General features: G+C 47.2%; 45 non-coding genes across 45 annotated transcripts; all 45 read left to right on the top strand.

The window, feature by feature from the left end:
- Positions 1-18,510: 18,510 nt before the first annotated feature.
- On the top strand, positions 18,511-18,583 carry Trnak-cuu (transfer RNA lysine (anticodon CUU)). Its single transcript has one exon. It is a non-coding gene; the product is annotated as a tRNA-Lys (tRNA).
- A 1,444-nt stretch (positions 18,584-20,027) lies between these two features.
- On the top strand, positions 20,028-20,100 carry Trnak-cuu (transfer RNA lysine (anticodon CUU)). Its single transcript has one exon. It is a non-coding gene; the product is annotated as a tRNA-Lys (tRNA).
- Positions 20,101-21,020: 920 nt separating this feature from the next.
- Trnar-ucg (transfer RNA arginine (anticodon UCG)) lies at positions 21,021-21,093 on the top strand. The gene has a single exon. It is a non-coding gene; the product is annotated as a tRNA-Arg (tRNA).
- A 452-nt stretch (positions 21,094-21,545) lies between these two features.
- Trnak-cuu (transfer RNA lysine (anticodon CUU)) lies at positions 21,546-21,618 on the top strand. Its single transcript has one exon. It is a non-coding gene; the product is annotated as a tRNA-Lys (tRNA).
- A 922-nt stretch (positions 21,619-22,540) lies between these two features.
- Trnar-ucg (transfer RNA arginine (anticodon UCG)) lies at positions 22,541-22,613 on the top strand. Its single transcript has one exon. It is a non-coding gene; the product is annotated as a tRNA-Arg (tRNA).
- Positions 22,614-23,065: 452 nt separating this feature from the next.
- On the top strand, positions 23,066-23,138 carry Trnak-cuu (transfer RNA lysine (anticodon CUU)). Its single transcript has one exon. It is a non-coding gene; the product is annotated as a tRNA-Lys (tRNA).
- A 903-nt stretch (positions 23,139-24,041) lies between these two features.
- Positions 24,042-24,114, top strand: Trnar-ucg (transfer RNA arginine (anticodon UCG)). The gene has a single exon. It is a non-coding gene; the product is annotated as a tRNA-Arg (tRNA).
- Positions 24,115-25,554: 1,440 nt separating this feature from the next.
- Trnar-ucg (transfer RNA arginine (anticodon UCG)) lies at positions 25,555-25,627 on the top strand. Its single transcript has one exon. It is a non-coding gene; the product is annotated as a tRNA-Arg (tRNA).
- Positions 25,628-26,490: 863 nt separating this feature from the next.
- Trnat-agu (transfer RNA threonine (anticodon AGU)) lies at positions 26,491-26,562 on the top strand. The gene has a single exon. It is a non-coding gene; the product is annotated as a tRNA-Thr (tRNA).
- Positions 26,563-27,055: 493 nt separating this feature from the next.
- On the top strand, positions 27,056-27,128 carry Trnar-ucg (transfer RNA arginine (anticodon UCG)). The gene has a single exon. It is a non-coding gene; the product is annotated as a tRNA-Arg (tRNA).
- A 4,513-nt stretch (positions 27,129-31,641) lies between these two features.
- On the top strand, positions 31,642-31,714 carry Trnar-ucg (transfer RNA arginine (anticodon UCG)). Its single transcript has one exon. It is a non-coding gene; the product is annotated as a tRNA-Arg (tRNA).
- A 1,433-nt stretch (positions 31,715-33,147) lies between these two features.
- Trnar-ucg (transfer RNA arginine (anticodon UCG)) lies at positions 33,148-33,220 on the top strand. The gene has a single exon. It is a non-coding gene; the product is annotated as a tRNA-Arg (tRNA).
- Positions 33,221-34,083: 863 nt separating this feature from the next.
- Positions 34,084-34,155, top strand: Trnat-agu (transfer RNA threonine (anticodon AGU)). Its single transcript has one exon. It is a non-coding gene; the product is annotated as a tRNA-Thr (tRNA).
- Positions 34,156-34,671: 516 nt separating this feature from the next.
- Positions 34,672-34,744, top strand: Trnar-ucg (transfer RNA arginine (anticodon UCG)). Its single transcript has one exon. It is a non-coding gene; the product is annotated as a tRNA-Arg (tRNA).
- Positions 34,745-35,196: 452 nt separating this feature from the next.
- Trnak-cuu (transfer RNA lysine (anticodon CUU)) lies at positions 35,197-35,269 on the top strand. Its single transcript has one exon. It is a non-coding gene; the product is annotated as a tRNA-Lys (tRNA).
- Positions 35,270-36,181: 912 nt separating this feature from the next.
- Positions 36,182-36,254, top strand: Trnar-ucg (transfer RNA arginine (anticodon UCG)). The gene has a single exon. It is a non-coding gene; the product is annotated as a tRNA-Arg (tRNA).
- An 863-nt stretch (positions 36,255-37,117) lies between these two features.
- Trnat-agu (transfer RNA threonine (anticodon AGU)) lies at positions 37,118-37,189 on the top strand. The gene has a single exon. It is a non-coding gene; the product is annotated as a tRNA-Thr (tRNA).
- A 525-nt stretch (positions 37,190-37,714) lies between these two features.
- On the top strand, positions 37,715-37,787 carry Trnar-ucg (transfer RNA arginine (anticodon UCG)). Its single transcript has one exon. It is a non-coding gene; the product is annotated as a tRNA-Arg (tRNA).
- Positions 37,788-38,239: 452 nt separating this feature from the next.
- On the top strand, positions 38,240-38,312 carry Trnak-cuu (transfer RNA lysine (anticodon CUU)). The gene has a single exon. It is a non-coding gene; the product is annotated as a tRNA-Lys (tRNA).
- An 899-nt stretch (positions 38,313-39,211) lies between these two features.
- Trnar-ucg (transfer RNA arginine (anticodon UCG)) lies at positions 39,212-39,284 on the top strand. Its single transcript has one exon. It is a non-coding gene; the product is annotated as a tRNA-Arg (tRNA).
- An 863-nt stretch (positions 39,285-40,147) lies between these two features.
- On the top strand, positions 40,148-40,219 carry Trnat-agu (transfer RNA threonine (anticodon AGU)). Its single transcript has one exon. It is a non-coding gene; the product is annotated as a tRNA-Thr (tRNA).
- A 516-nt stretch (positions 40,220-40,735) lies between these two features.
- Trnar-ucg (transfer RNA arginine (anticodon UCG)) lies at positions 40,736-40,808 on the top strand. Its single transcript has one exon. It is a non-coding gene; the product is annotated as a tRNA-Arg (tRNA).
- A 449-nt stretch (positions 40,809-41,257) lies between these two features.
- Positions 41,258-41,333, top strand: Trnak-cuu (transfer RNA lysine (anticodon CUU)). Its single transcript has one exon. It is a non-coding gene; the product is annotated as a tRNA-Lys (tRNA).
- A 338-nt stretch (positions 41,334-41,671) lies between these two features.
- On the top strand, positions 41,672-41,743 carry Trnat-agu (transfer RNA threonine (anticodon AGU)). The gene has a single exon. It is a non-coding gene; the product is annotated as a tRNA-Thr (tRNA).
- Positions 41,744-42,250: 507 nt separating this feature from the next.
- On the top strand, positions 42,251-42,323 carry Trnar-ucg (transfer RNA arginine (anticodon UCG)). The gene has a single exon. It is a non-coding gene; the product is annotated as a tRNA-Arg (tRNA).
- Positions 42,324-43,734: 1,411 nt separating this feature from the next.
- Trnar-ucg (transfer RNA arginine (anticodon UCG)) lies at positions 43,735-43,807 on the top strand. Its single transcript has one exon. It is a non-coding gene; the product is annotated as a tRNA-Arg (tRNA).
- Positions 43,808-44,261: 454 nt separating this feature from the next.
- Positions 44,262-44,334, top strand: Trnak-cuu (transfer RNA lysine (anticodon CUU)). Its single transcript has one exon. It is a non-coding gene; the product is annotated as a tRNA-Lys (tRNA).
- A 327-nt stretch (positions 44,335-44,661) lies between these two features.
- Positions 44,662-44,733, top strand: Trnat-agu (transfer RNA threonine (anticodon AGU)). Its single transcript has one exon. It is a non-coding gene; the product is annotated as a tRNA-Thr (tRNA).
- A 503-nt stretch (positions 44,734-45,236) lies between these two features.
- Trnar-ucg (transfer RNA arginine (anticodon UCG)) lies at positions 45,237-45,309 on the top strand. Its single transcript has one exon. It is a non-coding gene; the product is annotated as a tRNA-Arg (tRNA).
- A 452-nt stretch (positions 45,310-45,761) lies between these two features.
- On the top strand, positions 45,762-45,834 carry Trnak-cuu (transfer RNA lysine (anticodon CUU)). Its single transcript has one exon. It is a non-coding gene; the product is annotated as a tRNA-Lys (tRNA).
- Positions 45,835-46,758: 924 nt separating this feature from the next.
- Trnar-ucg (transfer RNA arginine (anticodon UCG)) lies at positions 46,759-46,831 on the top strand. The gene has a single exon. It is a non-coding gene; the product is annotated as a tRNA-Arg (tRNA).
- A 7,251-nt stretch (positions 46,832-54,082) lies between these two features.
- On the top strand, positions 54,083-54,155 carry Trnak-cuu (transfer RNA lysine (anticodon CUU)). Its single transcript has one exon. It is a non-coding gene; the product is annotated as a tRNA-Lys (tRNA).
- Positions 54,156-55,054: 899 nt separating this feature from the next.
- On the top strand, positions 55,055-55,127 carry Trnar-ucg (transfer RNA arginine (anticodon UCG)). Its single transcript has one exon. It is a non-coding gene; the product is annotated as a tRNA-Arg (tRNA).
- A 452-nt stretch (positions 55,128-55,579) lies between these two features.
- Trnak-cuu (transfer RNA lysine (anticodon CUU)) lies at positions 55,580-55,652 on the top strand. Its single transcript has one exon. It is a non-coding gene; the product is annotated as a tRNA-Lys (tRNA).
- Positions 55,653-55,989: 337 nt separating this feature from the next.
- Trnat-agu (transfer RNA threonine (anticodon AGU)) lies at positions 55,990-56,061 on the top strand. The gene has a single exon. It is a non-coding gene; the product is annotated as a tRNA-Thr (tRNA).
- Positions 56,062-69,221: 13,160 nt separating this feature from the next.
- On the top strand, positions 69,222-69,294 carry Trnar-ucg (transfer RNA arginine (anticodon UCG)). The gene has a single exon. It is a non-coding gene; the product is annotated as a tRNA-Arg (tRNA).
- Positions 69,295-69,740: 446 nt separating this feature from the next.
- Positions 69,741-69,813, top strand: Trnak-cuu (transfer RNA lysine (anticodon CUU)). Its single transcript has one exon. It is a non-coding gene; the product is annotated as a tRNA-Lys (tRNA).
- A 3,243-nt stretch (positions 69,814-73,056) lies between these two features.
- Positions 73,057-73,129, top strand: Trnak-cuu (transfer RNA lysine (anticodon CUU)). The gene has a single exon. It is a non-coding gene; the product is annotated as a tRNA-Lys (tRNA).
- Positions 73,130-79,449: 6,320 nt separating this feature from the next.
- On the top strand, positions 79,450-79,522 carry Trnar-ucg (transfer RNA arginine (anticodon UCG)). Its single transcript has one exon. It is a non-coding gene; the product is annotated as a tRNA-Arg (tRNA).
- A 2,952-nt stretch (positions 79,523-82,474) lies between these two features.
- On the top strand, positions 82,475-82,547 carry Trnar-ucg (transfer RNA arginine (anticodon UCG)). The gene has a single exon. It is a non-coding gene; the product is annotated as a tRNA-Arg (tRNA).
- Positions 82,548-83,777: 1,230 nt separating this feature from the next.
- Trnak-cuu (transfer RNA lysine (anticodon CUU)) lies at positions 83,778-83,850 on the top strand. Its single transcript has one exon. It is a non-coding gene; the product is annotated as a tRNA-Lys (tRNA).
- A 338-nt stretch (positions 83,851-84,188) lies between these two features.
- Positions 84,189-84,260, top strand: Trnat-agu (transfer RNA threonine (anticodon AGU)). The gene has a single exon. It is a non-coding gene; the product is annotated as a tRNA-Thr (tRNA).
- Positions 84,261-84,773: 513 nt separating this feature from the next.
- Trnar-ucg (transfer RNA arginine (anticodon UCG)) lies at positions 84,774-84,846 on the top strand. Its single transcript has one exon. It is a non-coding gene; the product is annotated as a tRNA-Arg (tRNA).
- Positions 84,847-85,298: 452 nt separating this feature from the next.
- Trnak-cuu (transfer RNA lysine (anticodon CUU)) lies at positions 85,299-85,371 on the top strand. The gene has a single exon. It is a non-coding gene; the product is annotated as a tRNA-Lys (tRNA).
- Positions 85,372-106,896: 21,525 nt separating this feature from the next.
- Positions 106,897-106,969, top strand: Trnak-uuu (transfer RNA lysine (anticodon UUU)). The gene has a single exon. It is a non-coding gene; the product is annotated as a tRNA-Lys (tRNA).
- Positions 106,970-140,703: the final 33,734 nt, after the last annotated feature.

The following is a 140,703-nucleotide window of genomic DNA, read 5'->3' on the forward strand; positions in this document are numbered from 1 at the left end:
ATAACAGGAAGTGCTGTACTGTGACACGACCACCAGACCGAGTACAGAGCAGGAAACGGCCGGGGTCCGCGGTGGTCTCGTGGTAAGGGGTCTGGAACGTTCCAGCGCCTGGGCTGGGGCTATTCGCCCCAGCCGGGCCAGGGTTCAATCCCCAGTCGGCGCTGGAATTTTCAGACTTCCGAACACTAGCCTCCACCTCGGCCCTGGCATGTGGCGCATGCCGGGCACCCCCGTAGGGTCCGTGCTTCGGATCCCACGTCGAGCTCACTCCCACACAACAAAATATACCTCATTATGCTTTTGCAATCACTTATTTAAAATTTTAATACGCACAATTTCTTCACCAGACTGATTGTCACTAAGTGTATTTTCAAAACGAACACAGGCTCTTCTTTTTTTTTTTTTCTTCTAGTTATTCAAGTGTCAAAATGAGATTATGATGTGACACAGGTCACTAATGGGATAAACTCTTTCTTTGTATGAAAGAGGATAATTCTCCTGGTTTTATGTGAGCTGAATGCTAAATTAAACAGATACAGTTTAAAATAACGAATTTCTTGACGGCTTTATTGACAGGTCTACATGTTTCATATAATATTTCTGTTGGTATTACATGACTGCCTCTCAGGCTCAGCTTTATATGGAAGTATCTTGCATGTCAGAAAAGAAATTATATTACTACCAGTACAGATTCAGTTGGTCTATTATTGTTGTACTATTGTATCATTGACGTTGCATTGCAAGAGAGAGACTGCTACTATGGCTGTTTTCTTTTGCTATTAAATTCCGTGCCATATCTCCACTCTAAGTGCTAAAAAGCGTGGATAAAACTTTTAGCAATACTATTTTCCTGTTCACCACATCGCTGCTAGGTGTCGCTACTGGTCCCCCACACAGTCAGTTGTCTGTTAGTGCAGGGCTTCGCTACCAGAGGGCTCTAGCGTAGCTGGTGACGACTCACTATGCCGGGATTTGCTGCTTCACTCCTGAACGTCTACGCCAGCAGAAATAACCGCTAAATCCTTACACTAAACGAGAAGCGTAATAGCACCAATACCAAATAAGGGGTCAGTGAGAATATTGTCAAACCACCACTATGATAACTCGTAGCTGAAAATACTGATACAAACTATTTACAGAGGAATCTAGCACCTTACAGAAGCTGATCTAGAGGAAAATACATTTGGAGGGAACAGAACCCATATTTATAACATCTTTAGTTACAGAAAAAACTTTTGACAATGTTGACCAGAATATACAGTTTGAATTTAAGATGCAACCAGGAATAAAATATAGCGATCGAAACGTTACTTAGAACGCCACCAGAAACAAGACAGTAGCTGTACTAGTTGAACGACATAAAAGAAAGTAAATACGTGACAAGTGAGTGAGACAGCGTTCTAGTCCATTCCCTGATGTTATTCATTCTATATACAGGGTGTTTCATAAGTCATTCTTCACATTACTAGGGGCTGTAGAGGGGAATTAACTGATCAATTCTTACATAGGAATCTACTTCTGAAAACGTCATCTAGCGACACTACAGACCGTCAAAGTTATAGGCATCGGCGCCTACAAAAATAGAGGGATCCCACGAAGATGTTACAAACTTTCTAAGATGATGCAGATGGATAAATGTATAAATTTGAGATTTTGTCCTTGTACCGGAAAATTATAACAGAAAACTTTTCTGTTACCTCTTACAGTATGTACCATTATCGTTGTTGCTAAGATGTAGGACAGGAAACTTTCAGAGTGGGTGGTACGGAACGGAAGAAGCTAACTATGTGCAGTACACATAGGCTGTAAAATGCATACATCATGAACCATGTGCACTTGTTCATTTTCGCTAGCGTGAAACCCATCTCCAATGTTGAACAAGTGCTTATGGCTCCAGGAGCATGTAGTTTAGAGTCCATGTTTACTGCACATATTTTCTTGTTGTGGTCTATACTGCCGCCTCTGAAAGTTGCCTACCCTACAGTCCTAGCAACAACAGTACCAGTACTTGTATTCCACTGTCAGAAGTAGGATAACAATTTTCACTTACAACTTTCGGTACAGGGGCTCTTACCTCAAATCGATACATTTGTCTATTTCCATCATCCTAGAAAATTTGTAACACCATCACGGATCATCCTGTATATACATACATTTACCGGAGCTGGCGCCTGTAACTTTGATGCTGCACGGCGTCGTTGCGTGACGTTTGCAGGCATGAGTTTCTACGTAAAACTGCAAGCTCAAAAAATGTGTGACATGATTTGTAAAACACCTTTATAAAGACAGCAACAAACAAAAAGGATGAGGAATTCTCGAAAGTAATGAAACGTGAAGAAGAAGAAATAGAAGTTGTTCCCTAATTGAACTCTCACTTTGCAATGGAGTGTGCTCTGATTTGAAATTTCCTGGCATTTATTCGCCCTGAAGAGGATCGCTGAAACGATGGTCGAAATGTCGGTAGTTTGGTTTTTCAGTGTTTATCATGGCATGGCCTAGTACCCAAAATGATTTTCTTCAAGTTTGTTGTAGGAACTATATCCCTTCTCTCCGATATTTTCAGAACGATAGAATAATTTTTTCCTAAAACCTCAACTGAATTAGTGCTTCAAATGATATAAATGGTACTTATGCTTTATGGTATGGAGACAGAAATGGTACTTGGCTTTAATGATAACAATATACAGGAAAATTCAGTAATGTTTCTGCAAAGTGCCATAACACCGAAATCCTGAAATATAATCGGATATTTCGAATGTCGTACGACACCAGCTATACAGTTTACTGGACAGATACCGAGTTTTCCGAAATTCTAGCACTTTTAGAAGGAACTAAACGACAATATTTTTAAATTGGACCCAAGTACGGAAACGTATACTCTCCGTGCTACAGTCGTTTGAATACATGCTAGCTAGGTGGGTATGCAGCAGGGTAGTCATCGTGGGGGGCGGAGGGGGTGGGGGTGGGGGGAGGAGCTTTCGTCGGATGTCATTCACCGTCTGTCCTGCCACTCTGACATGGCTCGTCCGTCACTCACGTGTCTCTCAGTATTAGAGCAACATTGCGGAGAGCACTTTTGCCGGATACACCGACATGATCCTTCTGTATGGCGAAGCTCGTCGCCTTTATCAAGTTCATTCTCCGCAGCGTCCGACTTCATAGCATACGCTTTTCGCCACAACTGCGCAACGACTTTGAGAAAATGGTGCGTTCACCGTCAGCAGGGGTGACTGCAGTGCTTCAAAGAGACGCAGCGCACCCGAGTTGTAAAATTCCGTATTTTAAAGAACAGTGTTTCTGAAAACTTATCAAGTTTCCTTTTAATGAGTGGAATTGTGGCACTATTGTTGTACTGGGTCACACCTAATCACTTACTTGTACAAGTGGTCGCGTTACCAAATCTGCGAAAACATTTCATAATTTCTGAGAGCTCATCAGGCGCGACTACCGTTTCCGCAGTATAAAACCCAGGGGGCGTTTTGCCTACGGCGGCTCTGACGCCCACGAGAACAAATGTAGGTAGAGAGCGCAACACAGCTACTTTGATGGATATTTTCCTCTAATGCTGCCAGATGTGTATATTTTTAGAGGTATCTTGACCCGCACCAGCCTTAAGCGGAAAGCCAAATATCCCAACTTCTGGCCACTGCTAACATTCTGAAATACACTATCCGATCAAAAGTATCCAGACAGCTAGTAGTGGACTTCAATATGCGGTATGACCACTTTTTGTCATTACGAGGGGTTAACCTCTGCTGGGAACGCTTTCAGTGTCGACGATATTTTATGCACCACACATGTTGAGAGTTTCATCTGTGTGTACGTACCAGGCAATAAACTGGCCAGCAAGATCGCCGCCTCTCTCCCCAATTTTGGAGCAATGCGGGCAACCCCTTACAACCACGTCTGGATTTTGTCGATGTAACGAATCAATTGAAATGAACATCGTACGACATCCGTCAGGAGGACATCCACCAACTTTATCAATCAAGATCAAGCCGAATAGCTGATTGCTTAAGGGCCAGAGATGGACCAACGTGCTATGACTTTCTCCTGAATGAATCACCCAATTTTCCTGGAAGGATTATCATTAGTTTGCCTCTACACGTACATCACATCTACCGATTTTATTCACACTGGGGTAATTTCTTGGTGGTACGGTTTAGAGTGTAAATATACAGGGTGTATCAAAAAGAATCAACCGATTTTTTAAAAAAAGTAACTATTATGTAATTCGACATATGTGCGCGTATGGCGTAATGCTGGAAAGAGCAAAAACTCGGGTTTCACATGGTTACCGCATGGCAGCAGCACTGTCCGCCCATTTCAGTCCTAGTAAAACTGGTGTCGCGACGACAGAACGCGTTTTGCGTTCTGCATTTTGTGCAGTGTGGGCAGTAATAAGTGTTCGGCGTGACTTTCGTACAAGGTGCTGTGCGGATCCTCCTACAGCACAGAGAATTAAACGATGGCATCAACGATTAAGAGAAACAGAATGTTTTCGGAAAGGCAAATCGCCGGGCCGTCCCCGAGTGCCTGACACAGACGTCGAACGCATCCGCCACAGTTTCACGAGGGGTCCGCAGAAATCCGTTCGCCGTGCAGCTCGACAGCTCAGCACGCCCCCGATGTCCGTCTGGCGTCTATGCGTCGACGTTTATGCATCAGATAATATTAAAGTCAGCTACTGCGAGCTCTTCGTGATGGTGATAACATCGTGTGAAGTTCCGTAATTTCACTCTTGGCTAGGTGGAGGATGGCTATTTTCTCCCACAGTAAGTGTTTAGTGACAAGGCAACATTCCATTTATATGGAGTGGTGAACTGCCATAATGTGACAATATGAAGTACGGGACAACCACATGAAGTTGTACAACATAAAATAGACTCTCCTAAATTTAATGTGTTTTGTGCAGTTTAGAGGGAAAAGGTGTATGATTCATTTTTCTTTGCCGAAAACACGGTTACAGGAAGCATATATCTCGATATGCTTGAAAACTTTCTTTTCCCACAGTTTGATTCGAACGACTTTATTTACCAATGGGAGTGGCATCTGGAAGTGTGGGAATTTCTAAATCAAACGATTTCTGAACGATGGGTCAGTCACACTGGACTAAATGACTCAGCCTTAGATTACTGGCCTCCAAGGTCACCGTACCCGACTATATGTGATTATATATGTACGGTTTTGTAACAGACTCTTTATGTACCTACGTTACCTCCAGAACCAACAGCAATAAATGAACTGAGACATCGGATAACAGCACCTGTGTTAACTGTTACTCCAGACAAGCTTGCTGCAGTGTTGGTACAATTTGAACAGCGCATTGACACATTCCGTGCATCTCAAGGATGCATATTGAACACCAATGAAAAGGATGAAAAAACTTTTTCAGTTTCTGTTCATCAAAATCAAAATTATTTGTATATGTCTCTTAGTTTCCGAAATATAGAAGGGCCAGAGTGTATTATTGTTTTTCATACACCCGATATAGATAGCGCACTTTAAAACCTCCCAATAATTAGGCCACTACCAAGACGAGAGTTGACAAGTATTCACACATGCGTCTTTGCATGTGTTGGATAAAAAATAGTAGCACAGTGCCGTAACATGAAGGATGAGAGTCATTTGGTACGCACGCTTTCTGTTGCTGATAGATGGTGGGCTGAAGTAGTAAAGTAAGCGGCATAGGTCGTGTTTGAGTAAGTTGCTGTGTGTACTACTTCAAAGTTGCAGAGGCTAGCTCAAGTGCCTTAATAGCATGTTTGGGAAACACGAAAAACGTGCTTGGGTCAAGGCTGGAAGGACACGTGGTCGGAGCGCGCAACAATCTTTCCTTCCAGCGCTGCATTCCACCAACTTTCACGACAGTGCACGACGCCAAACGACGAGCCCTGTGCAGGAGCACCGAGTACGTGGCAGCGGGACATACTGGGACATCCACCGTATTCATCCGGCAGAGTCCCTCCAATTATGGCTTGATCGCCCAAATGAACGAAGTATTTCGTGGCACGCCTTACACCAAATGATAAGACACCATATGGCGGTTCTAGCGAGACATCATCACAGATGGATGCACTGACAGTGTATGACATCTTTCATGTGGGTGTGGAAAATGATCGAGACGCGAGACGGAAATGTAATAAAGTGAATTTTAGTCAGTGAAGTCTGACATGAATTATAACCGAACTGCCACTACTTTTCATCCACCTCCATGTATATTACCATAACCGTTTATTTTTACTCATAAAAATTTTTCAGTAATCTTGTATGAAATGTTTTCACAATTTTGGTTTGTTTTCTAGATGTATAGCAATTCGGTAAGAAAGATGGAAGAGCCTGATTTATACTTACAATACTGCCCTTTCTGCACATTTTTCTGGGTTCGGAACTGATGCCCTTAGCGTGAATTTACTTTGGCTTGCACCACAGCACATTTACTTGATATAAAATACGACGAAATACAGTTCGATTACCGTCTCGTAACTGTTGGACCTGGTGGTCTACCGGCACAGTGCGTGCCTGCAAATCGAGAATCGCGGGATCGAATCCCAGATGAACCAATAAATTTTTCAGTCTGCTTTTAATCCAGCCTTCACCTCTCAATGATATGAGGAGTCGGTAGAAACAACATGTGGTGCGGATTCCACGCTAAACTGCCGATTCCCTTTCCCCGGTTGGACAACTGGTGTACGTTAATGATAAGCAAGTCGCCAAAGTGCCGTCCAATTGAAAGACTTAAACGAGGGCACTGAAATACGCCAAAGTTATTAGTATTATTACACTGTCCAGTCGCATTAATCTGACCATGTGTTAAAATCCCGAATAAACGCACTTTGCAGCATGAGACGTACAGGAATAGAGTGAATGAGGCAATGACAGGGATAAGAAGCCATTCCGACTCCACTACCTGTCCAGCTGCGTTAGAATTTTATCGATTGAGGATCCGTGGCACAAACTACTCGATCGAGGTGACCTCTCAGATTCTCGATTGGGTTTAAAGGCGGAAAATTTGGCGGTGAGGGCAGTACGGTAAATTCATCCTAGGGCTTTCAGAACCTCGCACATACACATGCATCTACTGATGGATATGGTCCCCAGGGATAGGTGCGTACTAGGGTTGATCCATTGTGCCTTTCAGAATAACGAGATCACCCGAGGAGCGCCACGAAAACATTGCCCACACCATAACGGTCTCTCAGGGTTGCAGGGCGTTTGCTTTCAGACGTTACACGCCGATGGAAATCTGTCCGATGGAGCATAAAATGTGATTAATATGGAGAGGCCACCTGTAGCACTCAGTGGACTTTCAGTTGTGGTACCGGCGTGCAAATGCAAGCTTTCGACGCCCATGAAGAGCAGTCAGCATGGGTGCAGGGACCATGTGCCTACTGCGGAAGCCCGTACGTTGTTGAGGAAACGTTAGTGGCAGCCCTTTGTTCGTCTGGGCGGTCAGCTGCACTAAAGTGGCGCGTCTGTTCGCCAGCACACACATCTACTCGACTACTTCGATGCTACACGTTCGGTATCCTACTCTATGGAGCTGAGGCATGGACTGTATCAGGCAAAAAACTTGAGGCATTAGGAAAGGGGTCGTATCGAAAAATATTAAGGATTCCATCGACAGATATAGTCAAAAATATGGCGGTACGAAGACGCAGAAATTCTCAACAGCATCCAGAGAGCAAAACTCCATTATTTTGGTAGCGCAATTCCGCAACAATAAATAAAACCTGTTGAAATTAATAATTCAAGGAAACATTAATGGCCGGCCAGTGTGGACGAGCGGTTCTAGGCGCTTCAGTCTGGAAACGCGCGACCGCTATGGTCGCAGGTTCGAATCCTGCCCCGGGCATAGGTGTGTGATGTCCTTAGGTTAGTTAGGTTTAAGTAGTTCTAAGTTCGAGGGGACTGATCACCTCAGATGTTAAGTCCCGTTGTGCTCAGAGCCACTCGAACCATTTTTTCTTTTTTTTTAAAGATTAATGGCATGCGTGACCCACGACGCACAGGATTATCCTGGCTTAATAACTGAAGCCAGCAGCTTCGGTTCAGCACTGAATCGATGTTCTGAAAAACCATGGGTGGACAACAGGTCATGCTACCGATCGGCAGCAGTATTGGGGGACGAGGCAATACAGACAATGCTTAAAAATTACATAAATGCTCACCATAAAATTTACTACTCCTCCACTCATATAATGGAGCTAGCTGCAAATAAAATTAATCTGCAGTTGCCATACAGTTAAAATGTTTTAAACGTAGTGCTGTTAACAGCACTCATATCACCACTTTTTTGATCAATGTACGTATTTTCTCAGACATCCACCGTACGAGGACGCACTGAAATGTAATGTCGACAGATGTTTTATGTGAAAACTCGCAACGCTTTTTAAATAAAACAAATTTCATTAACATTCTGCATCTGTATTCTTCACGTCTATAAATTTATCTCTCAACACACTCATCCCGGGAACCAGAACAATTTCCCCAACTAGATACTATTTTGTTGATACCGTCACAATATATTGTTTGACTATGTTAACAGAGCCACAACCTTACCTCTGCTTGCACCACTTGAAACAATTGAAGTGCTAGAAGTTTTTCTTAGTTTTGCACAAAGACGAAAATGGAGACTGTGTGTAGGATGATCGACGGCACTGAACCAAGGACGTCGGTTTGCTGCAGATGTCGCAGCGCTCGTGTGTAGTTTGGCACTGCCGTGCTTAAGAAGAGTGTGTCCACATGCGGACGAAGTCTTCGAATCCGTGCTTTTAGTTTTGTGAGCTCTTTCTCACCCACCAACATAGTCACGTCACACACCGCTATGTTACGCGGTACAAAGCAGAGGGCTGCAGATATCCATAGTAAAGATGTACAATGTTACTGACTACATCAAATAAAACAGACCGAGTTATGCTGGTGATATATGGTGACAATTCGTATTGATATTTACAATGGAAAGAGATTGACCAGTGGCCAACAGACAACTAAAACGCAAGTTGCCACATGGATAATAACTGCAATACCGCCCACGCTGTCACGGTAAGTAGCAGGTTTGGTCTCCCGATACATGCCTGTTTCCCGAAAGTCAAAGAGCAATTTCAAGATTTGCGAGATTACGTCGCAAGTATGACGAATTATGAGAAACACTGCACTGTGTAAGGGAAGCTACTAGAAGCCCTATAACCATGGCACTAGTTCAGGGATTCAGCTGCGCGAAGAGATTTTGAAACTGACTAAAGTTTTTTAGAAAATTGATAGTAAACCTGTTTCCGACAAATGAATCCGGGTGATCAGTTGCGAAGAAGGGGAGAAAATGTATGAAAATAAATCTCTTCTTATGGAGGGACATTTCAGAGCAACTGTACAGCATTGCATATTGATATCTGAAGCGCGGAAGACTAGCTTTTCTACCAGGGGAAAGTCGAAATAATTGTGAAATATTTTATTCTGGACCGAGTAATGTCATAACTGGATGGTCATTTAAAACTGCATTTGTTTACTTCGAAATGGCTGCAAATTAAGCTATGCAAACAGTGTTACCCTAGACATCTATTTCCAGTTGTAATTTTCATTTCAAGCAATGTCTCTGGAAGACATACAAGAACTGGAATTAGTGGAGAAATACAGGGATGAAGAAGTAGTTCGATTGTCTTGCCGAATGTATGCTGCAGAGCACATCTTCCACCGGACTGCCTTGATGACGCATGGAAGGTAACAGCGTAGCAAATGCCCAGTGGCGAAAATATCATGAATTCGTAGACTATATGGTCAGTCCATAGATGGAAAATCCTAGTACACCATCTGAAATGTGGAATTGGTGAAAACAGACAGTCAACAGAAATTGTTTCGAAATAAATTCACTCTTAACTTGGCTTCAGTTTCGTTAGGTAATACCTCGATACCTAACACAACTGTATAAAAGTTATCTGCGTTCAGAAAATTTATTTCGAAGTGATTTCGGTCAGCTATCTACCGTCATCAATTCGATGCAAAGGACCATGAATGCTGTCGAAGTTTGGCATAGCAAACGATACTCAATAAGGCAAAGGTATCTGAACCTACAATTTCTGATCAATACGCTAAAGGAGAAGGTAATAAAATCAATACCTGAAATTAAAAAAAAAATAATCCGGTTGTCAGTGAAAGAGATAAAAGATACATATGTGTTGAAAAAGAGTTTAAAGGTATTTTAAGAATACATAATGACTCGGTGGATTTAACACACTTAAGATTTACGTCATTCCTACGAAAAGTTCGTAAAATAAGACAGGAAGTAATGTTCTAGAATGGAAAAGGTAAAAAAAATAATTTTTAAAACACAGCTATGTACTATGTGCATAGACAGTCTTAAGCCTAGATAAAATGTGGAGCGGCGTTCTTATTACAGAACGACAGGCAGAGCCTCCCCATTGTCGCGGCTTCCTTTGCAGGTCGGAGAACCGGCAGCTAAAATGTATGTGGCCAGAAACACCGCGTTGACTCACGGGTCGCCGAGTCCACGGCCGCAGAAGCCCATGACACCCTTCAAGAGGCAGCGAGTCATCTCGTACAGTAGTTATTTGAGAGTGAATTTATTCCTCGCTCCTCATGAGACGTCATCAAACTGATCTTCCTGCTTCTGGAGTGTCTACAGCGACGTTACATCTTATTTTAGTTCTGCTCTCCGTTCCACACCTTCAAGGACCCACTTCTTTTCTGTGGCAGTCGAACACTTGTACTTCTTCGATGTCATTTTCGCGACGGATTTATGTACTGTGCTTATGCGTTATTGAGAAAACACGGAAATTTTTCGAAGTGTATAGGGGTGAAAGGATTATCTTAATAACGGATAAAACCATTCCAGATATCGAGTATTACGTACCGGCCGACACTTCGTTACAAAACGTTTACGGGGCTATCTGTTATGCCAATCGCTTCCGGTTATGGAATGTACTGCACACAGGAGGTTTCTTCGATAAACAGAAGTTCTTACATGGGTCTTGACAACATGATCGAATCACAGAGGTTCAAATAGTGAGGTGCGACTGCGTGTAACTGCTTAGGCAGATTTTTGGTCCCTGCAAATAATTGTGACGCAACTAAGGACATTATAGCGACACGAACGTCAGCCGGGTAAATAAGCCGCACACTAAGTGGACATCCAGCGGACGCAGGTAAACACTTCCTGTTACACCACGCCACTGCTGCCTCGGTGTAAACACGGAGGACAGCAAGAAGTGCTCTACGACCACTAGCTATACTCCAGAGAAGGAAACGGCCGGGGTCCTCGGTGGTCTAGTGGACAGTCGGCCTTTGGCTGTGGAGCGGTGCGGTACGTCCCGGCCGCTCCGTGTTGCGTTTCCGGGTGTATTGTTGTTTACCGCGCCGGCGCGCTATTGTTACGTATTGCCGTCACGTTCCTGACACACGATGGCTCTTTCGTTTCGGAAAGCCACGATCAAGCTGCAGTTCGACACTACGTACTCTAGACCCAAGGACCACGAAGTAGAGCGTTTTTTACGCGATGTGGTACATGTTGATCCTAACGAGCTGATCGGTATCCACTTATCTATTGTCTCCAGTGTCGTATATCTTAAGTTCACTGACGACGAAGCATGTGACAAACTTCTCAGACGCTCGACGGCAGGTTATCGGTTCTGCCACTCAGACGGAAACGTGGGTGTGGTGACGCTAGAACGTGCTGGATTGGGAATCCAAAATGTGCGCGTGTTTGAGCTCCCTTTTGAACTTCCAGCAGATTTGGTCACCCTTGCTCTTCGACCCTATGGAACAGTTCTCGGCCACACGGCCGAAAAATGGAAGACCTTCGACACCTACCCTGTCCTTAACGGGGTGCGACAAGTCCGTATTGACCTGCATCGCCATATTCCTTCGTATCTCACGATCGCTGGTTGCAGGGCAATAATTATTTACGACGGTCAGCCGAGAACCTGCTCCGGTTGTGGCCAGACGGGACACATGCGTACCGAATGCCTGCAACGCCGTCTCGTGCAGACACCCTCGACCGACCAGATTCGTCCGTCGACACCGACCTCTCTGCCGATTACGTATGTTGCGGCGGCGAGACGGGAGACGCCAGCTTTATATGACGACCCCACTGTATTGGTGCGAGCTTTGGAGGACCCTGCAGTAGCTTCCACGGAGCCCCAAGCGTCTTTCAGTGCTGATGCTACTGATGTCCTTTCGTCGGACCCCGGCGCACCGTCACAACGGCTCGCCGACGGTGCGATGGAAGTTGAAGCACAGGATGCAGCGTCCTCCCCTTGCCCTACGTCGGAAACAGAGGCGCGGCAGCGTCAGCAGAAATCACCAAGCGTCATAAGAAGCGGCGCAAGACAACCGACGACGTAGAACAGCCCGAGGCGACACCGCTGGATGACGAGGTGCCTCAACCGCTCCACCGCGCCGACACAGGCGACCCTACCGTCTCACACGGTTCGACGTCTTCTCCCACTACCGCTGGGTCTGGACCACATGGGGATGCAGGAGATCACCGCAGCTTCGACACCGGGGATGCACCCTTGCCTCCGTCTGCCTCTCGACATCCAGTGGTGTCAACGTCCCTGGGCGACTGGGCGCAGGAGATGGAGTTGCAGGATGCGTTTCAGGACCAAGACGATGCACCGATGCCGATGGCAGCGTCTACGTGGCCGGCGACAGACGCCTAGGGCGGCATGAGCACCTCTCGTCGCTGCCTAGCACTTCGCAAGACCGGCGCTCCACGTCACGACTACTGCCCTCCTGTCATACCATGGTCACCTCCCGAGACTTGATGGACCAGGCATACCGCCTCGCCACGATCAACGTCAATGGCATTACATCTGATGTCAAGACCCGTATGCTGAAGGATAAATTACGCGCTGCGGATCTGGACGTTGTTTTCCTTCAAGAAGTCCGATCACGACTCTGTCTCGATGCCTACGGATATGACGCCTACACTATGCCTGCAGATGTGGGCGGCGGAGGTACGGCGATTCTACTGCGGGAAGGGATAATGGCCACTGATGTCTACTATTTACCGTCGGCCCGGGGGGTCGCAATCACGATTGGTACAGTACGTCTGGTGAACTTATATGCTCCTTCAGGCACCGGCAAAAGGAGAGAACGGCGCACCTTTTTTGCCGAAGATATAGCCCCGCTCTTCCAGGGCAATACCGACCACTTGGTAGTAGGCGGCGATTTTAATTGTGTGCTCCGCCCATCCGACCAGGAGCCACACTATACCACCAGCCCGTCACTCCAGGCACTTGTACAGGACTTGGCCTTGTTGGACACCTGGATCATCCAACACACCTACTTTACTAGTCACTCCGCGAGCCGTTTGGATCGAGTCTACGTCACCCGCGGCCTACAATCGGCCGTTGTCGATGCTGAGATGTGGCCGGCAGCGTTCACGGATCACCTCGCATATGTGTGTACTCTCACCCTTCCCCGCCAGCGCGTCCGCCGAAGTAGGGGTCCGTGGCGCCTCAATGTGGCCCTTCTTGATGAGATAAATTGCAGACGCGCAGTCGAGTCCACATGGAGCAATTGCCACCGGCGTTTACCCGCCTACCGTTCTGTACTTCAATGGTGGTTACAGTGTGCAAAACCCGCACTGTGCCGAACATTAGTCAGCTATGGACGCGACCGAGCGCGCTGGTATACTGCGACTACTGATTTTTACTATACTGCGCTCCGCGAACTGGCTGTACAACCGCCGTCGCCAGAGCGACAATCAGCAGTACAACGCGTCAAGGCACAATTGCTTCATATCAACTCCGTACGTCTTGCGGGTGTGCGGGTGCGAGCGAGGACGACTGATGATGTTCGTGGTGAACGACCTTCCCTCCACCATATCATTCAAGAACGCCGAAGACGCAAGAGGCAGCTCATTACCGAGGTTGAGACGGAGGATGGGCGACGCGTTGACGCACAAATGGATATCGTCCGAGCGGTCACACAGTCATATAAACTTCTTTACGAGAGGGAGTCCCACATGAATGTAGGGGTCAGGGAAGTCCTATCTGACCTACCAGTCTCTCGGAACCTACAAGATGATGCTACGCTCTTGTCGGCGGTGACTTTGGAAGAACTGCGAGAGGCTGTGTTGCGTGGCTCTCCCAACAAAACGCCTGGCCCTGACGGCCTCCCTCTTGAATTTTACAAGCGGTTCTTTGATCTCATGGGCCCAATGTGGGTCAGGGTGTACAGTGAACTCCTGGACGCCGATTTTCAGGTACCATCTGACTTTACTGAGGGTCTCTTGATCCCTGTGCCCAAACCCGGCGGAGGCCGTCGCCCTCTTGATTTTCGCCCGTTGACAATGCTAAACACTGACTATAAGCTGTTGACACGCATGCTCCGTGAGAGGCTCAAACCTACGGTAATGGCGGCCATTCACACTGATCAAACCTGCCTCAGGGGCGACACTAATGTGTTTACGACTTTAAGCACCTATAGAGACGTGGTGGCGCTCATGCAAACTTGCCGCCTCCAAGGCGCTCTTGTTGCGCTGGACTTCGACCTTGCTTTCGACCGCGTTAACCATGGTTTCCTGCGTGCTGTTATGGAACACATCGGTGTCCCGCGTCTGACGACGTCTGTTGTGTTTCGATTAATCCATGGGGCTGTCACGAGGATTATGATCAACGGATGTCGGTCCGCCCCCGTCCGTGTCAACAGGTCCGTCCGGCAGGGTTGTCCTCTTTCTGCCATGCTCTTCGCCGTTGCCCTGGAACCAGCTCTTCACGGACTACGGCGACGCTTAGAAGGACTTAACCTCCGTTCCGTAACCTTTCGATGTGGTGCATACGCCGACGATGTGATGTACTTAGCACGGTCTGGTGACGAAATACACACGGCGTTTTCCTGGCTCCACCAGTATGGGGCGGTGGCAGGCAGTGTGCTCAACCTTCGGAAATCACGCTACATGGAGGTAGGACCAGGAATGCCTGCAAGTCTGGCCGTACCTCTGACAAAGGTCCCGATGCTCAAGTGTTTAGGGATATCACTCCATCGGCAAATACAACGCACGGCGGCCTTTACGTATCGTATGGTCTTACGACGACTCCGTTTAGAGGCTCGTCTGAATAAATTCAGATCATTGAACATTTTGCAACGCGCCCAATACGTCAATGTGTACATGGCTTCTCACATTTACCATTACGCCCATGTACTGCCGATAACAGACACGATGGCTTCCAGGATACAGGCAGTGTTTGGACACGTGGTGAACGATGGTGCTGTTTTCAAGATCCGTTTTGTTACGCTTACTTTACCCTTCGACAAAGGCGGTGTGGGACTCACTCACGTCAAGCACTGTATCTCCGTTCCATGAGGCGACTCTGGCTTTCACCAACAGCCAGTCTCCCCGGCCTACTGATTGAAGAAGTGGCCCCACGTACGCTGTACCCACCGGTACCAGTTGGACATTTATCGCCCTCGCTGTCAAATATTACAACGTTTTTCGTAGAGCATAGCTATGTGTTGCGGGTTATATCGGAGACACGGAATCCGACAGCGAAGACTTATTATAGTGCTCTCCAGCACTGGACTCCGGATAACGACATTGTACGGCGCCACCCTACGGTCGACTGGCCACGGGTATGGCGAGCCATCCACGCGCCGTTCCTGTCTACTTTCGTGCGGTCGACGTGGTATGTGGTCGTTAACGAGAAACTTCCAACCCGACAACGGCTGCATGCCATTCACCTAATTGACGACCCTGTGTGCCCCGTTGCACGACGTTAGACACGGACGAACATAGACTGAACTGTGGCCCCGCGCGTGAGTGCTGGAAACTGATCCGCCAGATCCTGGCTTTCCTGCTCCGCCGCCCCTACGTTTCGATTTTACCCCAAGAACTCTTTCATCCCGACGCTGTCTATTTCCCTATGACCCGGATGAATGCGGTTAATTGGGTACGAGGAATGGCGATACACTACATATACCGCGATGAAGACGTCCTCGATTTATGGTACTATATGATCGACGAGTTTCTGGTCTTAACGAACAGACAGGATTACCGGAACCTTTTTGCGAACTATTTGGGTTCGTCATTCATGGACCCACCACCCAGCTGGGGTGTGCCGGGTGTGAGAAGACATTAACTTGTAGATGTGATCTTTCCACGATTCCCCTATGGTAACAGAAACAGTCTCAGACTGTGTGCAGCGGCCCTGGGCGCTCCAACGATTGGTGGCTGGTGATATCCAATGTAATGACGACCGCCCGTTCCTGGCCGCCCGCCTAGCAATGTGACCGCGGCGAGCAAGATGGCCCTTTTTAGTTCACTTTATTGGCAACTTTTTGCGCATGGATGCCTTGTTTTTTTATGCATTCTCAAAAAAAAGTAAGATAAAAAAAATAAAAAAAAATAGACGTTAATGGCTCGGACTGTTACACCAGAGTTCTAGGGTTCGAAAATTTCTATAAAGTATATAAAAAAAAGTAGCGTCTTTGGCAATTACGTAAAAAAAATTAAAGAAAGAAAAAGAAAATGGATAAGGCGTCGGACTTCGGATCCGAAGATTGCAGGTTCGAATCCTGTCACGGTCGTGTTTTTCCAGTTCTGAAAAAGAAACATACCGTGTTAATGTAGCAATTGTGCAGTACGAAACCGTCTGAATGTTGCTGTTGACCATTTTGTGCTTGGAGATGGTCTTGAGCTTGAATCACACACAACAAGACCGGTGTTAACTAGCGAGATGTTCGACACAGTGCCCTCACCGCGAGGTTTGACTGGCACTAGCACATCTAATCAACGTCGGAAAGTAACTCGTTCGGCTTTTGAGTCACGTCAAGTATGTGTGTTAATTTTGACGCCGCTAGCTCTGCAGATTGTGAAGCAATTCCTTTACCTCTCAGAAATGATTATGAAATAAAAGTGAAGTACGTGACGAGTGTGACGTTAGGAAAACATTAGGCAGCATGGAGAGATTCTGTATGAGACCAACCAACCCAAACGAGTACTGTGTGATCTGCTACCCAGCAGGTACCCAGCGAGACAGCACGGCTAACTCAGTCGGTAGAGCATGAGACTCTTAATTACAGGGTCGTCGGTTCGAGCCCTACGCTGGGCGGAACGGAATTTTTCTCCGCTGCAGATGTAAATTACCGATTTTCTGATTAACGTGATGTAATGGAAATAGCAACTTTAAAATTTGCCTACGTCTCAATCAGTAGCAAGAAAACTGTATTTGAAGGTGAAGGTGATTTTGTAGACATGTGTGGAAGTCATGTTCTGAAGTGCAGGTGGTTTTGTTTGGAGAGAACATCGGCTACGTGTCAGATGTGTAGCCAAGCAGTAATGGGTCGCCATAGCTGCAAATATTAGTCGAAAATATGAAGTGTTGTCAGCTGAAGTCTGATGATTCAGACGACAATACGGACGAAGTACGCAAATGTTCCGCTAGGCCGCGCCTCTTTAGCTCAGTGGTAGAGCACTGGTCTAGTAAACCAGGAGTCGTGAGTTCCATCCTCACAGGAAGAAGACGAATTTTGGAAATCAGTTGCGCGTCATGGGCGTATAGCAAACAGTATCTGTGATGACGAACAATTAGCGAGAGGCGTTTTATTAAGAATTACTCTCAGATGTGATTAAGGCGAATGGCGCTGATAAAGCATTTGCCAAAGCGGTACGGCATAAGGTGGGACGAGGCAGTCTGAATTACATTTTATAGATGTATTTCTCACAAATCTCTGAGCCTCTCGCGGTCGTCGTCGTCGTCGTCGTCGTCGTCGGCGCCGCCGCCTCTGCAGAAGTAGAAAATGGCCATCGGAGCAAATGCGGCGAGGGACACCCTGCCATCGATTCCGATTGCGCAAAATGTGTGGTCTTGTTTTCCTGTCTACGTTTGGTCGGTCTCGTAAGAGGTTGAATGTAACGAATGGGTGGGAAAGAGTAAGGGGCAGCGGCTGTGTGGAACGAAAACACAATTCCTCAGGGGGTGTGAGCGTTTCGAGATGAGTCGTATATAAGTTAGACTTGGTCGTCAGTGACCGTGTGGCCTAATGGATAAAGCGTCGGACTTCGTATCCGAAGATTGTAGGTTCAAATCGTGTCACGGTCGGGTTTTTCCAGTTCTGAAAAACAAACATACCGTTTTAATGTAGCAATTGTGCAGTACGAAACCGTCTGAATGTTGCTGTTGACCATTTTGTGCTTGGAGATGGTCTTGAGCTTGAATCACACACAACAAGACCGGTGTTAACTAGCGAAATGTTCGACACAGTGCCCTCACCGCGAGGTTTGACTGGCACTAGCACATCTAATCAACGTCGGAAAGTAACTCGTTCGGCTTTTGAGTCACGTCAAGTATGTGTGTTAATTTTGACGCCGCTAGCTCTGCAGATTGTCATGCAATTCCTTTACTTCTCAGAAATGATTATGAAATAAAAGTGAAGTACGTGACGAGTGTGACGTTAGGAAAGCATTAGGCAGCATGGAGAGATTCTGTATGGGACCAACCAACCCAAACGAGTACTGTGTGATCTGCTACCCAGCAGGTACCCAGCGAGGCAGCACGGCTAGCTCAGTCGGTAGAGCATGAGACTCTTAATTACAGGGTCGTCGGTTCGAGCCCTACGCTGGGCGGAACGGAATTTTTCTCCGCTGCAGATGTAAATTACCGATTTTCTGATTAACGTGATGTAATAGAAATAGCAACTTTAAAATTTGCCTACGTCTCAATCAGTAGCAAGAAAACTGTATTTGAAGGTGAAGGTGATTTTGTAGACATGTGTGGAAGTCATGTTCTGAAGTGCAGGTGGTTTTGTTTGGAGAGAACATCGGCTACGTGTCATATGTGTAGCCAAGCAGTAATGGGTCGCCATAGCTGCAAATATTAGTCGAAAATATGAAGTGTTGTCAGCTGAAGTCTGATGATTCAGACGACAATACGGACGAAGTACGCAAATGTTCCGCTAGGCCGCGCCTCTTTAGCTCAGTGGTAGAGCACTGGTCTAGTAAACCAGGAGTCGTGAGTTCCATCCTCAGAGGAGGAAGACGAATTTTGGAAATCAGTTGCGCGTCATGGGCGTATAGCAAACAGTATCTGTGATGACGAACAATTAGCGAGAGGCGTTTTGTTAAGAATTACTCTCAGATGTGATTAAGGCGAATGGCGCTGATAAAGCATTTGCCAAAGCGGTACGGCATAAGGTGGGACGAGGCAGTCTGAATTACATTTTATAGATGTATTTCTCACAAATCTCTGAGCCTCTCGCGGTCGTCGTCGTCGTCGTCGTCGTCGTCGTCGGCGCCGCCGCCTCTGCAGAAGTAGAAAATGGCCATCGGAGCAAATGCGGCGAGGGACACCCTGCCATCGATTCCGATTGCGCAAAATGTGTGGTCTTGTTTTCCTGTCTACGTTTGGTCGGTCTCGTAAGAGGTTGAATGTAACGAATGGGTGGGAAAGAGTAAGGGGCAGCGGCTGTGTGGAACGAAAACACAATTCCTCAGGGGGTGTGAGCGTTTCGAGATGAGTCGTATATAAGTTAGACTTGGTCGTCAGTGACCGTGTGCCCTAATGGATAAAGCGTCGGACTTCGTATCCGAAGATTGTAGGTTCAAATCGTGTCACGGTCGGGTTTTTCCAGTTCTGAAAAACAAACATACCGTTTTAATGTAGCAATTGTGCAGTACGAAACCGTCTGAATGTTGCTGTTGACCATTTTGTGCTTGGAGATGGTCTTGAGCTTGAATCACACACAATAAGACCGGTGTTAACTAGCGAAATGTTCGACACAGTGCCCTCACCGCGAGGTTTGACTGGCACTAGCACATCTAATCAACGTCGGAAAGTAACTCGTTCGGCTTTTGAGTCACGTCAAGTATGTGTGTTAATTTTGACGCCGCTAGCTCTGCAGATTGTCATGCAATTCCTTTACCTCTCAGAAATGATTATGAAATAAAAGTGAAGTACGTGACGAGTGTGACGTTAGGAAAGCATTAGGCAGCATGGAGAGATTCTGTATGGGACCAACCAACCCAAACGAGTACTGTGTGATCTGCTACCCAGCAGGTACCCAGCGAGGCAGCACGGCTAGCTCAGTCGGTAGAGCATGAGACTCTTAATTACAGGGTCGTCGGTTCGAGCCCTACGCTGGGCGGAACGGAATTTTTCTCCGCTGCAGATGTAAATTACCGATTTTCTGATTAACGTGATGTAATAGAAATAGCAACTTTAAAATTTGCCTACGTCTCAATCAGTAGCAAGAAAACTGTATTTGAAGGTGAAGGTGATTTTGTAGACATGTGTGGATGTCATGTTCTGAAGTGCAGGTGGTTTTGTTTGGAGAGAACATCGGCTACGTGTCATATGTGTAGCCAAGCAGTAATGGGTCGCCATAGCTGCAAATATTAGTCGAAAATATGAAGTGTTGTCAGCTGAAGTCTGATGATTCAGACGACAATACGGACGAAGTACGCAAATGTTCCGCTAGGCCGCGCCTCTTTAGCTCAGTGGTAGAGCACTGGTCTAGTAAACCAGGAGTCGTGAGTTCCATCCTCAGAGGAGGAAGACGAATTTTGGAAATCAGTTGCGCGTCATGGGCGTATAGCAAACAGTATCTGTGATGACGAACAATTAGCGAGAGGCGTTTTCTTAAGAATTACTCTCAGATGTGATTAAGGCGAATGGCGCTGATAAAGCATTTGCCAAAGCGGTACGGCATAAGGTGGGACGAGGCAGTCTGAATTACATTTTATAGATGTATTTCTCACAAATCTCTGAAACTCTCGCGGTCGTCGTCGTCGTCGTCGTCGTCGTCGTCGTTGCCTCCGCCGTCGCTTCTGCAGAAGTAGCAAATGGCCATCGTAGCAAATGCGGCGAGGGACACCCTGCCATCGATTCCGATAAGTGTGTGGTCTTATTTTCCTGTCTATGTTTGGTCGGTCTCGTAAGAGGTTGAATGTAACGAATGGGTGGGAAAGAGTAAGGGGCAGCGGCTGTGTGGAACGAAAACGCAATTCCTCAGGGGGTGTGAGCGTTTCGAGATGAGTCGTATATAAGATATACTTGGTCGTCAGTGACCGTGTGGCCTAATGGATAAGGCGTCGGACTTCGGATCCGAAGATTGCAGGTTCGAATCCTGTCACGGTCGTGTTTTTCCAGTTCTGAAAAACAAACATACCGTTTTAATGTAGCAATTGTGCAGTACGAAACCGTCTGAATGTTGCTGTTGACCATTTTGTGCTTGGAGATGGTCTTGAGCTTGAAACACACACAACAAGACCGGTGTTAACTACCGAAATGGTCGGCAGAGTGCCCGCACCGCGAGGTTTGACTGGCACTTGCACATCTAAAACAACGTCGGAAAGTAACTCGTTCGGCTTTTGAGTCACGTCAAGTATGTGTGTTAATTTTGACGCCGCTAGCTCTGCAGATTGTCATGCAATTCCTTTACCTCTCAGAAATGATTATGAAATAAAAGTGAAGTACGTGACGAGTGTAACGTTAGGAAAACATTAGGCAGCATGGAGAGATTCTGTATGGGACCAAGCAACCCAAACTAGTACTGTGTGATCTCCTACCCAGCAGGTATCCAACGAGGCAGCACGGCTAGCTCAGTCGGTAGAGCATGAGACGCTTAATCACAGGGTCGTGGGTTCGAGCCCTACGCTGGGCGGAACGGAATTTTTCTCCGCTGCATATGTAAATTACCGATTTTCTGATTAACGTGATGTAATGGAAATAGCAACTTTAAAATTTGCCTACGTCTCCATCAGTCGCAAGAAAACTGTATTTGAAGGTGAAGGTGACTTTGTAGACACGTGTGAAAGTCATGTTCTGAAGTGCAGGTGGTTTTGTTTGGTGAGAACATCGGCTACGTGTCAGATGTGTAGCCAAGCAGTAATAGGTCGCCATAGCTGCAAATATTAGTCAAGAATATGAAGTTTTGCAGCTGAAGTCTGATGATTCAGACGACCGTACGGACGAAGTACGCAAAAGTTCCGATAGGCCGCGCCTCTTTAGCCCAGTGGTAGAGCACTGGTCTAGTAAACCAGGAGTCGTGAGTTCCATCCTCACAGGAGGAAGACGAATTTTGGAAATCAGTTGCGCGTCATGGCCGTATAGCAAACAGTATCTGTGATGACGAACAATTAGCGAGTGGCGTTTTATTAAGAATTACTCTCAGATGTGATTAAGGCGAATGGCGCTGATAAAGCATTTGCCAAAGCGGTACGGCATAAGTTGGGACGATGCAGTCTGAATTACATATTATACATGTATTTCTCACAAATCTCTGAGCCTCTCGCGGTCGTCGTCGTCGTCGTCGTCGTCGTCGCCGCCGCCGCCGTCGCTTCTGCAGAAGTAGCAAATGGCCATCGTAGCAAATGCGGCGAGGGACACCCTGCCATCGATTCCGATTACGCAAAGTGTGTGGTCTTGTTTTCCTGTCTATGTTTGGTCGGTCTCGTAAGAGGTTGAATGTAACGAATGGGTGGGAAAGAGTAAGGGGCAGCGGCTGTGTGGAACGAAAACACAATTCCTCAGGGGGTGTGAGCGTTTCGAGATGAGTCGTGTATAAGTTATACTTGGTCGTCAGTGACCGTGTGGCCTAATGGATAAGGCGTCGGACTTCGGATCCGAAGATTGCAGGTTCGAATCCTGTCTCGGTCGTGTTTTATCAGTTCTGAAAAACAAACATACCGTTTTAATGTAGCAATTGTGCAGTACGAAACCGTCTGAATGTTGCTGTTGACCATTTTGTGCTTGGAGATGGTCTTGAGCTTGAAACACACACAACAAGACCGGTGTTAACTAGCGAAATGGTCGGCAGAGTGCCCTCACCGCGAGGTTTGACTGGCACTTGCACATCTAAAACAACGTCGGAAAGTAACTCGTTCGGCTTTTGAGTCACGTCAAGTATGTGTGTTAATTTTGACGCCGCTAGCTCTGCAGATTGTCATGCAATTCCTTTACCTCTCAGAAATGATTATGAAATAAAAGTGAAGTACGTGACGAGTGTGACGTTAGGAAAACATTAGGCAGCATGGAGAGATTCTGTATGGGACCAACCAACCCAAACGAGTACTGTGTGATCTGCTACCGAGCAGGTACCCAGCGAGGCTGCACGGCTAGCTCAATCGGTAGAGCATGAGACTCTTAATCACAGGGTCGTGGGTTCGAGCCCTACGCTGGGCGGAACGGAATTTTTCTCCGCTGCAGATGTAAATTACCGATTTTCTGATTAACGTGATGTAATGGAAATAGCAACTTTAAAATTTGCCTACGTCTCAATCAGTCGCAAGAAAACTGTATTTGAAGGTGAAGGTGATTTTGTAGACACGTGTGAAAGTCATGTTCTGAAGTGCAGGTGGTTTTGTTTGGAGAGAACTTCGGCTACGTGTCAGATGTGTAGCCAAGCAGTAATAGGTCGCCATAGCTGCAAATATTAGTCAAGAATATGAAATTTTGTCAGCTGAAGTCTGATGATTCAGACGACCGTACGGACGAAGTACGCAAAAGTTCCGATAGGCCGCGCCTCTTTAGCCCAGTGGTAGAGCACTCGTCTAGTAAGCCAGGAGTTGTGAGTTCCATCCTCACAGGAGGAAGACGAATTTTGGAAATCAGTTGCGCGTCATGGGCGTATAGCAAACAGTATCTGTGATGACGAACAATTAGCGAGAGGCGTTTTATTAAGAATTACTCTCAGATGTGAATGGCGCAGATAAAGCATTCGCCAGAGCGGTACGGCATAAGGTGGGACGAGGCAGTCTGAATTACATTTTATAGATGTATTTCTCACAAATCTCTGAGCCTCTCGCGGTCGTCGTCGTCGTCGTCGTCGCCGCAGCAGCCGCTTCTGCAGAAGTAGCAAATGGCCATCGTAGCAAATGCGGCGAGGGACACCCTGCCATCGATTCCGAATGCGCAAAGTGTAGTCTTGTTTTCCTGTCTATTTTTGGTCGGTCTCGTAAGAGGTTGAATGTAACGAATGGGTGGGAAAGAGTAAGGGGCAGCGGCTGTGTGGAACGAAATCACAATTCCTCAGGGGGTGTGAGCGTTTTGAGATGAGTCGTATATTAGTTACACTTGGTCGTCAGTGACCGTGTGCCCTAATGGATAAGGCGTCGGACTTCGGATCCGAAAATTGCAGGTTCGAATCCTGTCACGGTCGTGTTTTTCCAGTTCTGAAAAACAAACATACCGTTTTAATGTAGCAATTGTGCAGTACGAAACCGTCTGAATGTTGCTGTTGACCATTTTGTGCTTGGAGATGGTCTTGAGCTTGAAACACACACAACAAGACCGGTGTTAACTAGCGAAATGGTCGGTAGAGTGCCCTCACCGCGAGGTTTGACTGGCACTTGCACATCTAAAACAACGTCGGAAAGTAACTCGTTCGGCTTTTGAGTCACGTCAAGTATGTGTGTTAATTTTGACGCCGCTAGCTCTGCAGATTGCCATGCAATTCCTTTACCTCTCAGAAATGATTATGAAATAAAAGTGAAGTACGTGACGAGTGTGACGTTAGGAAAACATTAAGCAGCATGGAGAGATTCTGTATGGGACCAACCAACCCAAACGAGTACTGTGTGATCTGCTACCCAGCAGGTACCCAACGAGGCAGCACGGCTAGCTGAGTCGGTAGAGCATTGGACTCTTAATCACAGGGTCGTGAGTTCGAGCCCTATGCTGGGCGGAACGGAATTTTTCTCTGCTGCAGATGTAATTTACCGATTTTCTGATTAACGTGATGTAATGGAAATAGCAAATTTAAAATTTGCCTACGTCTCAATCAGTCACAAGATAAATGTATTTGGGGGTGAAGGTGATTTTGTAGACATGTGTGATAGTCGTATTCTGAAGTGCAGGTGGTTTTGTTTGGAGAGATCATGGGCTACGTGTCAGATGTGTAGCCAAGCAGTAATGGGTCGCCATAGCTGCAAATATTAGTCAAAAATATGAAGTGTTGTCAGCTGAAGTCTGATGATTCAGACGACCGTACGGACGAAGTGCGCAAAAGTTCCGCTAGGCCGCGCGTCTTTAGCTCAGTGGTAGAGCACTGGTCTAGTAAACAAGGAGTCGTGAGTTCCATCCTCACAGGAGGAAGACGAATTTTGGAAATCAGTTGCGCATCGTGGCCGTATAGCAAACAGTATCTGTGATGACGAACAATTAGCGAGAGGCGTTTTATTAAGAATTACTCTCAGATGTGATTAAGGCGAATGGCGCTGATAAAAGCATCTGCCAAAGCGGTACGGCATAAGGTGGGACGAGGCAGTCTGAATAACATTTCATAGATGTATTTCTCACAAATCTCTGCGCCTCTCGCGTTCGTCGTCGTCGTCGTCGTCGTCGCCGCCGCCGCTTCTGCAGAAGTAGCAAATGGCCATCGTAGCAAATGCGGCGAGGTACAACCTGCCATCGATTCCGATTGCGCAAAGTGTGTGGTCTTGTTTTCCTGTCTATGTTTGGTCGGTCTCGTAAGAGGTTGAATGTAACGAATGGGTGGGAAAGAGTAAGGGGCAGCGGCTGTGTGGAACGAAAAAACAATTCCTCAGGGGGTGTGAGCGTTTCGAGATGAGTCGTATATAAGTTATACTTGGTCGTCAGTGACCGTGTGGCCTAATGGATAAGGCGTCGGACTTCGGATCCGAAGATTGCGGGTTCGAATCCTGTTACGGTAGTGTTTTTCCAGTTCTGAAAAACAAACATAACGTTTTAATGTAGCAATTGTGCAGTACGAAACCGTCTGAATGTTGCTGTTAACCATTTTGTGCTTGGAGATGGTCTTGAGCTTGAATCACACACAACAAGACCGGTGTTAACTAGCGAAATGGTCGACAGAGTGCCCTCACCGCGACGTTTGACTGGCACTTGCACATCTAAAACAACGTCGGAAAGTAACTCGTTCGGCTTTTGAGTCACGTCAAGTATGTGTGTTAATTTTGACGCCGCTAGCTCTGCAGATTGTCATGCAATTCCTTTACCTCTCAGAAATGATTATGAAATAAAAGTGAAGTACGTGACGAGTGTGACGTTAGGAAAACATTAGGCAGCATGGAGAGATTCTGTATGGGACCAACCAACCCAAACGAGTACTGTGTGATCTGCTACCCAGCAGGTACCCAACGAGGCAGCACGGCTAGCTCAGTCGGTAGAGCATTAGACTCTTAATCACAGGGTCGTGTGTTCGAGCCCTACGCTGGGCGGAACGGAATTCTTCTCCGCTGCAGATGTAATTTACCGATTTTCTGATTAACGTGATGTAATGGAAATAGCAACTTTAAAATTTGCCTACGTCTCAATCAGTCGCAAGAAAACTGTATTTGAAGGTGAAGGTGATTTTGTAGACATGTGTGAAAGTCATGTTCTTAAGTGCAGGTGGTTTTGTTTGGAGTGAACATCGGCTACGTGTCAGATGTGTACCCAAGCAGTAATGGGTCGCCATAGCTGCAAATATTAGTCAAAAATATGAAGTGTTGTCAGCTGAAGTCTGATGATTCAGACGACCGTACGGACGAAGTACGCAAAAGTTCCGCTACGCCGCGCCTCTTTAGCTCAGTGGTAGAGCACTGGTCTAGTAAACCAGGAGTCGTGAGTTCCATCCTCACAGGAGGAAGACGAATTTTGGAAATCAGTTGCGCATCGTGGCCGTATAGCAAACAGTATCTGTGATGACGAACAATTAGCGAGAGGCGTTTTATTAAGAATTACTCTCAGATGTGAATGGCGCAGATAAAGCATTCGCCAGAGCGGTACGGCATAAGGTGGGACGAGGCAGTCTGAGTTACATTTTATAGATGTATTTCTCACAAATCTCTGAGCCTCTCGCGGTCGTCGTCGTCGTCGTCGTCGCCGCCGCCGCCGCTTCTGCAGAAGTAGCAAATGGCCATCATAGCAAATGCGGCGAGGGACACCCTGCCATCGATTCCGAATGCGCAATGTGTAGTCTTGTTTTCCTGTCTATTTTTGGTCGGTCTCGTAAGAGGTTGAATGTAACGAATGGGTGGGAAAGAGTAAGGGGCAGCGGCTGTGTGGAACGAAATCACAATTCCTCAGGGGGTGTGAGCGTTTTGAGATGAGTCGTATATTAGTTATACTTTGTCGTCAGTGACCGTGTGGCCTAATGGATAAGGCGTCGGACTTCGGATCCGAAAATTGCAGGTTCGAATCCTGTCACGGTCGTGTTTTTCCAGTTCTGAAAAACAAACATACCGTTTTAATGTAGCAATTGTGCAGTACGAAACCGTCTGAATGTTGCTGTTGACCATTTTGTGCTTGGAGATGGTCTTGAGCTTGAAACACACACAACAAGACCGGTGTTAACTAGCGAAATGGTCGGTAGAGTGCCCTCACCGCGAGGTTTGACTGGCACTTGCACATCTAAAACAACGTCGGAAAGTAACTCGTTCGGCTTTTGAGTCACGTCAAGTATGTGTGTTAATTTTGACGCCGCTAGCTCTGCAGATTGCCATGCAATTCCTTTACCTCTCAGAAATGATTATGAAACAAAAGTGAAGTACGTGACGAGTGTGACGTTAGGAAAACATTAGGCAGCATGGAGAGATTCTGTTTGGGACCAACCAACCCAAACGAGTACTGTGTGATCTGCTACCCAGCAGGTATCCAACGAGGCAGCACGGCTAGCTGAGTCGGTAGAGCATTGGACTCTTAATCACAGGGTCGTGAGTTCGAGCCCTATGCTGGGCGGAACGGAATTTTTCTCTGCTGCAGATGTAATTTACCGATTTTCTGATTAACGTGATGTAATGGAAATAGCAAATTTAAAATTTGCCTACGTCTCAATCAGTCGCAAGATAAATGTATTTGGGGGTGAAGGTGATTTTGTAGACATGTGTGATAGTCGTATTCTGAAGTGCAGGTGGTTTTGTTTGGAGAGAACATGGGCTACGTGTCAGATGTGTAGCCAAGCAGTAATGGGTCGCCATAGCTGCAAATATTAGTCAAAAATATGAAGTGTTGTCAGCTGAAATCTGATGATTCAGACGACCGTACGGACGAAGTACGCAAAAGTTCCGCTAGGCCGCGCCTCTTTAGCTCAGTGGTAGAGCACTGGTCTAGTAAACCAGGAGTCGTGAGTTGCATCCTCACAGGAGGAAGACGAATTTTGGAAATCAGTTGCGCATCATGGCCGTATAGCAAACAGTATCTGTGATGACGAACAATTAGCGAGAGGCGTTTTATTAAGAATTACTCTCAGATGTGATTAAGGCGAATGGCGCTGATAAAAGCATTTGCCAAAGCGGTACGGCATAAGGTGGGACGAGGCAGTCTGAATTACATTTCATAGATGTATTTCTCACAAATCTCTGAGCCTCTCGCGTTCGTCGTCGTCGTCGTCGTCGTCGTCGTCGTCGCCGCCGCCGCCGCCGCCGCTTCTGCAGGAGTAGCAAATAGCCATCGTAGCAAATGCGGCGAGGGACACCCTGCCATCGATTCCGATTGCGCAAAGTGTGTGGTCTTGTTTTCCTGTCTATGTTTGGTCGGTCTCGTAAGGGGTTGAATGTAACGAATGGGTGGGAAAGAGTAAGGGGCAGCGGCTGTGTAGAACAAAAAAACAATTCCTCAGGGGGTGTGAGCGTTTCGAGATGAGTCGTATATCAGTTATACTTGGTCGTCAGTGACCGTGTGGCCTAATGGATAAGGCGTCGGACTTCGGATGCGAAGATTGCAGGTTCGAATCCTGTCACGGTAGTGTTTTTCCAGTTCTGAAAAACAAACATAACGTTTTAATGTAGCAATTGTGCAGTACGAAACCGTCTGAATGTTGCTGTTGACCATTTTGTGCTTGGAGATGTTCTTGAGCTTGAAACACACACAACAAGACCGGTGTTAACTAGCGAAATGGTCGGCAGAGTGCCCTCACCGCGAGGTTTGACTGGCACTTGCACATCTAAAACAACGTCGGTAAGTAACTAGTTCGGCTTATGAGTCACGTCAAGTATGTGTGTTAATTTTGTCGCCGCTAGCTCTGCAGATTGTCATGCAATTCCTTTACCTCTCAGAAATGATTATGAAATAAAAGTGAAGTACGTGACGAGTGTGACGTTAGGAAAACATTAGGCAGCATGGAGAGATTCTGTATGGGACCAACCAACCCAAACGAGTACTGTGTGATCTGCTACCCAGCAGGTACCAAATGAGGCAGCACGGCTAGCTGAGTCGGTAGAGCATTAGACTCTTAATCACGGGGTCGTGAGTTCGAGCCCTATGCTGGGCGGAACGGAATTTTTCTCTGCTGCAGATGTAATTTACCGATTTTCTGATTAACGTGATGTAATGGAAATAGCAACTTTAAAATTTGCCTACGTCTCAATCAGTCGCAAGAAAACTGTATTTGAAGGTGAAGGTGATTTTGTAGACATGTGTGAAAGTCATGTTCTGAAGTGCAGGTGGTTTTGTTTGGAGAGAACATGGGCTACGTGTCAGATGTGTAGCCAAGCAGTAATGGGTCGCCATAGCTGCAAATATTAGTCAAAAATATGAAGTGTTGTCAGCTGAAATCTGATGATTCAGACGACCGTACGGACGAAGTACGCAAAAGTTCCGCTAGGCCGCGCCTCTTTAGCTCAGTGGTAGAGCACTGGTCTAGTAAACCAGGAGTCGTGAGTTGCATCCTCACAGGAGGAAGACGAATTTTGGAAATCAGTTGCGCATCATGGCCGTATAGCAAACAGTATCTGTGATGACGAACAATTAGCGAGAGGCGTTTTATTAAGAATTACTCTCAGATGTGATTAAGGCGAATGGCGCTGATAAAAGCATTTGCCAAAGCGGTACGGCATAAGGTGGGACGAGGCAGTCTGAATTACATTTTATAGATGTATTTCTCACAAATCTCTGAGCCTCTCGTGGTCGTCGTCGTCGTCGTCGTCGTCGTCGTCGTCGTCGTCGTCGTCGCCGCCGCCGCTTCTGCAGAAGTAGCAAATGGCCATCGTAGCAAATGCGGCGAGGGACACCCTGCCATCGATTCCGATTGCGCAAAGTGTGTGGTCTTGTTTTCCTGTCTATGTTTGGTCGGTCTCGTAAGAGGTTGAATGTACGAATGGGTGGGAAAGAGTAAGGGGCAGCGGCTGTGTGGAACGAAAACAAAATTCCTCAGGGGGTGTGAGCGTTTCGAGATGAGTCGTATATCAGTTATACTTGGTCGTCAGTGACCGTGTGGCCTAACGGATAAGGCGTTGGACTTCGGATTCGAAGATTGCAGGTTCGAATCCTGTCACGATCGTGTTTTTCCAGTTCTGAAAAACAAACATACAGTTTTAATGTAGCAATTGTGCAGTACGAAACCGTCTGAATGTTGCTGTTGACCATTTTGTGCTTGGAGATGGACTTGAGCTTGGAACACACACAACAAGACCGGTGTTAACTAGCGAAATGGTCGGCAGAGTGCCCTCACCGCGAGGTTTGACTGGCACTTGCACATCTAAAACAACGTCGGAAAGTAACTCGTTCGGCTTTTGAGTCACGTCGAGTATGTGTGTTAATTTTGACGCCGCTAGCTCTGCAGATTGTCATGCAATTCCTTTACCTCTCAGAAATGATTACGAAATAAAAGTGAAGTACGTGACGAGTGTGACGTTAGGAAAACATTAGGCAGCATGGAGAGATTCTGTATGGGACCAACCAACCCAAACGAGTACTGAGTGATCTGCTACCCAGCAGGTACCCAACGAGGCAGCACGGCTAGCTCAGTCGGTAGACCATGAGACTCTTAATCACGGGGTCGTGAGTTCGAACCCTACGCTGGGCGGAACGGAATTTTTCTCCGCTGCAGATGTAATTTACCGATTTCCTGATTACCGTGATGTAATGGAAATAGCAACTTCAAAATTTGCCTACGTCTCAATCAGTCGCAAGAAAACTGTATTTGAAGGTGAAGGTGATTTTGTAGACATGTGTGAAAGTCATGTTCTGAAGTGCAGGTGGTTTTGTTTGGAGAGAACATCGGCTACGTGTCAGATGTGTAGCCAAGCAGTAATGGGTCGCCATAGCTGCAAATATTAGTCAAAAATGTGAAGTGTTGTCAGCTGAAGTCTGATGATTCAGACGACCGTACGGACGAAGTACGCAAAAGTTACGCTAGGCCGCGCGTCTTTAGCTCAGTGGCAGAGCACTGGTCTAGTGAACCAGGAGTCGTGAGTTCCATCCTCACAGGAGGAAGACGAATTTTGGAAATCAGTTGCGCGTCATGGTCGTATAGCAAACAGTATCTGTGATGACGAACAATTAGCGAGAGGCGTTTTATTAAGAATTACTCTCAGATGTGATTAAGGCGAATGGCGCTGATAAAGCATTTGCCTAAGCGGTACGGCATAAGTTGGGACGAGGCAGTCTGAATTACATTTTGTAGATGTATTTCTCACAAATCTCTGAGCCTCTCGCGGTCGTCGTCGTCGTGGTCGTCGTCGTCGTCGTCGTCGCCGCCGCCGCTTCTGCAGAAGTAGCAAATGGCCATCGTAGCAAATGCGGCGAGGGACACCCTGCCATCGATTCCGATTGCGCAAAGTGTGTGGTCTTGTTTTCCTGTCTATGTTTGGTCGGTCTCGTAAGAGGTTGAATGTACGAATGGGTGGGAAAGAGTAAGGGGCAGCGGCTGTGTGGAACAAAACACAATTCCTCAGGGGGTGTGAGCGTTTCGAGATGAGTCGTATATCAGTTATAATTGGTCGTCAGTGACCGTGTGGCCTAACGGATAAGGCGTCGGACTTCGGATTCGAAGATTGCAGGTTCGAATCCTGTCACGGTCGTGTTTTTCCAGTTCTGAAAAACAAACAAACAGTTTTAATGTAGCAATTGTGCAGTACGAAACCGTCTGAATGTTGCTGTTGACCATTTTGTGCTTGGAGATGGACTTGAGCTTGGAACACACACAACAAGACCGGTGTTAACTAGCGAAATGGTCGGCAGAGTGCCCTCACCGCGAGGTTTGACTGGCACTTGCACATCTAAAACAACGTCGGAAAGTAACTCGTTCGGCTTTTGAGTCACGTCGAGTATGTGTGTTAATTTTGACGCCGCTAGCTCTGCAGATTGTCATGCAATTCCTTTACCTCTCAGAAATGATTACGAAATAAAAGTGAAGTACGTGACGAGTGTGACGTTAGGAAAACATTAGGCAGCATGGAAAGATTCTGTATGGGACCAACCAACCCAAACGAGTACTGTGTGATCTGCTACCCAGCAGGTACCAAACGAGGCAGCACGGCTAGCTCAGTCGGTAGAGCATTAGACTCTTAATCACGGGGTCGTGAGTTCGAGCCCTACGCTGGGCGGAACGGAATTTTTCTCCGCTGCAGATGTAATTTACCGATTTTCTGATTACCGTGATGTAATGGAAATAGCAACTTTAAAATTTGCCTACGTCTCAATCAGTCGCAAGAAAACTGTATTTGAAGGTGAAGGTGATTTTGTAGACATGTGTGAAAGTCATGTTCTGAAGTGCAGGTGGTTTTGTTTGGAGAGAACATCGGCTACGTGTCAGATGTGTAGCCAAGCAGTAATGGGTCGCCATAGCTGCAAATATTAGTCAAAAATGTGAAGTGTTGTCAGCTGAAGTCTGATGATTCAGACGACCGTACGGACGAAGTACGCAAAAGTTCCGCTAGGCCGCGCGTCTTTAGCTCAGTGGTAGAGCACTGGTCTAGTAAACCAGGAGTCGTGAGTTCCATCCTCACAGGAGGAAGACGAATTTTGGAAATCAGTTGCGCGTCATGGCCGTATAGCATCTGTGATGACGAACAAATAGCGAGAGGCGTTTTATTAAGAATTACTCTCAGATGTGATTAAGGCGAATGGCGCTGATAAAGCATTTGCCAAAGCGGTACGGCATAAGGTGGGACGAGGCAGTCTGAATAACATTTCATAGATGTATTTCTCACAAATCTCTGATCCTCTCGAGGTCGTCGTCGTCGTCGTCGTCGTCGTCGTCGCCGCCGATTCTGCAGAAGTAGCAAATGGCCATCGTAGCAAATGCGGCGAATGACACCCTGCCATCGATTCCGATTGCGCAAAGTGTGGTCTTGTTTTCCTGTCTATGTTTGGTCGGTCTCGTAAGAGGTTGAATGTAACGAATGGGTGGGAAAGAGTAAGGGGCAGTGGCTGTGTGGAACGAAAACACAATTCCTCAGGGGGTGTGAGCGTTTCGAGATGAGTCGTATATCAGTTATACTTTGTCGTCACTGACCGTGTGGCCTAATGGATAAGGCGTCGAACTTCGGATCCGAAGATTGCAGGTTCGAATCCTGTCACGGTCGTGTTTTTCCAGTTCTGAAAAGCAAACATAACGTTTTAACGTAGCAATTGTGCAGTACGAAACCGTCTGAATGTTGCTGTTGACCATTTTGTGCTTGGAGATGGTCTTGAGCTTGAATCACACACAACAAGACCGGTGTTAACTAGCGAAATGGTCGACAGAGTGATCTCACCGCGAGGTTTGACTGGCACTTGCACATCTAAAACAACGTCGGAAAGTAACTCGTTCGGCTTTTGAGTCGCGTCAAGTATGTGTGTTAATTTTGACGCCGCTAGCTCTGCAGATTGTCATGCAATTCCTTTGCCTCTCAGAAATGATTATGAAATAAAAGTGAAGTACGTGACGAGTGTGACGTTAGGAAAACATTAGGCAGCATGGAGAGATTCTGTATGGGACCAACCAACCCAAACGAGTACTGTGTGATCTGCTACCCAGCAGGTACCCAATGAGGCAGCACGGCTAGCTGAGTCGGTAGAGCATTAGACTCTTAATCACGGGGTCGTGAGTTCGAGCCCTATGCTGGGCGGAACGGAATTTTTCTCTGCTGCAGATGTAATTTACCGATTTTCTGATTAACGTGATGTAATGGAAACAGCAACTTTAAAATTTGCCTACGTCTCAATCAGTCGCAAGAAAACTGTATTTGAAGGTGAAAGTGATTTTGTAGACATGTGTGAAAGTCATGTTCTGAAGTGCTGGTGGTTTTGTTTGGAGAGAACATCGGCTACGTGTCAGATGTGTAGCCAATCAGTAATGGGTCGCCATAGCTGCAAATATTAGTCGAAAATATGAAGTGTTGTTAGCTGAAGTCTAATGATTCAGATGACCGTACGGACGAAGTACGCAAAAGTTCCGCTACGCCGCGCCTCTTTAGCTCAGTGGTAGAGCACTGGTCTAGTAAACCAGGAGTCGTGAGTTCCATCCTCACAGGAGGAAGACGAATTTTGGAAATCAGTTGCGCATCGTGGCCGTATAGCAAACAGTATCTGTGATGACGAACAATTAGCGAGAGGCGTTTTATTAAGAATTACTCTCAGATGTGATTAAGGCGAATGGCGCTGATAAAGCATTTGCCAAAGCGGTACGGCATAAGGTGGGACGAGGCAGTATGAATTACATTTTATAGATGTGTTTCTCACAAATCTCTGAGCCTCTCGAGGTCGTCGTCGTCGTCGTCGTCGTCGTCGTCGTCGTCGTCGGCGCCGCTTCTGCAGAAGTAGCAAATGGCCATCGTAGCAAATGCGGCGAGGGACACCCTGCCATCGATTCCGATTGCGCAAAGTGTGTGGTCTTGTTTTCCTGTCTATGTTTGGTCGGTCTCGTAAGAGGTTGAATGTAACGAATGGGTGGGAAAGAGTAAGGGGCAGCGGCTGTGTGGAACGAAAACACAATTCCTCAGGGGGTGTGAGCGTTTCGAGATGAGTCGTATATAAGTTATACTTGGTCGTTAGTGACTGTGTGGCCTAATGGATAAGGCGTCGGACTTCGGATCCGAAGATTGCAGGTTCGAATCCTGTCACCGTCGTGTCTTTCCAGTTCTGAAAAACAAACATACAGTTTTAATGTAGCCATTGTGCAGTACGAAACCGTCTGAATGTTGCTGTTGACCATTTTGTGCTTGGAGATGGACTTGAGCTTGGAACACACACAACAAGACCGGTATTAACTAGCGAAATGGTCGGCAGAGTGCCCTCACCGCGAGGTTTGACTGGCACTTGCACATCTAAAACAACGTCGGAAAGTAACTCGTTCGGCTTTTGAGTCACGTCGAGTATGTGTGTTAATTTTGACGCCGCTAGCTCTGCAGATTGTCATGCAATTCCTTTACCTCTCAGAAATGATTACGAAATAAAAGTGAAGTACGTGACGAGTGTGACGTTAGGAAAACATTAGGCAGCATGGAGAGATTCTGTATGGGACCAACCAACCCAAAGGAGTACTGTGTGATCTGCTACCCAGCAGGTACCCAACGAGGCAGCACGGCTAGCTCAGTCGGTAGAGCATGAGACTCTTAATCACGGGGTCGTGAGTTCGAGCCCTACGCTGGGCGGAACGGAATTTTTCTCCGCTGCAGATGTAAATTACCGATTTTCTGATTACCGTGATGTAATGGAAATAGCAACTTTAAAATTTGCCTACGTCTCAATCAGTCGCAAGAAAACTGTATTTGAAGGTGAAGGTGATTTTGTAGACATGTGTGAAAGTCATGTTCTGAAGTGCAGGTGGTTTTGTTTGGAGAGAACATCGGCTACGTGTCAGATGTGTAGCCAAGCAGTAATGGGTCGCCATAGCTGCAAATATTAGTCAAAAATGTGAAGTGTTGTCAGCTGAAGTCTGATGATTCAGACGACCGTACGGACGAAGTACGCAAAAGTTCCGCTAGGCCGCGCGTCTTTAGCTCAGTGGTAGAGCACTGGTCTAGTAAACCAGGAGTCGTGAGTTCCATCCTCACAGGAGGAAGACGAATTTTGGAAATCAGTTGCGCGTCATGGCCGTATAGCAAACAATATCTGTGATGACGAACAATTAGCGAGAGGCGTTTTATTAAGAATTACTCTCAGATGTGATTAAGGCGAATGGCGCTGATAAAGCATTTGCCAAAGCGGTACGGCATAAGGTGGGACGAGGCAGTCTGAATAACATTTCATAGATGTATTTCTCACAAATCTCTGAGCCTCTCGAGGTCGTCGTCGTCGTCGTCGTCGTCGTCGCCGCCGATTCTGCAGAAGTAGCAAATGGCCATCGTAGCAAATGCGGCGAATGACACCCTGCCATCGATTCCGATTGCGCAAAGTGTGGTCTTGTTTTCCTGTCTATGTTTGGTCGGTCTCGTAAGAGGTTGAATGTAACGAATGGGTGGGAAAGAGTAAGGGGCAGTGTCTGTGTGGAACGAAAACACAATTCCTCAGGGGGTGTGAGCGTTTCGAGATGAGTCGTATATCAGTTATACTTTGTCGTCACTGACCGTGTGGCCTAATGGATAAGGCGTCGAACTTCGGATCCGAAGATTGCAGGTTCGAATCCTGTCACGGTCGTGTTTTTCCAGTTCTGAAAAGCAAACATAACGTTTTAACGTAGCAATTGTGCAGTACGAAACCGTCTGAATGTTGCTGTTGACCATTTTGTGCTTGGAGATGGTCTTGAGCTTGAATCACACACAACAAGACCGGTGTTAACTAGCGAAATGGTCGACAGAGTGCCCTCACCGCGAGGTTTGACTGGCACTTGCACATCTAAAACAACGTCGGAAAGTAACTCGTTCGGCTTTTGAGTCGCGTCAAGTATGTGTGTTAATTTTGACGCCGCTAGCTCTGCAGATTGTCATGCAATTCCTTTGCCTCTCAGAAATGATTATGAAATAAAAGTGAAGTACGTGACGAGTGTGACGTTAGGAAAACATTAGGCAGCATGGAGAGATTCTGTATGGGACCAACCAACCCAAACGAGTACTGTGTGATCTGCTACCCAGCAGGTACCCAATGAGGCAGCACGGCTAGCTGAGTCGGTAGAGCATTAGACTCTTAATCACGGGGTCGTGAGTTCGAGCCCTATGCTGGGCGGAACGGAATTTTTCTCTGCTGCAGATGTAATTTACCGATTTTCTGATTAACGTGATGTAATGGAAACAGCAACTTTAAAATTTGCCTACGTCTCAATCAGTCGCAAGAAAACTGTATTTGAAGGTGAAGGTGATTTTGTAGACATGTGTGAAAGTCATGTTCTGAAGTGCAGGTGGTTTTGTTTGGAGAGAACATCGGCTACGTGTCAGATGTGTAGCCAATCAGTAATGGGTCGCCATAGCTGCAAATATTAGTCGAAAATATGAAGTGTTGTTAGCTGAAGTCTAATGATTCAGATGACCGTACGGACGAAGTACGCAAAAGTTCCGCTACGCCGCGCCTCTTTAGCTCAGTGGTAGAGCACTGGTCTAGTAAACCAGGAGTCGTGAGTTCCATCCTCACAGGAGGAAGACGAATTTTGGAAATCAGTTGCGCATCGTGGCCGTATAGCAAACAGTATCTGTGATGACGAACAATTAGCGAGAGGCGTTTTATTAAGAATTACTCTCAGATGTGATTAAGGCGAATGGCGCTGATAAAGCATTTGCCAAAGCGGTACGGCATAAGGTGGGACGAGGCAGTATGAATTACATTTTATAGATGTGTTTCTCACAAATCTCTGAGCCTCTCGAGGTCGTCGTCGTCGTCGTCGTCGTCGTCGTCGTCGTCGTCGTCGTCGGCGGCGCCGCTTCTGCAGAAGTAGCAAATGGCCATCGTAGCAAATGCGGCGAGGGACACCCTGCCATCGATTCCGATTGCGCAAAGTGTGTGGTCTTGTTTTCCTGTCTATGTTTGGTCGGTCTCGTAAGAGGTTGAATGTAACGAATGGGTGGGAAAGAGTAAGGGGCAGCGGCTGTGTGGAACGAAAACACAATTCCTCAGGGGGTGTGAGCGTTTCGAGATGAGTCGTATATAAGTTATACTTGGTCGTTAGTGACTGTGTGGCCTAATGGATAAGGCGTCGGACTTCGGATCCGAAGATTGCAGGTTCGAATCCTGTCACCGTCGTGTCTTTCCAGTTCTGAAAAACAAACATACAGTTTTAATGTAGCCATTGTGCAGTACGAAACCGTCTGAATGTTGCTGTTGACCATTTTGTGCTTGGAGATGGACTTGAGCTTGGAACACACACAACAAGACCGGTAGTAACTAGCGAAATGGTCGGCAGAGTGCCCTCACCGCGAGGTTTGACTGGCACTTGCACATCTAAAACAACGTCGGAAAGTAACTCGTTCGGCTTTTGAGTCACGTCGAGTATGTGTGTTAATTTTGACGCCGCTAGCTCTGCAGATTGTCATGCAATTCCTTTACCTCTCAGAAATGATTACGAAATAAAAGTGAAGTACGTGACGAGTGTGACGTTAGGAAAACATTAGGCAGCATGGAGAGATTCTGTATGGGACCAACCAACCCAAAGGAGTACTGTGTGATCTGCTACCCAGCAGGTACCCAACGAGGCAGCACGGCTAGCTCAGTCGGTAGAGCATGAGACTCTTAATCACGGGGTCGTGAGTTCGAGCCCTACGCTGGGCGGAACGGAATTTTTCTCCGCTGCAGATGTAAATTACCGATTTTCTGATTACCGTGATGTAATGGAAATAGCAACTTTAAAATTTGCCTACGTCTCAATCAGTCGCAAGAAAACTGTATTTGAAGGTGAAGGTGATTTTGTAGACATGTGTGAAAGTCATGTTCTGAAGTGCAGGTGGTTTTGTTTGGAGAGAACATCGGCTACGTGTCAGATGTGTAGCCAAGCAGTAATGGGTCGCCATAGCTGCAAATATTAGTCAAAAATGTGAAGTGTTGTCAGCTGAAGTCTGATGATTCAGACGACCGTACGGACGAAGTACGCAAAAGTTCCGCTAGGCCGCGCGTCTTTAGCTCAGTGGTAGAGCACTGGTCTAGTAAACCAGGAGTCGTGAGTTCCATCCTCACAGGAGGAAGACGAATTTTGGAAATCAGTTGCGCGTCATGGCCGTATAGCATCTGTGATGACGAACAATTAGCGAGAGGCGTTTTATTAAGAATTACTCTCAGATGTGATTAAGGCGAATGGCGCTGATAAAGCATTTGCCAAAGCGGTACGGCATAAGGTGGGACGAGGCAGTCTGAATAACATTTCATAGATGTATTTCTCACAAATCTCTGAGCCTCTCGAGGTCGTCGTCGTCGTCGTCGTCGCCGCCGATTCTGCAGAAGTAGCAAATGGCCATCGTAGCAAATGCGGCGAATGACACCCTGCCATCGATTCCGATTGCGCAAAGTGTGGTCTTGTTTTCCTGTCTATGTTTGGTCGGTCTCGTAAGAGGTTGAATGTAACGAATGGGTGGGAAAGAGTAAGGGGCAGTGGCTGTGTGGAACGGAAACACAATTCCTCAGGGGGTGTGAGCGTTTCGAGATGAGTCGTATATCAGTTATACTTTGTCGTCACTGACCGTGTGGCCTAATGGATAAGGCGTCGAACTTCGGATCCGAAGATTGCAGGTTCGAATCCTGTCACGGTCGTGTTTTTCCAGTTCTGAAAAGCAAACATAACGTTTTAATGTAGCAATTGTGCAGTACGAAACCGTCTGAATGTTGCTGTTGACCATTTTGTGCTTGGAGATGGTCTTGAGCTTGAATCACACACAACAAGACCGGTGTTAACTAGCGAAATGGTCGACAGAGTGCCCTCACCGCGAGGTTTGACTGGCACTTGCACATCTAAAACAACGTCGGAAAGTAACTCGTTCGGCTTCTGAGTCGCGTCAAGTATGTGTGTTAATTTTGACGCCGCTAGCTCTGCAGATTGTCATGCAATTCCTTTGCCTCTCAGAAATGATTATGAAATAAAAGTGAAGTACGTGACGAGTGTGACGTTAGGAAAACATTAGGCAGCATGGAGAGATACTGTATGGGACCAACCAACCCAAACGAGTACTGTGTGATCTGCTACTTAGCAGGTATCCAACGAGGAATCGCGGCTAGCTCAGTCGGTAGAACATGAGACTCTTAATCACAGGGTCGTGGGTTCGAGCCCTACGCTGGGCGAAACGGAATTTTTCTCCGCTGTAGATGTAAATTACCGATTTTCTGATTAACGTGATGTAATGGAAATAGCAACTTTAAAATTTGCCTACGTCTCAATCAGTCGCAAGAAAACTGTATTTGAAGGTGAAGGTGATTTTGTAGACATGTGTGAAAGTCATGTTCTGAAGTGCAGGTGGTTTTGTTTGGAGAGAACATCGGCTACGTGTCAGATGTGTAGCCAATCAGTAATGGGTCGCCATAGCTGCAAATATTAGTCGAAAATATGAAGTGTTGTTAGCTGAAGTCTAATGATTCAGATGACCGTACGGACGAAGTACGCAAAAGTTCCGCTACGCCGCGCCTCTTTAGCTCAGTGGTAGAGCACTGGTCTAGTAAACCAGGAGTCGTGAGTTCCATCCTCACAGGAGGAAGACGAATTTTGGAAATCAGTTGCGCATCGTGGCCGTATAGCAAACAGTATCTGTGATGACGAACAATTAGCGAGAGGCGTTTTATTAAGAATTACTCTCAGATGTGATTAAGGCGAATGGCGGTGATAAAGCATTTGCCAAAGCGGTACGGCATAAGGTGGGACGAGGCAGTATGAATTACATTTTATAGATGTGTTTCTCACAAATCTCTGAGCCTCTCGAGGTCGTCGTCGTCGTCGTCGTCGTCGTCGTCGTCGTCGTCGGCGCCGCTTCTGCAGAAGTAGCAAATGGCCATCGTAGCAAATGCGGCGAGGGACACCCAGCCATCGATTCCGATTGCGCAAAGTGTGTGGTCTTGTTTTCCTGTCTATGTTTGGTCGGTCTCGTAAGAGGTTGAATGTAACGAATGGGTGGGAAAGAGTAAGGGGCAGCGGCTGTGTGGAACGAAAACACAATTCCTCAGGGGGTGTGAGCGTTTCGAGATGAGTCGTATATAAGTTATACTTGGTCGTTAGTGACTGTGTGGCCTAATGGATAAGGCGTCGGACTTCGGATCCGAAGATTGCAGGTTCGAATCCTGTCACCGTCGTGTTTTTCCAGTTCTGAAAAACAAACATACCGTTTTAATGTCCCAATTGTGCAGTACGAAACCGTCTGAATGTTGCTGTTGACCATTTTGTGCTTGGAGATGGACTTGAGCTTGAAACACACACACCAAGACCGGTGTTAACTAGCGAAATGGTAGGCAGAGTGTCCTCACCGCGGGGTGTGACTGGCACTTGCACATCTAAAACAACGTCGGAAAGTAACTCGTTCGGCTTTTGAGTCACGTCAAGTATGTGTGTTAATCTTGACGCCGCTAGCTCTGCAGATTGTCATGCAATTCCTTTACCTCTCAGAAATGATTATGAAATAAACGTGAAGTACGTGACGAGTGTGACGTTAGGAAAACATTAGGCAGCATGGAGAGATTCTGTATGGGACCAACCAACCCAAACGAGTACTGTGTGATCTGCTAAGCAGCAGGTACCCAGCGAGGCATCACGGCTAGCTCAGTCGGTAGAGCGTGAGACTCTTAATCACAGGGTCGTGGGTTCGAGCCCTACGCTGGGCGGAACGGAATTTTTCTCCGCTGCAGATGTAAATTACCGATTTTCTGATTAACGTGATGTAATGGAAATAGCAACTTTAAAATTTGCCTACGTCTCAATCAGTCGCAAGAAAACTGTATTTGAAGGTGAAGGTGATTTTGTAGACATGTGTGAAAGTCATGTTCTGAAGTGCAGGTGGTTTTGTTTGGAGAGAACATCGGCTACGTGTCAGATGTGTAGCCAAGCAGTAATGGGTCGCCATAGCTACAAATATTAGTCAAAAATATGAAGTGTTGTCAGCTGAAGTCTGATGATTCAGACGACCGTACTGACGAAGTACGCAAAAGTTCCGCTACGCCGCGCCTCTTTAGCTCAGTGGTAGAGCACTGGTCTAGTAAACCAGGAGTCGTGAGTTCCATCCTCACAGGAGGAAGACGAATTTTGGAAATCAGTTGCGCGTCATGGCCGTATAGCAAACAGTATCTGTGATGACGAACAATTAGCGAGGGGCGTTTTGTTAAGAATTACTCACAGATGTGATTAAGGCGAATGGCGCAGATAAAGCATTTGCCAAAGCGGTACGGCGTAAGGTGGGACGAGGCAGTCTGAATTACATTTTATAGATGTATTTCTCACAAATCTCTGAGCCTCTCGCGGTCGTCGTCGTCGTCGTCGTCGTCGTCGTCGCCACCGCTTCTGCAGAAGTAGCAAATGGCCATAGTAGCAAATGCGGCGAGGGACGCCCTGCCATCGATTCCGAATGCGCAAAGTGTGTAGTCTTGTTTTCCTGTCTATTTTTGGTCGGTCTCGTAAGAGGTTGAATGTAACGAATGGGTGGGAAAGAGTAAGGGGCAGCGGCTGTGTGGAACGAAAACACAATTCCTCAGGGGGTGTGAGCGTTTCGAGATGAGTCGTATATCAGTTATACGTGGTCGTCAGTGACCGTGTGGCCTAATGGATAAGGCGTCGGACTTCGGATCCGAAGATTGCAGGTTCGAATCCTGTCACGGTCGTGTTTTTCCAGTTCTGAAAAACAAACATACAGTTTTAATGTAGCAATTGTGCAGTACGAAACCGTCTGAATGTTGCTGTTGACCATTTTGTGCTTGGAGATGGACTTGAGCTTGAAACACACACAACAAGACCGGTGTTAACTAGCGAAATGGTCGGCAGAGTGCCCTCACCGCGAGGTTTGACTGGCACTTGCACATCTAAAACAACGTCGGAAAGTAACTCGTTCGGCTTTTGAGTCACGTCAAGTATGTGTGCAGATTGTCATACAATTCCTTTACCTCTCAGAAATGATTATGAAATAAAAGTGAAGTACGTGACGAGTGTGACGTTAGGAAAACATTAGGCAGCATGGAGAGATTCTGTATGGGACCAACCAACCCAAACAAGTACTGTGTGATCTGCTACCCAGCAGGTACCCAACGAGGCAGCACGGCTAGTTCAGTCGCTAGAGCATTAGACTCTTAATCACGGGGTTGTGAGTTAGAGACCTACGCTGGGCGGAACGGAATTTTTCTCCGCTGCAGATGTAATTTACCGATTTTCTGATTAACGTGATGTAATGGAAATAGCAAATTTAAAATTTGCCTACGTCTCAATCAGTCGCAAGATAACTGTATTTGAAGGTGAAGGTGATTTTGTAGACATGTGTGAAAGTCATGTTCTGAAGTGCAGGTGGTTTTGTTTGGAGAGAACATCGGCTACGTGTCAGATGTGTAGCCAAGCAGTAATGGGTCGCCATAGCTGCAAATATTAGTCGAAAATATGAAGTGTTGTCAGCTGAAGTCGGATGATTCAGACGACCGTATGGACGAAGTACGCAAAAGTTACGCTAGGCCGTGCCTTTTTAGCTCAGTGGTAGAGCACTGGTCTAGTAAACCAGGAGTCGTGAGTTCCATCCTCACAGGAGGAAGACGAATTTTGGAAATCAGTTGCGCGTCATGGCCGTATAGCAAACAGTATCTGTGATGACGAACAATTAGTGAGAGGCGTTTTATTAAGAATTACTCTCAGATGTGATTAAGGCGAATGGCGCTGATAAAGCATTTGCCAAAGCGGTACGGCATAAGGTGGGACGAGGCAGTCTGAATTACATTTTATAGATGTATTTCTCACAAATCTCTGAGCCTCTCGAGGTCGTCGTCGTCGTCGTCTTCGCCGCCGCTTCTGCACAAGTAGCAAATGGCCATCGTAGCAAATGCGGCGAGGGACACCCTGCCATCGATTCCGATTGCGCAAAGTGTGTGGTCTTGTTTTCCTGTCTATGTTTGGTCGGTCTCGTAAGAGGTTGAATGTAACGAATGGGTGGGAAAGAGTAAGGGGCAGCGGCTGTGTGGCACGAAAACACAATTACTCAGGGGGGGGGTGAACATTTCGAGATGAGTCGTATATAAGTTATACTTGGTCGTTAGTGGCTGTGTGGCCTAATGGATAAGGCGTCGGACTTCGGATCCGAAGATTGCAGGTTCGAATCCTGTCACCGTCGTGTTTTTCCAGTTCTGAAAAAAACAAACATACCGTTTTAATGTAGCAATTGTGCAGTACGAAACCGTCTGAATGTTGCTGTTGACCATTTTGTGCTTGGAGATGGACTTGAGCTTGAAACACACACAACAAGACCGGTGTTAACTAGCGAAACGGTCGGCAGAGTGCCCTCACCGCGAGGTTTGACTGGCACTTGCACATCTAAAACAACGTCGGAAAGTAACTCGTTCGGCTTTTGAGTCACGTCAAGTATGTGTGTTAATTTTGACGCCGCTAGCTCTGCAGATTGTCATGCAATTCCTTTACCTCTCAGAAATGATTATGAAATAAAAGTGAAGTACGTGACGAGTGTGACGTTAGGAAAACATTAGGCAGCATGGAGAGATTCTGTATGGGACCAACCAACCCAAACGAGTAGTGTGTGATCTGCTACCCAGCCGGTACCCAACGAGGCAGCACGGCTAGCTCAGTCGGTAGAGCATGAGACTCTTAATCACTGGGTCATAGGTTCGACCCCTACACTGTGCGGAACGGAATTTTTCTCCTCTGCAGATGTAAATTACCGATTTTCTGATTACCGTGATGTAATGGAAATAGCAACTTTAAAATTTGCCTACGTCTCAATCAGTCGCAAGAAAACTGTATTTGAAGGTGAAGGTGATTTTGTAGACATGTGTGAAAGTCATGTTCTGAAGTGCAGGTGGTTTTGTTTGGAGAGAACATCGGCTACGTGTCAGATGTGTAGCCAAGCAGTAATGGGTCGCCATAGCTGCAGAAATATGAAGTGTTGTCAGCTGAAGTCTGATGATTCAGACGACCGTACTGACGAAGTACGCAAAAGTTCCGCTAGGCCACGCCTCTTTAGCTCAGTGGTAGAGCACTGGTCTAGTAAACCAGGAGTCGTGAGTTCCATCCTCACAGGAGGAAGACGAATTTTGGAAATCAGTTGCGCGTCATGGCCGTATAGCAAACAGTATCTGTGATGACGAACAATTAGCGAGGGGCGTTTTGTTAAGAATTACTCACAGATGTGATTAAGGCGAATGGCGCAGATAAAGCATTTGCCAAAGCGGTACGGCGTAAGGTGGGACGAGGCAGTCTGAATTACATTTTATAGATGTATTTCTCACAAATCTCTGAGCCTCTCGCGGTCGTCGTCGTCGTCGTCGTCGTCGTCGTCGCCACCGCTTCTGCAGAAGTAGCAAATGGCCATCGTAGCAAATGCGGCGAGGGACACCCTGCCATCGATTCCGAATGCGCAAAGTGTGTAGTCTTGTTTTCCTATTTTTGGTCGGTCTCGTAAGAGATTGAATGTAACGAATGGGTGGGAAAGAGTAAGGGACATCGGCTGTGTGGAACGAAAACACAATTCCTCAGGGGGTGTGAGCGTTACGAGATGAGTCGTATATCAGTTATACTTGGTCGTCAGTGACCGTGTGGCCTAATGGATAAGGCGTCGGACTTCGGATTCGAAGATTGCAGGTTCGAATCCTGTCACGGTCGTGGTTTTCCAGTTCTGAAAAACGAACATACCGTTTTAATGTAGCAATTGTGCAGTACGAAACCGTCTGAATGTTGCTGTTGACCATTTTGTGCTTGGAGATGGACTTGAGCTTGGAACACACAAAACAAGACCGGTGTTAACTAGCGAAATGGTCGGAAGAGTGCCCTCACCGCGAGGTTTGACTGGCACTTGCACATCTAAAACAACGTCGGAAAGTAACTCGTTCGGCTTTTGAGTCACGTCAAGTATGTGTGTTAATTTTGACGCCGCTAGCTCTGCAGATTGTCATGCAATTCCTTTACCTCTCAGAAAATATTATGAAATAAAAGTGAAGTACGTGACGAGTGTGACGATAGGAAAACAATAGGCAGCATGGAGAGATTCTGTATGGGACCAACCAACCCAAACGAGTACTGTGTGATCTGCTACCCAGCAGGTACCCAACGAGGCAGCACGGCTAGCTCAGTCGGTAGAGCATGAGACTCTTAATCACAGGGTCGTGGGTTCGAGCCCTACGCTGGGCGGAACGGAATTTTTCTCCGCTGCAGATGTAAATTACCGATTTTCTGATTAACGTGATGTAATGGAAATAGCAACTTCAAAATTTGCCTACGTCTCAATCAGTCGCAAGAAAACTGTATTTGAAGGTGAAGGTGATTTTGTAGACATGTGTGAAAGTCATGTTCTGAAGTGCAGGTGGTTTTGTTTGGAGAGAACATCGGCTACGTGTCAGATGTGTAGCCAAGCAGTAATGGGTCGCCATAGCTGCAAATATTAGTCAAAAATATGAAGTGTTGTCAGCTGAAGTCTGATGATTCAGAAGACCGTACTGACGAAGTACGCAAAAGTTCCGCTAGGCCGCGCCTCTTTAGCTCAGTGGTAGAGCACTGGTCTAGTAAACCAGGAGTCGTGAGTTCCATCCTCACAGAAGGAAGACGAATTTTGGAAATCAGTTGCGCGTCATGGCCGTATAGCAAACAGTATCTGTGATGACGAACAATTAGAGAGAGGCGTTTTATTAAGAATTACTCTCAGATGTGATTAAGGCGAATGGCGCTGATAAAAGCATTTGCCAAAGCGGTACGGCATAAGGTATGACGAGGCAGTCTGAATTACATTTTATAGATGTATTTCTCACAAATCTCTGAGCCTCTCGCGGTCGTCGTCGTCGTCGTCGTCGTCGTCGTCGTCGCCGCCGCCGCTTCTGCAGAAGTAGCAAATGGCCATCGTAGCAAATGCGACGAGGGACACCCTGCCATCGATTCCGAATGCGCAATGTGTGTGGTCTTGTTTTCCTGTCTATGTTTGGTCGGTCTCGTAAGAGGTTGAATGTAACGAATGGGTGGGAAAGAGTAAGGGGCAGAGGCTGTGTGGAACGAAAACACAATTACTCAGGGGGTGTGAACGTTTCGAGATGAGTCGTATATAAGGTATACTTGGTCGTTAGTGACTGTGTGGCCTAATGGATAAGGTGTCGGACTTCGGATCCGAAGATTGCAGGTTGAAGTCCTGTCACGGTCGTGTTTTTCCAGTTCTGAAAAACAAACATACCGTTTTAATGTAGCAATTGTGCAGTACGAAACCGTCTGAATGTTGCTGTTGACCATTTTGTGCTTGGAGATGGACTTGAGCTTGAAACACACACAACAAGACCGGTGTTAACTAGCGAAATGGTCGGCAGAGTGCCCTCACCGCGAGGTTTGACTGGCACTTGCACATCTAAAACAACGTCGGAAAGTAACTCGTTCGGCTTTTGAGTCACGTCAAGTATGTGTGTTAATTTTGACGCCGCTAGCTCTGCAGATTGCCATGCAATTCCTTTACCTCTCAGAAATGGTTATGAAATAAAAGTGAAGTACGTGACGAGTGTGACGTTAGGAAAACATTAGGCAGCATGGAGAGATTCTGTATGGGACCAACCAACCCAAACGAGTACTGTGTGATCTGCTACCCGGCAGGTAACCAACGGGGCAGCACGGCTAGCTCAGTCGGTAGAGCATGAGACTCTTAATCACTGGGTCGTGGGTTCGAGCCCTACACTGGGCGGAACGGAATTTTTCTCCTCTGCAGATGTAAATTACCGATTTTCTGATTAAGTGATGTAATGGAAATAGCAACTTTAAAATTTGCCTACGTCTCAATCAGTCGCAAGGAAACTGTATTTGAAGGTGAAGGTGATTTTGTAGACATGTGTGAAAGTCATGTTCTGAAGTGCAGGTGGTTTTGTTTGGAGAGAACATCGGCTACGTGTCAGATGTGTAGCCAAGCAGTAATGGGTCGCCATAGCTGCAAATATTAGTCGAAAATATGAAGTGTTGTCAGCTGAAGTCGGATGATTCAGACGACCGTACGGACGAAGTACGCAAAAGTTCCGCTAGACCGCGCCTCTTTAGCTCAGTGGTAGACCACTGGTCTAGTAAACCAGGAGTCGTGAGTTCCATCCTCACAGGAGGAAGACGAATTTTGGAAATCAGTTGCGCGTCATGGCCGTATAGCAAACAGTATCTGTGATGACGAAGAATTAGCGAGAGGCGTTTTATTAAGAATTACTCTCAGATGTAATTAAGGCGAATGGCGCAGATAAAGCATTTGCCAAAGCGGTACGGCATAAGGTGGGACGAGGCAGTCTGAATTACATTTTATAGATGTATTTCTCACAAATCTCTGAGCCTCTCGAGATCGTCGTCGTCGTCGCCGCCGCTTCTGCAGAAGTATCAAATGGCCATCGTAGCAAATGCGGCGAGGGACACCCTGCCATCGATTCCGAATGCGCAAAGTGTGTGGTCTTGTTTTCCTGTATATGTTTGGTCGGTCTCGTAAGAGGCTGAATGTAACGAATGGGTGGGAAAGAGTAAGGGGCAGCGGCTGTGTGGAACGAAAACACAATTCCTCAGGGGGTGTGAGCGTTTCGAGATGAGTCGTATATCAGTTATACTTGGTCGACAGTGACCGTGTGGCCTAATGGATCTATTCTCGCTTCGCGCGTCGGTCGACTAGGTCGTGCTCTTAGTTCCGCCTCTACCGTAGCGCAGCGTGTTTTCCTCCTGTCAGTTTAGTGCCGTGTTGGTCTCCGTGCGCGTCGCATCGCTGGTTGTCGGCTGGTGTTTGGTGTTCGTGCGGCCCTTCCTGTCGCGGCGTCGTCTCTCGCCGTGATGTCCACCATGGTTCCCACGAAAGTTCCGCGTACAGGTACAGTCAGTTTTACCTTTGACAAATCCACGCGTCACGTCCAGCCCGGTTCTTTGGAGATACATGACTGGTTAGTCGATACAGTTAAGGTCACTACTGATCAGGTGCATACCGCATATTTCGACAGCGAATTATATGTGTTTTTTGTTAAGTTTCTTGACCCGCTCCAGGTTGATAGGCTACTTTCTCGTCATGGTTCTCAGGTACCCTTTACGCACCGTGATGGTTCCACTAGTATGGTTCTCTTGGCAAATGCAGAAGTGGTATATACGAATGTTCGGGTATTTAACCTTCCGCCCGAGGTTGACGACTCTTTTCTGAAGTCCGTTTTGCTTCCTTATGGGGACGTACGCCATATTCGAAAGGAACGCTGGTCTGCTCAGCACCGCTTACAGGTATATAGTGGTATTCGGTCGGTGGAAATGGTGGTCAAAAAACCTATTCCTTCTCACCTACAGGTATGTGGTTATAGGGACCATATCACGTACAGTGGCCAGGAAGGAACATGTTATTATTGTAATGAAACTGGTCATTTCCGTACTAATTGTCCGCGGCGTGTGGTGGTATTAAAACCTACATACGAACAGCGTAAAAAATTGACTTTAGCTGATCTTCTCCCGCAAGGATCTCGGACTGAATCGCTCACTGTTACTGAGGGACGCAGTGATCCGTTACCCGACAACGGCCGTGATTTTCCCCCGTTGTCCTTGAGTAGGGATGTTGCTGCCCATAATTCCGATGTTCCCGCGCTGATTTCTCACAACAAGCGTCGGCGGACACAGGATGATGCGGCTGATGAATCTTCCTTATTGGCTCGCCCTTCCGATGGGCCTCCGGTAAAGGACTCTCTTTCTCAGTCGGAAATCGTGGATGAGGAAGCCACAGGTGCTATCACGCCTTTGCAGAAGCTCCCTGACACCTTATCTGACGTTGTTCCTGCTACCGCGGCAGCCTCTTCGGAGACGCCAGTGACGGAACCTGCTTCTGGTTGCCACGTGTCTTCTCCGGTGCTCTCTGACACTTCTCCTATTGACTCTGTTTCGCATCCCCCTTCTGGAATTTCTGTCGCCCCCTCTGGGTCACAGCCTCCTCCCATCAAACAACTGATTGATTCTCCAGAGCCAGTGGATCCCGTTGTTATTCACCAACTGTCCCACCGTGAACCCATGTCTGCGGACGAGTGGGATGTAGAGGCCTCTCTCTCGCAATCTGACACGGAATGTCTACATGATGCTCCTACGCAGCCGAACGCTGCAGCGTCGGCATCGCGGAGCCGCAGTTGAATCCGTAAACAGCCACGGAGAGCCGCGTCACGGCCGAAGAAAAAGCAGTGGGAAGATGAGGGTTCTGTTTCGTAGTTTTTCTCTCTGTGGTTCAGCGCTTGTTTCTGGTATGATTACTTGTATGCTGCTCCGTCAGCTGACGGCTCTCTACCGATCTTTGTTTTTCTTTGTAGGTTGAAGTTCCATGCAAGCATATACATTTCTTACTCTGAATATTAACAGAATATGTTCTGAGCTTCGGCTCGCCGCTTTGCGACAGTTTATCTATCAGTCTGGGGCAGATGTTGTTTTTTTACAGGAAGTCCTATTCGACCAGTTTTCCATTCCTGGGTTCTCGACGTTTTTTAATGTCGCTTCCGAACTTTCTACGGGCACTGCCTTGTTTTATAGAGAAGGCATTCCGTTGATGAATTTCGAAGTACTTGACAGTGGAAGGGGGATCGGGTGCACGTTTTATGATCTCAGTTTACTCCTTCTTTATGCCCCTTCTGGTTCGGGTTGTACTACCGCACGCTCGAGTTTCTATAAAGAAGAAGTCATTTACCTGCTTCGTAAATCCCCGACAAAGATAATTTTAGGTGGGGACTTCAATTGTGTTCTACGGCCGGTAGATCAGTCTCCTAATTTTAATTTCAGTAAAGAACTCGACGACCTTGTGCGCTCCTTGCACCTGCGTGACGTGTGGGCTTCTCGCTATCCTACACTTGTGCGACATACCTACTTTACTCCCACGTCTAGCAGTCGCCTCGATCGCTTTTACCTTTCCGATTCCTTGTGTGGGCAACTTCTGGCTGTTGATGTGATACCAGCCTGTTTTACTGATCATTGCGCTGTAGCCGTTACGTTTAATTACGAGCGACAACCGGTAAAATTGTTTCGTCCTCCTTGGATGCTCAATATCGCGTATTTGCAAGATACCTCCCTTGGTATCGTCCTGGAGGACATTTGGACACGTTGTTCTCGTACTATGGACCGGTACCCGTCTATCGTGGCATGGTGGACACTGTATGCAAAACCTCACATCCGTAGGGCTCTCGTGCGTTTTGGGGCTGCGAAGGTGGCAGAAGATCGACGAACGCAAGAATTTTACTATTCTGTCTTACGTCAACTGTACGATAGTGCTACGCATGCTCCCCTCCGGGTTACTGATATACAGCGCATCAAAGCCAAATTGCTGCAGCTCAAACGCATTCAAATGGAGGGCCTGCGGACGAGGTCTCAACCACGTTCCCTTCTACAAGAGGAACTGACGTCACTCTACCATCTAGTCCGTTTACGGTCGCGCCGGAAACGTGGGTGCCTTGCCTCCCTCACAACCGCTGACGGCCGCGTGTTCACCTCTCACCGTGACATTTCTGACTTCGTTTACACCTATTTTACTGATCTGTACGATACTCATGTCCCGGCGGAAACCTCTCTTGACGACTTTACCTCCTTGCTGCCTCGCGTCGTCACTCCTCAATTAAACGACGCCTTTCTGCGTCCCTTTCAGAAGGATGACACATATGATGTTGTTGCAGGATCGCAGTCCCGCAAGTCGCCTGGATTAGATGGTATTCCTAAGGAGTTCTATGTTCAATTTTGGCCGCTCATTGGTGACACCTTAACGTCAATGGTAAATGAAGTGATGCGGGGAGTCTCACTTCCTGCTCCTTTTCAGGAAGGCAGAATGGTCCTCCTCCCGAAATCCACAGGTCGACCTGCAATTGACTCCCTCCGTCCTATTACTCTCCTTAACTTTGATTATAAACTTGTCGCTCGAGCAATTAATATCCGTCTCTCTAAGCTGCTCGATACCATTATTGCCGCCCACCAAAGCTGTGTGCCTGGACGCACGATACTGACTTCCGTTCTCGAATGTCGCGATGTAATCTCGGTGGCGGCTGCCGCTAATATCCCAGGGGCTTTGCTTTTTCTTGATTTCCAAAAAGCGTTCGATCGCGTCAGCCATGATTTTTTATCGAGAGTGCTCACCGCTGTCGGCTTTAATAATGATGCTCGACAAGTCTTAACTAATCTTTTTACCGGTATCAGTGTCTCGGTGATTGTGAACGGTCACCCTACCCCCCGGATATCGATCAGACGGGGGTTACCCCAGGGAAGCCCCTTATCCATGTCACTTTTTGTTCTATCCTTAGAGCCCTTACTTCGCCATCTCACCATGCACTTACGTGGCTGGAATATATTGGGGGAAATTTTTGCAGTCCGTGCATACGCCGATGACGTCATGGTTTTAGTACGACATGCCGAGGATATACCGCGGCTTAAGGATACCTTGGATTCATTTTGTGGTCTTGCTGGTGCTCGCATTAATGATCGCAAATGCACGTTCCTGCCGTTGAGAGGCTTTGATCATGTCGTCATTCCTTGGGCGACGGTTGTCGATCGCCATAAGACCTTGGGGATCATAGTGGATCGTAATCCGATCAAAATGGCGGCACTAAATTGGCGTGAGGTTACGAGTCGTGTTCACGGGGCGATCCTTGAACATGACCGCCGTTCCCTTAGCCTCCTTCACAAGGCACGGGTTTTAGAGACCTATGTCTTCAGTAAAATATACTACGTTGCGCAGGTCTTCCCGCTTCCCGCGATGATGGCCCGCAGGCTGAAACAGCTGTCTAGTCGATTTCTGTGGCGCCGCCATGTCTTCCGTGTCCGATATGAAGTTGTGGCCAGGCCTCGGAAGCTTGGAGGATTGGGTCTTTCAGATATCAAAGTGAAGACGTCCATCTTATTTGCCCGCCGCAATGTTTTAACCTGTACGCGGGCTCCGCATTCAGTCACCTCTCGTTTACTTTCCCGCCTCCGGCCGGCCAGTCTGACCCCTCCTGTTGATGTTGGACGGATTAATCCTAAATTGCGGCACATTCGTGAATACTTTGTACTTGTCGGTATTCTGGGTGCTGATATACTTTCTATGACGCATATAACTACCAACATGCTACAAATCCGTTGGGGTACAGCATGTTTCCCTTCTTCTGTTGAACTTGCTTCCCCGTCAACGTCATGGAAAACGGTCTGGTCTCATCTTAGTCTTCCCATTTTGCCGATGGAGATTGTTTCAACGTGGTATAAGGTCATTTACCGTCTGATACCTACTGGTGATCGTCTTTTTCGTATTGGCCTTCGTCCGACTGATCAGTGTGAGGAATGTCATCAAACTGACACCTTACTTCACAGGCTAGTTGCTTGCGGACGGGATCATTGGCTCTGGGTCCGCCGTCAATTAGCTTTTCTTACTAGAGGGCCTGAAACCGCATTCCCAGACGACATCTTCTTACATCCGGACATCTCTTATTTTCCTCAGACGAAAACGAACACGATTGTTTGGCTCTTGGGTTACTATGTCCATTACGTCATTGAAGGCGGTAATGACCCAGATCCCCGCGTATTTCACCATTATTTGTCAACTGCGCATTGGAAATGGCAGCGGTTACCACAATACCGAACGCTTTTTGCGAATATGCTTTTTCTTGTGTTTAACCGTCAAGGGGTTGGTTAAGTTCCCCTGTGATTCCTGTTTCTTCCCTGAGCTCGAGTCCCCTCCCTTGTTGTATTTTTTCGTAATTTTTTTTTCTCTCTCTCTCTTTTGCATGTATATATATACACCCAAAATTCATACGGGTGGGGTAACGGGTTGGTCTTCCCCTTCAGAAGAAATGTTTTATTTGTGTTTCACCTAATTTGTTGATTTTCTTTTTGCAGCTATAATTAAATGATGATTTGACTATGGTTGTCTGAATTCTCATGAAATATACCAAGTCAATCTGATAATAAAAAAAAAAAAAAATGGATAAGGCGTCGGACTTCGGATCTGAAGATTGCAGGTTCGAATCCTGTCACGGTCGTGTTTTTCCAGTTCTGAAAAACAAACATACTGTTTTAATGTAGCAATTGTGCAGTACGAAACCGTCTGAATGTTGCTGTTGAACATTTTGTGCTTGGAGATGGTCTTGAGCTTCAAACACACACAACAAGACCGGTGTTAACTAGCGAAATGGTCGGCAGAGTGCCCTCACCGCGATGTTTGACTGGCACTTGCACATCTAAAACAACGTCGGAAAGTAACTCGTTCGGCTTTTGAGTCACGTCAAGTATGTGTGTTAATTTTGACGCCGCTAGCTCTGCAGATTGTCATGCAATTCCTCTACCTCTCAGAAATGATTATGAAATAAAAGTGAAGTACGTGACGAGTGTGACGTTAGGAAAACAGTAGGCAGCATGGAGATATTCTGTATGGGACCAACCAACCCAAACGAGTAATGTGTGATCTGCTACCCAGCAGGTACCCAACGATGCAGCACGGCTAGCTCAGTCGGTAGGGCATGAGACTCTTAATCACAGAGTCGTGGGTTCGAGCCCTACGCTGGGCGGAACGGAATTTTTCTCCGCTGCAGATGTAAATTACCGATTTTCTGATTACCGTGATGTAATGGAAATAGCAACTTTAAAATTTGCCTACGTCTCAATCAGTCGCAAGAAAACTGTATTTGAAGGTGAAGGTGATTTTGTAGACATGTGTGAAAGTCATGTTCTGAAGTGCAGGTGGTTTTGTTTGGAGAGAACATCGGCTACGTGTCAGATGTGTAGCCAAGCAGTAATAGGTCGCCATAGCTGCAAATATTAGTCGAAAATATGAAGTGTTGTCAGCTAAAGTCGGATGATTCAGACGACCGTACGGACGAAGTACGCAAAAGTTCCGCTAGGCTGCGCGTCTTTAGCTCAGTGGTAGAGCACTGGTCTAGTAAACCAGGAGTCGTGAGTTCCATCCTCACAGGAGGAAGACGAATTTTGGAAATCAGTTGCGCGTCATGGCCGTATAGCAAACAGTATCTGTGATGACGAACAATTAGCGAGAGGCGTTTTATTAAGAATTACTCTCAGATGTGATTAAGGCGAATGGCGCAGATAAAGCATTTGCCAAAGCGGTACGGCATAAGGTGGGACGAGGCAGTCTGAATTACATTTTATAGATGTATTTCTCACAAATCTCTGAGCCTCTCGAGGTCGTCGTCGTCGCCGCCGCTTCTGCAGAAGTATCAAATGGCCATCGTAGCAAATGCGGCGAGGGACACCCTGCCATCGATTCCGAATGCGCAAAGTGTGTGGTCTTGTTTTCCTGTCTATGTTTGGTCGGTCTCGTAAGAGGTTGAATGTAACGAATCGGTGGGAAAGAGTAAGGGGCAGCGGCTGTGTGGAACGAAGACACAATTCCTCAGGGGGTGTGAGCGTTTCGAGATGAGTCGTATATCAGTTATACTTGGTCGTCAGTGACCGTGTGGCCTAATGGATAAGGCGTCGGACTTCGGATCCGAAGATTGCAGGTTCGAATCCTGTCACGGTCGTGTTTTTCCAGTTCTGAAAAACAAACATACCGTTTTAATGTAGCAATTGTGCAGTACGAAACCGTCTGAATGTTGCTGTTGACCATTTTGTGCTTGGAGATGGTCTTGAGCTTGAATCACACACAACAAGACCGGTGTTAACTAGCGAAATGGTCGACAGAGTGCCCTCACCGCGAGGTTTGACTGGCACTTGCACATCTAAAACAACGTCGGAAAGTAACTCGTTCGGCTTTTGAGTCACGTCAAGTATGTGTGTTAATTTTGACGCCGCTAGCTCTGCAGATTGTCATGCAATTCCTTTACCTCTCAGAAATGATTATGAAATAAAAGTGAAGTACGTGACGAGTGTGACGTTAGGAAAACATTAGGCAGCATGGAGAGATTCTGTATGGGACCAACCAACCCAAACGAGTACTGTGTGATCTGCTACCCAGCAGGTATCCAACGAGGCAGCACGGCTAGCTCAGTCGGTAGAGCATGAGACCCTTAATCACAGGGTCGTGGGTTCGAGCCCTACGCTGGGCGGAACGGAGTTTTTCTCCGCTGCAGATGTAAATTACCGATTTTCTGATTAACGTGATGTAATGGAAATAGCAACTTTAAAATTTTCCTACGTCTCAATCAGACGCAAGAAAACTGTATTTGAAGGTGAAGGTGATTTTGTAGACATGTGTGAAAGTCATGTTCTGAAGTGCAGGTGGTTTTGTTTGGAGAGAACATCGGCTACGTGTCAGATGTGTAGCCAAGCAGTAATGGGTCGCCATAGCTGCTAATATTAGTCGAAAATATGAAGTGTTGTCAGCTGAAGTCTGATGATTCAGAAGACGTATGGACCAAGTAAGCAAAAGTGCCGCTTTTACGTGCCTCTTTAGCTCAGTGGTAGAGCACTGGTCTAGTAAACCAGGAGTCGTGAGTTCCATCCTCACAGGAGGAAGACGAATTTTGGAAATCAGTTGCGCGTCATGGCCGTATAGCAAACAGTATCTGTGATGACGAACAATTAGCGAGAGACGTTTTACTAAGAATTACTCTCAGATGTGATTAAGGCGAATGGCGCAGATAAAGCATTTGCCAAAGCGGTACGGCATAAGGTGGGACGAGGCAGTCTGAATTACATTTTATAGGTGTATTTCTCACAAATCTCTGAGCCTCTCGCAGTCGTCGTCAACGTCGTCGTCGTCGTCGTCGCCGCCGCCGCTTCTGCAGAAGTAGCAAATGGCCATCGTAGCAAATGCGGCGAGGGACACCCTGCCATCGATTCCGAAAGCGCAAAGTGTGTGGTCTTGTTTTTCTGTATATGTTTGGTCGGTCTCGTAAGAGGCTGAATGTAACGAATGGGTGGGAAAGAGTAAGGGGCAGCGGCTGTGTGGAACGAAAACACAATTCCTCAGGGGGTGTGAGCGTTTCGAGATGAGTCGTATATCAGTTATACTTGGTCGACAGTGACCGTGTGGCCTAATGGACATTCTGGCTCTAGCTGCCGACGCGTACGGACGTGTCACCGTTGCTGCGCGTAGTCAGTGTTTCGCCAGTGTTTACCTTTGCGTTTCGGTGTTTTTGAGTTTTGTGATTTTCTTCGTGTGTTACTCGTGTTTTTTCTGCCTCCTTTGTTCTGTTTTTGTGTTTTTTACCGACGATTATTTGTTGTTTGTGGAGTTTTCGGTAATTACCGGAATCTCCCCTTGATTACTGCATACCATGGCTACAACTGTGAGGAAGAATACGCTGGTTTTTGCCTTCGCTAAGGAAACACGACGTGTTCAGCCGACTGCTCTGGAAATTCATGATTGGCTTGATCAGGTACTTGGCATAAATTCTGATATGGTGCATACCACTCAGCTAGATACTGACAACTACTGTGTTTTCGTAAAGTTTTTGGATCCCGTTTCGGTCGATAAAATTATTGGAAAATTCGGGTATCATGTCGAATTTTTGCATAGAGACGGCTCTACAAGTAAAGTGGCTATCAGGAGAGCTGATGCTCTTTATAGATCTGTGCGGGTGTTAAATTTACCTATCGAGATAGATAATGAGAAAATCAAGGTTGCCCTGTCTGAATATGGTGAGGTAAAGGATATAGTTAACGAACGTTGGTCGAAGCAATTTAAAATTCAGAGCTTCAATGGTATTCGTTCGGTAGAGATGGAAGTAAAGACGAATATCCCATCTCATATAACTGTTGACGGGCGTAAAGCACACGTGATTTATACTGGTCAAACCCCTACGTGCCATATATGCAATGAATCGGGTCATTTAAGGCAGGACTGTCCCCGTCGTGTCTTTGTACTAAAAACAAATTTAGTCCAACGCCGCAAGATGACCTTGAGCGAAGTTTTGGCAACCGATAACACAGCCAATCAGGGTGTGGGTTCGGATCCTGTACCTAGTACTGGAACTATTGCTGTTGAAGGCAGTGATTTTCCACCCCTGGTAACACGCTTCAATTGTGATTCCTCTGCCCGTGAGTTAGACGTACTAACCAAGAAACGACCACTTGAACATACAGATGATCATTCTGATGATGACACCTCCCGACAATCTCCTGCTGTACGTAAACAGAAAGCTGGCGATGAAAATCTGCATGTGCCCCAAGACGAAATGCAAGTAGATTTAATTGCAGTTTCTGATACATCTCGCTCACTGCCAGAAAATGCAACGGCAGCTGCCGACAGCGAGAAAGTAGAAGTCCCCCAAGCAGTGACAACTTGCCCAGCTGTAAACAGCAATAATCAGCTGTTTACCGACGGGAAGTTCGCGGAAGCGGTAGAACAACAACACAGCGACACCGCAACAGCACAGCAACCGGCACCAGAGTGTAAACAAGTGAAAGTGTTTACTCCTGAACCGGAAAATAAGCAAACACCGTCGCAAGCGTCACATCAACCGAAGGTAGCATGTAAACAGCAGGCAGTGTTTACAAACCAGGTCTCTCTAGACACTGCTGCTGAAGCGGCCGCGTCGAGTGTTGCCACAACAAAATCAGGTCAGGGTTTTCAGGGCGTCCACCGCCGTACGCTAAAACCACAACCGAATCTTACTGTTTCTCGCACCCAAGCCAAACAAAAAGCGGACAAGTCGGACGTAAAATCACAGAAAAATATACGATATGAAATTGTCAGAGAAGGTGCTCCAGATGAGCCTCCTGACACACTCAATGTAGAACAGCCCCTCAGTACTAAGGCGCGGGATGACAATGGCAGACAAACTAACGTTTAGCGACCGTGTTACTAGGACTGCTACCAAGTTCTGAATGACTGTAGTTCTAAACCGGATTTCAGCATACCAAAAGTAGAACAGTTTTTTTTTTTTTTTTTTTTTTTTTTTGACCACCTTTGTCCGTGGCCAATAGCAAGTTAGGGATGCAAGCATACTCTATCACAACGATCAATATAAATAAAATTCGAACCTCATTAAAGCTAGCTGCTCTCAAGGAATTTTTGTATGACTCTGGAACCGATATCGCTTTGCTACAGGAGGTTGTAACGACGGAATTTGTAATACCAGGATACACCGCAATTGTTAACGTATCTTGTGACACACATACAGGAACAGCGGTTCTGCTCAGGGAAGGGATTCCCGTATCTCAAGTGGAGCGGTTGGAATCTGGAAGGGCAATTAGTATTAACGTTTTAGGTACCACATTGATTAACTTATACGCGCCCTCAGGAAATAGTAATAGACAGGACAGGGCAGCATTTTATAAAGAGGAACTTATATATTTATTACGTCGAAACCCAAACAGTTTTATAATGGGCGGTGATTTTAACTGCGTGTTAAATCGTAAAGATCAACAACCACATTTTAACGGTTCTTTAGAACTTAAACGCCTAGTAATCGACCTAAAACTAAAGGACGCATGGGAACTAAAATATCCAACGAAGGTTGAATATACGTATATAACACAGACTTCGCGCAGTAGAATAGACAGAATCTATGTTTCCCAAAACTTGGAAAGATGTCTACTAAATTCAGAAATCGTACCTGTATATTTTAGTGACCACTGCTGTATGAAGGCGTGCATTAATTTAGCTCCACAGCCGATTCAGATTTTTAGGAACCAGTGGCAGCTAAATGTCTCTCTCTTAAAAGAGCAAGATTTGGCAGACGCGGTATCGGATGCGTGGACCTTATGTCTGCGGTCGATCGAGAGGCACCCCACAGTATTAGACTGGTGGCTTAAGGTTGCAAAGCCGAGACTGAGAAAAGTGTGTATCAGATACAGCAGAGAAAGAGCGTGGGAGTTAAAAAACAGTATGGAATTTTATTACAGTTTGTTGCGAGACCTCTATGAACAGGCAAACGTGTCAACCATTAGATTACAAGACATCAGACACACCAAAGCGAAATTACTCGCCATTAAACGACAACAGATGGAAGGTTTAAAACTGAAGTCAAAGGCGAAGTCGGTGGTAGATGATGAAACAACATCCTTATATCATCTGCTTCGGCATGCAAAGAATAGGCGACGCACTGTTATTAGTGAACTTAAAACCCCCAATGGGACAACACTGACGTCTCAGAAGGAGATTCTAAATGCAGTATACCAGTACTACTATGCATTATATTCCTCCAGCCCACCTCACGAGGGGTCTCTGCAAGAGTTTCTCAGTGTTTTATCCCCACAGTTGACAAGTTCTGAAAACGACGAAATCCTTTCTGAAGTCAGTAACGAAGAGGTTCGTGAGACAATAACCAAGTCCCCGATGAATAAATCTGCTGGACCCGACGGACTCCCTGTAGAATTTTACAGAAAGTTCTGGTTTTTAATTGGTGACACGTTTACATGCATTGTCAATGAGATTTTTAACGAGCAGACGATACCTGCACATTTTAAAGACAGCAAAATTGTACTTCTACCGAAAAACAAAGGGACGAAAAGTTTAAACAATTACCGCCCTATTTCACTTTTAAACTCTGACTACAAAATAGTATGCAGGATTTTAAAAAAGAGACTTTCCCCTCTGACCGACAAATTAATTAGTCAACATCAGTCATGTGCAGCAAATAGAAGTATTTTTAATACGATTTCTGAATATAGAGACATCATCGCCTTAGCATCGGTTTCTAATATCAAATGTGCTTTACTTTTTATAGATTTTACTAAGGCTTTCGACTCGGTGAATCACCGCTTCCTATTTGAGGTACTGACAAAAATGGGACTCGTCCACAAAACAGTTAATGTTATAAAAAACGTTGCTACTGGTCTGAACGCTAAATTAGCTGTCAACTGTCAGCTGACGCGGCAAATTCAAATAAACCGTGGCATCCCACAGGGAAGTCCATTATCTATGTTTTTGTTTGTTGTGTCGTTAGAGCCCTTTTTAAGAAGTGTTCATGAAAGGTTAAAGGGCATAACTATAACTGGCAGGAAAACTGTAGTGAGAGCCTATGCTGACGATGTTGGTGTCGTCATAAGAGGGCAAGATGATGTAATTCGACTAGGGGCCATTCTTCAAAACTACTGCCACGCATCGGGTGCGACAACAAACGAAAATAAAAGTACAATCCTGGGAATGCGGGGTCTTGAACGGATACAAATCGATTGGGCGAAGTCAGTTACCACACATAAAACCCTGGGGACAATCCTGACGGCATGTCCAATGAGGATGACAGCCCTCAATTGGAAAGAGGTTTTAACAAAGATTCAAGGGGGACTTATTGAGAACTCACAACGACTTATGAACCAGGTTCAGAGGGTCAGGTTCATTAACTTATGCATTCTCTCAAAGGCATTCTATATGGCACAAGTTTTTCCCTTGCCGAAGTTGATAGCTCAGAAAATAATGTCGAGGGTTGCAAATTTCTTATGGAAGGGGGAAATCTTCAGGGTTAACCTAAGAACTGCGACTTTACATCCTAGAAATGGAGGCCTCGGACTGGTGGACATACGCAATAAAGCTTCTGCGCTTTTCATAAAAAGGTCTTTAAACATATTTCACGCCAACCCCGGCAGTATTACTACACAATTGTTTAAATGTGTCCAACCAGAAAGCCTTCAACCACCGGCAGACGTACAAAAAATTAACCCCCGACTGCGATACGTTAGGATCTTATACACAGAATTGAGCTATGTTAACGAGAAACTCAGAACTTCACTGCACATTACAGCCAGAGATATCATGAGACAAAGACAACAATATGAAGGACAAAATAAAATTGCCACGAAATATATGAGTCACAACTGGGATGCAATTTGGGAGAATATTAGTTTTAACGGGCTCAATTCAGATGTGGTAACGGCATGGTACAAAGCCGTCAATAATATTGTCAGCACCAACGAGCGGCTTTATAAAATTGGGAAAGTTGAAACCCCCTTATGTCAGAAATGTATCCTAGTTGACACTGTGATTCATAGATTTACGTGTGCTGTAAATCTCAACAATTGGCATTGGCTCAGGAAAAGTCTTGCACTACTGCTACGAACGTCACCCAATTCCATTACTCCTATGGTGCTTTTCAGACCTGAAACTAAATATTACCCGAAAACCAAAAATAATGCAATACACTGGTTAATGGGACAGTTTGTCCATTACATTATCAATAAAATAGGTGGTGACGACAAAACGGAATTCAAGCTTTTTATGCAAATGGAGTACAGCAACATTCAGCAATATGCAGACCACAGGAAAATGTATGGAAACATGTTGATCATTTTATTCGAACGAATAGGTGTTGGTTAAAGCGCACAGTCTAACACTAAATGTACTATTTTAGGGGTAATGAAGAAGTGAAGTATGAATCTACGTTCAAGATGAAGGAAATGCCTCTTCTTTTATCCATTCATGTTACGTCTGCCCCCAATAAGTGTCTCATAAATGCTCGCTGTATATTGCAGTATAATCACATGTTTCTTACTCGAATGTCTGTTGACTGAAAACTCGAATGACGGCTTTGCAATGGGATCTCACCCCCAGATGTCGTACAACCAGTGCTCCTTACCACAATAAAGAGAGCAGGCGAAAAATATACACGACTATACCCGCTTTTCTATAACAATTAAAATGCACTGAAGGAGCCATTCGGTGGGAGTGATGTTGGGGGCATCGTGGCCAGGCCTCGAGTTCTTTGACCCCTGCCCTCGTTGTCCCCGTCATGCGCCTCCTGATATGCATCCTTATAAAAAACAATAAAAATGGGTCCAAGGCGCCAGACTAAAGGAAAAGTGGCTAGGATACCTGGCTTTAAAAAAAATGAGAAACAAAAGTGGTTAAAAAAAAAAGCCGGTAAAAAAAAGTGGTTAAGGCGTAAAAAAAAAATGGATAAGGCGTCGGACTTCGGATCTGAAGATTGCAGGTTCGAATCCTGTCACGGTCGTGTTTTTCCACTTCTGAAAAACAAACATACCGTTTTAATGTAGCAATTGTGCAGTACGAAACCGTCTGAATGTTGCTGTTGACCATTTTGTGCTTGGAGATGGTCTTGAGCTTCAAACACACACAACAAGACCGGTGTTAACTAGCGAAATGGTCGGCAGAGTGCCCTCACCGCGAGGTTTGACTGGCACTTGCACATCTAAAACAACGTCGGAAAGTAACTCGTTCGGCTTTTGAGTCACGTCAAGTATGTGTGTTAATTTTGACGCCGCTAGCTCTGCAGATTGTCATGCAATTCCTCTACCTCTCAGAAATGATTATGAAATAAAAGTGAAGTACGTGACGAGTGTGACGTTAGGAAAACATTAGGCAGCATGGAGAGATTCTGTATGGGACCAACCAACCCAAACGAGTACTGTGTGATCTGCTACCCAGCAGGTACCCAACGATGCAGAACGGCTAGCTCAGTCGGTAGGGCATGAGACTCTTAATCACAGAGTCGTGGGTTCGAGCCCTACGCTGGGCGGAACGGAATTTTTCTACGCTGCAGATGTAAATTACCGATTTTCTGATTACCGTGATGTAATGGAAATAGCAACTTTAAAATTTGCCTACGTCTCAATCAGTCGCAAGAAAACTGTATTTGAAGGTGAAGGTGATTTTGTAGACATGTGTGAAAGTCATGTTCTGAAGTGCAGGTGGTTTTGTTTGGAGAGAACATCGGCTACGTGTCAGATGTGTAGCCAAGCAGTAATGGGTCGCCATAGCTGCAAATATTAGTCGAAAATATGAAGTGTTGTCAGCTGAAGTCTGATGATTCAGACGACCGTACAGACGAAGTACGCAAAAGTTCCGCTAGGCCGCGCCTCTTTAGCTCAGTGGTAGAGCACTGATCTAGTAAACCAGGAGTCGTGAGTTCCATCCTCACAGGAGGAAGACGAATTTTGGAAATCAGTTGCGCATCGTGGCCGTATAGCAAACAGTATCTGTGATGACGAACAATTAGCGAGAGGCGTTTTATTAAGAATTACTCTCAGATGTGATTAAGGCGAATGGCGCAGATAAAGCATTTGCCAAAGCGGTACGGCATTACATCTTCGGCGTAACTCGAGAGGGTTGCGCCCTTCGATATTATTGTCGTTAATATCGAAGTGCTAGGAGTTTCAGTGATCGCTGCAGCTCCCGAGCCTTTGCCGCCGTTGGTCCCAGCCGCCGCCGCCGCCGCCGCCGCCGCCGCCGCCGGTCTCCCGCCGACGCCGGTTGCCGCCATCGTTTCCGGTTCCTGCCGCTGCTGCTGTTGCCGACTGCCGCCGCCGCCGCCGCCGCCGCTCCCTGCCCGTCTTTCGTTCTGCCGTCTCTGCTTACGTCTTACCCTTCCTCTTCGTCAGTCTCTTGTCCTTGTCCTTTGACTGTCCCCTGTTATTTTTCCTCTTTTCCCCTCTCCCACTTATCCTCTCACCATGACAACCCCCACAACTACCGCCACTACCACTGCAATCGTGTACACGTCCTCCTCACTTGCTGCCACCACCATCACGTGGTGTGCTCAATCACCGCCTCCCCCATATATTCCTCCCCTCCTCACTCTTCCCACCCCTGCTCCTTTTGTTGCTCCCTCCCCTGTTCCTACCCACCATGCCTCACGTGACCCATTCCCTCCCCTCCCACATGTGACTCATGCCACCCCCGCCAGGGTTGTTGCCCGTCGTGCCACCACCCACGCCACACCATCATCATCGTCATCACCATCACCATCACCATCGCCCTCGCCATCGCCAGTGCCAACCATTGCCACTGCATCTTCTGTGGCGCCAGCTCCAGCCCCAGCGCCAGCACCAGCACCACCACCAGTGCCTGCACCGCCGGTGGGACCTGCCATCTCCCGCCATCTCCCGGTCGTCCCCATCCCCCACACCTCTTCCCGTCCCTCTCCCGCTGTGAAACGTCCCAGCGGCACCCCAGCCTCTTCTGCTCCCAAGAAGTCGTAGACTCTCCCCCCTCCAACCCCCCAGGATGCCATGGATACCACCTCACCTTCCCTATCTACTCCCTCCTCTACCTCCCCCTCCTACAGGTACCTCCTTTCTCACCCTGATCCCTCTCTCCTGGAGGCCCGCAATCTTACCCTTCTCCTCCGCCAGCACTTCCCCGGAGCCCCGATCTCCCTTCTCACCCCCCGTCGGGACTCCGTCCTGATCACATCCCCCAGCCCCACCCTCCACTCCGACATCCTCTCCCGCATTCCCCTCAAACGGTTTGGTCCCCATGCCTCCCTTGCCCCTGCTCCCCCCCCCCCTCCTCATCCCGACAACCCCAGCCGCCCCGTCGCCCACCGACCCTCACTGCCGTGATCACTCGGCTTAGCCCGATGATCACGGAGGAGGAGGTGTTGGCGGAGCTGAAGACCCATCCCTATCTAGAGGTTCGAGCTGTCCGCCGGATTCACAATCCAGCCGGCCCCACCCGCCTCATGCGGGTGTTCTCCGAGCATGCTCCCTCCATAGACCTCCTCCTCAAGGAGGGTGCCCTCCTTTTCAACCGCCGTTATAAGGTCGACCCCTCCCGCTCCCCTCCACAGTCCATCCGCTGCCAGAGGTGGTTGCGCTATAATGCACATCCTACATCTGAGTGCCGCGAGGCCCCCGTCTGCCCGCACTGCAAAGAAGCGCACTTCCTCCGGCAGTGCCCCAACCTTCAGTCCCCCCCCTCCTGTAACACCTGTAACCTCCAACACCCAACCTACTCCCAAAAGTGCAAGGCCCGACCCCCTCCCTCCGCTCCTGAACTCACTGTCCCTGTCCGCCCCTTGGATGCCCCCACCCCTCCCGGCAATTCCCTCCGTCCCCCCCCCCCCACAGCTGAGGACATCATCCGCTTTGTAACCGTTGTCCTTCAGAACATCCACCCCTTTCAGCGCCCCCACACCCTCCAGCAGATATCCCTTGCCGCCCGTTCCGTCTTCCAGCTCAACACTTACACCACCTACTCCCATAACCAGGCCCATTTTACCTTCTCCCGTCTCGACACCCTCGTCTAAATTCCCACTATGGCGCGACAGCAACGTATCCTGTTTAACAACATCCGTTCCCTTCCTGTCAACAAGAATCTCCTTATGCATACCCTCACCACCCACCGCGTGGATGCCTTCCTCCTAAACGAAACATTTCTCCAGCCCCACCATACTGTCCATACCTCGCCCTACCTCCTTCACCGCTCTGACAACCCCCTCCCGATAGCGCGTGGCGGAGTTGCCATTGGCCACCATCGCCAGATCCCTGTTCGGCTCCAACCCCTCCTTCCCAACCCCACGGAACACCTGATCCTTAGTCTATTCTTCCCCGGCCTCACCGTTACCTGCGCCACCATCTATGTCCGCCTCTCTGCCCCTATTCCTTTTGACTTCCTTTCCCACATCGACCGTACCTTCTCCTCCTACGTGATTGCCGCAGATCTCAATATCCATAGTCGCTCCGCCACCCAGTTACGGCGGTGGCATCGGTTCCTCGCCACCATCCAAGGAGATGTCCTTCCTCTTCCCCAACACACCCGCCCTGAATCCAATACCACACCCGATGTCGTTCTAGCCTCCCCCAACCTCCTTGGCCGCATTGCGGTGGACGTCCTCGACCCTATTGGCAGTGACCATCTCCCTGTCCTTCTTACCATATCAGACGGTCGTCGCCCCCGTCCCGATCCTCGCCTTGACCCTCCCCCCAAGTATGTCCATGATTACTCCCGTGCCGACTGGAATGCATACCGGGATACCCTTACTACCCGAGTCGATAGCCACCCCCTCACCTACCACCGCCCACATGACATAACCCATGCCGCATCCTTTCTCCAGCAGACCTTGTCTGAGGCCGTGGAGGCCCGCATCCCTACCGTCGCCATCCATCCGCACCGTCCCACTTTACCCCCACAGGCCGTCCTCCTCCTTCGAGAATCCCGTCGTCTCTACCGTGCCTTCCTCCACACGCGTGACCGGGACACACTACAACGCCACCGGCAACTCCAGAGACACATCCGGAACTTGCTCGCGGCTAAGAAACGCCGGGACTGGCGACAGACATGCACCCGTCTTACTGCTACCCTACCTATTAACTCGTCCAAATACTGGTCAGCCTTCCGCCGCCTTACTGGATCAAAACCCCCCCCCTTACTATCCCCTCCTTCATAATGACAATCCCTTTCCTGACAACCTTAGTAAGGCCAACCATTTTGCCTCCGACCTCACCGATGTCTTTACCATCCCTGACGATCCCCAGTTCGATTATTCCCTCTTCCCCGATGTCCGCGATCGAACTGACACCTCTATCCCTCCACTAGCTCCTGGCTTCCAGTACTTGGACAACATTACACACACTGAACTCAATAACACTATAACTACTCAAGACATCATCGATATACTCCGCACCAAACGCAACACTGCTCCTGGTCACGACCGTGTTACTTACTGTCACCTCCGTGAAGCTCCCGCCCCTTTCCTCTCCACCCTGGCCAGGCTGTACAATGTGGTCTTGTCCACCGGCTTCTACCCCGACCTGTGGAAACCCTCCCGGATCCTGATGTTCCTCAAACCCGATAAACCACCTTCCGCTGTCTCCTCCTACCGTCCTATAAGCCTTACCTCGGTCTTCAGCAAGGTCCTGGAATCCGTTCTAACCCGCCGCATCCACCAGCATCTCCACCGGCACCGCTTCCTTCCCTCCACCCAATGTGGCTTTCGACCGTCCTTCTCTGCCGATGACCTTCTCCTTCACCTCACTCACCTCCTCTCCGAACAACTCAACTCCCGTCGCTCCGCCATATTCCTCTCCCTTGACCTTGAACGCGCCTATGACCGAGTGTGGCATTCTGGTCTCCTCTTCAAGCTCCAAACCTTTGCTCTTCCTATTAACTACGTCCGTCTGATCGCCTCCTTCATTTCCCACCGCCCTTCCTATGTCACTATCCACAACACTGATTCCTACACCTTCTACCCCTCTGCCGGTGTGCCCCAAGGTTCCGTCCTTTCCCCTCTTCTTTACCTTCTTTATACGGCGGACATGCCTCCACCTGCACCCCCCCTTCACCTTCTCCAGTACGCCGATGACACCGCCTTCCTTGCCCTTGCCCCCACCCTGCAACGCTCCCAACACCTTCTCCAATCCCATCTTGACCGGTTCACCTCTTGGTGTAACCAGTGGTTGCTCTAGGTCAATCCTTCCAAGACCCAGGCAATCATCGTAGGCAAAACCACCCCTTCCTTCCGTCTCCTTGATTTCTATCTTACCATTTATGGCCGTCCTATTAACCTCACACCCACCCTCAAGTACCTTGGCGTCACCCTTGACCGTCGCCTCTCCTGGACCCCTCATCTCCGGACAATCCAAGCCAAGGCACGCTCCCGACTCCACCTCCTGAAGCTCCTTTCTGGCCGCACATGGGGTCTGGACCCCTCCACCGTCCTCCACACCTATAAATCTCTCATCCGCCCTATCCTCTGTTATGCCCATCCCGCCTGGATCTCTGCCCCACCTACCTTTTACCAATCCCTTCAAATCCTTGAACGGCATGCACTCCGCCTCGCCTATCGCATCCGCCTCCCTTCCCCCACGCGGCTCCTCTATGACCTCATCCCCTTCCCACACCTCCTCCTCTTCCTCCAACGGATACGGATCCTCTACACCTCCCGCAAGCTTGATCCTCCCCACCCGCTTGTCTCTTCCATCCTCTCCCACCCCAACCCACTGCCGCGCCTGTACTCCTGTATCCCACCTGCTCTCCATCTTCACACTCTCCACACCCTCTCCCAAGGTGGCTTCCGCCGACTCCCCCTCCCGGATGATGCCCTCCTCCCCTCCATCTACCCCTCCTACCAAATTTGAGCCTTGCCTTCCCCTCTCCTCTCATTTTCCTGTGGGCACCCTCTCTCCCTTCTCTCCCTCCTTCTCTCCCTCCTTCCATCCTTACCTCCCCTCCCCCTCTCCCTGGGCTTCCACCCCCCTCTTTTCGTTTTCTCCCCTCCTCCTCCCTGGCATCCTATCTCCCCCTCCCTCCTTCCCTCCCCCTGTTTTTTCCCTTGGCAGGCCCCCAGCTTTTCGGTGTAGACAGTGCCCCTGCAAGCGCCGAAGCCCATCTCCGCAGTGTCCGTGTCTTTCGTCCCGTCTGTGCCTCGAGTGTTTCTTCGTTTTCTGCTCCACCGTTCACCTGTGCTAGTGTTCTCTGTTCCGTGCTGTGCTGCCCGTTTTTTTAAAACTGAAACAGTGCTGCGTCGGTGAACGACTTCAATTCTTTTTATTCTCTGTTGTCTTCTGATTTTTGTCCTCCATGTCTGTGTTTTGAGATTATGTCTTCCTGTTTTTATCTCTTGTATGTTTCTTGTGGCCGAAGAGCGGCATATTAGGCCGCTGCCGGCCTACCTTTGTAGGTATAAAATGACAATAAAGGGAAAAAAAAGGTACGGCATAAGGTGGGACGAGGCAGTCTGAATTACATTTTATAGGTGTATTTCTCACAAATCTCTGAGCCTCTCGTGATCGTCGTCGTCGTCGTCGTCGTCGTCGCCGCCGCCGCCGCCGCCTACGCTTCTGCAGAAGTAGCAAATGGCCATCGATCCCGAATGCGCAATGTGTGTGGTCTTGTTTTTATGTCTATGTTTGGTCGGTCTCGTAAGAGGTTGAATGTAACGAATGGGTGGGAAAGAGTAAGGGCCAGCGGCTGTGTGGAACGAAAACGCAATTCCTCAGGAGGTGTGAGCGTTTCGAAATGAGTCGTATATCAGTTATACTCGGTCGACAGTGACCGTGTGGCCTCATGGATAAGGCGTCGGACTTCGGATCCGAAGATTGCAGGTTCGAATCCTGTCGCGGTTGTGTTTTTCCAGTTCTGAAAAAGAAACATACCGTTTTAATGTAGGAATTGTGCAGTACGAAACCGTCTGAATGTTGCTGTTGACCATTTTGTGCTTGGAGCTGGTCTTGAGCTTGAAAGACACACAACAAGACCGGTGTTAACTACCGAAATGGTCGGCAGAGTGCCCTCACCGCGAGGTTTGACTGGCACTTGCACATCTAAAACAAAATCGGAAAGTAACTCGTTCGGCTTTTGAGTCACGTCAAGTGTGTGTGTTAATTTTGACGCGCTAGCTCTGCAGATTGTCATGCAATTCCTTTACTTCTCAGAAATGATTATGAAATAAAAGTACGTGACGGGTGTGACGTTAGGAAAACATTAGGCAGCATGGAGAGATTCTGTATGGGACCAACCAACCCAAACGAGTACTGTGTGATCTGCTACCCAGCAGGTATCCAACGAGGCAGCACAGCTAGCTCAGTCGGTAGAGCATGAGACTCTTAATCACAGGGTCGTGGGTTCGAGACCTACGCTGGGCGGAACGGAATTTTTCTCCTCTGCAGATGTAAGTTACCGATGTTCTGATTAACGTGATGTAATGGAAATAGCAACTTCGAAATTTGCCTACGTCTCAGGCAGTCGCAAGAAAACTGTATTTGAAGGTGAAGGTGATTTTGCAGACATGTGTGAAACTCATGTTCTGAAGTGCAGGTGGTTTTGTTTGGAGAGAACATCGGCTACGTGTCAGATGTGTAGCCAAGCAGTAATGGGTCGCCATAGCTGCAAATATTAGTCAAAAATATGAAGTGTTGTCAGCTGAAGTCTGATGATTCAGAAGACGTATGGACCAAGTAAGCAAAAGTGCCGCTAGGACGTGCCTCTTTAGCTCAGTGGTAGAGCGCTGGTCTAGTAAATCAGGGCTCGTGAGTTCCATTCTCACAGGAGGAACACGAATTTTGGAAATCACTTGCGCGTCATGGCCGTATAGCAAACAGTATCTGTGACGACGAACAATTAGCGACAGGCGTTTTATTACGAAGTGCTCTCAGATGTGATTAAGGCGAATGGCGCAGATAAAGCATTTGCCAAAGCGGTACAGCATAAGGTGGGACGAGGCAGTCTGAACTACTTTTTATAGATGTGTTTCCCACAAATCTCAGAGCCTGTCGTCGTCGTCGTCGTCGTCGAGGCCGTCGCCGGCGCTTCTGCAGAAGTAGCAAATGGCCATCGTAGCAAATGCGGCGAGGGACACCCTGCTTTCGATTCCGAATGCGCAAAGTGTGTGGTCTTGTTTGCCTGTCTATATTTGGTCGGTCTCGTAAGAGGTTGAATGTAACGAATGGGTGGGAAAGAGTAATTAGCAGCGGCTGTGTGGAACGAAAACACAATTCCTCAGGGGGTGTGAGCGTTTCGAGATGAGTCGTATATAAGTTATACTTGGTCATCAGTGACCGTGTGGCCTAATGGATTGGGTACGCAGCCAATGGGCGTCACTCGTTGATTCCCACAAAACACTAGGTATTACTATGAACAATTGTACAATGAAGATGGCTGCAGTAAATTGGCGGGACACGGCGAACAAAATACAGGGTGCGTTAAGGGAACTTCGTTGGCGATCCGCGAATTTATTGCAAAATGTTCAATTAATTAACACCTACGTGTTTTCTAAAGCCTGTTTTGTAGCACAAATATTCCCAGCACCGACGTTACAGGTGAAAAAGGTAATGCGTCTTGCAAATAGCTACCTGTGGAAAGGCAACATATTTACAGTTAGACTGGACAGTGTGACCAAAGCAAGACTGATGGGCGCGTTAGGGCTAACTAATTTGGTTACAAAGGCAACTGCACTTTACATCAAAAGAACCCTGTTTATGATTAATAAGGACAGAAATAACATCACCTCCCGACTATTCACAATTGTCCAGCCAGGTTCCCTGCAACCCCCCGGTGAATGTGGGCAAACTAAACAACACACTAACGCATATCAAGAAATTTTATATTGAGGTCGGCTACTTAGAGCCACGCATTATGTACAAGTCAAGTATAACTACAAAGGAGATTCTAAATACATGGCACAAATCGGATACACAAAATACCATAGAAATCAAATATCCGAACGTCATATGGCGTACTGTATGGAAAAACCTTAGTCTCAAAATCCATTCAACAAACGTGGCTTCCACTTGGTACAAGGTAGTCAGCGACACTGTACCAACCAATGCAAAACTTTATCAGATAGGACTGTGTGCTACAAATCACTGCACTAAGTGTGGATTCGTGGACACACTTCACCACAGATTCACGTGCAGAGGACAATTTCACAATTGGACATGGATAAGACAGAAGATTGCACTCCTCACCAGAAGTGATGGCCGCCATTATACACCACAAATGCTATTACAGCCTGAAGTGACATTTTTTCCAGAAAGCAAAAATAACGCTGTCATGTGGCTCATGGGTCACTACACACATTATGTAATTGGAAGGAATGGATCTGACAATTCACTTGATTTCATCGTCTATATGGAATCCGCTTATTGGGAATCAAAAAGATACAGTGACCAAAAAAACACTACGGCAACATGTTGAATATAGTCTTCGAGAGGACAGGCATAGGATAAAAACGAACAACACTATAGAAACTATAAAGAAGTAACAAGCAAACAGTGGACTGAGTGAACTATTTTATTAATCTCTGAGAAGTGACTACGGCTTCTACACGGTATTATGTACGAAAAAAAAACACAACAGAAAAAGGTACAAACAAATTACAACATTCAAGAACCAAACAGGGCAAATATTTAAAAAAAAAAAAACAAAAAAAAACATAAAATAAAGTAAGGGAAAAACCACAACGTTCTAAGTAAAAACTTTGTTCCATGATATAAATAATCTGAGAGGAGACAGACAAAAACTATGTGTCCACCCATGTCATGATGGGGAAGGGGTTCTGTGTCGTGACGCACTTGCAGTGCCGCGGAGAGGCCCATTGCTGTTGCTGCGCGTCCGGGATCCTGCCTTCATTGCGATCTACTTATTGAAAAGGGAAGTAAAAAAAGGGAGTTCAGGAAAAAAAATAAAAAAAATGGATCATTCGTCGGACTTCGGATCTGAAGATTACAGGTTCGAATGCTGTCACGCTCGTGTTTTTCCAGTCCTGAAAAAGAAACATACCGATTTAATGTAGCAATTGAGCAGTACGAAACCGTCTGAATGTTGCTGTTGCCCATTTTTTGCTTGGAGAAAATAGAGAAAAAAGAATTTTAAAAAAATGGATAAGGCGTCGGACTTCGGATCCGAAGATTGCAGGTTCGAATCCTGTCACGGTCGTGTTTTTCCAGTTCTGAAAAAGAAACATACCGTTTTAATGTAGCAATTGTGCAGTACGAAACCGTCTGAATGTTGCTGTTGACCATTTTGTGCTTGGAGATGGTCTTGAGCTTGAAACACACACAACAAGACCGGTGTTAACTAGCGAAATGTTCAGCAGAGTGCCCTCACCGCGAGTTTTGACTGGCACTTGCACATCTAAAACAACGTCGGAAAGTAACTCGTTCGGCTTTTGAGTCACGTCAAGTATGTGTGTTAATTTTGACGCCGCTAGCCCTGCAGATTGTCATGCAATTCCTTTACCTTTCAGAAATAATTATGAAATAAAAGTGAAGTACGTGACGAGTGTGACGTTAGGAAAACATTAGGCAGCATGGAGAGATTCTGTATGGGACCAACCAACCCAAACGAGTACTGCGTGATCTGCTACCCAGCAGGTATCCAACGAGGCAGCACGGCTAGCTCAGTCGGTAGAGCATGAGACTCTTAATCACAGGGTCGTGGGTTCGAGCCGTACGCTGGGCGGAACGGAATTTTTCTCCGCTGCAGATGTAAATTACCGATTTTTTGATTAACGTGATGTAATGGAAATAGCAACTTTAAAATTTGCCTACGTCTCAATCAGTCGCAAGAAAACTGTATTTGAAGGTGAAGATGATTTTGTAGACATGTGTGAAAGTCATGTTCTGCAGTGCAGGTGGTTTTGTTCGGAGAGAACATCGGCTACGTGTCAGATGTGTAGCCAAGCAGTAATGGGTCGCCATAGATGCAAATATTAGTTCAGTTCCGCTTCAGACGCCGTGCAGTGTGGACGTGCCTATTCTTCCGCTCCGCCGTAGCGTTACGTTTAGTGGGATATCGTTTGTTTACGTGTAGTGTTGTACCTTATGTAAGTTTTTTTCCGTCGTTGTTTCGTTCCTTGTGTTACTTTCTGTGTGTATTTCAGTGTTTTTGTTTAGCGGTTTAGACCGCGTAGTTTTTGAAAATGTCGTCTCAGGTTATTCCTCGTCAGGCTACAGTTAGTTTTGCTTTCGACAAGTCCACCCGCCATGTGCAACCTAGTTCCCTTGAGATTCATGATTGGTTAGTAGATACCTTTGGCATTAATTCGGATCAGGTGCGCACTGCCTATTTTGATACAGAACTCTATGTTTTCTTTGTTAAATTTATGGACCCCCTTCAGGTTGATAAAATTATTTCCAAATTTGGTCATCAGGTTCTCTTTCGGCATCGGGATGATTCTGTCAGTACCGTACTGCTTTCAAATGGTTCCATTACGTACACCAGTGTTCGTGTTTACAACCTTCCGCCGGAGGTGGATAATGTGTATCTTAAGGAGGGTTTACTCAAGTATGGTGATGTTAAGAGTATTCGCCTTGAACGCTGGTCCAGCCAACATCGTCTGCAGTGTTACAGTGGTATTCGTTCCGTCGAAATGCACGTGAAGCAGAATATTCCCTCGCACCTGCAGATCGGTGTATATCGTGTCCATGTAACATATAGTGGTCAGGTTGGCACCTGTTTCTTGTGTAATGAGAGTGGCCACGTGCGTACCGACTGTCCGCGGAGGGTTTTTGTGTTAAACAATTCTCTCGAACAGCGTCGCAAGTTAACGGTCGCTGACCTCGTTGCCGGTGGTTCTGCTCTTGGTGTCGAACAGTCCAGTGGTAGTAGCGCCCCGCCGCAAATTTTGCACGCCCCTGACACAGAATTTCCTCCTTTGCGTGCTAAATCTGATGTTGTTCCGTCTGTTCCTCAGGTGGGTGTGCCGCTTTTGAATAATAAACGGCGTCGCGCACAAGATGGAAATAGTACGGATGAGGATCTCCCCGAGATGCCCCAATCCGAGAGACCGACATCCTCCGAGCCACAGAGTAGTGTAGATGCTCCCTGTTCCCCTGAAGTAGCTGTTCCGGTAGCGGCTGCTGACGCCCCTCCGGCTTCCGACGCGGCTTCTCTCGAGTCGGCTCGTCGGTCGGGCCTGTTGGCGCCGCCTTCCGAACCGACTTCGTTGTCACAACAAGTTGAGTCGCAACAACTTCCTGCTTCGCTGCCCCACACCTCTGCCAGCGGAGCTGCTCCGCTTCCTTCCAACTTAGCAGTTTCTGAGCTTCCTGCTCACGTTTCGCCTCCGTGTAGTCCATGTTTGCCGGAAGCTAATACTGGTGTAGACCAGTCCGTTTCGTCGGATGTTTCCCCCGCGACCCCGGACCCTGACTGTGGACCGGCGCGGGTGTTGTCAGATACAGAACTTGACCCTCCTACGTCACCGGCGGCTGCCGCTTCCTTGCCCGTCAGCCGACGCAAGTTGCGCGTTCAGCCGAACGTCAATGCTGTTCGTAAAAAACCGAAACGTAAGGGATCCGCGGAAGGGGGTAGCAGTCCCCTTCCCTAGGATGCCTCCGTCTCCCCTGCTATGGACTGTGATGTTGATGCGTCGGTGTAGGTGATTTCTTCCCTCGCTTTTCTCTCCATGGTTCAAGCATACACCTTTCTTACCTTAAATGTTAACCGTATTGAGTCCGACGTTCGCATTGCCTCTTTGCGGCAGTTTCTTTACGACTCCTGTGCGGACGTAGTATTTTTGCAGGAAGTATTGTTTTCTGATCTCTCTCTACCTGGATTTCAAACTGTTTTTAATGTCGCACCGGAGAATTCAACAGGAACTGCTCTTTTCTTTCGAGAAGGTATTCCTATTACTGACATTGAATTCCTTGACTCTGGCCGTGGGATTGGTTGTCGTCTTTTTGATCTCCACCTAGTTGTTTTGTATGCCCCCTCTGGTTCGGGTCGCACTGTGGCTCGATCGCGCTTTTATAAGGAAGAGCTTATTTATCTTTTGCGCAAGAGTCCTCGGAGTCTCCTGCTCGGAGGCGGTTTTAATTGTGTTTTACGCCCCGAAGACCAGTCCCCCAATTTTAATTATGGCCGAGATTTACATGACTTGGTTCGTACGATGCACCTGCGTGATGTTTGGGAACACAAATATCCCACCCTGGTGAAATTTACGTATTTTACCGCGCCCTCATGCAGTAGACTCGACAGATTCTACTTCTCTGACTTTTTATGTGATAACATTCTTTCTGTCGATGTTATTCCTACTAGTTTTTCTGACCATTGTGCTTTTACTGCAACTGTAAATCTTAGTCACCAACCAGCAAAACTTTATCGTTCCCAGTGGATGTTAAATGTTTCCCACCTTGCCGACAGTGCCATTGATGAAGTTGTAAGTGCCGTGTGGGAGCGATGTCTTCGCTCCGTCCCGCGTTACCCCTCCTTGCTCGTTTGGTGGACTGCGTTTGCCAAGCCCAAGATTCGTCAGACTTTGATTTTTTACTGTGCCGCAAGGGCGCGTGATTTTAAGTACACGTATGAATTTTACTACTCTGTCCTGCGTGAACTGTATGACGCGGCGGGTCCTTCTCCTCTGCGGATCCATGATGTTCGTCGTATTAAAGCCAAGCTCTTGACCCTCAAACGACGACAGTTGGATGGTCTGCGAGTAAAGTCGAAACCTCACTCTCTTGTTGAAGGTGAACTGACTTCTTTGTACCACCTGCTGCGGCATCAGACTCGACGTCCTTATGGTGGATGATGGACGACAGCTTATTGCACAGGAGGATATGACTCGTGCTCTTCATCAGTATTACGCTAATCTCTATTCTGCCGATGATTCTGGTGCGTCGCTTTCTGATGATGTCCTTGAGGATCTTCCTGCGACGATCACGCCTGACGCGAACGGCGACTTTCTCCGGGAGTCGCAGGTAGATGATGTTTTTGATTTTATTGCTCACTCTCCGTCCGGTAAATCGCCGGGTCCAGACGGCCTGCCTAAAGAATTTTATCTGCGTTTTTGGCCTCTTTTGGGTGGCACTTTTACGCAGATTTTAAATGAGATTGTCAAGGGGATGGATGTGCCTGCCGATTTTAAAGTAGGGAAAATTGTTTTAATTCCGAAGTCCACTGGTCGTTTATCTACTGCCAATCTTCGTCCGCTCACATTGCTGAACTTTGATTACAAGACAGCTGCTAGAGCACTCAATAGTCGATTGTCTTCACTGCTTCGGGGTGTGATTGATGCACATCAATGTTGTTTTCCTGGTAGATCTATTCTGACCCCAGTAGCCGAATATCGGGATGTTGTCTCGGTTGCGGCGGTTACAAACGTTCATTGTGCCTTTGCTTTCCTCGATTTTTATAAGGCTTTTGATCACGTCAGTCATGTGTTTTTAGATCATGTTTTAGATACAATAGGTTTTAACGCTTCATCACGTGGTGTTCTTGGCAAATTGTATAGGGGAATAACTGCTCGGGTGTCAGTCAATGGGCAGCTGACGCCGCCCTTTGTATCCGCCGAGGGGTACCTCAGGGTAGTCCGCTCTCTATGTCGCTATTCATATTGTCCCTGGAACCGCTGCTTCGGACTCTTGCTTTCAAGCTTCAGGGTATGACCCTCTCTGGTGGGAAGCTCACGGTTAAGGCGTACGCGGACGATGTCGTTGTTCTCCTCCGTCAACGTGATGATATCACATTGTTGAAAGGGGCAGTCGATGCATACTGTTGTGTCTCTGGAGCGCGTCTTAATCAGGGTAAGTGTAAGTTCCTTGATATTCGAGGGTTTCGCGATGCTGATGTTCCTTGGGCCACTTTTGTCGATCGCCATACGTCATTGGGGATTACCATTGATCGGTGTCCTATAAAAATGGCAGCTCTTAATTTAAATCTGTCACCGAGAAGATACAGGGGGCTCTGATGGTCCATGAGCAGCGCTCTGCTACCATTTTGCAAAAAGTCAGAATTTTAGACACATACGTGTTATGTAAAGCCTATTATGTTGCTCAGCTGTTCCCCCTTCCCATTATGGTGGCGAAAAGGTTGCGCCAATTGTCTAGCAGGTTTATATGGAAGGGTCATCTATTCAAGTTGCGTTACGAGGTTATGATGAAACCGCGTATCTCCGGAGGCTTGGGCCTCACTGACATTACTCCCAAGGCATCTGCCTTGTACGTCCGCCGTACGACTCTAATTGTTACGCAAGAAGTGACTTCAATTACATCCAGACTTTTTACTGTTGTGCATCCGAAGAGCCTTGCTCCACCTGTCGACGTCGGTCGCCTCAATTTTAAGTTGAAACACGTACGGGAATTTTATATTGCGGTTAGTTACCTCGGTGACGTCTTCTTGCGACGACCGGTGCCAACAACCAAGAGCTTGATTGCCCATTGGGAGGGGCTGGCCGGTCCCAATCCAATCGAACTGGCGTCTCCATCAGTGTCCTGGAAGAACGTCTGGAAGAATGTTAGTCTGCCGATCCACACTATGGCTGTGGCGTCCACGTGGTGTAGGGTAGTTAATGGTTTGGTCCCCACCAACGTACGACTGCACCGTATTGGTCTTTCTGACACGGACAACTGCACTCGGTGTGGTCTCCTGGACACACTTGAGCATCGATTCACCTGCAGTGGGCACCTTGCTAATTGGATTTGGCTCAGGAAACAACTGGCTTTTGTCACTAGGAATGCCGAAACCGCTTATACCATTGACATCATCGTACGGCCCGATTCTTCCTTTTATCCGCGAACGAAGCTCAATACCGTTATGTGGTTGCTGGGACACTTCGTACATTTTGTTATTAGTTGTCATGAAGAGGATGAACACATAACGTTTCGACAGTACATTCTTACTGCTTACTGGAACCGATTGCTCATGCCAGGACCCCGTGAAGATTTTGCAAATATGCTTAGCCTGACATTTGAAAGGGAGGGTGTTGGCTAAGGTCGCCTGTGTTAGCCGATTTCCTATGTACTGTTTCTGGATTTGCCACCTTTCTGTAAAATACTTTTCTAAACCTGGACTGAAGTTTTCGTGGATATTTAGGACGAACAAGAAAAACGTGAGACCAAGAACCGAGACAGTAGGGGAAAGTACGACACCGTAGTACAGGTGCCATTCGGAAACAGAACGGTGGAGTCATCGTGGCCAGGCCTCGGGTTTCGACCCATGCCCGCTTTGTTTCCGCAGCCTGAATCTGAGTGCCACCCCTAAATTTTAAACAATGGCATATCAAGTAATACAAAACATAGAAAGGAAAAATAAAATGAAACAACAAGAAAAAGATGGTAAACAAAAAAAAATGGATAAGGCGTCGGACTTCGGATCTGGAGATTACAGGTTCGAATGCTGTCACGCTCGCGTTTTATCAGTTCTGAAAAAGAAACATACCGTTTTAATGTAGCAATTGAGCAGTACAATACCTTATAAATGTTGCTGTTGACCATTTTCAGCTTGAAAAAAAAAAGTGGTAGGGCATTGGTCTAGTAAACCAGGGGTCGTGAGTTCCATCCTCACAGGAGGAAGACGAATTTTGGAAATCAGTTGCGCCTCATGGCCGTATAGCAAACAGTATCTGTGATGACGAACAATTAGCGACAGGCGTTTTATTAAGAATTACTCTCAGATGTGATTAAGGCGAATGTCGCAGATAAAGCATTTGCCAAAGCCGTACGGCATAAGGTGGGACGAGGCAGTCTGAATTACATTTTATAGATGTATTTCTCACAAATCTCGGAGCCTCTCGCGGTCGTCGTCGCCGCCGCCGCTTCTTCAGAAGTAGCAAATGGCCATCGTAGCAAATGCGGCGAGGGACACCCTGCCATCGATTCCGAATACGCAAAGTGTGTGGTCTTGTTTTCCTGTCTATGTTTGGTCGGTCTCGTAAGAGGTTGAATGTAACGAATGGGTGGGAAAGAATAAGGGGCAGCGGCTGTGTGGAACGAAAACACAATTCCTCAGGGGGTGTGAGCGTTTCGAGATGAGTCGTATATAAGTTATACTTTGTCGTCAGTGACCGTGTGGCCTAATGGATAAGGCGTCGGACTTCGGATCCGAAGATTGCAGGTTCGAATCCTGTCACGGTCGTGTTTTTCCAGTTCTGAAAAAGAAACATACCGTTTTAATGTAGCAATTGTGCAGTACGAAACCGTCTGAATGTTGCTGTTGACCATTATGTGCTTGGAGATGGTCTTGAGTTTGAAACACACACAACAAGACCGGTGTTAACTAGCGAAATGATCGGCAGAGTGCCCTCAACGCTAGGTTCGACTGGCACTTGCACATCAAAAACCACGTCGGAAAGTAACTCGTTCAGCTTTTGAGTCACGTAAAGTATGTGTGTTAATTTTGACGCCGCTAGGTCTGCAGATTGTCATGCAATTCCTTTACCTCTCAGAAATGATTATGAAATAAAAGTGAAGTACGTGACGAGTGTGACGTTAGGAAAACATTAGGCAGCATGGAGAGATTCTGTATGGGACCAACCAACCCAAACGAGTACTGTGTGATCTGATACCCAGCACGTATCCAACGAAGCAGCACAGCTAGCTCAGTCGGTATAGCATGAAATTCTTAATCGCAGTGTCGTGGGTTCGAGCCCTACGCTGGGCGGAACGGAATTTTTCTCCGCTGCAGACGTAAATTACCGATTTTCTGATTAACGTGATGTAATGGAAATAGCAACTTTAAAACTAGCCTACGTCTCCATCAGTCGCAAGAAAACTGTATTTGAAGGTGAAGGTGATTTTGTAGACATGTGTGAAAGTCATGTTCTGAAGTGCAAGTTGTTTTGGTTGGAGAGAACACGGCTACATGTCAGATGTGTAGCCAAGCAGTAATGGGTCGCCATAGCTGCAAATATTAGTCGAAAATATGAAGTGTTGTCAGCTGAAGTCGGATGATTCAGACGACCGTACGGACGAAGTACGCATAAGTGCCGCTAGGCAGCGCCTGTTTAGCTCAGTGGTAGGGCATTGGTCTAGTAAACCAGGGGTCGTGAGTTCCATCCTCACAGGAGGAAGACGAATTTTGGAAATCATTTGCGCCTCATGGCCGTATAGCAAACAGTATCTGTGATGACGAACAATTAGCGACAGGCGTTTTATTAAGAATTACTCTCAGATGTGATTAAGGCGAATGGCGCAGATAAAGCATTTGCCAAAGCGGTACGGCATAAGGTGGGACGAGGCAGTCTGAATTATATTTTATAGATGTATTTCTCACAAATCTCGGAGCCTCTCGCGGTCGTCGTCGCCGCCGCCGCTTCTGCAGAAGTAGCAAATGGCCGTCGTAGCAAATGCGGCGAGGGACACCCTGCCATCGATTCCGAATGCGCAAAGTGTGTGGTCTTGTTTCCTGTCTATGTTTGGTCGGTCTCGTAAGAGGTTGAATGTAACGAATGGGTGGGAAAGAGTAAGGGGCAGCGGCTGTGTGGAACAAAAACACAATTCCTCAGGGGGTGTGAGCGTTTCGAGATGAGTCGTATATAAGTTATACTTGTTCGTCAGTGCCTGTGTGGCCTAATGGATAAGGCGTCGGACTTCGGATCCGAAGATTGCAGTTTGGATTCCTGTCACCGTCGTGTTTTTCCAGTTATGAAAAACAAACATAACGTTTTAATGTATCAATTGAGCAGTACGAAACCGTCTGAATGTTGCTGTTGACCATTTTGTGCTTGGAGCTGGTCTTGAGCTTGAAACACACACAACAAGACCGGTGTTAACTAGCGAAATGGTCGGCAGAGTGCCCTCACCGCGAGGTTTGACTGGCACTTGCACATCTAAAAGAACGTCGGAAAGTAACTCGTTCGGCTTTTGAGTCACGTCAAGTATATGTGTTAATTTTGACGCCGCTTTCTCTGCAGATTGTCATGCAATTCCTTAACCTCTCAGAAATGATTATGAAATAAAAAAGAAGTACTTGACGAGTGTGGTGTTAGGAAAACATTAGGCAGCATGGAGAGATTCTGTATGGGACCAACCAACCCAAACGAGTACTGTGTGATCTGCTACCCAGCAGGTATCCAACGGGGCAGCACGGCTAGCTCAGACGGTAGAGCATGATATTCTTAATCACAGTGTCGTGGGTTCGAGCCCTACGCTGGGCGGAACGGAATTTTTTTCCGCTGCAGATGTAAATTACCGATTTTCTGATTAACGTGATGTAATGGAAATAGCAACTTTAAAATTTTCCTACGTCTCCATCAGTCGCAAGAAAACTGTATTTGAAGGTGAAGGTGATTTTGTAGACATGTGTGAAAGTCATGTTCCGAAGTGCAGGTGGTTTTCTTTGGAGAGAACATCGGCTACGTGTCAGATGTGTAGCCAAGCAGTAATGGGTCGCCATAGCTGCAAATATTAGTCGACAATATGAAGTGTTCTCAGCTGAAGTCTGATGATTCAGACGACCGTACGGACGAAGTACGCAAAAGTGCCGCTAGGCGGCGCCGGTTTAGCTCAGTGGTAGAGCACTGGTCTAGTAAACCAGGGGTCGTGAGATCCATCCTCACAGGAGGAAGACGAATTTTGGAAATCAGTTGCGCGTCATGGACGTATAGCAAACCGTATCTGTGATGACGAACAATTAGTGACAGACGTTTTATTAAGAATTACTCTCAGATGTGATTAAGGCGAATGGCGCAGATAAAGCATTTGCCAAAGCGTTACAGCATAAGGTTGGACGAGGCAGTCTGAATTACATTTTATAGATGTATTTCTCACATATCTCAGAGCCTCTTGCGGTCGTCGTCGTCGTCGTCGTCGTCGTCGTCGTCGTCGTCGTCGTCGCCGGCGCTTCTGCAGAAGTAGCAAATGGCCATCGTAGCAAATGCGGCGAGGGGCACCCTGCCATCGATTCCGAATGCGCAAAGTGTGTGCTCTTGTTTTCCTGTCTATGTTTGGTCGGTCTCGTAAGAGGTTGAATGTAACGAATGGGTGGGAAAGAGTAAGGGGCAGCGGCTGTGTGGAACGAAAACACAATTCCTCAGGGGGTGTGAGCGTTTCGAGATGAGTCGTATATCAGTTATACTCGGTCGTAAGTGACCGTGTGGCCTAATGGATAAGGCGTCGGACTTCGGATCCGAAGATTGCAGGTTCCAATCCTGTCACGGTCGTGTTTTTCCAGTTCTGAAAAAGAAACATACCGTTTTAATGTAGCAATTGTGCAGTACGAAACCGTCTGAATGTTGCTGTTGACCATTTAGTGCTTGGAGATGATCTTGAGCTTGAAACACACACAACAAGACGGGTGTTAACTAGCGAAATAGTCGGCAGAGTGCCCTCACCGCGAGTTTTGACTGGCACTTGCACATCTAAAACAACGTCGGAAAGTAACTCGTTCGGCTTTTGAGTCACGTCAAGTATGTGTGTTAATTTTGACGCCGCTAGCTCTGCAGATTGTCATGCAATTCCTTTACCTTTCAGAAATGATTATGAAATAAAAGTGAAGTACGTGACGAGTGTGACGTTAGGAAAAGATTAGGCAGCATGGAGAGATTCTGTATGGGACCACCCAACACAAAAGAGTACTGTGTGACGTGCTACCCGGCAGGTATTAACCGAGGCAGCCTTCTAGCTCAGTCGGTAGTGCGTGAGACTTTTAATCCCACTATTGTTTGTTCGAGCACCACGCAGGGCGGATCTGGATTTTGTTCCGCTGCAAATGTAAATTACCGTTTTTCTGATTAACGTGATGTAATGTAAATAGCAACTTTAAACTTTGCCTACGTCTCTGTCAGTCGCAAGGAAACTGTATTTGAAAGTGAAGGTGATTTTGTAGGCATGTGTGAAAGACAAGTTCTGAAATACAAGTAAAGAAAATAAAAAATAAAAGATTGGTTAAGGCGTTGGACTTCGGATCCGAAGATTGCAGGTTCGAATCCTATCACGGTCGTGTTTTTCCAGTTCTGAAAAAGAAACATACCGTTTTAATGTAGCAATTGTGCAGTACGAAACCGTCTGAATGTTGCTGTTGGCCATTTTGTGCTTGGAGATGGTCTTGAGCTTGAAACACACACAACAAGACCGGTGTTAACTAGCGAAATGGTTGGCAAGTGCCCTCACCGCGAGGTTTGACTGGCACTTGCACATGTAAAACAACGTCGGAAAGTAACTCGTTCGACTTTTGTGTCACATCAAGTATGTGTGTTAATTTTGACGCCGCTAGCTCTGCAGATTGTCATGCAATTCCTTTAATTCTCAGAAATGATTATGAAATAAAAGTGAAGTACGTGACGAGTGTGACGTTAGGAAAACATTAGGAAGCATGGAGAGATTCTGTATGGGACCACCCAACCCAAACGAGTACAGTGTGATCTGCTACCCAGCAGGTATCCAACGAGGCAGCACGGCTAGCTCAGTCGGTAGAGCATGAGACTCTTATTCACACGGTCGTGGGTTCGAGCCCTACGCTGGGCGGAACGGAATTTTTTTCCGCTGCAGATGTAAATTACCGATTTTCTGATTAACGTGTTGTAATGGAAATAGCAACTTTAAAATTTGCCTACGTCTCCATCAGTCGCAAGAAAACTGTATTTGAAGGTGAAGGTGATTTTGTAGACATGTGTGAAAGTCATGTTCTGAAGTGCAAGTTGTTTTGGGTTGGAGAGAACACGGCTACGTGTCAGATGTGTAGCCAAGCAGTAATGGGTCGCCACAGCTGCAAATATTAGTGGAAAACATGAAGTGTTGTCAGCTGAAGTCTGATGATTCAGACGACCGTACGGACGAAGTACGCAAAAGTGCCGCTAGGCGGCGCCTGCTTAGCTCAGTGGTAGAGCATTGGTCTAGTAAACCAAGGGTCGTGAGTTCCATCCTCACAGGAGGAAGACGAATCTTGGAAATCAGTTGCGTATCGTGGCCGTATAGCAAACAGTATCTGCGATGAGGAACAATTAGCGGCAGGCGCTTTATTAAGAATTACTCTCAGATGTGACTAAGGCGAATGGCGCAGATAAAGTATTTGCCAAAGCAGTATGGCATAAGGTGGGACGAGGCAGTCTGAATTACATTTTATAGATGTATTTCTCACAAATCTCTGAACCTCTCGCGGTCGTCGTCGTCGTCGTCGTCGTCGTCGTCGTCGCCGCCACCGCTTCTGAAGGAAGTAGCAAATGGCCATTGTAGCAAATACGGCGAGGGACACCCTGCCATCGATTCCGAATGCGCAAAGTGTGTGGTCTTGTTTTCCTGTCTATGTTTGGTCGGTCTCGTAAGAGGTTGAATGTAACGAATGGGTGGGAAAGAGTAAGGGGCAGCGGCTGTGTGGAACGAAAACACAATTCCTCAGGGGCGTGAGCGTTTCGAGATGAGTCGTATATAAGTTGTACTTGGTCGTCAGTGACCGTGTGGCCTAATGGATAAGGCGTCGGACTTCGGATCCGAAGATTGCAGGTTCCAATCCTGTCACGGTCGTGTTTTTCAGGTTCTGAAAAAGAAACATACCGTTTTAATGTAGCAATTGAGCAGTACGAAACCGTCTGAATGTTGCTGTTGACCATTCTGTGCTTGGAGATGGTCTTGAGCCTGAAACACACACAACAAGACCGGTGTTAACTAGCGAAATGGTCGGCAGAGTGCCCTCACCGCGAGTTTTGACTGGTACTTTCACATCTAAAACAACGTCGGAAAGTACCTCGTTCTGCTTTTGTGTCACATCAAGTATGTGTGTTAATTTTGACGCCGCTGGCTCTGCAGATTGTCATGCAAGTCCTTTAATTCGCAGAAATGATTATGAAATAAAAGTGAAGTACGTGACGAGTGTGACGTTAGGAAAACAATAGGAAGCATGGAGAGATTCTGTATGGGACCACCCAACCCAAACGAGTACTGTGTGATCTGCTACCCAGCAGGTATCCAACGAGGCAGCACGGCTAGCTCAGTCGGTAGAGCATGAGACTCTTATTCACACGGTCGTGGGTTCGAGCCCTACGCTGGGCGGAACGGAAGTTTTTTCCGCTGCAGATGTAAATTACCGATTTTCTGATTAACGTGATGTAATGGAAATAGCAACTTTAAAATTTGCCTACGTCTCCATCAGTCGCAAGAAAACTGTATTTGAAGGTGAAGGTGATTTTGTAGACATGTGTGAAAGTCATGTTCTGAAGTGCAAGTTGTTTTGGGTTGGAGAGAACACGGCTACGTGTCAGATGTGTAGCCAAGCAGTAATGGGTCGCCATAGCTGCAAATATTAGTCGAAAATATGAAGTGTTGTCAGCTGAAGTCTGATGATTCAGACGACCGTACGGACGAAGTACGCAAAAGTTCCGCTAGGCCGCGCCTCTTTAGCTCAGTGATGTCTGTGCTCAGCGCTGTGGCTGGCTTGTTTACTTCTGCGGGGTAAGTCGCTCGTTAGCAGCGGTTATTCTTGCGTGTGAGTAATGATGTTGATGAATCAGTGATGACACAAGCTATGAGGATAGATACTTTGAAGTTAACTTTCGGTAATTCATTTGCTCGACCAACCTCTTTCGAAATCGAGGATTTAATCGAAGACGTGATGAAAATTGGAATCGATCAGATTATTGGTATACATTTGTCGATTTTGTCTAGCATAGTTTATATCAAGATGAGAGATGCCGATTTTTGTGACAAAATAGTTGACTCCTTCAGTTCCGGTTTGAAGTTTAAGCATATTGATGGCAATGTGGGTGTAGTTACTGTTTCCCACGCAGGGCTTGGACTTCGAACAATTCGCATTTTTGAACTACCCTTTGAGGTACCAGCCGATCAGATAAATGTTGCGATATCGCCATATGGCAAAGTTTTGAGTAACTTTGCTGAACGTTGGTCTCCGGCTCATAAATATCCGGTGTTGAATGGCGTCAGGCAGCTTAAAGTAGACTTGCAACGACATTTTCCGTCGTACGTCACGGTTTGTGGGTACCGTGCAGTCGTAATGTATGATGGCCAACCTAGGACATGTGCTAGATGTTTACAGCGTCGTGTAGTTCAACTTCCAACCGGAGAGAGTGTTCGCCCTCCCGCAATGTCAACATTACCGGCATCGTACGTGTCGGTTGCTCACGGTGAGCCGGCAATACAACCGATTCGTGATCCACCTGCCGGACCCAGTCTCGCAGTTAATGTAGCATCACCGGACACTCCAGTCACGTCCGGGATGGCTGTTTCTGAAACCCATGACACTAACAGGACCAGTGATATGGTGGTAGAACAACCCATACAGGGTGCTGAGTTAACGGAGATGTCCCTGGCTCCTGCTACCATGTCCGAACAAGTGACTGAAACGATGCCGAACTCTGACGCAGTAATACGCGGTAATAGATCTCCGAAGAAAAATAAAAAAACGAAGGATGGCTCATCAAGGTGCGGAAGATACAGCACCGAGCTTGCGGGGAAAGGCAAAATTAATCGGCCAGAATTTAAAAGAAGGACCAGCTGACGCTGTCGCCTCGACTTCGCGCTCACGTAACGCACCACGATCTGACAACACCGTGTCGGAGCCGCCCGCGACGTCCGACAGCAGACAAGATGAGATGCCGATTCAGAACACTGAGCCACCGCATACGAATCCACCGTTTCCTGAACCAGTAGGCACCCTTTCCTCTCCTAATTGGGCAGACGAGTGTGAAACGAATAAAGATGATGTAGAGATGCAGGAGGATTCAACACCCGCGACTGGCTCCTTGCCCCCTCTCTCAGTAGTTGATGGAAGCAAAGTCCTCGTTGCCATGCCTACTCAAACGACCGAAACTGTCAGCGCCTCCAATTGACAGCTAGCTGACGTATCCTAACGTCTACTCCTTTCGTACGGAACATCAATGACCACCTTGCAGGCCTACAAGATCCTGACTCTCAATATCAGTAAGATACGTAGCGATTTGAATCTGAAAAACTTACAAGACTTGTTATACGCAGCTGACATAGATATAGCAATGCTTCAGGAAGTGAGTGATATCGAGTTAGACCACATAGCCGGGTATAACGCGTTCATAAACCCTGGCAACGGTTTCGAACTTGGAACAGCATTACTCTTAAAAGAAGGGATCATTGCCAATTGTGAGGCAAAACTTGTGACCGGCAGAGGGATAGCAGTAACTGTCATTAACATCAGACTGATTAATATTTACGCACCTTCTGGGTCCAGTAATAGGCAACGCCGTGCAGAATTTTTCCGCCACGAGATCCTTCCCCTCTTCGGGACCAACTACACTGATGTCATTTATGGCGGAGATTTCAATTGTGTGCTTAGTCAAATAGATCAAACTCCGCACTTTAATCGGTGTGTTGAATTAGAACAGATCATTCAAGAACTCCACTTAACTGACACCTGGACGTCCATGCACGGAATGGCAGTGGGTTTTACACATTTTACCAGTCATTCGGCAAGTAGGTTAGATAGAATTTACATATCGTGTAATTTAAAGCAACACCTGCTACAGACCGAAATATGGCCTACTGTATTTTCCGACCATGCTGCCTATATCTGTTCCGTCAACATGAAACAACAGGAAACCTACCGGAGTCGAGGGTTATGGAAGTTCAACATTGCACATTTGCAAGATACTGAATGTTGAGAAGCCTTCCTGTCCACTTGGACGGTCTGTGAACCTAAATTCAATTCCTACAACTCCGCGATCGAGTGGTGGCTCCAATGCGCCAAACCTCAAATTAGGAAAACTTTAATGATTTACTCCCGTCAGAAAAATCAGTGGCACAAACGGACGATGGAATTTTATTTTCAGTGTCTTCGGGAGTTACATAAATTTGACGCGACCGATATCCGCAATTTTGCACAGATCAAAAGAATTCAGGCAAAAATTTTAACGCTGCAACGGAAACAGTTGGAAAGTTTTCAAGTTCGTGCGCGAGTTCCTACGACGGTGCAAGAAGAAGAGGCTGCCATGTATCACATGTTACGTGAAAGTCGACGAGGCCGTCGGAAAATCCTTACACAGATCCAAACCAGCACCGGTGCCATAGTTACTAAACAAAGTGCAATCTTGAGTGCGATTGAAGAGTACTATCGAGACCTGATGTCCAATAAAATAACAGATGATACCGTGTTTGTGGATTTTAAGACAAATTTATCACGGAGACTCGGCCCCACAGAGGCTAATCAGCTTATTACAGAGGTGACAGAAGATGAATTAACAGACATTATCCTACGGAGTCCGAAAAATTAATCTCCAGGTTCGGACGGCCTACCTGCAGAAGTATATCAAACCTACTGGCCGCAGATGAAATCGAAGCTACTTGCAATATGTAACGAACTCATGAACCCATGTAACGTTATTCCGCAGGAATTTCGACAGGGAATTGTTGTTTTACTGCCCAAGAACCCGTGCAGTGACAACCCAACAAACTTGAGACCTCTCACGTTGTTAAATAGTGATTATAAACTATTCGCCAGTGTCCTCAGCCAACGGCTCAAAAATGTCATGTCCACAATCACAGGACATTATCAAACGAGTGTTGGTAGAAATAGATCTATTTACCACACGCTCACGGATTACAGAGATGTGATAGCCGTAGCGGAGGCCTGCAAATTAAAATGCGCCCTCTTAATGATAGACTTTGAAAAAGCATTCGACAGAGTGAGCCACCGATTCCTTTTCCACGTCATGCGAGAATTGGGATTTCCGCACCAGTTCACGCAAGTAATCGACAATATGATCCGTAATAGTACTTCGCGAATCCAAATTAATGGTCGCCTCAGTGGTGCGATTGATATCGCGTGTTCGGTGAGGCAAGGCTGTCCGATGTCGATGGCTCTCTTTGCCATCGCCATAGAACCTCTGCTTGCTACGCTAACTGAACGTTTGCAGGGATTGGAAATCAATAGACAGAAGATTGTGTGCCGTGCGTACGCAGATGATGTCGGCTTTCTTGTCGTGAACGCGCAAGAAGTGAGGTCCTCACTTGAAATACTTCAACGATATGCGGTGGCATCAGGGGCGAAGGTGAACTGGCAAAAATCTGGAATCATGAATGTCGGACGGGGAATACATTTCCCCAACCATGCCCGATTACGGGAACTTACCAGTATACAGTGCTTAGGACTTGAGTTTCGCCGGAAGATACAGAATACCATTGCTGTAAATTATAGAGATTTTTTCACAAGGTCAGGGCATGTGTACAACAGCATAGTATTAGGCAACTGAATGCTCTCCAAAAAGTTGAACTGGTCAACACCTATATCGTCTCGAAGATCAACTATGTAGCCAAAGTGTTGTCTCTTCCCAGTGGCATTGCGAATAGAATGCTGTCCGCTCTTGGCCATTTCGTGACCAGAGGCAATTTCATCAAAGTTAAATTTGTTACGTTGACGCTCCCTACTCGGAAGGGCGGATTAAACCTCACTGATGTTTATAAGAAGGCACAGGCGATCTATCTAAGCAATATGTATAAGGTGTGGACAAAATCTCCTCATTGTCTCACTGCTCACCTGCTCAACGAAATATCACCAGCGGACCTCAACCCCCCGATTGATGTACATCATATTCCACACGACCTTTACCATTTAAAATACTTCCTTTTGGAATATAGTTATGCTCGACAAAGAATTCCGGAGAAGGAAATAACGGTGGTGAAGCAATTGTATAAGACTTTGATGGAGTCCACATCCCGGAATACCATCGAAGAGAAATATCCAGCTCACAATTGGCGGGTCATTTGGGATAATATTCATTCACGACATTTACCGTCTCACGTGCGAGCGTCTTGGTATCTAACGGTGAACCGTAAAATAGCAACCAATGCCAGGCTCCATTCCATTCATCTGGCCGATTCACCCTTATGCAACATATGCCGGGTACAACATAGCGAGGAACACAGATTTGTCTGCGAAACAGTGCGAGATGTTTGGACGGTCATAAGACAGTTGTTGGCAAGCATCACTAGAACATGCCCTGCCACCATAACGCCAGCCGACTTCCTCACTCTGGAGGTGGTGCCTTACCCGCAGACCAAACGAAATTCAGTAAACTGGCTTAAAGGCCACACAGTTTACTATCTTTTCAATGTGAACGAAACGAGTAAAGAAGACTTTCTTCTGTATTTAATGATACAGCACCACCGACTGCAGAAGACTAACAGCTACAAAGCTAATTTTGCAAACTTTTTAAGCCACACAATCATTTCACAGCCAATATAGGATGGAGTGCTTACAGCCCCTTTTCGACATGGTGGATTCCACTCTCCTATCGGCCGCCCAGAGTGAAGACAAAAGACGTTAGTGCGGGGACGACTTTACGAGTGTGTCATCTTGATAATTCGTCGGATTCAGAAAATAACAGCTCGTTTGATGTAGCGCGTTACGTCTCATTGGCGGATGCCTTCCACGAAACTGTATTTCCTAGTTTTTTTTTTATTGTAACAGAAGATACGATAGAGAGAACAACAGTAGAAGAATTTTAATTTATTTTGTTCATCAATTATTAACATTGATTGAGGAGCGAGATGCAATCATGCGGTGCAAAATGCACGGATTTCCCTATTCTCCTGCATAAATATGAAATGGTCATAATTAATTTACACTGCGTTTGGAAGCACCATTTGTCTTCGGATTATTTTCTGTTTTTCTGTTACCGGCGGCGGAGTCAAGCCGCAGTTTTTTCTTTATTTCGCAGTAGAGGTAGGGTGACATGGTGACAGCTATGGTGGGAGACATTGTGGCCAGGCTTCGGATTGCACGACCCCTGCCCACTTTGCCTCTCCCTGTTTGTTTACCGCATTTTACCTAACAAAAGAAAAAAAAATGGATCAGAACAAAAAAGTGGCTACGATACCTGGCTCTCACCCAGGAGGCCCGGGTTCGATTCCCGGTACCGGAAGTGCGCGTTAAAAAAAAAAAAAGTGGTAGTGCACTGGTATAGTAAACCAGGGGTCGTTGTTATCTAAAAAAAATTGGTTAAGGTGTAAAAAAAATGGAAAAAATATGAAAAAAAAAATGGATAAGGCCTCGGACTTCGGATCTGAAGATTACAGGTAAAAAAAAGAAAAAAAAAGAAAAAAGTGGTAGAGCACTGGTCTAGTAAACCAGGAGTCGTGAGTTCCATCCTCACAGGAGGAAGACGAATTTTGGAAATGAGTTGCGCGTCATGGCCCTATAGCAAACAGTATCTGTGATGACGAACAATTAGCGAGAGGCGTTTTATTAAGAATTACTCTCAGATGTGATTAAGGCGAATGGCGCAGATAAAGCATTTGCCAAAGCGGTACGGCATAAGGTTGGACGAGGCAGTCTGAATTACATTTTATAGATGTATTTCTCACAAATCTCTGAGCCTCTCGCGGTCGTCGTCGTCGTCGTCGTCGTCGTCGTCGTCGTCGTCGCCGCCGCCGCTTCTGCAGAAGTAGCAAATGGCCATCGTAGCAAATGCGGCGAGGGGCACCCTGCCATCGATTCCGATTGCGCAAAGTGTGTGGTCTTGTTTTCCTGTCTATGTTTGGTCGGTCTCGTAAGAGGTTGAATGTAACGAATGGGTGGGAAAGAGTAAGGGGCAGCGGCTGTGTGGAACGAAAACACAATTCCTCAGGGGGTGTGAGCGTTTCGAGATGAGTCGTATATAAGTTATACTTGGTCGTCAGTGACCGTGTGACCTAATGGATAAGGCGTCGGACTTCGGATCGGAAGATTGCAGGTTCGAATCCTGCTCGCTCGTGTTTTTCCAGTTCTGAAAAAGAAACATACTGTTTTAATGTAGCAATTGTGCAGTACGAAACCGTCTGAATGTTGCTGTTGACCATTTTGTGCTTGGAGATGGTCTTGAGCTTGAAACACACACAACAAGACCGGTGTTAACTAGCGAAATGGTCGGCAGAGTGCCCTCACCGCGAGGTTTGACTGGCACTTGCACATCTAAAACAACGTCCGAAAGTAACTCGTTCGGGTTTTGAGTCACGTCAAGTATGTGTGTTAATTTTGACGACGCTAGCTCTGCAGATTGTCATGCAATTCCTTTACCTCTCAAAAATGATTATGAAATAAAAGTGAAGTACGTGACGAGTGTGACGTTAGGACTACATTAGGCAGCATGGAGAGATTCTGTATGGGACCAACCAACCCAAACGAGTACTGTGTGATCTGCTACCCAGCAGGTATCCAACGAGGCAGCACGGCTAGCTCAGTCGGTAGAGCCTGAGACTGTTATTCACAGGGTCGTGGGGTCGAGCCATACGCTCGGCGGAACGGAGTTTTTTTCCGCTACAGATGTAAATTACCGATTTTCTGATTAACGTGATGTAACGGAAGTAGCAACTTTAAAACTTGCCTACGTCTCAATCAGTCGCAAGAAAACTGTATTTGAAGGTGAAGGTGATTTTGTAGACATGTGTGAAAGTCATGTTCTGAAGTGCTGGTGGTTTTGTTTGGAGAGAACATCGGCTACGTGTCAGATGTGTAGCCAAGCAGTAATGGGTCGCCATAGCTGCAAATATTAGTCGAAAATATGAAGTGTTGTCAGCTGAAGTCTGATGATTCAGACGACCGTACGGACGAAGTACGCAAAAGTTCCGCTAGGCCGCGCCTCTTTAGCTCAGTGATGTCTGTGCTCAGCGCTGTGGCTGGCTTGTTTACTTCTGCGGGGTAAGTCGCTCGCTAGCAGCGGTTATTCTTGCGTGTGAGTAATGATGTTGATGAATCAGTGATGACACAAGCTATGAGGATAGATACTTTGAAGTTAACTTTCGGTAATTCATTTGCTCGACCAACCTCTTTCGAAATCGAGGATTTAATCGAAGACGTGATGAAAATTGGAATCGATCAGATTATTGGTATACATTTGTCGATTTTGTCTAGCATAGTTTATATCAAGATGAGAGATGCCGATTTTTGTGACAAAATAGTTGACTCCTTCAGTTCCGGTTTGAAGTTTAAGCATATTGATGGCAATGTGGGTGTAGTTACTGTTTCCCACGCAGGGCTTGGACTTCGAACAATTCGCATTTTTGAACTACCCTTTGAGGTACCAGCCGATCAGATAAATGTTGCGATATCGCCATATGGCAAAGTTTTGAGTAACTTTGCTGAACGTTGGTCTCCGGCTCATAAATATCCGGTGTTGAATGGCGTCAGGCAGCTTAAAGTAGACTTGCAACGACATTTTCCGTCGTACGTCACGGTTTGTGGGTACCGTGCAGTCGTAATGTATGATGGCCAACCTAGGACATGTGCTAGATGTTTACAGCGTCGTGTAGTTCAACTTCCAACCGGAGAGAGTGTTCGCCCTCCCGCAATGTCAACATTACCGGCATCGTACGTGTCGGTTGCTCACGGTGAGCCGGCAATACAACCGATTCGTGATCCACCTGCCGGACCCAGTCTCGCAGTTAATGTAGCATCACCGGACACTCCAGTCACGTCCGGGATGGCTGTTTCTGAAACCCATGACACTAACAGGACCAGTGATATGGTGGTAGAACAACCCATACAGGGTGCTGAGTTAACGGAGATGTCCCTGGCTCCTGCTACCATGTCCGAACAAGTGACTGAAACGATGCCGAACTCTGACGCAGTAATACGCGGTAATAGATCTCCGAAGAAAAATAAAAAAACGAAGGATGGCTCATCAAGGTGCGGAAGATACAGCACCGAGCTTGCGGGGAAAGGCAAAATTAATCGGCCAGAATTTAAAAGAAGGACCAGCTGACGCTGTCGCCTCGACTTCGCGCTCACGTAACGCACCACGATCTGACAACACCGTGTCGGAGCCGCCCGCGACGTCCGACAGCAGACAAGATGAGATGCCGATTCAGAACACTGAGCCACCGCATACGAATCCACCGTTTCCTGAACCAGTAGGCACCCTTTCCTCTCCTAATTGGGCAGACGAGTGTGAAACGAATAAAGATGATGTAGAGATGCAGGAGGATTCAACACCCGCGACTGGCTCCTTGCCCCCTCTCTCAGTAGTTGATGGAAGCAAAGTCCTCGTTGCCATGCCTACTCAAACGACCGAAACTGTCAGCGCCTCCAATTGACAGCTAGCTGACGTATCCTAACGTCTACTCCTTTCGTACGGAACATCAATGACCACCTTGCAGGCCTACAAGATCCTGACTCTCAATATCAGTAAGATACGTAGCGATTTGAATCTGAAAAACTTACAAGACTTGTTATACGCAGCTGACATAGATATAGCAATGCTTCAGGAAGTGAGTGATATCGAGTTAGACCACATAGCCGGGTATAACGCGTTCATAAACCCTGGCAACGGTTTCGAACTTGGAACAGCATTACTCTTAAAAGAAGGGATCATTGCCAATTGTGAGGCAAAACTTGTGACCGGCAGAGGGATAGCAGTAACTGTCATTAACATCAGACTGATTAATATTTACGCACCTTCTGGGTCCAGTAATAGGCAACGCCGTGCAGAATTTTTCCGCCACGAGATCCTTCCCCTCTTCGGGACCAACTACACTGATGTCATTTATGGCGGAGATTTCAATTGTGTGCTTAGTCAAATAGATCAAACTCCGCACTTTAATCGGTGTGTTGAATTAGAACAGATCATTCAAGAACTCCACTTAACTGACACCTGGACGTCCATGCACGGAATGGCAGTGGGTTTTACACATTTTACCAGTCATTCGGCAAGTAGGTTAGATAGAATTTACATATCGTGTAATTTAAAGCAACACCTGCTACAGACCGAAATATGGCCTACTGTATTTTCCGACCATGCTGCCTATATCTGTTCCGTCAACATGAAACAACAGGAAACCTACCGGAGTCGAGGGTTATGGAAGTTCAACATTGCACATTTGCAAGATACTGAATGTTGAGAAGCCTTCCTGTCCACTTGGACGGTCTGTGAACCTAAATTCAATTCCTACAACTCCGCGATCGAGTGGTGGCTCCAATGCGCCAAACCTCAAATTAGGAAAACTTTAATGATTTACTCCCGTCAGAAAAATCAGTGGCACAAACGGACGATGGAATTTTATTTTCAGTGTCTTCGGGAGTTACATAAATTTGACGCGACCGATATCCGCAATTTTGCACAGATCAAAAGAATTCAGGCAAAAATTTTAACGCTGCAACGGAAACAGTTGGAAAGTTTTCAAGTTCGTGCGCGAGTTCCTACGACGGTGCAAGAAGAAGAGGCTGCCATGTATCACATGTTACGTGAAAGTCGACGAGGCCGTCGGAAAATCCTTACACAGATCCAAACCAGCACCGGTGCCATAGTTACTAAACAAAGTGCAATCTTGAGTGCGATTGAAGAGTACTATCGAGACCTGATGTCCAATAAAATAACAGATGATACCGTGTTTGTGGATTTTAAGACAAATTTATCACGGAGACTCGGCCCCACAGAGGCTAATCAGCTTATTACAGAGGTGACAGAAGATGAATTAACAGACATTATCCTACGGAGTCCGAAAAATTAATCTCCAGGTTCGGACGGCCTACCTGCAGAAGTATATCAAACCTTCTGGCCGCAGATGAAATCGAAGCTACTTGCAATATGTAACGAACTCATGAACCCATGTAACGTTATTCCGCAGGAATTTCGACAGGGAATTGTTGTTTTACTGCCCAAGAACCCGTGCAGTGACAACCCAACAAACTTGAGACCTCTCACGTTGTTAAATAGTGATTATAAACTATTCGCCAGTGTCCTCAGCCAACGGCTCAAAAATGTCATGTCCACAATCACAGGACATTATCAAACGAGTGTTGGTAGAAATAGATCTATTTACCACACGCTCACGGATTACAGAGATGTGATAGCCGTAGCGGAGGCCTGCAAATTAAAATGCGCCCTCTTAATGATAGACTTTGAAAAAGCATTCGACAGAGTGAGCCACCGATTCCTTTTCCACGTCATGCGAGAATTGGGATTTCCGCACCAGTTCACGCAAGTAATCGACAATATGATCCGTAATAGTACTTCGCGAATCCAAATTAATGGTCGCCTCAGTGGTGCGATTGATATCGCGTGTTCGGTGAGGCAAGGCTGTCCGATGTCGATGGCTCTCTTTGCCATCGCCATAGAACCTCTGCTTGCTACGCTAACTGAACGTTTGCAGGGATTGGAAATCAATAGACAGAAGATTGTGTGCCGTGCGTACGCAGATGATGTCGGCTTTCTTGTCGTGAACGCGCAAGAAGTGAGGTCCTCACTTGAAATACTTCAACGATATGCGGTGGCATCAGGGGCGAAGGTGAACTGGCAAAAATCTGGAATCATGAATGTCGGACGGGGAATACATTTCCCCAACCATGCCCGATTACGGGAACTTACCAGTATACAGTGCTTAGGACTTGAGTTTCGCCGGAAGATACAGAATACCATTGCTGTAAATTATAGAGATTTTTTCACAAGGTCAGGGCATGTGTACAACAGCATAGTATTAGGCAACTGAATGCTCTCCAAAAAGTTGAACTGGTCAACACCTATATCGTCTCGAAGATCAACTATGTAGCCAAAGTGTTGTCTCTTCCCAGTGGCATTGCGAATAGAATGCTGTCCGCTCTTGGCCATTTCGTGACCAGAGGCAATTTCATCAAAGTTAAATTTGTTACGTTGACGCTCCCTACTCGGAAGGGCGGATTAAACCTCACTGATGTTTATAAGAAGGCACAGGCGATCTATCTAAGCAATATGTATAAGGTGTGGACAAAATCTCCTCATTGTCTCACTGCTCACCTGCTCAACGAAATATCACCAGCGGACCTCAACCCCCCGATTGATGTACATCATATTCCACACGACCTTTACCATTTAAAATACTTCCTTTTGGAATATAGTTATGCTCGACAAAGAATTCCGGAGAAGGAAATAACGGTGGTGAAGCAATTGTATAAGACTTTGATGGAGTCCACATCCCGGAATACCATCGAAGAGAAATATCCAGCTCACAATTGGCGGGTCATTTGGGATAATATTCATTCACGACATTTACCGTCTCACGTGCGAGCGTCTTGGTATCTAACGGTGAACCGTAAAATAGCAACCAATGCCAGGCTCCATTCCATTCATCTGGCCGATTCACCCTTATGCAACATATGCCGGGTACAACATAGCGAGGAACACAGATTTGTCTGCGAAACAGTGCGAGATGTTTGGACGGTCATAAGACAGTTGTTGGCAAGCATCACTAGAACATGCCCTGCCACCATAACGCCAGCCGACTTCCTCACTCTGGAGGTGGTGCCTTACCCGCAGACCAAACGAAATTCAGTAAACTGGCTTAAAGGCCACACAGTTTACTATCTTTTCAATGTGAACGAAACGAGTAAAGAAGACTTTCTTCTGTATTTAATGATACAGCACCACCGACTGCAGAAGACTAACAGCTACAAAGCTAATTTTGCAAACTTTTTAAGCCACACAATCATTTCACAGCCAATATAGGATGGAGTGCTTACAGCCCCTTTTCGACATGGTGGATTCCACTCTCCTATCGGCCGCCCAGAGTGAAGACAAAAGACGTTAGTGCGGGGACGACTTTACGAGTGTGTCATCTTGATAATTCGTCGGATTCAGAAAATAACAGCTCGTTTGATGTAGCGCGTTACGTCTCATTGGCGGATGCCTTCCACGAAACTGTATTTCCTAGTTTTTTTTTTATTGTAACAGAAGATACGATAGAGAGAACAACAGTAGAAGAATTTTAATTTATTTTGTTCATCAATTATTAACATTGATTGAGGAGCGAGATGCAATCATGCGGTGCAAAATGCACGGATTTCCCTATTCTCCTGCATAAATATGAAATGGTCATAATTAATTTACACTGCGTTTGGAAGCACCATTTGTCTTCGGATTATTTTCTGTTTTTCTGTTACCGGCGGCGGAGTCAAGCCGCAGTTTTTTCTTTATTTCGCAGTAGAGGTAGGGTGACATGGTGACAGTTATGGTGGGAGACATTGTGGCCAGGCTTCGGATAACACGACCCCTGCCCACTTTGCCTCTCCCTGTTTGTTTACCGCATTTTACCTAACAAAAGAAAAAAAAATGGATCAGAACAAAAAAGTGGCTACGATACCTGGCTCTCACCCAGGAGGCCCGGGTTCGATTCCCGGTACCGGAAGTGCGCGTTAAAAAAAAAAAAGTGGTAGTGCACTGGTATAGTAAACCAGGGGTCGTTGTTATCTAAAAAAAATTGGTTAAGGTGTAAAAAAAATGGAAAAAATATGGAAAAAAAAGTGGATAAGGCCTCGGACTTCGGATCTGAAGATTACAGGTAAAAAAAAGAAAAAAAAGAAGAAAGTGGTAGAGCACTGGTCTAGTAAACCAGGAGTCGTGAGTTCCATCCTCACAGGAGGAAGATGAATTTTGGAAATGAGTTGCGCGTCATGGCCCTATAGCAAACAGTATCTGTGATGACGAACAATTAGCGTGAGGCGTTTTATTAATAATTACTCTCAGATGTGATTAAGGCGAATGGCGCAGATAAAGCATTTGCCAAAGCGGTACGGCATAAGGTTGGACGAGGCAGTCTGAATTACATTTTATAGATGTATTTCTCACAAATCTCTGAGCCTCTCGCGGTCGTCGTCGTCGTCGTCGTCGTCTTCGTCGTCGCCGCCGCCGCCGCTTCTGCAGAAGTAGCAAATGGCCATCGTAGCAAATGCGGCGAGGGGCACCCTGCCATCGATTCCGAATGCGCAAAGTGTGTGGTCTTGTTTTCCTGTCTATGTTTGGTCGGTCTCGTAAGAGGTTGAATGTAACGAATGGGTGGGAAAGAGTAAGGGGCAGCGGCTGTGTGGAACGAAAACACAATTCCTCAGGGGGTGTGAGCGTTTCGAGATGAGTCGTATATAAGTTATACTTGGTCGTCAGTGACCGTGTGACCTAATGGATAAGGCGTCGGACTTCGGATCGGAAGATTGCAGGTTCGAATCCTGCTCGCTCGTGTTTTTCCAGTTCTGAAAAAGAAACATACTGTTTTAATGTAGCAATTGTGCAGTACGAAACCGTCTGAATGTTGCTGTTGACCATTTTGTGCTTGGAGATGGTCTTGAGCTTGAAACACACACAACAAGACCGGTGTTAACTAGCGAAATGGTCGGCAGAGTGCCCTCACCGCGAGGTTTGACTGGCACTTGCACATCTAAAACAACGTCCGAAAGTAACTCGTTCGGCTTTTGAGTCACGTCAAGTATGTGTGTTAATTTTGACGACGCTAGCTCTGCAGATTGTCATGCAATTCCTTTACCTCTCAAAAATGATTATGAAATAAAAGTGAAGTACGTGACGAGTGTGACGTTAGGACTACATTAGGCAGCATGGAGAGATTCTGTATGGGACCAACCAACCCAAACGAGTACTGTGTGATCTGCTACCCAGCAGGTATCCAACGAGGCAGCACGGCTAGCTCAGTCGGTAGAGCCTGAGACTGTTATTCACAGGGTCGTGGGGTCGAGCCCTACGCTCGGCGGAACGGAGTTTTTTTCCGCTGCAGATGTAAATTACCGATTTTCTGATTAACGTGATGTAACGGAAGTAGCAACTTTAAAACTTGCCTACGTCTCAATCAGTCGCAAGAAAACTGTATTTGAAGGTGAAGGTGATTTTGTAGACATGTGTGAAAGTCATGTTCTGAAGTGCTGGTGGTTTTGTTTGGAGAGAACATCGGCTACGTGTCAGATGTGTAGCCAAGCAGTAATGGGTCGCCATAGCTGCAAATATTAGTCGAAAATATGAAGTGTTGTCAGCTGAAGTCTGATGATTCAGACGACCGTACGGACGAAGTACGCAAAAGTTCCGCTAGGCCGCGCCTCTTTAGCTCAGTGATGTCTGTGCTCAGCGCTGTGGCTGGCTTGTTTACTTCTGCGGGGTAAGTCGCTCGCTAGCAGCGGTTATTCTTGCGTGTGAGTAATGATGTTGATGAATCAGTGATGACACAAGCTATGAGGATAGATACTTTGAAGTTAACTTTCGGTAATTCATTTGCTCGACCAACCTCTTTCGAAATCGAGGATTTAATCGAAGACGTGATGAAAATTGGAATCGATCAGATTATTGGTATACATTTGTCGATTTCGTCTAGCATAGTTTATATCAAGATGAGAGATGCCGATTTTTGTGACAAAATAGTTGACTCCTTCAGTTCCGGTTTGAAGTTTAAGCATATTGATGGCAATGTGGGTGTAGTTACTGTTTCCCACGCAGGGCTTGGACTTCGAACAATTCGCATTTTTGAACTACCCTTTGAGGTACCAGCCGATCAGATAAATGTTGCGATATCGCCATATGGCAAAGTTTTGAGTAACTTTGCTGAACGTTGGTCTCCGGCTCATAAATATCCGGTGTTGAATGGCGTCAGGCAGCTTAAAGTAGACTTGCAACGACATTTTCCGTCGTACGTCACGGTTTGTGGGTACCGTGCAGTCGTAATGTATGATGGCCAACCTAGGACATGTGCTAGATGTTTACAGCGTCGTGTAGTTCAACTTCCAACCGGAGAGAGTGTTCGCCCTCCCGCAATGTCAACATTACCGGCATCGTACGTGTCGGTTGCTCACGGTGAGCCGGCAATACAACCGATTCGTGATCCACCTGCCGGACCCAGTCTCGCAGTTAATGTAGCATCACCGGACACTCCAGTCACGTCCGGGATGGCTGTTTCTGAAACCCATGACACTAACAGGACCAGTGATATGGTGGTAGAACAACCCATACAGGGTGCTGAGTTAACGGAGATGTCCCTGGCTCCTGCTACCATGTCCGAACAAGTGACTGAAACGATGCCGAACTCTGACGCAGTAATACGCGGTAATAGATCTCCGAAGAAAAATAAAAAAACGAAGGATGGCTCATCAAGGTGCGGAAGATACAGCACCGAGCTTGCGGGGAAAGGCAAAATTAATCGGCCAGAATTTAAAAGAAGGACCAGCTGACGCTGTCGCCTCGACTTCGCGCTCACGTAACGCACCACGATCTGACAACACCGTGTCGGAGCCGCCCGCGACGTCCGACAGCAGACAAGATGAGATGCCGATTCAGAACACTGAGCCACCGCATACGAATCCACCGTTTCCTGAACCAGTAGGCACCCTTTCCTCTCCTAATTGGGCAGACGAGTGTGAAACGAATAAAGATGATGTAGAGATGCAGGAGGATTCAACACCCGCGACTGGCTCCTTGCCCCCTCTCTCAGTAGTTGATGGAAGCAAAGTCCTCGTTGCCATGCCTACTCAAACGACCGAAACTGTCAGCGCCTCCAATTGACAGCTAGCTGACGTATCCTAACGTCTACTCCTTTCGTACGGAACATCAATGACCACCTTGCAGGCCTACAAGATCCTGACTCTCAATATCAGTAAGATACGTAGCGATTTGAATCTGAAAAACTTACAAGACTTGTTATACGCAGCTGACATAGATATAGCAATGCTTCAGGAAGTGAGTGATATCGAGTTAGACCACATAGCCGGGTATAACGCGTTCATAAACCCTGGCAACGGTTTCGAACTTGGAACAGCATTACTCTTAAAAGAAGGGATCATTGCCAATTGTGAGGCAAAACTTGTGACCGGCAGAGGGATAGCAGTAACTGTCATTAACATCAGACTGATTAATATTTACGCACCTTCTGGGTCCAGTAATAGGCAACGCCGTGCAGAATTTTTCCGCCACGAGATCCTTCCCCTCTTCGGGACCAACTACACTGATGTCATTTATGGCGGAGATTTCAATTGTGTGCTTAGTCAAATAGATCAAACTCCGCACTTTAATCGGTGTGTTGAATTAGAACAGATCATTCAAGAACTCCACTTAACTGACACCTGGACGTCCATGCACGGAATGGCAGTGGGTTTTACACATTTTACCAGTCATTCGGCAAGTAGGTTAGATAGAATTTACATATCGTGTAATTTAAAGCAACACCTGCTACAGACCGAAATATGGCCTACTGTATTTTCCGACCATGCTGCCTATATCTGTTCCGTCAACATGAAACAACAGGAAACCTACCGGAGTCGAGGGTTATGGAAGTTCAACATTGCACATTTGCAAGATACTGAATGTTGAGAAGCCTTCCTGTCCACTTGGACGGTCTGTGAACCTAAATTCAATTCCTACAACTCCGCGATCGAGTGGTGGCTCCAATGCGCCAAACCTCAAATTAGGAAAACTTTAATGATTTACTCCCGTCAGAAAAATCAGTGGCACAAACGGACGATGGAATTTTATTTTCAGTGTCTTCGGGAGTTACATAAATTTGACGCGACCGATATCCGCAATTTTGCACAGATCAAAAGAATTCAGGCAAAAATTTTAACGCTGCAACGGAAACAGTTGGAAAGTTTTCAAGTTCGTGCGCGAGTTCCTACGACGGTGCAAGAAGAAGAGGCTGCCATGTATCACATGTTACGTGAAAGTCGACGAGGCCGTCGGAAAATCCTTACACAGATCCAAACCAGCACCGGTGCCATAGTTACTAAACAAAGTGCAATCTTGAGTGCGATTGAAGAGTACTATCGAGACCTGATGTCCAATAAAATAACAGATGATACCGTGTTTGTGGATTTTAAGACAAATTTATCACGGAGACTCGGCCCCACAGAGGCTAATCAGCTTATTACAGAGGTGACAGAAGATGAATTAACAGACATTATCCTACGGAGTCCGAAAAATTAATCTCCAGGTTCGGACGGCCTACCTGCAGAAGTATATCAAACCTTCTGGCCGCAGATGAAATCGAAGCTACTTGCAATATGTAACGAACTCATGAACCCATGTAACGTTATTCCGCAGGAATTTCGACAGGGAATTGTTGTTTTACTGCCCAAGAACCCGTGCAGTGACAACCCAACAAACTTGAGACCTCTCACGTTGTTAAATAGTGATTATAAACTATTCGCCAGTGTCCTCAGCCAACGGCTCAAAAATGTCATGTCCACAATCACAGGACATTATCAAACGAGTGTTGGTAGAAATAGATCTATTTACCACACGCTCACGGATTACAGAGATGTGATAGCCGTAGCGGAGGCCTGCAAATTAAAATGCGCCCTCTTAATGATAGACTTTGAAAAAGCATTCGACAGAGTGAGCCACCGATTCCTTTTCCACGTCATGCGAGAATTGGGATTTCCGCACCAGTTCACGCAAGTAATCGACAATATGATCCGTAATAGTACTTCGCGAATCCAAATTAATGGTCGCCTCAGTGGTGCGATTGATATCGCGTGTTCGGTGAGGCAAGGCTGTCCGATGTCGATGGCTCTCTTTGCCATCGCCATAGAACCTCTGCTTGCTACGCTAACTGAACGTTTGCAGGGATTGGAAATCAATAGACAGAAGATTGTGTGCCGTGCGTACGCAGATGATGTCGGCTTTCTTGTCGTGAACGCGCAAGAAGTGAGGTCCTCACTTGAAATACTTCAACGATATGCGGTGGCATCAGGGGCGAAGGTGAACTGGCAAAAATCTGGAATCATGAATGTCGGACGGGGAATACATTTCCCCAACCATGCCCGATTACGGGAACTTACCAGTATACAGTGCTTAGGACTTGAGTTTCGCCGGAAGATACAGAATACCATTGCTGTAAATTATAGAGATTTTTTCACAAGGTCAGGGCATGTGTACAACAGCATAGTATTAGGCAACTGAATGCTCTCCAAAAAGTTGAACTGGTCAACACCTATATCGTCTCGAAGATCAACTATGTAGCCAAAGTGTTGTCTCTTCCCAGTGGCATTGCGAATAGAATGCTGTCCGCTCTTGGCCATTTCGTGACCAGAGGCAATTTCATCAAAGTTAAATTTGTTACGTTGACGCTCCCTACTCGGAAGGGCGGATTAAACCTCACTGATGTTTATAAGAAGGCACAGGCGATCTATCTAAGCAATATGTATAAGGTGTGGACAAAATCTCCTCATTGTCTCACTGCTCACCTGCTCAACGAAATATCACCAGCGGACCTCAACCCCCCGATTGATGTACATCATATTCCACACGACCTTTACCATTTAAAATACTTCCTTTTGGAATATAGTTATGCTCGACAAAGAATTCCGGAGAAGGAAATAACGGTGGTGAAGCAATTGTATAAGACTTTGATGGAGTCCACATCCCGGAATACCATCGAAGAGAAATATCCAGCTCACAATTGGCGGGTCATTTGGGATAATATTCATTCACGACATTTACCGTCTCACGTGCGAGCGTCTTGGTATCTAACGGTGAACCGTAAAATAGCAACCAATGCCAGGCTCCATTCCATTCATCTGGCCGATTCACCCTTATGCAACATATGCCGGGTACAACATAGCGAGGAACACAGATTTGTCTGCGAAACAGTGCGAGATGTTTGGACGGTCATAAGACAGTTGTTGGCAAGCATCACTAGAACATGCCCTGCCACCATAACGCCAGCCGACTTCCTCACTCTGGAGGTGGTGCCTTACCCGCAGACCAAACGAAATTCAGTAAACTGGCTTAAAGGCCACACAGTTTACTATCTTTTCAATGTGAACGAAAGGAGTAAAGAAGACTTTCTTCTGTATTTAATGATACAGCACCACCGACTGCAGAAGACTAACAGCTACAAAGCTAATTTTGCAAACTTTTTAAGCCACACAATCATTTCACAGCCAATATAGGATGGAGTGCTTACAGCCCCTTTTCGACATGGTGGATTCCACTCTCCTATCGGCCGCCCAGAGTGAAGACAAAAGACGTTAGTGCGGGGACGACTTTACGAGTGTGTCATCTTGATAATTCGTCGGATTCAGAAAATAACAGCTCGTTTGATGTAGCGCGTTACGTCTCATTGGCGGATGCCTTCCACGAAACTGTATTTCCTAGTTTTTTTTTATTGTAACAGAAGATACGATAGAGAGAACAACAGTAGAAGAATTTTAATTTATTTTGTTCATCAATTATTAACATTGATTGAGGAGCGAGATGCAATCATGCGGTGCAAAATGCACGGATTTCCCTATTCTCCTGCATAAATATGAAATGGTCATAATTAATTTACACTGCGTTTGGAAGCACCATTTGTCTTCGGATTATTTTCTGTTTTTCTGTTACCGGCGGCGGAGTCAAGCCGCAGTTTTTTCTTTATTTCGCAGTAGAGGTAGGGTGACATGGTGACAGTTATGGTGGGAGACATTGTGGCCAGGCTTCGGATTGCACGATCCCTGCCCACTTTGCCTCTCCCTGTTTGTTTACCGCATTTTACCTAACAAAAGAAAAAAAATGGATCAGAACAAAAAAGTGGCTACGATACCTGGCTCTCACCCAGGAGGCCCGGGTTCGATTCCCGGTACCGGAAGTGCGCGTTAAAAAAAAAAAGTGGTAGTGCACTGGTATAGTAAACCAGGGGTCGTTGTTATCTAAAAAAAATTGGTTAAGGTGTAAAAAAAATAGAAAAAATATGGAAAAAAATGGATAAGGCCTCGGACTTCGGATCTGAAGATTACAGGTAAAAAAAAGAAAAAAAAGAAAAAAGTGGTAGAGCACTGGTCTAGTAAACCAGGAGTCGTGAGTTCCATCCTCACAGGAGGAAGACGAATTTTGGAAATGAGTTGCGCGTCATGGCCCTATAGCAAACAGTATCTGTGATGACGAACAATTAGCGACAGGCGTTTTATTAAGAATTACTCTCAGATGTGATTAAGGCGAATGGCGCAGATAAAGCATTTGCCAAAGCGGTACGGCATAAGGTGGAACGAGGCAGTCTGAATTCTATTTTATAGATGTATTTCTCACAAATCTCAGAGCCTCTCGCGGTCGTCGTCGCCGCCTCCGCCTTAGCCGTTTCTGCAGAAGTTTCAAATGGCCATCGTAGCAAATGCGGCGAGGGACACCCTGCCTTCGATTCCGAATGCACAAAGTGTGTGGTCTTGTTTGCCAGTCTATAATTGGTCGGTCTCGTAAGAGGTTGAATGTAACGAATGGGTGGGATAGAGCAAGGGGCAGCGGCTGTGTGGAACGAAAACACAATTCCTCAGGGGGTGTGAGCGTTTCGAGATGAGTCGTATATAAGTTATACTTGGTCGTCAGTGACCGTGTGACCTAATAGATAAGGCGTTGGACTTTGGATCCGAAGATTGCAGGTTCGAATCCTGTCACAGTAGTGTTTTTCCAGTTCTGAAAAAGAAACATACCGTTTTAATGTAGCAATTGAGCAGTAAGAAACCGTCTGAATGTTGCTGTTGACCATTTTCTGCTTGGAGATGGTCTTGAGCTTGAAAAACACACAACAAGACCGGTGTTAACTAGCGAAATGGTCGGCAGAGTGCCGTCACCGCGAGTTTTGACTGGCACTTGCACATCTATAACAACGTCGGAAAGTAACTCGTTCAGCTTTTGAGTCACATCAAGTATGTGTGTTAATTTTGACGCTGCTAGCTCAGCAGATTGTCATGCAACTCCTTTACCTCTCAGAAATGATTATGAAATAAAAGTGAAGTACGTGACGAGTGTGACGTTAGGAAAACATTAGGCAGCATGGAGGGTTTCTGTATGGGAGCAACCAACCCAAACGAGTGCTGTGTGATCTGCTACCCAGCATGTATCCAACGAGTTAGCACGGCTAGCTCAGTCGGTAGAGCATGCGATTTTTAGTCACAAGGTCGTGGGTTCGAGCCCTACGCTGGGCGGAACGGTATTTTTTTCCGCTGCAGTTGTAAATTGCCGTTTTTCTGATTAACGAGATGTAATGGAAATAGCAACTTTAAAATTTGCCTACGTCTCCATCAGTCGCAAGAAACTGTATTTGAAGGTGAAGGTGATTTTGTAGACATGTGTGAAAGTCATGTTCTGAAGTGCAAGTGGTTTTGTTTGGAGAGAACATCGGCTATGTGTCAGATGTGTAGCCAAGCAGTAATGGGTCGCCATAGGTGCACATATTAGTCGAAAATATGAAGGTTTGTCAGCTGAAGTCTGATGATTCAGACGACCGTACGGACGAAGTACACAAAATTGCCGCTAGGCCGCGCCTCTTTAGCTCAGTGGTAGAGCACTGATCTAGTAAACTAGGGGTCGTGAGTTCCATTCTCACAGGAAGAAGACGAATTTTGGAAATCAGTTGCGCGTCGTGGCCGTATAGCAAACAGTATCTGTGATGACGAACAATTAGCGACAGGCGTTTTATTAAGAATTACTCTCAGATGTGATTAAGGCGAATGGCGCAGATAAAGCATTTGCCAAAGCGGTACGGCATAAGGTGGGACGAGGCAGTCTGAATTACATTTTATAGATGTATTTCTCACAAATCTCAGAGCCTCTCGCGGTCGTCGATGTCGTCGTCGTCGTCGTCGTCGTCGTCGTCGTCGTCGTCGCCGCCGCCGCCGTTTCTGCAGAAGTAGCAAATGGCCATCGTAGCAAATGCGGCGCGGGACACCCTGCCTTCGATTCCGAATGCACAAAGTGTGTGGTGGTCTATATTTTTTCGGTCTCGTAAGAGGTTGAATGTAACGAATGGGTGGGATAGAGCAAGGGGCAGCGGCTGTGTGGAACGAAAACACAATTCCTCAGGGGGTGTGAGCGTTTCGAGATGAGTCGTATGTAAGTTATACTTGGTCGTCAGTGACGGTGTGGCCTAATAGATAAGGCGTTGGACTTCGGATCCGAAGATTGCAGGTTCGAATCGTGCCACGGTCGTGTTTTTCCAGTTCTGAGAAAGCATAAGGTGCGACGAGGCAGTCTGAATTTCATTTTATAGATGTATTTCTCACAAATCTCAGAGCCCCTCGCGGTCGTCGTCGTCGTCGTCGTAATGGAGTGCACAATGGGGCTCGAGATGTGTTTGTTACCTCAGGTGCTGTATGATTGTCGACAAGGAGTAAAAACGGAGCAATTTGTGACGGCTCTTTCAATTTAAGACGTTAAAAACAGACGGAATTTGCATTTGTAATACCAGAGCATCGAAACTACTTGGAACTTTTGTGTATATGAACGTGTCCGCGAATTTGTACTCTGCTCCCTTCAGCGCTACAAACCAACCAACAATCGTGTTCGTGCGCATCAGAGTCGCAAAGAATGGGGAATAGCGCAGTTTGGTCGTGCATGGGGCGTAGCTCAGTTGGCAAGTCGGCCTTTGGCTGTGGAGCGGTGCGGTACGTCCCGGCCGCTCCGTGTCGCGTTTCCGGGTGTGTTGTCGTTTACCGCGCCGCCGCGCTAGTGTTACGTATTGCCGTCACGTTCCTGACACACAATGGCTCTTTCGTATCGGAAAGCCACGATCAAGCTGCAGTTCGACACTACGTACTCTAGACCCAAGGCCCACGAAGTAGAGCGTTTTTTACGCGATGTGATACATGTTGATCCTAACGAGCTGTTCGGTATCCACTTATCTATTGTCTCCAGCGTCGTATATCTTAAGTTCACTGACGACGAAGTATGTGACAAACTACTCAGACGCTCGACGCCAGGTTATCGGTTCTGCCACTCAGACGGAAACGTGGGTGTGGTGACGCTTGAACGTGCTGGATTGGGAATCCAAAATGTGCGCGTGTTTGAGCTACCTTTTGAAGTTCCAGCGGGTTTGGTCACCCTTGCTCTTTGACTCTATGGAACAGTTCTCGGCCACACGGCCAAAAAATGGGAGACCTTAGACACCTACCCAGTCCTTAACGGGGTGCGACAAGTCCGTATTGACCTGCATCGCCATATTCCTTCGTATCTCACGATCGCTGGTTGCAGGGCAACAATTATTTACGACGGTCAGCCGAGAACCTGCTCCGGTTGTGGCCAGACGGGACACATGCGTACCGAATGCCTGCAACGCCGTCTCGTGCAGACACCCTCGACCGACCAGATTCGTCCGTCGACACCGACCTCTCTGCCGATTACGTATGTTGCGGCGGCGAGACGGGAGACGCCAGCTTTATATGACGACCCCACTGTATTGGTGCGAGCTTTGGAGGACCCTGCAGTAGCTTCCACGGAGCCCCAAGCGTCTTTCAGTGCTGATGCTACTGATGTCCTTTCGTCGGACCCCGGCGCACCGTCACAACGGCTCGCCGACGGTGCGATGGAAGTTGAAGCACAGGATGCAGCGTCCTCCCCTTGCCCTACGTCGGAAACAGAGGCGCGGCAGCGTAAGCAGAAATCACCCAAGCGTCATAAGAAGCGGCGCAAGACAACCGACGACGTAGAACAGCCCGATGCGACACCGCTGGATGACGAGGTGCCTCAACCGCTCCACCGCGCCGACACAGGCGACCCTACCGTCTCACACGGTTCGACGTCTTCTCCCACTGCCGCTGGGTCTGGACCACATGGGGATGCAGGAGATCACCGCAGCTCCGACACCGGGGATGCACCCTTGCCTCCGTCTGCCTCTCGAGATCCAGTGGTGTCAACGACCCTGGGCGACTGGGCGCAGGAGATGGAGTTGCAGGATGCGTTTCAGGACCAAGACGATGCACCGATGCCGATGGCAGCGTCTACGCGGCCGGCGACAGACGCCTAAGGCGGCATGAGCACCTCTCGTCGCTGCCTAGCACTTCGCAAGACCGGCGCTCCACGTCACGACTACTGCCCTTCTGTCATACCATGGTCACCTCCCGAGACTTGATGGACCAGGCATACCGCCTCGCCACGATCAACGTCAATGGCATTACATCTGATGTCAAGACCCGTATGCTGAAGGATACGTTACGCGCTGCGGATCTGGACGTTGTTTTCCTTCAAGAAGTCCGATCAGGACTCTGTCTCGATGCCTACGGATATGACGCCTACACTATGCCTGCAGAAGTGGGCGGCGGAGGTACGGCGATTCTACTGCGGGAAGGGATAATGGCCACTGATGTCTCCTATTTACCGTCGGCCCGGGGGGTCGCACTCACGATTGGTACAGTACGTCTGGTGAACTTATATGCTCCTTCAGGCACCGGCAAAAGGAGAGAACGGCGCACCTTTTTTGCCGAAGATATAGCCCCGCTCTTCCAGGGCAATACCGACCACTTGGTAGTAGGTGGCGATTTTAATTGTGTGCTCGCCCATCCGACCAGGAGCCACACTATACCACCTGCCCGGCACTCCAGGCACTTGTACAGGACTTGGCCTTGTTGGACACCTGGATCATCCAACACACCTACTTTACTAGTCACTCCGCGAGCCGTTTGGATCGAGTCTACGTCACCCGCGGCCTACGATCGGCCGTTGTCGACGCTGAGATGTGGCCGGCAGCGTTCACGGATCACCTCGCATATGTGTGTACTCTCATCCTTCCCCGCCAGCGCGTCCGCCGAAGTAGGGGTCCATGGCGCCTCAATGTGGCCCTTCTTGATGAGATAAATTGCAGACGCGCAGTCGAGTCCACATGGAGCAATTGCCACAGGCGTTTACCCGCCTACCGTTCTGTACTTCAATGGTGGTTACGGTGTGCAAAACCCGCTCTGTGCCGAACATTAGTCAGCTATGGACGCGACCGAGCGCGCTGGTATACTGCGACTACTGATTTCTACTATACTGCTCTCCGCGAACTGGCTGTACAACCGCCGTTGCCAGAGCGACAATCAGCAGTACAACGCGTCAAGGCACAATTGCTTCGTATCAACGCCGTACGTCTTGCGGGTGTGCGGGTGCGAGCGAGGACGACTGATGATGTTCGTGGTGAACGACCTTCCCTCCACCATATCATTCAAGAACGCAGAAGACGCAAGAGGCATCTCATTACCGAGGTTGAGACGGAGGATGGGCGACGCGTTGACGCACAAATGGATATCGTCCGAGCGGTCACACAGTCATATAAACTTCTTTACGAGAGGGAGTCCCACATGAATGTAGGGGTCAGGGAAGTCCTATCTGACCTACCAGTCTCTCGGAACCTACAAGATGATGCTACGCTCTTGTCGGCGGTGACTTTGGAAGAACTGCGAGAGGCTCTGTTGCGTGGCTCTCCCAACAAAACGCCTGGCCCTGACGGCCTCCCTCTTGAATTTGACAAGCGGTTCTTTGATCTCATGGGCCCAATGTGGGTCAGGATATACAGTGAACTCCTGGACGCCGATTTTCAGGTACCATCTGACTTTACTGAGGGTCTCTTGATCCCTGTGCCCAAACCCGGCGGAGGCCGTCGCCCTCTTGATTTTCGCCCGTTGACAATGCTAAACACTGACTATAAGCTGTTGACACGCATGCTCCGTGAGAGGCTCAAACCTACGGTAATGGCGGCCATTCACACTGACCAAACTTGCCTCAGGGGCGACACTGTTTACGACTTTAAGCACCTATAGAGACGTGGTGGCGCTCATGCAAACTTGCCGCCTCCAAGGCGCTCTTGTTGCGCTGGACTTCGACCATGCTTTCGACCGCGTTAACAATGGTTTCCTGCGTGCTGTTATGGAAGACATCGGTGTCCCGCGTCTGACGACGTCTGTTGTGCTTCGATTGATCCATGGGGCTGTCACGAGGATTATGATCAACGGCTGTCGGTCCGCCCCCGTCCGTGTCAACAGGTCCGTCCGGCAGGGTTGTCCTCTTTCTGCCATGCTCTTCGCCGTTGCCCTCGAACCAGCTCTTCACAGACTACGGCGACGCTTAGAGGGACTTACCCTCCGTTCTGTAACCTTTCGATGTGGTGTATACGCCGACGATGTGATGTTCTTAGCACGGTCTGGTGACGAAATACACACGGCGTTTTCCTGGCTCCACCAGTATGGGGCGGTGGCAGGCAGTGTGCTCAACCTTCGGAAATCACGCTACATGGAGGTAGGACAAGGAATGCCTGCAGGTCTGGCCGTACCTCTGACAGAGGTCCCGATGCTCAAGTGTTTAGGGATATCACTCCATCGTCAAATACAACGCACGGCGGCCTTTACGTATCGTATGGTCTTACGACGACTCCGTTTAGAGGCTCGTCTCAATAAATTCAGATCATTGAACATTTTGCAACGCGCCCAATACGTCAATGTGTACATGGCTTCTCACCTTAACCATTACGCCCATGTACTGCCGATAACGGACACGATGGCTTCCAGGATACAGGCAGTGTTTGGACACGTGGTGAACGATGGTGCTGTATTCAAGATCCGTTTTGTTACGCTTACTTTACCCTTCGACAAAGGCGGTGTCGGACTCACTCACGTCAAGCACAGAGCGCTGGCACTGTATCTCCGTTCCAAGAGGCGACTCTGGCTTTCACCAACAGCCAGTCTCCCCGGCCTACTGATTGAAGAAGTGGTCCCACGTACGCTGTACCCACCGGTACCAGTTGGACATTTATCGCCCTCGCTGTCACATATTAGAACGTTTTTCATAGAGCATAGCTATGTGTTGCGGGTTATATCGGAGACCCGGAATCCGACAGCGAAGACTTATTATAGTGCTCTCCAGCACTGGACTCCAGATAACGACATTGTACGGCGCCACCCTACGGTCGACTGGCCGCGGGTATGGCGAGCCATCCACGCGCCGTTCCTGTCTACTTTCGTGCGGTCGACGTGGTATGTGGTCGTTAACGAGAAACTTCCAACCCGACAACGGCTGCATGCCATTCACCTAATTGACGACCCTGTGTGCCCCCGTTGCACGACGTTAGACACGGACGAACATAGACTGAACTGTGTCCGCGCGCGTGAATGCTGGAAACTGATCCGCCAGATCCTGGCTTTCCTGCTCCGCCGCCCCTACGTTTCGATTTTACCCCAAGAACTCTTTCATCGTGACGCTGTCTATTTCCCTATGACCTGGATGAATGCGGTTAATTGGGTACGAGGAATGGCGATACACTACATATATCGCGATGGAGACAAAGACGTCCTCGATTTATGGTACTATATGATCGACGAGTTTCTGGTCTTAACGAACAGACAGGATTACCGGAACCTTTTTGCGAACTATTTGGGTTCGTCATTCATGGACCCACCATCCAGCTGGGGTGTGCAGGGTGTGAGAAGACATTAACTTGTAGATGTGATCTTTCCACGATTCCCCTATGGTAACAGAAACAGTCTCTGACTGTGTGCAGCGGCCCCGGGCGCTCCAACGATTGGTGGCTGGTGATGTCCAATGTAATGACGACCGCCCGTTCCTGGCCGCCCGCCTAGCAATGTGACCGCGGCGAGCAAGATGGCCCTTTTTAGTTCACTTTATTGGCAACTTTTTGCGCATGGCTGCCTTGTTTTTTTATGCATTCTCAAAAAAAAAGTGATCATCAAATCCGTCTAACACGCGGAAGGTCCCCGGTTCGATCCCGGGCGGAAATAATTTTTTTTCTTTTTCTTCCAAATTCATCATCTTATATCCAATTCTCTGATTTGCTGCATTGAGAATGATGATTGCGTCATATAATCAAAGATCGTAAAGACATATATTCATGTTTCAGGCAAAGTCTTCTTTTTTTTCTTCAGAGGTTTTGTATGTTTCAAATTAGTCTTTGTTTTTCCAAGGATTTTTGTTTGTTAGTTTTACCGGACTTGTGTTTCGGTAGTGTAAGTAGTAAAAAAAAAATAAAAAAAAAATAAGATAAAAAAAAGGTTAGAAGAAGGAGCTGATAAATGTGAGGTCCTTGGTTCGAGACTTCCCTCGAGTAAAAATTTTACTTTCTTTATTTTCCCTAAGTTAAAAAAAAAAAAGTTGGTAGAGCGTTCGCTTCGCATGTGAAAGGTCCAGGGTTCAAGCCGCGGCGCCTCCATTTTTTGTGGTCAGTGCATGGTAAGTGTTGGTCGCGGCAAACCTAAAGGCACGCAAGATGTTGCAAAGCCAGCGTCACAGACTGATATGATGTTAAAAACAGACGGAATTTGCATTTGTAATACCAGAGCATCGAAACTACTTGGAACTTTTGTGTATATGAACGTGTCCGCGCCTTTGTACTCTGCTCCCTTCACCGCTACAAACCAACCAACCACCGTGTCCGTGCGCATCAGAGTCGCAAAGAATGGGGAATGGCGCAGTTTGGTCTTGCATGGGGCGTAGCTCAGTTGGTAGAGCGTTCGCTTCGCATGTGAAAGGTCCAGGGTTCAAGCCGCGGCGCCTACATTTTTTGTGGTCAGTGCATGGTAAGTGTTGGTCGCGGCGAACGTAAAGGCACGCAAGATGTTGCAAAGCCAGCGTCACAGACTGATATGATGTATACTGACGTAAGGAGAGCAAGATATAAGTGTGGGGACCGGCTGTTTTCGAGGTGTCATCGAGTGCAGATCTGTCTTAGGTATCACGGCTTAACCTCTTAGAAGTCTAGAGTGTGACAACACGTTCGTCTTACTCAGAGCGTTGTCCGAACTCTATTTTCGACATTATACGTGCCACTTCCATTGTGGCCAACTACGATTCGATACAGAATGCACGAAACCTGAAAGACACCATAACGGATACATAGAGAGTAGTGTTTGTCTGCTGAATAATGGGAGTGCAAGGGTCTGTGTCGTCTATATGGCTGTATGTAGCAATATTAGTCTTCGGGGGGGCGGGCGTAGCTCAGATTGTAGAGAGCCCGCTTAGTATGCGAGAGGTACTGGGATCAATACCCAGTGCCTCCAGAATTTTTAACACACCTACATGCGCACCTTGCCATGCAAGTGGAACAATTCACAGCCAGCAGATGTGCCTAGGACGATACAAGCGAATGATTAGCATCCACAATTGGCAAGCGTGATGTTATTAGTGCGCGGGAAGCACCCTCCTCCCACGCCTACACTTAATTTAGAAACAGTACAAGTGTTCCCGTAAGATTCTCAAGCCTATGTCGGAAAGATCTGCCTTGCGCCGAGTTCACGTAAATCCCACTGCACATTCCTGTTCTTTGCGTGATGTCGGCTGCTACTGATGTTGCTAGTTGTGACTGCTGATAACAGATGCCGTAGCAATCAATTCATGGAGTGAATTGTATGTTTTGCGATAGTCTGTCTCTGACAAGCAAGCACAGGTGACATAGGTGCGAACACAGGAAGCTTGCAGACCCTCGCTGCCTGCAGACACCGAGCAGCCACACTAGGAGGGCGGCCTAAGCCGTAGGCGAAATGTGCTCATTCGCTTTGGCGCGACGTCGAACTAGAAATAATGCTGTCACTTTCGTGAGCGTTGCGTGAGCGTCGTGGAAAGTCAGAAAAGCCGGCTGCGTGGGTGAGTGCCAAGTTTGGGGAGCGTTTCGTAGTATGCGCAGTGCAATGGAGACGCGGAAACTTGTTGTGGCCCAGTATTTGGCAGTTGGACGACAGGATTGGTACATAGTAGTAAAGAGCGAGGCACTGAGTTGGCATGAATAATGGAGTAAACAATGGGGCTCGAGATGTGTTTGTTACCATAGGTGCTGTATGATTGTCGACAAGCAGTGAAAACGGAGCAATTTGTGACGGCTCTTTCAATTTAAGACGTTAAAAACAGACGGAATTTGCATTTGTAATACCAGAGCATCGAAACTACTTGGAACATTTGTGTATATGAACGTGTCCGCGCCTTTGTACTCTTCTCCCTTCACCGCTACAAACCAACCAACCATCGTGTCCGTGCGCATCAGCGTCGCAAAGAATGGGGAATAGCGCAGTATGGTCGTGCATGGGGCGTAGCTCAGTTGGTAGCGCGTTCGCTTCGCATGTGAAAGGTCGAGTGTTCAAGCTGCGGCGCCTGCATTTTTTGTGGTCAGTGCATGGTAAGTGTTGGTCGCGGCGAACCTAAAGGCACGCAAGATGTTGCAAAGCCAGCGTCACAGACTGATATGATGTATACTGACGTAAGGAGAGCAAGATGTAAGTGTGGGGACCGGCTGTTATCGAGGTGTCATCGAGTGCAGATCTGTCTTAGGTATCACGGCTGAACCTCTTTGAAGTCTAGAGGGTGGACAACACGTTCGTCTTACTCAGAGCGGTGTCCGAACTCTATTTTCGACATTATACGTGCCACTTCCATTGTGGCCAACTACGATTCGATACAGAATGCACGAAACCTGAAAGACACCCTAACGGATACATAGAGAGTAGTGTTTGTCTGCTGAATAATGGGAGTGCAAGGGTCTGTGTCGTCTATATGGGTGTATGTAGCACCATTAGTCTTCAGGGGGCGGGCGTAGCTCAGATGGTAGAGCGCTCTCTTAGTCTGCGAGAGGTACTGGGATCAATACCCAGTGCCTCCACAATTTTTAACACACCCACATGCGCACCTTGCTATGCAAGTGGAACAATTCACAGCCAGCAGATGTGCCTAGGAAGATACAAGCGAGTGATTAGCATCCACAATTGGCAAGCGTGCTGTTATTAGTGCGCGGGAAGCACCCTCCTCCCACGCCTACACTTTATTTAGAAACAATACAAGTGTTCCCGTAAGATTCTCAAGCCTATGTCGGAAAGATCTGCCTTGCGCCGAGTTCACGTAAATCCCACTGCTCATTCCTATTCCTTGGGTGCAGTCGGCTGCTACTGGTGTTGCTTGTTTTGAGTGCTGATAACAGATGCCGTAGCAATCAATTCATGGAGTGAATTGTATGTTTTGCGATAGTCTGTCTCTGACAAGCAAGCACAGGTGACACAGGTGCGAACACAGGAAGCTTGCAGACCCTCGCTGCCTGCAGACACCGAGCAGCCACACTAGGAGGGCGGCCTAAGCCGTAGGCGAAATGTGCTCATTCGCTTTGGCGCGACGTCGAACTATAAATAATGCTGTCACTAGCGTGAGCGTTGCGTGAGCGTCGTGGAAAGTCGGAAAAGCCGGCTGCGTGTGTGAGTGCCAAGTTTGGGGAGCGTTTCGTAGTAAGCGCAATGCAATGGAGACGTGGAAACTTGTTGTGGCCCAGTGTTTTGCAGTTGGACGGCAAGATTGGTACACAGTAGTAAAGAGCGAGGCACTGAGTTGGCATGAATAATGGAGTGCACAATGGGGCTCGAGATGTGTTTGTTACCTCAGGTGCTGTATGATTGTCGACAAGGAGTGAAAACGGAGCAATTTGTGACGGCTCTTTCAATTTAAGACGTTGAAAACAGACGGAATTTGCATTTGTAGTACCAGAGCATCGAAACTACTTGGAACTTTTGTGTATATGAACGTGTCCGCGCCTTTGTACTCTGCTCCCTTCACCGCTACAAACCAACCAACCACCGTGTCCGTGCGCATCAGAGTCGCAAAGAATGGGGAATACCGCAGTTTGGTCGTGCATGGGGCGTAGCTCAGTTGGTAGAGCGTTCGCTTCGCATTTGAAAGGTCCAGGGTTCAAGCCACGGCGCTTCCATTTTTTGTGGTCAGTGCATGGTAAGTGTTGGTCGCGGCGAACCTAAAGGCACGCAAGATGTTGCAAAGCCAGCGTCACAGACTGATATGATGTATACTGACGTAAGGAGAGCAAGATGTAAGTGTTGGGACCGGCTGTTATCGAGGTGTCATCGAGTGCACATCTGTCTTAGGTATCACGGCTTAACCTCTTTGAAGTCTAGAGGGTGGACAACACGTTCGTCTTACTCAGAGCGGTGTCCGAACTCTATTTTCGACATTATACGTGCCACTTCCATTGTGGCCAACTACGATTCGATACAGAATGCACGAAACCTGAAAGACACCCTAACGGATACATAGAGAGTAGTGATTGTCTGCTGAATAATGGGAGTGCAAGGGTCTGTGTCGTCTATATGGCTGTATGTAGCACCATTAGTGTTTCGGCGGGGCGGGCGTAGCTCAGATGGTAGAGAGCTCGCTTAGTATGCGAGAGGTACTGGGATCAATACCCAGTGCCTTTAGAATTTTAAACACACCTACATGCGCACCTTGCCATGCAAGTGGAACAATTCACAGCCAGCAGATGTGCCTAGGAAGATACAAGCGAATGATTAGCATCCACAATTGGCAAGCGTGCTGTTATTAGTGCGCGGGAAGCACCCTCCTCCCACGCCTACACTTAATTTAGAAACAGTACAAGTGTTCCCGTAAGATTCTCAAGCCTATGTCGGAAAGATCTGCCTTGCGCCGAGTTCACGTAAATCCCACTGCTCATTCCTATTCCTTGGGTGCAGTCGGCTGCTACTGGTGTTGCTTGTTGTGACTGCTGATAAGAGATGCCGTAGCAATCAATTCATGGAGTGAATTGTATGTTTTGCGATAGTCTGTCTCTGACAAGCAAGCACAGGTGACATAGGTGCGAACACAGGAAGCTTGCAGACCCTCGCTGCCTGCAGACACCGAGCAGCCACACTAGGAGGGCGGCCTAAGCCGTAGGCGAAATGTGCTCATTCGCTTTGGCTCGACGTCGAACTAGAAATAATGCTGTCACTATCGTGAGCGTTGCGTGAGCGTCGTGGAATGTCTGAAAAGCTGGCTGCGTGGGTGAGCGCCAAGTTTGGGGAGCGTTTCGTAGTATGCGCAATTCAATGGAGACGTGGAAACTTGTTGTGGCCCAGTGTTTTGCAGTTGGACGGCAAGATTGGTACACAGTAGTAAAGAGCGAGGCACTGAGTTGGCATGAATAATGGAGTGCACAATGGGGCTCGAGATGTGTTTGTTACCTCAGGTGCTGTATGATTGTCGACAAGGAGTGAAAACGGAGCAATTTGTGACGGCTCTTTCAATTTAAGACGTTAAAAACAGACGGAATTTGCATTTGTAATACCAGAGCATCGAAACTACTTGGAACATTTGTGTATATGAACGTGTCCGCGCCTTTGTACTCTTCTCCCTTCACCGCTACAAACCAACCAACCATCGTGTCCGTGCGCATCAGAGTCGCAAAGAATGGGGAATAGCGCAGTATGGTCGTGCATGGGGCGTAGCTCAGTTGGTAGCGCGTTCGCTTCGCATGTGAAAGGTCGAGTGTTCAAGCTGCGGCGCCTGCATTTTTTGTGGTCAGTGCATGGTAAGTGTTGGTCGCGGCGAACCTAAAGGCACGCAAGATGTTGCAAAGCCAGCGTCACAGACTGATATGATGTATACTGACGTAAGGAGAGCAAGATGTAAGTGTGGGGACCGGCTGTTATCGAGGTGTCATCGAGTGCAGATCTGTCTTAGGTATCACGGCTGAACCTTTTTGAAGTCTAGAGGGTGGACAACACGTTCGTCTTACTCAGAGCGGTGTCCGAACTCTATTTTCGACATTATACGTGCCACTTCCATTGTGGCCAACTACGATTCGATACAGAATGCACGAAACCTGAAAGACACCCTAACGGATACATAGAGAGTAGTGTTTGTCTGCTGAATAATGGGAGTGCAAGGGTCTGTGTCGTCTATATGGGTGTATGTAGCACCATTAGTCTTCAGGGGGGCGGGCGTAGCTCAGATGGCATTCTGGCTTTAGCCGTCGCCGCGGTCGGACGTGCTTGTTGTTTACTTCGCGTACGTTAGCGCTATCGCCGGTGTTTGGTGTTTACGTGAAGTTAGCTGTATATTTTCGCTGTTATTTTTTGAGTGGTGTCTCTGATAAGTGTTTTTATAGTGCTTTCGTCCGTTCCACGTCTCGTGCTTCGCCGCAATTTCGGTTGTTGCCGGAATTTCGTCGGAACCGACGACCATGTCTGACACCGTCAGGAAGAATACTTTAGTCTTCTCGTTCGAGAAAGAAACACGGCCGGTCCAACCCACTGCGCTGGAAATCCACGATTGGCTGACTGAGGTAATCGGTATAAATTCTGACTCTGTTCATACCACGCAATTAGATGCTGAAAAATACTGTGTTTTTGTTAAATTTCTGAACTCAGTGACAGTCGATAAGTTGCTTGCAAAATGGGGTAATTCCGTCGAATTTGTTCATCGAGACGGTTCAAAAAGTAATGTCTCTGTACGAAAAGCTGATATCATGTACACCAATGTCAGGATTTTGAATGTTCCAATTGAAATTGATAATCAGTTGATCAAGGACGCTCTATCTAAATATGGCGAAGTTAATTCTATCTATAACGAAAGATGGTCGAAGCTATACAAGATACAGTGTTTTAATGGCATTAGATCCGTTGAAATGGAGGTGAAAGCCAACATTCCGTCCCATATATCCGTTGCAGGCCATAAAGCACATGTTGTGTATTCTGGACAGGAGCGCACGTGCAATATTTGCAATGAGACAGGTCATTTCCGACAAGAATGTCCGCGCCGTGTTTTTGTTCTTCGGAACAATCTAACACAGCGTCAAAAACTGACCCTCAGCGATGTCTTACCAAATAGCACTTCCCTTCTTTCGGTTAACGACAGTGGTGCATGTACTTCTGCAGTGCCCGCCATAACTACTACGGAGTTCCCTCCCCTGAGCGTCATTACATCACACCCTTCTGTTCCCGGTTGCGATCTCCAGAATAAGAAGCGACCGTTGGAAACGACCGATGACGGCTCGGACGGCGAGTCCGCCCGTAATTCGCCTTCCACCCGCAAGCAGAAGCAGTGTAATGCGGATGTGCTCGAGGAAACAAACAGTACATGTATTGACGTGACGACAGCCGCTGAGGCAACCCGGCCGCTGTCGGCGGCTGAACAGGTACAAACGGTCCACGGAGGGGACGCAGTAACGATTGTCGCGGAGACGGAAGAGGCGCACTCCGAAGCACAAGAGGTGACGGAGCGGAACCCAACTCAAGAACTTACAGACCCACAAACCGCCGACTCAGTCAGTGCTCTGGAGCTAGTGACGGAAGAACAAGGAAATGGCACTCGTAAAAAGGACGCTGTTGAGGCAGCTTCGGTCACAACGGTGGTAAAGATAGACAATCCGAATGACGGCGCGTTGAACCAAGATGTCCGAAGACGCCGACTCAAACCGCAACCTAATCTCAAAGCTTCCCGTAACCAAGGCAAACAACAACCAGCACAAGAGGAAGCGACGGCCAAGAACGTCTTGTATGAAATCATCACGGAAAGACCTAAGGAGGTACCTTCAAGTGACATTAGTGATGCAAAGCCCCTCGGTAAAACTAAAACCCGAGATGTTCGGAATCCTGCACCAAAATGAGGCTGTAAGATGAAAAAAAAAAAAAAGGGTTTTGTTGAACCAGTTTCATTTCTAATTGTACTACTGTCTTAGTCATATTTCAGAGGAACCAGATGAAGTGTTTACCGAGCTTCAAATACTGACTATTCTTTTAGATGTTTGTTTACGCAGAGTCGTTTCTCCCTTCTAGAAGCTGCACATCTCTTTTTTTTTTATTAATATTTTGTTATCTTTTTAATCACTTATTTACTTTTTATGCAAACTAAATGTCCCAGGCATATACAATTACGACTATCAATATTAACAGGATTACATCCGTGACTAAAGTTACAGCGCTCAAGGATTATTTATATGAGTCAGGGACGGACATTGCTTTCCTACAGGAAGTAGTGCTGACTAATCTTACAGTGCCTGGATATTTGGCGATTTTAAATGTCTCACTTGACACCAACGTCGGTACAGCAATTTTAGTCAGGGAGGGGATTCCTGTCTCGGATATCGAGAGGTTGGACTCCGGCAGAGCGATAGGTATAAAAGTCTTTGGTTCTACCCTTATCAATCTGTATGCCCCTTCTGGCACATCCAATAGAATGGAAAGAGCACAGTTCTATAAAGAAGAAATCATTTATTTATTACGGAAAAACCCAAAAGATCTTATAATAGGCGGTGATTTTAATTGTGTGATAAATAAGAAAGACCAGTTTCCGAATTTTAATAACTGCAATGAACTGAAGCGTTTCGTCACTGTTTTACAGCTTAAAGATGCTTGGGAAATAATGTATCCCACATTTGTGGCATTTACATTCCTAGGTCCTCACTCACGTAGCAGGATCGACAGACTCTACATATCGCAAAGTCTAGTTAGCTCCTTCATTAAAGCAGAGACGATTCCAGTTTACTTTTCTGATCATAGCTCCGTGCTAGCTTCCATCAACCTTACTGCGCAACCCACTCGCCGTTTTAGAAGTTCATGGCACCTTAATACGTCACTGATGCAGGACGACGGATTAGAAGAAAGTTTGACAGAAGCGTGGGCATTGTGCCTCCGCTCTGCAGATAGACACGTCTCAGTACTAGACTGGTGGTGCAACAGGGCAAAGCCTAAACTGAGAAAAGTTCTCATCCAGTATAGTGTACAACGATCGAAAGACTTGAAAAATTCCATAGAATTTTATTATACCATGCTGCGAAATTTATATGAGCAGGCAAACACTTCCAACGTCCGTCTGGCAGATATCAAGCAAACTAAGGCCAAATTGCTCAGTCTTAAAAGACAGCAGATGGAGGGTCTGAAATTAAAATCCAAGGCTAAGACAGTCGTGGAGGATGAACATGCTTCCTTGTACCATCTACTGAAGCACGAAAGAAACAGGAGACGCACCTTCATTGATGGACTTCAGTCTGAAACTGGCGAGACACTCACGACTCAGAGAGACATCGTCAATGCAGTGCACAAATATTACGAAGACCTATACACTGCCAACCCGGTATGTGAAGAGTCCTTCGATGAGTTCCTTAGTTCCATAGCTCCACAGGTCTCGGACGAGGAAAACGAAGACCTTCTCGTTGAGTGTACTAACGAAGATATCCACAGAATCATCTGCAAATCTCCTCTGAGGAAATCGCCGGGACCGGATGGTTTGCCTGTTGAATTTTATAAACGATACTGGCCACTGATTGGTGACATGTTTACCCGAATGACGAACGAGGTGCTTCAGGGAAAGCATTTACCTGCTGTTTTTAAAGAGAGCACAATAGTACTAATCCCAAAAAATGCTGCAAAAAGAAACCTCAACAACTTTCGTCCTATCTCCCTGTTAAACTCCGATTATAAAATCATCGGCAGAATTTTAAACAACAGACTCTCACAGTTGGCCAAAAAGATAGTAAGTCCATACCAGTCCTGTGTGCCTACCAAGAGCATTTTCAAAAGCATAGCTGAATATAGAGATATAATTGCAATCACTGCTGTGACCACCATAAAATGTGCTATCATGTTTATTGACTTCCAGAAAGCATTTGATCGTGTGGATCATAGATTCCTTAGTGCCACACTGAACAAAATAGGTTTTAATGAGCGAGTCGTAAGTGTGATCAGAAATGTTGCAACAGGCATCAGCGCTTGTATATCAGTTAACTGCCAGAGGACAAAGCAGATTCAGATCAGGCGCAGCGTTCCTCAAGGAAGCCCCCTCTCCATGTTCCTATTCGTGCTTTCATTAGAACCTTTCCTCCGCAGTGTTCATGCCACTCTAACTGGCATCACATTATCTGGTCACCGAACAGTCATAAACGCCTATGCCGATGATGTCGGAGTCGTCCTGCGAAATCCCGACGACATTTTGAAATTGGAAACGCTAATTAAAAAGTACTGTAGAGTCTCCGGAGCAGGTGTCAACGCAAACAAAAGCAAACTCCTAAACCTGCGGGGTTTTCAACATACCACCTTAGCCTGGGCCACAATGGTCACCCAATGCAAAGCTCTAGGAATAACACTGACACCTTGTCCGTTAAAAATGGCAGCTATCAATTGGAGAAATACGTCGGGACAACTTCTTGGAACAACAAGAGAAAACCTCCACCGTAACATGAACCAAGTTCAGAGGGTGATTTTCATTAACCACTTCATTCTCTCCAGGAGTTACTTTATAGCACAGATCTTCCCACTACCGAAAATGATTGGAAAAAAGATAATGTCTACCATTGCCAGCTATCTTTGGAGAGGGGATATATTCAGAGTCGACGCAAAAACTGCGACCTTAGATCCCAGGAATGGAGGTTTGGGGTTAGTTGACATCAGAAATAAGGCGTCTGCGCTTTTTATAAAAAGGACCGCCACTACCCTTAGCGACCACGCTGATAGCATTACAACTAAATTATTTGAAGTTGTCAGGCCTGCCAGTTTACAGGCGCCGGTGAATGTGCAAAAAATAAATAACCGGCTCCAGTACGTTCGTGTATATTTTGTGGAATTCAGCTATCTCGGCGGTGTCATCATCAACTCACGACGGATCACGGCCCGCGATATTCTGTGCCATCGAAAGAAAATGGAGGGGAGAAACAAATTGGAAAGTAAATACCCACACACTGATTGGGACGCCATATGGAAAAATATTAATATGCGTGGTCTACCATCGGACGTCAAGTCAGCGTGGTATAAAACAGTGAATGAGACCGTAAGCACCAATGAAAGCTTACATGCAATCGGCGTTAGCGACACGAACCTATGTCTCAAATGTAAATTGATCGATACGTTAGTGCACAGATTCACGTGCGGTGGCAATCTACAACTCTGTAATTGGATTAGGGAACAACTGGCTTTTCTTACGAGATCTTCGGTGGAAAATTTTCCCCCTGTTACATTCCTCAGGCCTCAGACTTGCTATTTTCCAGCAGCAAAAAACAACTCGGTCCATTGGTTAATGGGACACTATGTGAATTACGTAATTAATCACCTGGGAAATGACAATTCCACTGATTTTTACATGTACTTGAAGTGTGCTTTTTATAACGCCCTGAAATATAAAGACCACAAGAAAAACTACGGCAATATGCTTAAAATTGTATTCGAGCGACTGGGCATTGGTTGACAAGCCAACGAGATAAACAAAAATCGTTTATTTAAGCGAAACGACGCTTAAACAAAAACAATTGGGGAGAAGTACAATTTTACAGTTTCATATTACAATCACTTATCCTCTGCTGGCACAGAAGGCTATTTTGTTTATTGCACAGAAGAAGCCGAAGCCGAAAGCCAGTATCGCAGGGTTAAAGATAAATTGTTTTCTTATACATTCATTTTATGACTGAGAAGGAAGTCTCATTTGTTTCCATGGAAGGGAACATACTTTTTTATTATTATTATTAATCTCAAGAAGGAAAGGAGGCTATGGAATTAGTGCCTTAACATAAAATTCCTTCTTCACATTCCATGAAGATTTTTCTTTTACAATAAAAAAATAACAAACAAACAAAAATAATAATAATAACAATAAAAAAACTAAACAGAAATTAAAAAAAATATAATATACAGGTCCAGGGTCCACTACTTCCTACAACTTTATTATATATTACAAAGAAGTATGCTAGGTTGCCGAGAAGCAGTGGATGAAAAAAAAAAAAAAAAAAAAAAAAAAAAAAGCACTAAAGCTATAACCTTCAGTCTCTATTGCCTCGGCATGACATAAATTTTTTGTTTCAAATGAAGCATTTTTTGGTTCAGGATTTCGAAGGCAAAACAGCATATATCTACGTATACACAAGATGTAAAATTTCTTATTGAAAACTATGATAAAGACACGCCTCAGCAACAGGACTGGGTGGAGACATCGCGGCCAGGCCTCGAGATTTTGACCCCTGCCCGCTTTGCCTCCGCCTGCCTCATGCTGCTTATAAAAAAAAATAAAAAAATAAAAAAAAATCAAAAAAAAATCGATAAGGCGTCGGACTTCAACAAAAAAAAAAAAAAAAAAAAGATGGTAGAGCGCTCGGTTAGTCTGCGAGAGGTACTGGGATCAATACCCAGTGCCTCCACAATATTTAACACACCACATGCGCACCTTGCTATGCAAGTGGAACAATTCACAGCCAGCAGATGTGTCTAGGAAGATACAAGCGAGTGATTAGCATCCACAATTGGCAAGCGTGCTGTTATTAGTGTGCGGGAAGCAACCTCCTCCCACGCCTACACTTAATTTAGAAACAATACAAGTGTTCCCGTAAGATTCTCAAGCCTATGTCGGAAAGATCTGCCTTGCGCCGAGTTCACGTAAATCCCACTGCACATTCCTATTCTTTGCGTGCAGTCGGCTGCTACTGGTGTTGCTAGTTGTGACTGCTGATAACAGATGCCGTAGCAATCAATTCATGGAGTGAATTGTATGTTTTGCGATAGTCTGTCTCTGACAAGCAAGCACAGGTGACACAGGTGCGAAGACAGGAAGCTTGCAGACCCTCGCTGCCTGCAGACACCGAGCAGCCACACTAGGAGGGCGGCCTAAGCCGTAGGCGAAATGTGCTCATTCGCTTTGGCGCGACGTCGAACTATAAATAATGCTGTCACTAGCGTGAGCGTTGCGTGAGCGTCGTGGAAAGTCGGAAAAGCCGGCTGCGTGTGTGAGTGCCAAGTTTGGGGAGCGTTTCGTAGTAAGCGCAATGCAATGGAGACGTGGAAACTTGTTGTGGCCCAGTGTTTTGCAGTTGGACGGCAAGATTGGTACACAGTAGTAAAGAGCGAGGCACTGAGTTGGCATGAATAATGGGGTGCACAATGGGGCTCGAGATGTGTTTGTTACCTCAGGTGCTGTATGATTGTCGACAAGGAGTGAAAACGGAGCAATTTGTGACGGCTCTTTCAATTTAAGACGATAAAAACAGACGGAATTTGCATTTGTAGTACCAGAGCATCGAAACTACTTGGAACTTTTGTGTATATGAACGTGTCCGCGCCTTTGTACTCTGCTCCCTTCACCGCTACAAACCAACCAACCACCGTGTCCGTGCGCATCAGAGTCGCAAAGAATGGGGAATACCGCAGTTTGGTCGTGCATGGGGCGTAGCTCAGTTGGTAGAGCGTTCGCTTCGCATTTGAAAGGTCCAGGGTTCAAGCCGCGGCGCCTCCATTTTTTGTGGTCAGTGCATGGTAAGTGTTGGTCGCGGCGAACCTAAAGGCACGCAAGATGTTGCAAAGCCAGCGTCACAGACTGATATGATGTATACTGACGTAAGGAGAGCAAGATGTAAGTGTTGGGACCGGCTGTTATCGAGGTGTCATCGAGTGCAGATCTGTCTTAGGTATCACGGCTTAACCTCTTTGAAGTCTAGAGGGTGGACAACACGTTCGTCTTACTCAGAGCGGTGTCCGAACTCTATTTTCGACATTATACGTGCCACTTCCATTGTGGCCAACTACGATTCGATACAGAATGCACGAAACCTGAAAGAAACCCTAACGGATACATAGAGAGTAGTGTTTGTCTGCTGAATAATGGGAGTGCAAGGGTCTGTGTCGTCTATATGGCTGTATGTAGCACCATTAGTGTTTCGGCGGTGCGGGCGTAGCTCAGATGGTAGAGAGCTCGCTTAGTATGCGAGAGGTACTGGGATCAATACCCAGTGCCTTTAGAATTTTTAACACACCTACATGCGCACCTTGCCATGCAAGTGGAACAATTCACAGCCAGCAGATGTGCCTAGGAAGATACAAGCGAATGATTAGCATCCACAATTGGCAAGCGTCTGTTATTAGTGCGCGGGAAGCACCCTCCTCCCACGCCTACACTTAATTTAGAAACAGTACAAGTGTTCCCGTAAGATTCTCAAGCCTACGTCGGAAAGATCTGCCTTGCGCCGAGTTCACGTAAATCCCACTGCACATTCCTATTCTTTGCGTGCAGTCGGCTGCTACTGGTGTTGCTAGTTGTGACTGCTGATAACAGATGCCGTAGCAATCAATTCATGGAGTGAATTGTATGTTTTGCGATAGTCTGTCTCTGACAAGCAAGCACAGGTGACACAGGTGCGAACACAGGAAGCTTGCAGACCCTCGCTGCCTGCAGACACCGAGCAGCCACACTAGGAGGGCGGCCTAAGCCGTAGGAGAAATGTGCTCATTCGCTTTGGCGCGACATCGAACTATAAATAATGCTGTCCCTAGCGTGAGCGTCGTGGAAAGTCGGAAAAGCCGGCTGCGTGGGTGAGTGCCAAGTTTGGGGAGCGTTTCGTAGTAAGCGCAATGCAATGGAGACGTGGAAACTTGTTGTGGCCCAGTGTTTTGCAGTTGGACGGCAAGATTGGTACACAGTAGTAAAGAGCGAGGCACTGAGTTGGCATGAATAATGGAGTGCACAATGGGGCTCGAGATGTGTTTGTTACCTCAGGTGCTGTATGATTGTCGACAAGGAGTGAAAACGGAGCAATTTGTGACGGCTCTTTCAATTTAAGACGTTAAAAACAGAGGGAATTTGCATTTGTAGTACCAGAGCATCGAAACTACTTGGAACTTTTGTGTATATGAACGTGTCCGCGCCTTTGTACTCTGCTCCCTTCACCGCTACAAACCAACCAACCACCGTGTCCGTGCGCATCAGAGTCGCAAAGAATGGGGAATAGCGCATTTTGGTCGTGCTTTGGGGCGTAGCTCAGTTGGTAGAGCGTTCGCTTCGCATGTGAAAGGTCCAGGGTTCAACACGCGGCGCCTCCATTTTTTGTGGTCAGTGCATGGTAAGTGTTGGTCGCGGCGAACCTAAAGGCACGCAAGATGTTGCAAAGCCAGCGTCACAGACTGATATGATGTATACTGACGTAAGGAGAGCAAGATGTAAGTGTGGGGACCGGCTGTTATCGAGGTGTCATCGAGTGCACATCTGTCTTAGGTATCACGGCTGAACCTCTTTGAAGTCTAGAGGGTGGACAACACGTTCGTCTTACTCAGAGCGGTGTCCGAACTCTATTTTCGACATTATACGTGCCACTTCCATTGTGGCCAACTACGATTCGATACAGAATGCACGACACCTGAAAGACACCCTAACGGATACATAGAGAGTAGTGTTTGTCTGCTGAATAATGGGAGTGCAAGGGTCTGTGTCGTCTATATGGCTGTATGTAGAACCATTGGTGTTTCGGGGGGGGCGAGCGTAGCTCAGATGGTAGAGAGCTCGCTTAGTATGCGAGAGGTACTGGATCAATACCCAGTGCCGCCACAAATTTTAACACACCTACATGCGCACCTTGCCATGCAAGTGGAACAATTCACAGCCAGCAGATGTGCCTAGGAAGATACAAGCGAATGATTAGCATCCACAATTGGCAAGCGTGCTGTTATTAGTGCGCGGGAAGCACCCTCCTCCCACGCCTACACTTAATTTAGAAACAGTACAAGTGTTCCCGTAAGATTCTCAAACCTATGTCGTAAAGATCTGCCTTGCGCCGAGTTCACGTAAATCCCACTGCACATTCCTATTCTTTGCGTGCAGTCGGCTGCTACTGGTGTTGCTAGTTGTGACTGCTGATAACAGATGCCGTAACAATCAATTCATGGAGTGAATTGTATGTTTTTCGATAGTCTGTCTCTGACAAGCAAGCACAGGTAACACAGGTGCGAACACAGGAAGCTTGCAGACCCTCGCTGCCTGCAGACACCGAGCAGTCACACTAGGAGGGCGGCCTAAGCCGTAGGCGAAATGTGCTCATTCGCTTTGGCGCGACGTCGAACTATAAATAATGCTGTCACTAGCGTGAGCGTTGCGTGAGCGTCGTGGAAAGTCGGAAAAGCCGGCTGCGTGTGTGAGTGCCAAGTTTGGGGAGCGTTTCGTAGTAAGCGCAATGCAATGGAGACGTGGAAACATGTTGTGGCCCAGTGTTTTGCAGTTGGACGGCAAGATTGGTACACAGTAGTAAAGAGCGAGGCACTGAGTTGGCATGAATAATGGGGTGCACAATGGGGCTCGAGATGTGTTTGTTACCTCAGGTGCTGTATGATTGTCGACAAGGAGTGAAAACGGAGCAATTTGTGACGGCTCTTTCAATTTAAGACGATAAAAACAGACGGAATTTGCATTTGTAGTACCAGAGCATCGAAACTACTTGGAACTTTTGTGTATATGAACGTGTCCGCGCCTTTGTACTCTGCTCCCTTCACCGCTACAAACCAACCAACCACCGTGTCCGTGCGCATCAGAGTCGCAAAGAATGGGGAATACCGCAGTTTGGTCGTGCATGGGGCGTAACTCAGTTGGTAGAGCGTTCGCTTCGCATGTGAAAGGTCCAGGGTTCAAGCCGCGGCGCCTCCATTTTTTGTGGTCAGTGCATGGTAAGTGTTGGTCGCGGCGATCCTAAAGGCACGCAAGATGTTGCAAAGCCAGCGTCACAGACTGATATGATGTATACTGACGTAAGGAGAGCAAGATGTAAGTGTTGGGACCGGCTGTTATCGAGGTGTCATCGAGTGCAGATCTGTCTTAGGTATCACGGCTTAACCTCTTTGAAGTCTAGAGGGTGGACAACACGTTCGTCTTACTCAGAGCGGTGTCCGAACTCTATTTTCGACATTATACGTGCCACTTCCATTGTGGCCAACTACGATTCGATACAGAATGCACGAAACCTGAAAGACACCCTAACGGATACATAGAGAGTAGTGTTTGTCTGCTGAATAATGGGAGTGCAAGGGTCTGTGTCGTCTATATGGGTGTATGTAGCACCATTAGTCTTCAGGGGGGCGGGCGTAGCTCAGATGGTAGAGCGCTCGGTTAGTCTGCGAGAGGTACTGGGATCAATACCCAGTGCCTCCACAATATTTAACACACCACATGCGCACCTTGCTATGCAAGTGGAACAATTCACAGCCAGCAGATGTGTCTAGGAAGATACAAGCGAGTGATTAGCATCCACAATTGGAAAGCGTGCTGTTATTAGTGCGCGGGAAGCAACCTCCTCCCACGCCTACACTTAATTTAGAAACAATACAAGTGTTCCCGTAAGATTCTCAAGCCTATGTCGGAAAGATCTGCCTTGCGCCGAGTTCACGTAAATCCCACTGCACATTCCTATTCTTTGCGTGCAGTCGGCTGCTACTGGTGTTGCTAGTTGTGACTGCTGATAACAGATGCCGTAGCAATCAATTCATGGAGTGAATTGTATGTTTTGCGATAGTCTGTCTCTGACAAGCAAGCACAGGTGACACAGGTGCGAAGACAGGAAGCTTGCAGACCCTCGCTGCCTGCAGACACCGAGCAGCCACACTAGGAGGGCGGCCTAAGCCGTAGGCGAAATGTGCTCATTCGCTTTGGCGCGACGTCGAACTATAAATAATGCTGTCACTAGCGTGAGCGTTGCGTGAGCGTCGTGGAAAGTCGGAAAAGCCGGCTGCGTGTGTGAGTGCCAAGTTTGGGGAGCGTTTCGTAGTAAGCGCAATGCAATGGAGACGTGGAAACTTGTTGTGGCCCAGTGTTTTGCAGTTGGACGGCAAGATTGGTACACAGTAGTAAAGAGCGAGGCACTGAGTTGGCATGAATAATGGGGTGCACAATGGGGCTCGAGATGTGTTTGTTACCTCAGGTGCTGTATGATTGTCGACAAGGAGTGAAAACGGAGCAATTTGTGACGGCTCTTTCAATTTAAGACGTTAAAAACAGACGGAATTTGCATTTGTAGTACCAGAGCATCGAAACTACTTGGAACTTTTGTGTATATGAACGTGTCCGCGCCTTTGTACTCTGCTCCCTTCACCGCTACAAACCAACCAACCACCGTGTCCGTGCGCATCAGAGTCGCAAAGAATGGGGAATACCGCAGTTTGGTCGTGCATGGGGCGTAGCTCAGTTGGTAGAGCGTTCGCTTCGCATGTGAAAGGTCCAGGGTTCAAGCCGCGGCGCCTCCATTTTTTGTGGTCAGTGCATGGTAAGTGTTGGTCGCGGCGAACCTAAAGGCACGCAAGATGTTGCAAAGCCAGCGTCACAGACTGATATGATGTATACTGACGTAAGGAGAGCAAGATGTAAGTGTTGGGACCGGCTGTTATCGAGGTGTCATCGAGTGCAGATCTGTCTTAGGTATCACGGCTTAACCTCTTTGAAGTCTAGAGGGTGGACAACACGTTCGTCTTACTCAGAGCGGTGTCCGAACTCTATTTTCGACATTATACGTGCCACTTCCATTGTGGCCAACTACGATTCGATACAGAATGCACGAAACCTGAAAGAAACCCTAACGGATACATAGAGAGTAGTGTTTGTCTGCTGAATAATGGGAGTGCAAGGGTCTGTGTCGTCTATACGGCTGTATGTAGCACCATTAGTGTTTCGGCGGGGCGGGCGTAGCTCAGATGGTAGAGAGCTCGCTTAGTATGCGAGAGGTACTGGGATCAATACCCAGTGCCTTTAGAATTTTTAACACACCTACATGCGCACCTTGCCATGCAAGTGGAACAATTCACAGCCAGCAGATGTGCCTAGGAAGATACAAGCGAATGATTAGCATCCACAATTGGCAAGCGTGCTGTTATTAGTGCGCGGGAAGCACCCTCCTCCCACGCCTACACTTAATTTAGAAACAGTACAAGTGTTCCCGTAAGATTCTCAAGCCTACGTCGGAAAGATCTGCCTTGCGCCGAGTTCACGTAAATCCCACTGCACATTCCTATTCTTTGCGTGCAGTCGGCTGCTACTGGTGTTGCTAGTTGTGACTGCTGATAACAGATGCCGTAGCAATCAATTCATGGAGTGAGTTGTATGTTTTGCGATAGTCTGTCTCTGACAAGCAAGCACAGGTGACATAGGTGCGAACACAGGAAGCTTGCAGCCCCTCGCTGCCTGCAGACACCGAGCAGCCACACTAGGAGGGCGGCCTAAGCCGTAGGCGAAATGTGCTCATTCGCTTTGGCGCGACGTCGAACTAGAAATAATGCTGTCACTAGCGTGAGCGTCGCGAGAGCGTCGTGGAAAGTCGGAAAAGCCTGCTGCGTGGGTGAGTGCCAAGTTTGGGGAGCGTTTCGTAGTATGCGCAGTGCAATGGAGACGCGGAAACTTGTTGTGGCCCAGTGTTTGGCAGTTGGGTGACAGGATTGGTACATAGTAGTAAAGAGCGAGGCACTGAGTTGGCATGAATAATGGAGTAAACAAAGGGGCTCGAGATGTGTTTGTTACCTCAGGTGCTGTATGATTGTCGACAAGGACTAAAAACGGAGCAATTTGTGACGGCTCTTTCAATTTAAGACGTTAAAAACCGACGGAATTTGCATTTGTAATACCAGAGCATCGAAACTACTTGGAACTTTTGTGTATATGAACGTGTCCGCGCCTTTGTACTCTGCTCCCTTCACCGCTACAAACCAACAAACCACCGTGTCCGTGCGCATCAGAGTCGCAAAGAATGGGGAATAGCGCAGTTTGGTCGTGCATGGGGCGTAGCTCAGTTGGTAGAGCGTTCGCTTCGCATGTGAAAGGTCCAGGGTACAAGCCGCGGCGCCTCCATTTTTTTTGGTCAGTGCATGGTAAGTGTTGGTCGCGGCGAACCTAAAGGCACGCAAGATGTTGCAAAGCAAGCGTCACAGACTGATATGATGTATACTGACGTAAGGAGAGCAAGATGTAAGTGTGGGGACCGGCTGTTATCGAGGTGTCATCGAGTGCACATCTGTCTTAGGTATCACGGCTGAACCTCTTTGAAGTCTAGAGGGTGGACAACACGTTCGTCTTACTCAGAGCGGTGTCCGAACTCTATTTTCGACATTATACGTGCCACTTCCATTGTGGCCAACTACGATTCGATACAGAATGCACGAAACCTGAAAGACACCCTAACGGATACATAGAGAGTAGAGTTTGTCTGCTGAATAATGGGAGTGCAAGGGTCTGTGTCGTCTATATGGCTGTATGTAGAACCATTAGTGTTTCGCGGGGGCGAGCGTAGCTCAGATGGTAGAGAGCTCGCTTAGTATGCGAGAGGTACTGGATCAATACCCAGTGCCTCCACAATTTTTAACACACCTACATGCGCACCTTGCCATGCAAGTGGAACAATTCACAGCCAGCAGATGTGCCTAGGAAGATACAAGCGAATGATTAGCATCCACAATTGGCAAGCGTGCTGTTATTAGTGCGCGGGAAGCACCCTCCTCCCACGCCTACACTTCATTTAGAAGCAGTACAAGTGTTCCCGTAAGATTCTCAAGCCTATGTCGGAAAGATCTGCCTTGCGCCGAGTTCACGTAAATCCAACTGCACATTCCTATTCTTTGCGTGCAGTCGGCTGCTACTGGTGTTCCTAGTTGTGACTGCTGATAACAGATGCCGTAGCAATCAATTCATGGAGTGAATTGTATGTTTTGCGATAGTCTGTCTCTGACAAGCAAGCACAGGTGACATAGGTGCGAACACAGGAAGCTTGCAGACCCTCGCTGCCTGCAGACACCGAGCAGCCACACTAGGAGGGCGGCCTAAGCCGTAGGAGAAATGTGCTCATTCGCTTTGGCGCGACATCGAACTATAAATAATGCTGTCCCTAGCGTGAGCGTTGTGTGAGCGTCGTGGAAAGTCGGAAAAGCCGGCTGCGTGGGTGAGTGCCAAGTTTGGGGAGCGTTTCGTAGTAAGCGCAATGCAATGGAGACGTGGAAACTTGTTGTGGCCCAGTGTTTTGCAGTTGGACGGCAAGATTGGTACACAGTAGTAAAGAGCGAGGCACTGAGTTGGCATGAATAATGGAGTGCACAATGGGGCTCGAGATGTGTTTGTTACCTCAGGTGCTGTATGATTGTCGACAAGGAGTGAAAACGGAGCAATTTGTGACGGCTCTTTCAATTTAAGACGTTAAAAACAGACGGAATTTGCATTTGTAATACCAGAGCATCGAAACTACTTGGAACTTTTGTGTATATGAACGTGTCCGCGCCTTTGTACTCTGCTCCCTTCACCGCTACAAACCAACCAACCATCGTGTCCGTGCGCATCAGAGTCGCAAAGAATGGGGAATAGCGCAGTTTGGTCGTGCATGGGGCGTAGCTCAGTTGGTAGAGCGTTCGCTTCGCATGTGAAAGGTCCAGGGTTCAAGCCGCGGCGCCTCCATTTTTTGTGGTCGGTGCATGGTAAGTGTTGGTCGCGGCGAACCTAAAGGCACGCAAGATGTTGCAAAGCCAGCGTCACAGACTGATATGATGTATACTGACGTAAGGAGAGCAAGATGTAAGTGTGGGGACCGGCTGTTATCGAGGTGTCATCGAGTGCAGATCTGTCTTAGGTATCACGGCTGAACCTCTTTGAAATCTAGAGGGTGGACAACACGTTCGTCTTACTCAGAGCGGTGTCCGAACGCTATTTTCGACATTATACGTGCCACTTCCATTGTGGCCAAATACGATTCGATACAGAATGCACGAAACCTGAAAGACACCCTAACGGATACATAGAGAGTAGTGTTTGTCTGCTGAATAATGGGAGTGCAAGGGTCTGTGTCGTCTATATGGCTGTATGTAGCACCATTAGTGTTTCGGGGGGGCGGGCGTAGCTCAGATGGTAGAGAGCTCGCTTAGTATGCGAGAGGTACTGGGATCAATACCCAGTGCCTCCACAATTTTTAACACACCTACATGCGCACCTTGCCATGCAAGTGGAACAATTCACAGCCAGCAGATGTGTCTAGGAAGATACAAGCGAATGATTAGCATCCACAATTGGCAAGCGTGCTGTTATTAGTGCGCGGGAAGCACCCTCCTCCCACGCCTACACTTAATTTAGAAACAGTACAAGTGTTCCCGTAAGATTCTCAAGCCTATGTCGGAAAGATCTGCCTTGCGCCGAGTTCACGTAAATCCCACTGCACATTCCTATTCTTTGCGTGCAGTCGGCTGCTACTGGTGTTGCTAGTTGTGACTGCTGATAACAGATGCCGTATCAATCAATTCATGGCGTGAATTGTATGTTTTGCGATAGTCTGTCTCTGACAAGCAAGCACAGGTGACACAGGTGCGAACACAGGAAGCTTGCAGACCCACGCTGCCAGCAGACACCGAGCAGCCACACTAGGAGGGCGGCCTAAGCCGTAGGCGAAATGTGCTCATTCGCTTTGGCGCGACGTCGAACTATAAATAATGCTGTCACTAGCGTGAGCGTCGTGGAAAGTCGGAAAAGCCGGCTGCGTGGGTGAGTGCTAAGTGTGGTGAGCGTTTCGTAGTATGCGCAATGCAATGGAGACGTGGAAACTTGTTGTGGCCCAGTGTTTTGCAGTTGGACGACAAGATTGGTAAACAGTAGTAAAGAGCGAGGCACTGAGTTGGCATGAATAATGGAGTGCACAATGGGGCTCGAGATGTGTTTGTTACCTCAGGTGCTGTATGATTGTCGACAAGGAGTGAAAACGGAGCAATTTGTGACGGCTCTTTCAATTTAATACGTTAAAAACAGACGGAATTTGCATTTGTAGTACCAGAGCATCGAAACTACTTGGAACTTTTGTGTATATGAACGTGTCCGCGCCTTTGTACTCTGCTCCCTTCACCGCTACAAACCAACCAACCATCGTGTCCGTGCGCATCAGAGTCGCAAAGAATGGGGAATAGCGCAGTTTGGTCGTGCATGGGGCGTAGCTCAGTTGGTAGAGCGTTCGCTTCGCATGTGAAAGAACCAGGGTTCAAGCCGCGGCGCCTCCATTTTTTGTGGTCGGTGCATGGTAAGTGTTGGTCGCGGCGAACCTAAAGGCACGCAAGATGTTGCAAAGCCAGCGTCACAGACTGATATGATGTATACTGACGTAAGGAGAGCAAGATGTAAGTGTGGGGACCGGCTGTTATCGAGGTGTCATCGAGTGCAGATCTGTCTTAGGTATCACGGCTGAACCTCTTTGAAGTCTAGAGGGTGGACAACACGTTCGTCTTACTCAGAGCGGTGTCCGAACGCTATTTTCGACATTATACGTGCCACTTCCATTGTGGCCAAATACGATTCGATACAGAATGCACGAAACCTGAAAGACACCCTAACGGATACATAGAGAGTAGTGTTTGTCTGCTGAATAATGGGAGTGCAAGGGTCTGTGTCGTCTATATGGCTGTATGTAGCACCATTAGTGTTTCGGGGGGGCGGGCGTAGCTCAGATGGTAGAGAGCTCGCTTAGTATGCGAGATGTACTGGGATCAATACCCAGTGCCTCCACAATTTTTAACACACCTACATGCGCACCTTGCCATGCAAGTGGAACAATTCACAGCCAGCAGATGTGTCTAGGAAGATAAAAGCGAATGATTAGCATCCACAATTGGCAAGCGTGCTGTTATTAGTGCGCGGGAAGCACCCTCCTCCCACTCCTACACTTAATTTAGAAACAGTACAAGTGTTCCCGTAAGATTCTCAAGCCTATGTCGGAAAGATCTGCCTTGCGCCGAGTTCACGTAAATCCCACTGCACATTCCTATTCTTTGCGTGCAGTCGGCTGCTACTGGTGTTGCTAGTTGTGACTGCTGATAACAGATGCCGTATCAATCAATTCATGGCGTGAATTGTATGTTTTGCGATAGTCTGTCTCTGACAAGCAAGCACAGGTGACACAGGTGCGAACACAGGAAGCTTGCAGACCCTCGCTGCCAGCAGACACCGAGCAGCCACACTAGGAGAGCGGCCTAAGCCGTAGGCGAAATGTGCTCATTCGCTTTGGCGCGACGTCGAACTATAAATAATGCTGTCACTAGCGTGAGCGTCGTGGAAAGTCGGAAAAGCCGGCTGCGTGGGTGAGTGCTAAGTTTGGTGAGCGTTTCGTAGTATGCGCAATGCAATGGAGACGTGGAAACTTGTTGTGGCCCAGTGTTTTGCAGTTGGACGACAAGATTGGTAAACAGTAGTAAAGAGCGAGGCACTGAGTTGGCATGAATAATGGAGTGCACAATGGGGCTCGAGATGTGTTTGTTACCTCAGGTGCTGTATGATTGTCGACAAGGAGTGAAAACGGAGCAATTTGTGATGGCTCTTTCACTTTAAGACGTTAAAAACAGACGGAATTTGCATTTGTAGTACCAGAGCATCGAAACTACTTGGAAATTTTGTGTATATGAACGTGTCCGCTCCTTTGTACTCTGCTCCCTTCATCGCTACAAACCAACCAACCACCGTGTCCGTGCGCATCAGAGTCGCAAAGAATGGGGAATAGCGCAGTTTGGTCGTGCATGGGGCGTAGCTCAGTTGGTAGAGCGTTCGCTTCGCATGTGAAAGGTCCAGGGTTCAAGCCGCGGTGCCTCCATTTTTTGTGGTCGGTGCATGGTAAGTGTTGGTCGCGGCGAACCTAAAGGCACGCAAGATGTTGCAAAGCCAGCGTCACAGACTGATATGATGTATACTGACGTAAGGAGAGCAAGATGTAAGTGTGGGGACCGGCTGTTATCGAGGTGTCATCGAGTGCAGATCTGTCTTAGGTATCACGGCTGAACCTCTTTGAAGTCTAGAGGGTGGACAACACGTTCGTCTTACTCAGAGCGGTTTCCGACCTCTATTTTCGACATTATACGTGCCACTTCCATTGTGGCCAACTACGATTCGATACAGAATGCATGAAACCTGAAAGACACCCTAACGGATACATAGAGAGTAGTGTTTGTCTGCTGAATAATGGGAGTGCAAGGGTCTGTGTCGTCTATATGGCTGTATGTAGCACCATTAGTGTTCCGGGGGGGGGGGGGGGGGGGGGCGGGCGTAGCTCAGATGGTAGAGAGCGCGCGTAGTATGCGAGAGGTACTGGGATCAATACCCAGTGCCACCAGAATTTTTAACACACCTACATGCGCACCTTGCCATGAAGTGGAACAATTCACAGCCAGCAGATGTGCCTAGGAAGATACAAGCGAATGATTAGCATCCACAATTGGCAAGCGTGCTGTTATTAGTGCGCGGGAAGCACCCTCCTCCCACGCCTACACTTAATTTAGAAACAGGACAAGTGTTCCCGTAAGATTCTCAAGCCTATGTCGTAAAGATCTGCCTTGCGCCGAGTTCACGTAAGTCCCACTGCACATTCCTATTCTTTGCGTGCAGTCGGCTGCTACTGGTGTTGCTAGTTGTGACTGCTGATAACAGATGCCGTAGCAATCAATTCTTGGAGTGAATTGTATGTTTTGCGATAGTCTGTCTCTGACAAGCAAGCACAGGTGACACAGGTGCGAACACAGGAAGCTTGCAGACCCTCGCTGCCTGCAGACACCGAGCAGCCACACTAGGAGGGCGGCCTAAGCCGTAGGCGAAATGTGCTCATTCGCTTTGGCGAGACGTCGAACTATAAATAATGCTGTCACTAGCGTGAGCGTTGCGTGAGCGTCGTGGAAAGTCGCAAAAGTCGGCTGCGTGTGTGAGTGCCAAGTTTGGGGAGCGTTTCGTAGTATGCGCAGTGCAATGGAGACGCGGAAACTTGTTGTGGCCCAGTGTTTTGCAGTTGGACGACAAGATTGGTACACAGTAGTAAAGAGCGAGGCACTGAGTTGGCATGAATAATGGAGTGCACAAAGGGGCTCGAAATGTGTTTGTTACCTCAGGTGCTGTATGATTGTCGACACGGAGTGAAAACGGAGCAATTTGTGACGGCTCTTTCAATTTAAGTCGTTAAAAACAGACGGAATTTGCATTTGTAATACCAGAGCATCGAAACTACTTGGAACTTTTGTGTATATGAACGTGTCCGCGCCTTTGTACTCTGCTCCCTTCACCGCTACAAACCAACCAACCACCGTGTCCGTGCGCAACAGAATCGCAAAGAATGGGGAATAGCGCAGTTTGGTCGTGCATGGGGCGTAGCTCAGTTGGTAGAGCGTTGGCTTCGCATGTGAAAGGTCCACGGTTCAAGCCGCGGCGCCTCCATTTTTTGTGGTCAGTGCATGGTAAGTGTTGCTCGCGGCGAACCTAAAGGCACGCAAGATGTTGCAAAGCCAGCGTCACAGACTGATATGATGTATACTGACGTAAGGAGAGCAAGATGTAAGTGTGGGGACCGGCTGTTATCGAGGTGTCATCGAGTGCAGATCTGTCTTAGGTATCACGGCTTAACCTCATTGAAGTCTAGAGGGTGGACAACACGTTCGTCTTACTCAGAGCGGTGTCTGAACTCTATTTTCGACATTATACGTGCCACTTTCATTGTGGCCATCTACGATTCGATACAGAATGCACGAAACCTGAAAGACACCCTAACGGATACATTGAGGGTAGTGTTTGTCTGCTGAATAATGGGAGTGCAAGGGTCTGTGTCGTCTATATGGGTGTATGTAGCATCATTAGTCTTCGGGGTGGCGGGCGTAGCTCAGATGGTAGAGCGCTCGCTTAGTCTGCGAGAGGTACTGGGATCAATACAAAGTGCCTCCAGAATTTTTAACACACCTACATGCGCACCTTGCTATGCAAGTGGAACAATTCACAGTGAGCAGATGTGTCTAGGAAGATACAAGCGAATGATTAGCATCCACAATTGGCAAGCGTGCTGTTATTAGTGCGCGGGAAGCACCCTCCTCCCACGCCTACACTTTATTTAGAAACAGTACAAGTGTTCCCGTAAGATTCTCAAGCCTATGTCGGAAAGATCTGCCTTGCGCCGAGTTCACGTAAATCCCAAAGCACATTCCTATTCTTTGCGTGCAGTCGGCTGCTACTGGTGTTGCTAGTTGTGACTGCTGATAACAGATGCCGTATCAATCAATTCATGGAGTGAGTTGTATGTTTTCAATAGTCTGTCTCTGACAAGCAAGCACAGGTGACATAGGTGCGAACACAGGAAGCTAGCAGACCCTCGCTGCCTGCAGACAGCGAGCAGCCACACTAGGAGGGCGGCCTAAGCCGTAGGCGAAATGTGCTCATTCGCTTTGGCGCGACGTCGAACTATAAATAATGCTGTCACTAGCGTGAGCGTCGTGGAAAGTCGGAAAAGTCGGCTGCGTGGGTGAGTGCCAAGTTTGGGGAGCGCTTCGTAGTATGCGCAGTGCAATGGAGACGCGGAAACTTGTTGTGGCCCAGTGTTTTGCAGTTGGACGACAAGATTGGTACACAGTAGTAAAGAGCGAGCCACTGAGTTGGCATGAATAATGGAGTGCACAATGGG

Source organism: Schistocerca gregaria, chromosome 3 (assembly GCF_023897955.1).
Source record: "Schistocerca gregaria isolate iqSchGreg1 chromosome 3, iqSchGreg1.2, whole genome shotgun sequence".
Lineage (NCBI taxonomy): Eukaryota > Metazoa > Arthropoda > Insecta > Orthoptera > Acrididae > Schistocerca > Schistocerca gregaria.